This window comes from Phocoena phocoena, chromosome 1 (assembly GCF_963924675.1).
Source record: "Phocoena phocoena chromosome 1, mPhoPho1.1, whole genome shotgun sequence".
NCBI lineage: Eukaryota > Metazoa > Chordata > Mammalia > Artiodactyla > Phocoenidae > Phocoena > Phocoena phocoena.
The window spans coordinates 44,034,873-44,179,051 of NC_089219.1; the positions used below are offsets into that span (position 1 = coordinate 44,034,873).

Here is a 144,179-nt window from a genome sequence, read left to right on the forward strand (position 1 = left end):
TGGTAATTATGTTCTCCTAGGAGGTTAGTTAATTTCTGTTTTTTCCCCATCTGCTTTTTTGGAAACTGGTTTATTATAAAGCTATTTAATTGGTGAACTTTCCCTAACTCACTGACTCTGCATTTTTAGGTTGTCATTCTCCAGTGTCTGACTCCACAACAATCCTTCACATTCACAACTCATCACACTGTTATTGTATGTTAACCTGTTTCTTCCCCTGAAATGTGAGTTCTTCTAGGCAGTGACTATGCCTTACTTAACTCCTGTTATTACCAGTGCCCAGGCCAGGTAGGTGCTTGAATGATTTCACTTTATGGTCTCATTTTCCTATCTGACAAATATAATCTTGAACTGAAATTTGAGGCAACTAGTGGACTACACAGAAAGAGTGAGTTTGAGAATCTTATTTTTGGTGCAAAAAGGAAATTTAGTAAGATGTGATGATCTTCTTTTCAGAATAAAGAGCTGTCCCATCAGATACACCAAATGGCTAGATTTTTGGAAGTGTTAGCCATCCCACTGAGAATGAATGTATGAGTACAGAGGGAGTTATGAACTCCTTTTTGGGTATTTAGGATCCAAAAGTGCCATTTGAGCTGGGCCTGAAAGGTGAGTAGGATTTATATAGATCATTTTGGGTAGGGGAAGAATGCTTTGTTGTGAATGTGAGTAGAAAGTAATTAGGATGTATTGCAGGTAGCAGGATTACCTTTATGTGACATGAAGAATGCAGGAATGAGGATGTGTAGTAGGAAATGAGACTAGAAAGACATTAGACATGGTTATGGTTTAGACTTTGTCTCCAACTAACTGGATTTTTCCTTACTTGTTAAAACACATGCACTCAGTGTAAAAGTATATGTATGGGAGAGCTGAAGAGAAGGCAAAATATTAGCTTATTATGAGCTAGGAATTATTCGTAGAGGCTACTTTAAAAAATTTCCTTGTGTAACAGGTGTAGTAGGCACTCAATAAATAGAACCAACCATTATTATAAAGCTTTGTATTTTATATTTTTCAAAATTTTCATTGTTATGTTGTGTTTTGAATAGCTAGGGATGGCTTCCCAACGGATCCTACTTTCAGGAAGAAACCTAAAGGATTAAATTACAGGAGTTGTGTTGTGGAAAACCAGATAGAACAAATAGCACATGTGAATGACCTGTAATAGTACTCTCTCTTGCCGTTAACCCTGCATATCCTGGAGTTCTCAGCTCAAGGAAGTCAGGGAAACCCCAACTGCCCTGCCTACTCATCAGAAAAACTCCCAAACAACCCTAAGTCACACACCTCCATTATGTAACTCTCTTTCATAGAATACACATCAATTGTAATTTTGTATTTCTTGCTCTGACTTTTTGGTTAATGTCTGTCTCTACCCCCAGACCATAAAAGTCAATGATACAGAAGTGGCTTTTGACTAGCTTCTGAGGGCCAGGTAATATTCTAGGGATTGTGGTTACAGCGGTTTTAAAAAAAAGGCATGGTCCCTTGGGGTAAGGAAGATAGACAGTAAACAAATGTGTAATGAGAATAGTTATAAATGCTAAGAAGAAACGAATCAGGGTAAGGTATAAAGTGATATCTATTTGTGTATGGCAACTATTTAAAATAGTATGGTTAGGCAGCAACACTAATAGCTAATATTTATTGAACGTGACTGTGTATAGGCCCTGTTTTAAGTGCTTTCCATATTTTATCTCATTTAATCCTCATAGCAACCCAATGAGGTAAGCATTAGCTCTTTGAAGGTAGAGACCGTGTTTGTTTGGCTCATATTGTATCTTTTTTTTTTTGTGGTAAGCGGGCCTCTCACTGCTGTGGCCTCTCCCGTTGTGGAGCACAGGCTCCGGACGCGCAGGCTCAGCGGCCATGGCTTACGGGCCCAGCTGCTCCGCGGCACGTGGGATCCTCCCGGACCGGGGCACGAACCCGCGTCCCCTGCATCGGCAGGCGGACTCTCAACCACTGCGCCACCAGGGAAGCCCCTCATATTGTATCTTTAACACCTACATAGTGCCTGGTGCATAATAAGTGCTTAATAAATATTTGTTGAATGGATGGATGACTTTGGGGAGGGTCAGAAAAAGTCAGGGAGGCTTTGTTGAGAAGGGACATTTGAATTGGAGTTTTAACTTCTGGGTTTTATTGGGTAAGAGTTAGGAAAGGAAAGCCATTCTTTTTTTTTTTTTTTTTTTTTGTGGTACGTGGGCCTCTCACTTGTGGCCTCTCCCGGTTGCGGAGCATAGGCTGCAAACATGCAGGCCCAGCAGCCATGGCTCACGGGCCCAGCCGCTCCACGGCATGTGGGATCTTCCCAGACCGGGGCACAAACCTGTGTCCCCTGCATCGGCAGGCAGACTCTAAACCACTGTGCCACCAGGGAAGCCCAGGAAAGCCATTCTTGGCAAAGGGACTAGCTTGAGCATAGAAGCTGAAACTGAAGGATGTATGCAGGGAAATGTATGATTCTAGCGTTAAGGGTGTGATAGGATGCAAGACTAGGTGAGCCTAGGGTCAAATTATGGAGGACCTTGAATCATAGGCTCAGGAGTTTGGGCCTCATTGTAAAAACCTTGGGTACCTTGAAAGATGTGAAGGAATTATCATAAGAGATTTTGAAGATGATCACTCCAAATCAATATGAAACATGATTTGGAGTGGCAAGAGCTGTTGCACTAGTCTGGGTGAAAGGGAAGTGCATGAACTTTCACCCTAACCTTGTGGTGGTGGTGGTGATGATTTAAATTGGAGGAAGGTGAGTATAGGGAAATGAAATAGGAAGATCTGGCACACCACTTTTTGGCTAAGTGAATTTTCCACAGAGGCATTACTAAGGAGTTATAGAATCACTAACAGCTTTGCAATTTTGCTCTCTGGGCCTCGGTTTTCATATATTATGCTGCCTTTAGGGATTTATGAGAATATGAAAACAAGGTAAATTTACCATACCAAAGTCCTTAATTTACAAACAGTAAGTCTCCCAAAGGTCATGTGTTAGGTCATATAGAGGGAGAATTAGCACTTCCCAACATTATTTAATTTTTTAAAATAGTTTTTGTATGATATGAGAAAGGAGTAATTTTAATGTATATATATTTAATATATTTATTTTTGAATTATATATATAGGTTATTTAATAATATACTGAACAAAATACCTTAAATTTCAGCCATTACTGTTCAACAAATGACACATTAACATAAGATAAAGCATATTTTTAAATGAATATATATTATAATGTAGATTGAAATTAATTATGCTTATGGCATCAAAATAGATAAGAACTGACTTTTTAACCTTAAATTAGGAATTCTTGCTTTTTTTGTACTTTAAAAATCAGTGGGTGTTTTTAAATTAATTTTTATTGGGCTATAGTTGATTTATAATGTTGTGTTAGTTTCTGGTGTACAACAAAGTGAATCAGTTATACATACATATATCCACTCTTTGAAAAATTCTTTTCCCATATAGGTCATTACAGAGTATTGAGTAGAGTTCCCTGTGCTATACAGTAGGTCCTTATTAGTTATCTATTTTATATATAGTAGTGTGTATATGTCAACCCCAATCTCCCAACCCCCTACCCTGCTTCCCCCTTGATAACCATAAGTTTGGTTTCTACATCTGTGACTCTATCTCTCTTTCGTAAATAAGTTCATTTGTACCGTTTTATAAGATTCTACTTATAAGCGATATTATACGCTATTTGTCTTTCTCTGTCTGACTTACTTCACTCAGTATGATAATCTCTAGGTCCATCCATGTTGCTGCAGATGGCATTATTTCATTTTTTTATGGCTAAGTAATATTCCATTTTATGTATGTACCACATCTTCTTTATCCATTCCTTCGTCAGTGGACATTTAGGTTGCTTCCATGTTCTGGCTATTGTAAATAGTGCTGCAATGAACATTGGGGTACATGTATCTTTTTCAATTATGGTTTTCTCTGGATATATGCCCAGGAGTGGGATTGCTGGATCATATGGCAACTCTATTTTTGGTTTTTTAAGGAACCTCCATACTGTTCTCCATAGTGGCTCCACCAATTTACATTCCCACAAACAGTGTACGAGGGTTCCCTTTTCTCCACACCCTCTCCAGCATTTATTGTTTGTAGATTTTTTTTTTTTTTTAGATGTTGGGGGTAGGAGTTTATTAATTAATTAATTTATTTTTGCTGTGTTTGGGTCTTCCTTTCTGTGCGAGGGCTTTTTCTAATTGTGGCAAACGGGGGCCTCTCTTCATCGCAGTGCGCGGGCCTCTCACTATCGCGGCCTCTCTTGTTGCGGAGCACAGACTCCAGACGCGCAGGCTCAGTAGTTGTGGCTCACGGGCCTATGTTGCTCCGCGGCATGTGGGATCCTCCCAGACCAGGGCTCGAACCTGTGTCCCCTGCATTAGCAGGCAGATTCTCAACCACTGCGCCACCAGGGAAGCCCTGTAGATTTTCTGATGATGGTCATTCTGATTGGTGTGAGGTGATACCTCATTGTAGTTTTGATTTGCATATCTTTAATAATTAGACATGTTGAGCATCTTTTCATGTGCTTTTTGGTTGTCTGTATATCTTGTTTGGAGAGATATCTATTTAGATCTTCCACCCATTTTTTGATTGAGTTCTTTGTTTTTTCGATATTGAGCTGCATGAGCTCTTTGTATATTTGGAGATGAATCCCTTGTCAGTTGCTTCATTTGCAAATATTTTCTCCCATTCTGTGGGTTGTCTTTTTGTTTTGTTTATGGTTTCCTTTGCTGTGCAAAAGCTTTTAAGTTTAATTAGGTCTCATTTGTTTACTTTTGTGTTTATTTTCATTACTCTATGAGGTGGATCAATAAAAATCAGTAGGTTTTTATAATTTTTCTGTTCTGTTTCTAAGTGACAAAAAAACAAAAAGAATGGTTCTAGGCTGTTGCTTGCAAGCTTGTCTCCACAAATAAAACATTGGAGGTACGGGTAGTTTATTTCTAATATTGAAAATCCAAATTGGATATAACTGTCATCACATTTCTTTTTTTAATACTTAAAAAAAATACTGAGATACCTTGATGTACCATTTAAGAATCCTGATAAGATAAATGCACTCATTTACTCTTATTTCATCATCAGTGCAGCTTGTGTTTCCTGTCTTTAACCAACAGTTCATTCTAAGAATAAAAATAATTTAAAATTACTGTGTTGCTCTGTGTTCAGATGAAGTTATAACAACTGAGTGACTATAATATGATGAGCCAGTTTTCTCATTTCCACTAATTCACACATGTTCAGTGGATAAATTTTTGGATACTCTCAACTATTCTGTTTTTACAGGAGAACAATTTAAATAATTATTTTATTAGATGGTCAAAAATATACAAATTGGTGTTTACATGTGTATGTATAACTGAGTTACTTTGCTGTACAGCAGAGATTGGTACAACATTGTAAATCAACTATACTTCAATTAAAAAATATTTTTAAATATACAAAATGAAATAGGTATCAATGTTGAATTTAATGATTGAATCATCCATGAATTAGGAAATGCTGGCTAGAACACTACTTTTTGCATAGGTTCTAAAGCTAACCCTTAAAAACATATAACCAATAAGTAGCAGAGATAGTCATTATCTGCAATAGAATAAAAGACATTTTTAATGCTAATAATTAAAATGGGAAAATAATGTTAAAACAAAATTCTTTTTCTTTTTACAGAACTTTGTTTTTTTATTTTTGGCTGTGTTAGATCTTCGTTGCTGTGCACAGGCTGTCTCTAGTTCTGGCGAATGGGGGCTACTCTTTGTTGCGGTGTGCGGGCTTCTCATTGTGGTGACTTCTCTTGTTGCAGAGCACAGGCTCTAGGTGCACGGGCTTCAGCAGTTGTGGCATGCGGGCTCCAGAGCGCAGGCTCAGTAGTTGTGGCACATGGGCTTAGTTGCTCCACGGTGTGTGGGATTTTCCCGGTCTAGGGATCGAACCCGTGTCCCCTGCGTTGGCAGGCAGATCTTAACCACTGTGCCACCAGGGAAGCCCAAAACAAAATTCTTAAATGCTGGGACATTTATTTAGAGAGCATGATCTCAAACATTTAGTGAGCACACAGTGTATCAGATGATATACTAATTAATCTTTACAGTTCCATGAGGTTGATGATGCTTTCTCATTGCACAGTTAAGAAAACTGAGGCTTTGAGAAATCAGGTAACTTTCCTATAGTCATATACCTAATAAGTGACAGAACAGGATTCAAGCACAGGTTTGTCCAACCCCTAAGTCTGTGCTATTTCAAACACCTTCCCTGTACTCTATGAGACTGTAGGAATCTAAACTGAATTCAGGCATTTAAAATATTTGTACTGTTGTTTCCATTATAAAAGTAATTCATATTTATTGAATATGTCAAAGGGTATATATAATTTTATGGTTCTTGATCCATATTGCCAAATCATCTTTCTACAAAGCATTTGGAGAGTATCAGATGTTGGTGGCATTCTGTGTTTAGCATTTAGATACCTTTTTAACATTGAAAAGCTTGAGACACGTGACAGGAATATGCTTTTAGAATACATCAGCGGGAGAAAACCAAAAGGCTGGTAGAAATTAAGTATTATTTTAAAGTGATACTGCACTCTTAATTCTAACAGTATCTACTGTGCACTTAAAGTGTACCTTTCAAGATATTATTGTGGACAGAGCATACTTGGTATGCATGTAAATTTGTGGACTCTTCACTATGCTTAAGAAACCTACAGGGCTTCCCTGGTGGCGCAGTGGTTGAGAGTCCGCCTGCCGATGCAGGGGACACGGGTTCGTGCCCCGGTGTGGGAGGATCCCACATGCCGCGGAGCGGCTGGGCCCGTGAGCCATGGCCACTGAGCCTGCGCGTCCGGAGCCTGTTGCTCCACAACGGGAGAGGCCACAACAGTGAGAGGCCCGCGTACCGCAAAAAAAAAAAAAAAAAAAAAAAAGAAACCTACAGTTTAGGCCCCACTAGTTTATAGTGGTCTTATAGCCCTGCTGCAGCCACACAGATTGTACTGCACAACTCAGGTGGCAGCTGTACATATGGCCAGCAATGGGTCTACAAAGATCTGTATCCTGTGTACTTGGCAGCATCTAGCACATAGTGGGGGCTCAGCAAATAGTTTTGCATAGTATACTAGGATTCTTAAGATCTAATTCTTTTTTTTTTTTTTTTTTGCGGTACACGGGCCTCTCACCGCTGTGGCCTCTCCCGCTGCGGAGCACAGGCTCTGGATGTGCAGGCTCAGCGGCCATGGCCCACGGGCCCAGCCGCTCCGCGGCACGTGGGATCTTCCCGGACCGGGGCACGAACCCGCGTCCCCTGCATCGGCAAGCGGACTCTCAACCACTGCGCCACCAGGGAAGCCCTTAAGATCTAATTCTTTAATGAGCTAATCATTTTATGAGAAAAAGTCGTTTCATTTCCTGCTCAGTAATACTGAGCACACATGCTGTTTATCGTGCCTCTAGTTTTGCTTACACTGTTACTTTAACCTAGATGCTGTACCCTTCTTGATTATTTAACCTTCAGGTGTTCCCTTAAACCCTAACTCCTTGTGAAGCCTTCATTTACCCTCAGGCAGCTTTGGGTTCCTCCTTTCCTGTTTGCCTCCCCTGTACATTGTATGTGCTTTGGTTACAGCAGTTACCCCATGGTCATGGTATTTTTGTTAAGGAGGCTGGCTTTCTCTCCAGATTATGAGCGCCCTGAGGGTAAGAACAGAGTTGTATTTTTTCAGCTTCATGTCTTAAGCACTTGGCATAATGCATGAGACACAGTAAGTAAATAAATATTTGTTCAATGAAAGAATGTGTGTATTTTGTAGAGAAGTGCGTAAGGTGATGTTAACTGAGATGTGAGTCATGAAAAAGGGGAAAAAAAGGTGACACTCTGTACAGGTCCCCTGAGGGGAAAAAGAGTTTTGATGGGTAAGAAACTTTGGATAAGATAGTTTCTCTTACTAGCGTTAAGTGATACTTTTGACCTAGGATAAACATTTCTATACAGAAGAGTTCATCAGAAAGAGTTGGGGAAGAAGCCAAGTGGTTTCAAGATGAATTGCAAAGCAATATCCCTTTGTATAAAAATTTACAAATTATTTGTCTGTAATTTGTGGAGGTATTCCTTCTGGAGAACAGAATATTTAAATACAGATAGTAAAGAATCAGTGACTGGTAAATGTAGAGGGGTGGTTAATTATTTAAACATTTTGTTAGCTCTGTATAAAGATCTGTTTTCTTTTTTCCTATCTCCAGTTCTCCCTCGTATAAACACTTTTCTTAGCTCTCAAAAGCATCTTAATGCCTGTTCAATGTCATATTCTCCTTTTCTAAGGGCATTTTAAAAAAGTTTCAATGTTCTTAGTTACGTAATATCAGTTATATTCTTTTCATAGGCCTTTTAACCTATGGCAAATCGTTTTATCTCTCTGTGCCTCCATTTTTAAATCTCGAAAGTGAAAAGGTTGTATTAAATCCTCTCTGATCCCTTCCACCTCTTAAAAAAATGTAGTAAGATTCTAGCATGTTAAAGGTAAATATTTTAGTAAAGTAGATATATTCTATTACCTATAGTACTGTGGAATCAGGGCATGCCGCTTTTTTTTTTCCTTTCTTCTTTATAAATTTATTTGATTTATTTTTGGCTACATTGGGTGTTCGTTGCTTTGGGTCTTTGTTGCTGTGCGCCGGCTTTCTCTAGTTGTGGTGAGCGGGGGCTACTCTTCGTTGTGGTGCTCGGGCTTTTCATTGCAGTGGCTTCTCTTGCTGTGGAGCACAGGTTCTAGGTGCACGGGCTTCAGTGGTTGTGGCATATGGGCTCAGTAGTTGTGGCTCGCGGGCTCTAGAGTGCACGGTCAGTAGTTGTGGCACACGGGCTTAGTTGCTCAGGGGCATGTGGGATCTTCCCGGCCCAGGACTCGAACCCGTGCCCCCTGCGTTGGCAGGCGGATTCTTAACTACTGCACCACCAAGGAAGTCCCAAGCTGCTTTTATAGGTTTTAATTTTGTGTAAACTCCATTAATATATTACCCAATTTTTCACACCAGAAACCCTTCATTCAATTATGTTAATATTTCCATGGTACTTTAGTATTTTAAAGACACGTTCATACACATCCCATTTATTCCTCACTGCCATTTTGTGAGGTAGTCAAGATGGAGGTTTAGCATTGGTTTTACAGATAAGCAAACTGAGAAGTTAATTTATTTGCCTAAGGACACACAGCTACTAAGTAGCAGAGCCAGGACTGACTGCAAGCCCAGTGCTCTTTCCATTATTAACTGAGCTTCTCTGTTTACCATATTATATTTCAAAACTAATGCTAGTAGTTTAGAGGAAAATAATGCTAAAGTATATCTTTGAGTTGTTGATTCCTATGATCTGCTCATCTGCTCAGTGATTACTGACCTGAATTTTTGTTTTATTTCTTAGAATAGCTTTATTACATGAGCTAAGATGGACGGGAAGGGGATTTACTTACCTTTGCAGGCCTTGATCTTTTTTAGATAGAAATCTAGCTCCTTGCCCTATAACACACAGCCATTTGCCACACTGCCCAAGCCTTGAAGTGACACATGCAAGAAGCTTGCCTTACCTGCATTTTTATTTGGTGTCTAGGGATCTCTGAAGAGTAGTTGGTGGTTTTTTTTTGGTGGTGGTTGTTTTTTCTGGCTGCACCACATGGCATGTGGAATCTTGTTTCCCTGACCAGGGATCCAACCCATGCCCCCTGCAGTGGAAGCGCAGAATCCTAACCACTGGACCGCCAAGGAATTCCCTAGTTGGTGGGTTTTTTTAAAAAGAAAAATAATTCCCCTCAGTCCATGCCAAATAATTCAAAAGATCTGTACCCTTGAGCACAATATATCTGTGCCTTTGGTACTACCTTCTTGACCTCCCTCATTTGTAAAATGATTGTATTTGGGGAAAGAGAAGGTAAAGGGATTAAATCAAATCTAAGGTTACATTAGGTGTTTATTCCTGGAAGTCTAACTTGGTTGAATCAGTAAAAAATACAAGGGGAAAAAAACCCCATAAACTAAAAAGAGATTTCCCATGGAATACTACTAAAATGAGGAATCAAAGATTGGTCCAATATCTGAAGTTTCTTATATCAAAATGAACTCAAATGACATTTGTCTGCTTTTCAATCCCATTGTTTAATTTCAAGGCTAGACTTGGGACTTAATATTTCTCTCTAGACATATAGTCTCTTTCTCTAGGAGCAAGTAAGTATTTTAAATACACCTAATAATAAATTTGTGCTTGACTGTTCATTTATTCATTCAACAAACATTTAGTGCCTACTGTGTAGCAGGCATTATTGTTGGCTCTGGAAATACAGCAGTGAACAAAACATAGTGTTTGGTCTATGGAGTTTATATTGTATAGTAGTAGCTAACGTTTATTGAGCATTTAATATATGCCAGTCACTGTTCTAAGTGTCTTTCACCTAAAATTTATTTAATTTTGACAACAATCCTGTAATGTAGGTAGTGTTATTGTCTGTATTTTACAGATCAGGAAACTGAGGTATGGGGAGATTAAGTATTTATGCCTAAAGTTATATTGTTTTGTAAGTGGTAGAGCTGGCATTTTAATCCAGGCAGTCTGACTCCCAAACGCATGCTTTTCATTGCAGTGTTACATAGTCCTTCAGAGAGATGTCAGTAAAAAAATTTATTTCTAATACTGAAATTGTCCAGTTTGTAATCTTTGTAGTCACCTGGTTTCTGGTCCAATCTTTAGGAAAAAATCATCCAGGGTTACAAAAAAAAGGAGTACTGTCAGAGCCATTACCTTCTATTGGAGGATCTGTCAAGTGCTAGGAGCCTTTCAGGTAGGAGATGAGATTTTTTAGCCTGTCATATGAATCGGAACTGAGACAACTACATAAAGCCAGGAGCCTAACACCTAACAAAATGCCCACACTGTTGGTGAAAATGTAGACTAAAAAATATCTGCTTGATGGTGTAGGGAAACAAAGGAACTTATTTATCTTGACATGGTCTCTGGATGGGAAAATTCTCTCTTGAGAATTTACAATCATGAACCTTCTGCCCTGTGTGTCTGAAACTTGAATTTATATAACCTGTGCAAGATCATGACTATTAAGTGAGAAGGGAACATTTACTGAGTAATTACTCTGTTAGGCATTGTGCTGGGGGCTTTAAACACATCTTTGCCCTTCATCCTGACAGTAGCATCACGAGATAAGTACTAATATTATCCCCATTCTACAAAGGACAGGACTGAGGATCAGAAGAGCTAGGTAATTTGCAGTATAACAGCACTGAATTCAAATCTTGGTCCAGTATTCTTGCTGCTAAGCACAATGCCTCTGGAAGCGTCACTTCATTTTTGTGCCTCAGCTTCCTTAACTGTAAAATGAAATTTGTAATATATTTCTTTTTACTTCCTTTTGCTAAATAAAGTTCCTTTTTTACTTCATAAAGTTATCAAATGAAATAAAGGATGTGAATTTGCTTTATTCACTGTAAGCTACTGTTACTGGCATCATCTGTAAAGTGTATTTTTCCTTTTAATTAAGCAAAAGAGAGACCTCATTATTCATCAATTTTGAAGCCCACAAGGTCTGTCTTGAGAAATTAAGGCAATCTTAATATTTTTTTTTTTTTTTTTTTTTTTTTTTTTTTTTTTTTTTTTGCGGTACGCGGGCCTTCCACCGCTGCGGCCTCTCCCGTGCGGAGCACAGGCTCCGGACGCGCAGGCCCAGCGGCCACAGCTCACAGGCCCAGCCGCCCCGCGGCATGTGGGATCCTCCCGGACCAGGGCACGAACCCGCGTCCCCTGCATTGGCAGGCGGACTCCCAACCACCACACCACCAGGGAAGCCCCAAATCTTAATACTTTTTGTGTCAGATATTTCCTGAAGTAGTTTCATGAGGAGAAATAAAATGAATTTTGAGATAAGTTACCGTCTAGTAACTTACTAATTCATTCAACTATTAATTTATTAGATGCATTTTTGAGGACTTTAGTTCCCAAATATAAAAGATGCCTGATCTATTTCATTTTTTATCATACCAGCAACAGTGGAAGCCCCAGTCTCCTCCAACAGTAGACTACAATTGCAATATGTAGTAAATTCTCAGTGTCCCCCACCTCCCCACTTGCTAGAAATAAGTAGCCCACTGCTCAGAATTCTGAAATGCTTCTTTGTCATGACCCTGGCAATATAGTCACAGAATGAAGCTTTTAAATATATAAAACAAAGCAACCAGCAAATTATATAACTAAGTCACAGGGTAGTGACTGAGTATGCCTCTAGCTGAGTATTGCATAGATGACTAAATACTTCAAGGAAGGAGAGTATAAGAAAGAAAATTTTAAATTTAGGAAGATTAAAAGAAAGCCATGAGAAGAAGGTTAGGAAGAGCTAATGAGTATCAATGTGTGATTCCTCAGAGACTGCTTATGAAGAAGTCTGTCTGATACTTTGAAGTGTTGCAAAGCTCCTACCAAATATGTACCATACAAATATAGCTTGTTGGAATTCCAGTAATTTCTTGGAAGAGAGCTTTGTAATCAGTGCCTCAGCAATGTTGTCTTGAGTTGATAGTAGTTTTTTTTATTGTTACTAGTTTTTTTTTTTTTTGCGGTACGCGGACCTCTCACTGTGTGGCCTCTCCTGTTGCGGAGCACAGGCTCCGGACGCGCAGGCTCAGCGGCCGTGGCTCACGGGCCCAGTAGCTCCAGGGCACGTGGGATCTTCCTGGACCGGGGCACAAACCCATGTCCCCTGCATCGGCAGGCGGACTCTCAACCACTGCGCCACCAGGGAAGCCCTGTTACTAGTTTTGTATCTTAACTGTGAATTATCATAGATTTAACTTTATTATTAATCTAGTGTGTGGTGATATAAATTTGCATTAATAGAACTTTTGACATAAAAATTTCCAAATTTAGACTTTGACAATGTATTGTTATTCAAATAGGAAACATCCATTTTATTTTTTATTTTATTTATTTATTTATTTATTTTTTGCGGTACGCGGGCCTCTCACCGCTCTGGCCTCTCCCACCTCGGAGCACAGGCTCCGGACGCGCAGGCTCAGCGGCCGTGGCCAATGGGCCCAGCCGCCCCGCGGCACGCGGGATCCTCCCAGACCGGGGCACGAACCTGCGCCCCCTGCATCCGCAGGCGGACTCTCAACCACTGCACCACCAGGGAAGCCCGGAAACATCCATTTTATTGTTAAAGCAGACGTCTATAAAAGTCCCTTGTAGTGATACTTCTTTGTTAATATGGTTCTCCACTGGAACTTGGGAACCAAGAGGGATGGGTAGGCTGTGAGGTTTTTTGCCCCACTTAAGTGGGCCATAGACAAAAAGCATTTGAAAACTACTAACTTTCCTTGAATTCATAGTCTTGAGGGGGAGACTGCCATCTAAACAAATAAGTTATACAGTGGCTAATTGTAATAGAACTATATAGAAACTGTAGTGTGATTAAATCTGTGTTTTGGGATATGAGGGACAGCTTCATGGAGGAGTGGACATATATACTGGCTCTTGTAGTGTGAGTAGGAATTTGATAGATGGACAGGTAGGGAAGGGCACTCTAAGGAGAGGGGACAGCATATATAAAGAAGGGGAGGCATGACTACCACTGGTAACATTCCTTCTCTGAACCTCAGCTTCCTCAACAAAAAATAATTTCTTTTCTCCTTACTTCATAGAGTCATGATTGTTTTGAAAAGGCTTTATAAATTGAACTAGATAGATGTTTAATGATGAAGGTTCTCACTATTACTTTCTTTTTTTCTTTTCTTCAACATTTTAAAGCTTTCTATGTCTCTCCTAGGTGGTGTCATTTCAAGACCTCTCCTAACCTCCTTTCAGCTTAGTTGTTCTTTTCTTCAATGTTCTTTGTTTTTTTGTTTTGTTTTGTTTTGTTGTTCCTTCAAGGTTCTGCTTTGTGACATCTAAAGACAGGAGCAGAAGAGCAGATATTTGTGTATATACCTAGCTTTAATAGCAGGAGAAATTCTTTTAATTGCTTATGTATAACTATTTAAGCTGTGATCCATGTAGTTTAGAGCAGTGTCATAATCCATGGAACATAATCCTGCAACCAAAAGTCATTTTGTAGTAACTCAAAGTCTTTATTTGCAGATTTTTGAACATTGTAAAATAGAATAAAATTCACAGATGTGCTTCTTAAAATTCCCTTTTTATTTCCTATCTACTTCTCTTTATACATCATAGCTGGCCCCTTGCCTTTCCCCTGAAAACCCTGCCAAGACTCCTTTTCCAACCCAGTCTACCATTATTAGATGGTAAAACCTCTGGAGAATGTAAGACTGGGAAAGGGTATAGGAGCTGTGGTAAGACGTTACATTATGGCCAATTTAGGAAAAATAAATGTGTATGTAAATACACAAGCACATGTTTTCATTCAAAATTAAGATAGTTTTATTGAGTCTAATAAAAAATGTCTATTTTTACTAGTTTGAATACATGTATTATTGAAAAGTATGGCTGTCATTGATTCAATTGACACTGATTTTTGGTTATCTTATAATATTTGAAAAGCAGAAACATGAATATAGCTTTATTTACATTTCCACAAATTTTTACTTTTGTCTTTTTTCATTTTTAATAATTTGATAATTTAGAAAACTATATAAAACATTTATGTAAGCCATGGAACATAGTAAACAAATATCTAAAGACCAGCATTGAACTTAAGAAATAGAAGATAACCACTGCCATTTTTTCCCTTGTGTGCCCCATTCTTCTATTCCACTTCCACCCACCCCCAAGGTATCCAAGGTATTCACTATCAGGTTTTTTTGGGGGGGAGGGGCCTTGCCAAACCTACGCCCCCTGCATTGGAAGCTCAGACTCTTTAACTACTGGACTGCTAGAGAAGTCCTGTCAATCATCCTTTTTTATTTTAAATCTTTCTCTTGCTCTTTTCTATAGATTTATCATAACATATTGTTTAGTTTAGAGGTAGCTTTATAATCTTCTGAAATAACTTTTCAGGCAATATCAATAACTTTTCAGGCAATATCATTTCCTATGATATTTATTTATTTATTTATTTATTTTTTTGCGGTACGCGGGCCTCTCACCACTGTGGCCTCTCCCACCTCGGAGCACAGGCTCCGGACGCGCAGGCTCAGCACGTCATTTCCAGGTTTAAGTGAAATCCTGCTGCACATACAGTTTTTATTTTGCTTAGACTAACTTTATTCTTAGCATTTTACTGTCTTTAAAAGTTATTCAGAAACATACATATTGCTATGTAATTATCTATAAAGTTGGTATACCATAATTTGCTTGCCATTTCCCCCCTGTTTTAGACATTTCTATATGTGGGTTTACTTTAGGGAGGGTCAGAAAAACTGTGATTAATCCCTTTGTGTAAATACCTTTGTTAATATCTCCGATTATTTCCCTTTGCTTGTTTTTTTGGGGGGTTTTGGGTGAATTCTTAGATGAAGTACTAGATCCAGAGACTGGGTGTTTTTTTTTTTTTGTTTTGTTTTGTTTTTTTTGCGGTACGCGGGCCTCTCACTGTTGTGGCCTCTCCCGTTGCGGAGCACAGGCTCTGGACGCGCAGGCTCAGCAGCCATGGCTCATGGGCCCAGCCGCTCCGCGGCATGTGGGATCTTCCCAGACCGGGGCACGAACCCATGTCCCCTGCATCGGCAGGCGACTCTCAACCACTGCGCCACCAGGGAAGCCCAGAGACTGGGTGTTTTTAAGATTGTAATTAAGTCTTTTCTATCAAGAAAAATTGTGCCAATTTATACTTTGACCAGCATCATTTGAGAGGACTAATCTGGGTACACTTGATTTGAATGATTCACAATGTCAGGATTATATCCTGTTCTAGAAAACACTGTGTTAACCAAAAAAATTAAATAAAGGGCTGTGCTGTTCTTTCAGACTGGTGGTGATTTTGCTGTTTTCCATAGGATATTTTTTCAGCCATTGTTCAGGGACCATGTCATTCTGCCTGCTGTTACATGTGATATAGTTAATTACAGGGCTTAGTTATCGCTTCTGGTCACTTCCCCTGAGAATTTATCTATTCTTATGACTCCACTGTCACCAGTAGGGGATGATATTTTAATCTTATGTTCAGCTGAATTCTCTCACAGAAGCATTATTAGTTCCTTTTCTGTACTTGCCTAAGCAGGCAGACTCTCCACAGCCTTAACAAATTCCCCTGATGAAATAATTCCTTGTCTTGTCTTCTTATCAGTCTTGTCAGTGACCTCATGGGAGTATTAATTACTATTTCATTTTTTATTTTTATTTTCTAACTTTTTATTTTGACAATTTCAGACTTATAAAAAGTTGCAAAAATAACACGAAGAATTCTCATGTAGACATTCACCCAAATTCCCCAAATGTTAGCATTTTATCCTGTGTGCTTAACTGTGCTCTTTACACACACACACACACACACACACACACACACACACACACACACACACATATTTACCCCTGGTTAACTACTACTTTAAATCATGGAGGTTTTATTTTTTTTTTTTAAATCTCGACTTCTCCTTCCTCTAGCCTTTTCCCTCCTTCATCTGAGCGGCCTATATGGGATAGGAAAAAGGACATGGTATTTGTAATTAAATGCTTTGGTTCAAGGCCCAATTCTGCCACATTTTTAAGTAGATGAACTTGGGTACACTTCTTTCTGATCTCCAGTATCCTCATATACAAAATGGTGTCTATTATACCAGCTCCACAAAACTGTTGTGAGGGCTAAATGAGCTAATGTATGTAAAAAGTATGCTGTATGAATGCTGGTCAGTCCTTCAGAGAATACTCATGTATCTAGTACAGTGCCAGGCATTGTGCTAAGTACTAGGGATTCAGAAAAAAATCAGCATCTGTTTCCTATTCGGTCACTTACTGTATTTTGTCAATTCTTCCTTCGAATTATTTTTCACTTCTGATTTTTTTCCCATTTTCTTTGCTTCTAATCTATAGCATTATCACCTCATGTGTGAGTCACTGCAACAACCAACAGGTCTCCAAGTTGTTTTTTGGCATTTATGTCAGTGACAAACTAATAATTGTCCTGAGGTATGGTACTGTATAGTGGAAAAGATATGGACTTCATAATCAGTAGACCTAGGTTTGCATCTTTGCCCCACTTCTTACAAATACTGTAACTCTGGGCAAGTATCTTTACCACTATTCTAATTTGAACTCGTTCTTTTTTTCTTTTAACAGGTAAATATCAGGGAGTGTTTTGGCTGCTAAGGATATACAGAAAGGGTTAATATGTTCCTTGAACTTGAACAGCATCATGGTCTAGTGGGGGAGACAGATACAGTCATAAGTAACTATGGTGTAACATAGAATTATAAAAGAAAACTAGCTTTGGAGTCAGATATAAAGGGCAGTCTATGTAGTGGTAAAAGCACAGACTTAACTCTAGAATCAGATTGCCTGGGGTCTAATCCTGGCTCTGGCACTTATTAGCTGTATCATCTTGGGCAAATTAATAAACCCCTTAAAGCCTCAGTGTCTTCGTCTTCATAGAATGGGGATACTGATAGAACTTACAGAATTTTAATGAGAAGTAAATGAAATTATATATGTAATGTACTTAGCATAGTTTATTGCATATAGCACATAGCATATGTTAACAAATAATGAGCCCAATAATTATGATATTATTATAGTATAGTGGCTTAAGAGCTTAAAAATATAAGCTTTGGCCTCATTTTTGAGTTGGAGTTCCAGTTTATCAACATGCTAGCCATGTGTATATGGGGAAGATATTTAACCTAAACCTCAGTTTCCTCATTAAAATGCATATTGTAATGGTGCTTGATCCATAGAATCTAGAAATTGAAAGAGCTCATGTATCTAAAGAGCTCTGACCCAGGACCTGAGACATAGTGTTTCATGAATGATAACTCTTGTAATTTTTATTCTTGCTCTGCCATCTGCTGGCTCTGTTATCTTTCATAGTAAATTAATCTTTCTGAGCCTTAGTTTACCTACTTTGTTCAAAACAACGTTGTCTGGAAGATTGCAAGTATATATAAAGTTGCAGGGTTGGTGCCTGGTACCACACAACTGTCATTCAGTACATAATAGCTAATAGTTAATGGTGCAGATTAATTACCCAGGTGCTGAGGGTCAAATTAATTCTGCCCTGGAAATTAGGAAAGATATTCACAGAACTGAATGTTGAAGGATGTGTGAGATTTTGCCACATAGAAGGACTAATCTAAAAAAAGGCTCAGAGGTGTGAAAGTGCCTGTTAAAGTGCTTAGGAAGTGATGGTAAATAGTAGGTTGCTTTAGGGAACACTCAGTTTAGTATATCTAGTAGGTAGCATGTTTGGAGGGAGAAGGAAAAAGTGGAAAATGCGGCTAGAAAGGAAGGTTGGAGCCAGTTAGTAAATGTTTCGAATACCTTACTAAATTGTTTACACTTTATTCTTTAGGTCTCTGTTTTTCCAACTTCTAACAGCAGAGGGAACTAAATTTGCTGTGGGATAGAAAAGGGTATTACTTGAAACCAGTGTTACAAACAGGAATTTCTTGGTAATCTTGTGTTTTATCTTAAAATTCATATAGTGTTTGCCTTTTACATAATATATTTGTTTCAGTACAAAAATATTTTAAGTTATTTACTGGTTGCATAACTTGATTACCTCTCCCCCAACCTCCCATACTCTCATCCCCTCAAATAAGCTTTGAGTGTGTTTGCTATTCTAAAATGTGCCAAGTTAATACTGTAGCTTTAGTCCCCTGGCACACTTCTGCTAGGAACCCCTTGAATGTGTTCCCAGCATGAGAACTGTGCTTATAGATGATATGGAGCCTTTGAAATTTTTTTTAGGTGAGTGATAGGATAAAAGCAATGTAGTGAAGAGCTGGGTTGGTCCAGATTGAGTAGAAGCCATTTCAATTAATTAGAAAGAACTTTCCTGTTTGTTCTTCCTAGAAATTGTTTAGTCTTTGAACTGTGTGGATCTCCTTATGATCCAAATTAAATCAGACTTGACCTTCTCTCCCTTCTGCTTTTTTTAGTAGGAACTTTGTTTTTACTTTGCCTAGGGTATGCCTAATTGGTGAAGGGAAAAATCTTTCTGAGCAGGAATTTCCAAGAGTTGAATTGTTTAGCCATGGAATTCCAGCTTCTGCTTTGTCCTTTCTTTGTTAGTCCTCCTGTACTGCTGCTGTGTGTTTAAAAATAAGGGGAATTCCCTGGCAGTCCAGTGGTTAGGACTCGGCACTCACTGCCATGGCCCAGGTTCAACCCCTAGTTAGGGAACTAAGATCCTGCAAGCTGCAGCACGGCTTCTTCTACTACTACTACTACTACTACTACTACTACTACTACTACTAAAATAGGAAATACTGATCTATCAGTACTTCTGTGTTAGCTTAAAGTACTGGAATTTGGAGAGTCACAGATGGCAGTATGGTTTTTGGAGTAGATCTCAGATAATCTGAGTACACTTCTAGTCCTGCCCTGGCTTGATATATAACGTCTCTGTTTTCTTCTTTAAATGGAGATGATTATCCTTGTTCACATCACAGACCTTCGAGTATCAGGTGAGATAACATATTTAGAATTTGTATATAAAGTTGAAAAGGTAGTATATTATGGTGGATAAGGGCATAAGCTTTTGGAGCTACATTTCCTGGGTTTGAATCCTGCCTCTGACCCCTACAAGCTCTGTGTTTCCAGACGCACTGCCATTATTCTAAGTTCTTTGGTTCCTGTTTTATCTCATTGAATCCTCACAGCAACTTTATGAAGTAGGTATTATTATTATCTACATTATAAGATGAGAAAACTTAGGAGCAGAAAGGATAGGTAACTTGTGTAATGTCACACAGTTAGTAAATGAAAAGTTGGGATTTACACTCTAGCTCCAAAGCCCAGGTGGATTAACTATTAGGCACATGTACTTCCCAAAAGAAGAGCAGCTGACTAGAAAAGTCTTATGCTTACTAATCGGAATTAACATAGAGATAAGGGGAAGTTTTCTCTGAAAAGGAAAAATTTGTGGGGTCTAAAAACCTGTTTTTGTTTGTGGACATATTTTATCAATTGGAAAAAAATTTTTTAGAATGATTAATTAAATATTATAAATGTCCATATGTTACTACCTGGGTTTGTTCTGTTAAAATGACTTCTAAAAATTATGTACTCAGAAGGTTCAGATGTCTCCCCTCTGATAGTTACCCAACTTTCATTTATTTTCTCTTTTGTAAAATAAATAGATCATTTTGAAACTTACCAACGGAGGTCAAAGGGCATCTTGTTTCATCTGGGTGATGAATTTTAGACATTTAGAAAGATGGTACAATGAAGAGTAGAAAAAGCAGAAAGAATTCATACTTACAACACAGGAAATAAAACAGAATAGGCAAAGTTCTGTGATGCAGAAGTTGAATTTGAAGAATTACTTACTCTGAACTTTTTCTTATTTGTCCTAGCTACACCTAGCTGCAGAGGATACAAAGATATATAGTCTTTGTTACAAGTGGTCCTGTGCCCAGGTAAAAATAAAAGGTTTTATTAACATGGAAGAAAAGAAGAACAAGTTTTAGGGTTGGCAGCTCACAGTCTCTGCTTCATTGGGCCAACCATTTAACTTTTGTGAAGTCTGTTTCCTCATCTTAAAAAATAATGTCTTTGTTGTCCATCTTACTCAGTTATTACAATATCAAATGTGTCAATGTGAAAGCGCTTTGTAAACTGTAAAGTATGTAACCATTTTAATAAGTTAAAAAATTATTTATTTATTGGCTGCCTTGGGCCTTCGTTGCTACACGTGAGCTTTCTCTAGTTGTGGCGAGCGGGGGCTGCTCTTCCTTGCGGTGTGCAGGCTTCTCACTGCAGTGGCTTCTCTTGTTGCGGAGCATAGGCTCTAGGCGTGCGGGCTTCAGTAATTGTGGCACATGGGCTCAGTAGTCGTGGCACGCAAGCTCTAGAGCGCAGGCTCAGTAGTTGTGGCTCACGGGCTTAGTTGCTCTGCAGAATGTGGGATCTTCCCAGGCCAGGGATCGAGCCCGTGTCCCCTGCATTTGCAGGTGGATTCTTAACCACTGTGCCACCAGAGAAGTCCCAATGCTATTTTCAATGGAATTGTTGCCTTAATTTCATTTTCATATTTTTAATTGTAAGTGAATAGAAATATAGGTATTTTTATATATTGATCTTATATCCTATAACCATGATGAACTTCTTTTTGGTTTTTCTTTTTTAGATCTGATAGTTTTTTTGGTGTGAATTCCTTAGGATTTTCTTTTGCAAAATTATGTTACCTGCAAATAGAGACAGTTTTACTTTTCCTTTCCAATCTGTATGCTTTTTATTTCTTTTTATCTTTTTCTTTCTTTTTGGTTTTCTTTTTCTTTTTTTTTTTTTTGCCTAATTCTAGGACCTTCAGTACAATGTTGAATTTGACGTGGTGAGAGCAGATATCTTTGTCTTATTCCTGATTTTAGGGGGAAAGTATTCAGACTTTCAACATTAAGTATGATACTAATTGGGTTTTTCATGGATGACCTTTATCAGGTTGAGGAAGTTCTATAAACTATGTAATTTTTAAAACTTACCTTTTAAAAAATTATTTATTTATTTATTTATTTGGTTGCTCCAGGTCTTAGTTTACACTTTGTCACTTACTGTGTGTAGAATACTGAGAAAGATGTTAGTTTTCTGAGCCAGTTTTCCGTTATTCAAAAATGAAGATAATCCTTCACTGCTTTGTAAAGTAGGGGTGAGGAATAAATGAAATAATAGATAATTCATGTTAAACACTCAGCAGAGTCATATAGAAAGCACCTAACGGATGGTAGCTACTGTAATTATATTTTAGTTATATTATTGTTGTTGGGGACACTTAGAGTGTTTATTTCTGTAATTAAAACCCTTATACTTAATCTTTGTGCTTATTTGATTAGTTCTTTATTCCTCAGATTGGAATAACTGGGTTAACCTTTTTCTTTTTTGAGGATAACACCCACAGCACATTCTTTTACCCAAATAAACTGATCATATTTGAACTATTAGGTTGGGATAGGAATTTTGTGGGAGATTAACTTGGAAAGTAAATTGGGGCTAGATTTTGGAAGGACTCAGGCATCGTCTTTCTAACAATCTAAGAATTTTGTCTTTTGTCTCCAGCTCCATGAAGTCCATTGACATTTTGAGCAGTAGAGGGTAATTTAGGGCTGGTAAGTTAGGAAAATTAATCTGCTGTGCCTCTGAGGTCTTCCCTGACCATCCTTGACTGATTAGGGTACTCTGCTATGTGCTTATGTGACTACCCAATATATCCTCTATATTTAGTATTTAATAGACTTTATGTAAATATTTGTTTAAATGTTTCTCTTTTCCTGCTTCTTGAGAACATGGACCACATGTTGTATTCCCACTGTCTAACACGGTATCGTATCTAGCACAAGGTAGACATTTGAATAAAAGTACTTGTTGAACAAGGAAATGAATATTTTGTTCCTCCACTTTTCTGGAAACTAACTTGTTGGCTTTTGTTTTCCCTTTGTTTCTTCCTGGGATCCAAGGAGGAGGCATCTCCTTATTCCTTACTTGATATCTGCTTGAATTTCCTGACTACTCACCTTGAGAAGTTCTGCTCAGCAAGGCAAGATGGAACACTGTGTCTGCAGGAACCTGGAGTATTCCCACAGGAGGTGGCTGATCGGCTGCTTCAGACCATGGCTTTTCATGGTAAGAAATGAAATAAATAGAGGAAACAAAAATTATGTGCTGTTAATTGGCATTGGATTTTGAAGTGCTACTGTGGCCATTTAATGATTTTCATAGCAATAACAGAAAACCCTAATTCTAGGAAAAGGAATTCATTTATTTTTGCCAATCCTGCCACTTACTTTATAATTTGTGATAAGCATTTTTATTTTCTAATGTGGCAAATCATTTTTTTGTTTGTTTCTTCTATATTGTTTTGTTTTGAGGAGCCATTTTCAAGGCAAAAATAACTTCTCTTCCAAAATAGCAGTTTAGAAGTCTGCTGGTCTAAAACACCTTACATTACCATTTGGCAGCAGGAAGATCAATAAATACTACTATGGAAAAACTAGTTTCTGCTTTTGACCTTTGAAATGGGAAATCATAGCTAATTTATTACTTCTGTTTTCAAGAACAAATTCTGAAAATAAATTATGAAAGATTTATCTGTGAAATTCTGGTTATGTATATTGATAATTTTTCTTACCTCTATGTAAGTTTTAAGTTGAAAGAGATATAATGCCTTTATATATTTAGGGTGTATAAACTCTTACAAGTAAGAAACACAATTTTCCCACAACTATAAAATAGAATGAAAACGTGGCAGCAATGATAATTATCATTTATTGATTGCCTCTTTCATGTAATAATGCCAAGCATTTTATATGCTTTTCTTGAATTTGACTTTTCTCAAAAACCTGTAACATAGCTATTTTTATCCAATTTATATACAGATAAGGAAACTGAGGTTCAGAGATGTAACTTGTTAAGAGTCACAGTGTTAATAACTGTCGTGGTTCAAATGCAGATCTGTTTGATTCTAAATCTATGCTATTTTCACTGCCACACAACCTTCCTATACCTACATTAGAGGTATTCCTGCTCCGAGATGCCTGATGATGGTATACACTTTTGTTGTGACTTTAAATATGTAGATACACACAGACACATACACATCTATTGGGTTGGCCAAAACATCTTACAGAAAAACCCAAACAAACTTTTTGGACAATCCAATAACATAAATATATTTATAAATATTATATTTTATTAAATATTAAATATAAATATATAAATTTATTATGTATACTTAAAGTCACAGCAAAAATGTATACCATTATCTGGCATATATATTTAAAGTTGCAGCAGAAGTGTATACCATTATCTGGCATATATATATATATATATATATATATAGAGAGAGAGAGAGAGAGAGAGAGAGAGAGAGAGAGAGAGAGAAGGAGGAGAGTGAACACAAATGCAGATAATGCATTCCAAGGAAAGGTGGGAGAAATAAGGCTGTAATTGAGGTATTTTGGAATAATTTAGGGAAGAAGAAGATACCTACATTCCTTGGTTTTCACTAAGCTGCTCAAGTCTGTAGTGTCTTTGAATTCTTCCAACCTGCCAAAGGAACTAGGGTAAATTTCAGTAGATATTAGCCATGTTAAAGTTAAAGGTCCCTGGACTTCCCTGGTGGCGCAGTGGTTGAGAGTCTGCCTGCCGATGCAGGGGACATGGGTTCGTGCCCCGGTCCGGGAGGATCCCACATGCCGCGGAGCGGCTGGGCCTGTGAGCCATGGCCGCTGAGCCTGTGCGTCCGGAGCCTGTGCTCCGCAACGGGAGAGGCCACAGCAGTGAGAGGCCCGCGTACCGCAAAAAAAAAAAAAAGTTAAAGGTCCCCTACAAAGCTGCACAACAATTTAAGAGATCATGCCAGTGCTAACATTTCTTTCTGGTCTCAATTGAATGATTACACTTACCAAGCTCAATTTAAATATTTATATATATAACTGGTCTTGTCAATCAAAAGAATAAATGTTAACTGAAGTTTTAACTTTGCCAGATTCCTTTTGAAATATGACTACTATTGGTTAATAATAGCAGCTAACATTTATTGAATGCCTATTATATACCAGGGACTGTGGCAAATGCTTTATATGGATAAAGTAATGAAAGTAGTTTTTAAGTAAATGTAACTAAATAATTGTCCTCCAGAGTAATGTCTTGGGGAGGCTCTATGCTTGATCAAAATGTGTTTTCTACCTCTTTTTTTCAAACTGCCTTCAGATGAGGAAAGTGAGAGTCGGAGAAACAATGTGCTGTCCCCATTTGTGTTTCCCCAGTGTGATTTCCTGCCTTTTTCACCAAAAAGTGTTCTGAATTATTTAATCTCTTTGTAAAAATCATACCCACCTTCAGTCAGGAGTGGATACTGCTAATATGTAAAAGAACAAATTCTTGTCACAATTTTAAAAAGTTGTTTGATAAATGTTTGTGTGTTTGAAAATTTTCATAATAAAATGGGAAAAAAGTTGTTCTGTGAATTTTTTTTTTTCTTTTTTTTGCTGTGCCATGCGGCTTGTGGGATCCTAGTTTCCTGACCAGGGATCAAACCCAGGCCCCTGGCAGTGAGAGCGTGGAGTCCTAACCACTGGACCACCAGGGAATTCCCTATGAATGCTTTTAAAATTGATAATATATTTTTTCTAATAGCATAATGATTTAAAAAAATAATTTATTTACATTAAAAAATTTTACTTATATACCCGACTCAAAGGATTAATGATATTGGTGGCAATCCTTATTAAAATAAGACTGACACTAAAGAGTTTTACTTATTTGGTTCTGTGATTCTCTTGTCATAATCTTTGCTCATTGTGTCTGTTGTCTCAAAGCTAAAAATCTTCCAGGAAATGTGTGGATAAAAGCTAGGAATCAGAATAAGAATTTTACCACCTAATGATAATGCTATTTAGCTATTATGAATATAATGTCTATTAGGTATTATGAATATAATATCTATTAGCTATTGTGAATATAATATCTAATATTATGAATATTATAATGCTGTAGTCATCCATGTACAGGTCTTATTTGGACATAAGTTTTAATTTCTTTGGGATAAATACCCAGGAGTGCTACTGTTGGGTTGCATGGTAGTTGCATGTTTAGGTTTTAAAAAACTGCCAAACTGTTTCCAAAGTGGCTTCGCCATTTTACACTCGTACCTATATAAGACTGACCCAGTTTCTCTGCATTTTGCCAGCATTTGGTGTTATTACTATTTTTTATTTCAGTCATTTTGATAGGTATGTAGCCATTATTTCTTCAAATACTTTTTCAACCCTACCCTGTTTCTCCTCTGGGACAAATAGCTCTGTTCCATTTTTTTTTTTTTTTTAGTCTATTTTTTTTCTTGTTCTTTAGGTTTGGGTAATTTCTATTTTTTTATCTTTTAGTTCACTGATTCTTTCCTCTGTTCCTTCTGTTCTGTTGTTTAGCCCAACCATTACTGTATTTTTCAATTCTAAAATTTTCCTTTGTTTATTTTATTTATTTATTTTTGGCTGCATTGGGTCTTCATTGCTGCACGTGGGCTTTCTCTAGTTGTGGTGAGTGGGGGCTACTCCTAGTTTTGGTGCGTGGGCTTCTCATTACAGTGGCTTCTCTTTGTTGCAGAGCACGGGCTCTGGGCGCGCAGGCTTCAGTAGTTGTGGCATGCGGGCTCAGTAGTTGCGGCTCATGGGCTCTAGAGTGCAGGCTCAGTAGTTGTGGCGCATGGGCTTAGTTGCTCCTCTGCACGAGGGATCTTCCCAGACCAGGGCTCAAACCCGTGTCCCCTGCATTGACACGCGGATTCTTAACCACTGCACCACCAGGGAAGCCCTCCCTTTGGTTCTTCTTTATATCTTCTATTTCTTTTTTGAGGCTTTTTGTTTTCCATTTGTTTCAAGCATGTTTGTAATTGCACACTTTAGCTTTTTTATGATGGCTCCTTTAAGATCTTCATAAAATAATTGTAACATTTCTGTTATTTCAGTGTTGACATCTATAGATTGTCTTTTTTCAGTTTGAGATCGTACTGGTCCTTTGTATGATGAGTGAATTTTTATTGAAATCTGGACATTTTGGAGACTACTGTTTTGGAGACTACATGACACTACTGTTTTAGTCTGTGTTTCTGACGCCACTTGAGCAGTGGAAGGTGGAGGCACTGCCTTGTTATCGCCAGATTGGGATAATATTCTGGTTCCCCACTTGACTTCTGTTGACACCCAAGACTTGGGGCTCCTCATTGTTGCTGTGCAGGGGATTGGCGTTCTGTTTCCCCACTAGGTCTCTACTGATACTGCCCTAGCTGACGGAGGTATGAGTACCTCATTTCTCTTCTTCAGTTGGCCTCCACTGACAGCATGTTGGGGTGAGGTGACCTCATTACTTACTGTTGGGCAGTGATGAAGTCTCGACTCTCTACTAGGCTTCCTTTGATACCACTCCAGCACTGAGGGGGAGGAGCACCTCATTACTGCCAAATGGATGTGAAAGTCCTGGCTCCCTACTCAGCCTTCTGTAACACCTCCCTGTGGGGAGACTGGGGCAACTAGTTACAGCAAGATTGAAAGTCTAGGTTCCCCTCTTGGCATTTGCTGGTGTGGATGAGGGTGTGGCCACAGTTTTTTCTTTGGTGTTTGAAGTAAAGTAGTTACTGTCTAAAAGTTGCCTGCCTTGCTAGGCTGCCCCATTCCTGATACTTTGGCTAGAGTGAGCAGATTTTGGGGGGGAGCTACTTTTGTGTGTGCTTGTTGGTATTTACCAATTGTCCACTTCTTTGACTTTAAGCCTGGGATGTATGGTGCAAGGAAAAAACCCAGTATCCAACGTATTGTTCTTTGTGTCCCAAGACCCCTAGCTGGTCTGGTTTCTTCTCTTCACCTTTCAGAGTGATCTAGCCTCATTTCTTTTCTCTTCCCACTTCCATACTTAAATTTCCAGAAATGTACCATGTTCTCACTCATATCTAGGTTTTCCCCTATAATTCTTTTTCCTCTCTTTACCAGGGAGACACCTTATAGCTCTAGCTGTTTCTTATGTTCAAGCAGTGTAGAACTACTTGTTGTTTTCTAACTGTGTGCTGGGCTTTCACATCTCTAAGGCTGGTTTTTTTTTTTCTATTTTTTAAATTGAGCTATAATTGACACGTAACATTATATTAGTTTCAGGTGTACAGCATAATGATTTGCCATAGGTATTCTAAGGCTTTGTTGATGCTGTTTATTCTTCATTTAATTACCCTCACCTTCTTTCTCTATCTTTGAACTTTTCCTTCATCTTTGAAGGACTTTCTCAAAGATCACCTTTTCCATGAAGTCTTTTTCAGATCTCCAGGCATCATGGATTATTTCCTTTTCTTTGCTTTCATGATACTTTGTACTTGGCTCTGGTATACCATTGGCTAGATCTAGGCACATAGCCCCATCTAAGTCCAAGGGTAGGTTGGGAAACGTAGTTGTCCGTGTGTCCAGGAAGGGGAGGAGAACCAGATGTTAATAAATATCAATAGTGTCTACCACAGTCCTGATTCTGCCATGTGCTATTTCTGTGCTCTTGGAAGGCCACTTTTTTTTTTTTTTTTTTTTTTTCCGGTACGCCGGCCTCTCACTGTTGTGGCCTCTCCCGTTGCGGAGCACAGGCTCCAGACGCACAGGCTCAGCGGCCATGGCTCACGGGCCCAGCTACTCTGTGGCATGTGGGATCTTCCCAGAACAGGGCACGAACCCATGTCCCCTGCATCGGCAGGCAGACTCTCAACCACTGTGCCACCAGGGAAGCCCGGAAGGCCACTTTTTTGAACCCCAGTTTACTCATCTATAAATTGTAGATAATCATATTCTTACCTCACTGAATTGTTATGTCAGTTAAATGAAATATTGTTACATGGGAGTGCTTTGGAAATTTTAGCTATCCTTTAACCGTTTTTTGAAGTTAAAATGTTGCTTGTTTTTTCCTAGGTCTCCTGAATGATGCAACTGTAGGTATTTTTAGGGGCAACCAGATGCGCTTAAAACGAGCTTGCATTCGCAAAGCCAAGATCTCTGCCGTTGCGTTCCGGAAAGCCTTCTGCCACCACAAGTTAGTGGAACTTGATGCCACAGGTGTGAATGCTGATATCACAATTACAGACATTATCAGTGGGCTTGGCAGTAACAAATGGATCCAGCAAAATCTCCAGTGCCTAGTGCTGAATTCATTAACTCTCTCACTCGAAGATCCTTATGAACGGTGCTTTAGCCGGCTTTCTGGCCTTCGAGCATTAAGCATCACCAACGTTCTCTTTTATAATGAAGACCTGGCTGAAGTTGCCTCATTGCCAAGATTAGAGAGCCTGGATATTTCTAACACCTCGATCACAGACATCACGGCTCTGCTGGCCTGCAAAGACCGACTCAAGTCTCTAACCATGCATCACTTGAAATGTTTAAAAATGACAACTACCCAGATACTGGATGTTGTTCGGGAACTAAGACATCTGAATCATCTTGATATTTCAGATGATAAACAGTTTACATCAGACATAGCTCTTCGATTACTAGAACAAAAGGACATCCTGCCCAACCTCGTCTCCCTGGATGTCTCTGGGAGGAAGCATGTGACAGATAAAGCTGTCGAAGCCTTTATACAACAACGGCCCAGCATGCAGTTTGTAGGTTTGCTGGCCACTGACGCTGGCTACTCTGAATTCCTCACAGGCGAAGGACATTTGAAGGTTAGACTTTAAAAATATATTCCTTTGTCTGGCTGACCAATGTTTTAGTTGCATAAGACTCCATTAAGGTGAATGTCTAATAACACATGGAACATGTTCATGAAACAGGACATTATATAGTGGAAAGGGCTTGCTTTAGAGTTAGAGTCCTAATTAAAATCCCAGCTTACTTGCTTCACAACCCAGAGCAAGCTATGCTGTAACTTTTTTGAATTTACATTTATTTATGAAATAGATATGATTCGTACCTTGCAAAATTCTTCTGAAGATTAATAATTATATATGTAAAGTGGAAGTCATATAGTAGGCCCTGGATAAATGATAGTTCACATGATGATAATGTTTAGATATTTTGAACCACTTAAACATACCATTTCTAAAGGATCACTTCAAAGAAACAAGGGATGCTCCTTGTTGAATTGAGTATCTGATGGGAGAGCAAGTTCTCCAAGGAGATGTCTATTGTAGAAATGGTAAAATTTTGTTTTTCTTAAGGTTTCTCATGCCTAATTGTTTAAATTCCGTTTAGGAAACATCTGTTGGACTTGGTACAGCTTGGGATTCAAAGATGAAAAAGATATAGGATTTGCCTCCAAGGAGCCTGATAGTAGTAGTGATGTTATAACTATAAAGCCAAGGATCAGTGTAGTTGCTGTAAGAAAGTAGGAGAAATTTTTTCTAGCTGGAGAATTTTAGACTTGATAGAAGATGGTATCTGAATCAGACTTTGAAGGATAGAATTATAACAAGTTAAGGAAAACTAATATTCTTCTAACATACATTGTATCCTATATGTGCTTTATATTGTATATGCTAATATCTATAGATAGGTATTAACTCTATTTTATAGGTGAGAAACAGAGTCATAGAAATTACATGATTTTTCTTTTTTTTTGTGGTACACGGGCCTCTCACTGTTGTGGCCTCTCCCGTTGCGGGGCACAGGCTCCGGACGCGCAGGCTCAGCAGCCATGGCTCACGAACCTAGCCGCTCCACGGCATGTGGGATCTTCCTGGACTGGGGCACAAACCCATGTCCCCTGTATAGGCAGGAGGACTCTCAACCACTGCGCCACCAGGGAAGCCCATGATTTACTATTAGTTAGAACCAACATTTGGATCTACATCTGTCTAATTCCAGAGCCCCATTTTTCTTCCCCTACTTCCTATACCGCTTAAGCAGAAGTATCATTTGATCCTACCGGGGCAGAGTCAGGGATGGCCTAGAAATGAAAACTGTGACCAAAATTACAAGGTATCTTTTTTGAGCATTATTTTATTTATTTTTTATAGAAGTATAGTTGATTTACAATGTTGTATTAGTCTCTTATATACAGCAAAGTAATTCTTTTTTATATTCTTTTCCATTATGGTTTATTACAGGATATTGAATATAGTTCCCTGTGTTATATAATAGGACCTTGTTGTTTATCTATTTTATATATAGTAATTTGTATCTGCTAATCCCAAACTCTTAATTTATCCCTCCCTCTTTCCCCTTTGAAAACCATAAATTTGTTTTCTGTGTCTGTGAGTCTGTTTCTGTTTCATACCTAAGTTCATTTTTCTCATATTTTTTAAAAATTTATTTTATTTTATTTTTTGGCTGCGTTGGGTCTTCATTGCTGCGTGCAGGCTTTCTCTAGTTGCAGCGAGTGAGGGTTACTCTTCATTGCTGTGCACGGGCTTCTCACTGCAGTGGCTTCTCTTGTTGCGGAGCATGGGCTCTAGGCATGCGGGCTTCAGTAGTTGTGGCACGTGGGCTCAGTAGTTGTGGCTTGCAGGCTCTAGAGCGCAGGGTCAGTAGTTATGGTGCACGGGCTTAGTTGCTCTGCAGAATGTGGGATCTTCCTGGACCAGGGCTCGAACCAGTGTCCCCTGCATTGGCATTTGGATTCTTAACCACTGTACCACCACGGAAGCCCCTGTCTCATATTTTAGATTCCACATATAAGTGATATATGCTATTTGCCTTTGTCTGTCTGACTTATTTCACTTAGTATAATAATCTCTAGGTCCATCCATGTTGCTGCAAATGGCAATATTTCTTTCTTTTTTATGGCTGAGTAGTATTCTATCGTGTATATATACCACATCTTCTTAATCTATTCTTCTGTTGATGGACATTTAGATTGCTTCCATATCTTGGCTATTGTAAAATAGTGCTGCTGTGAGCATTGTGGTGCATGTATCTTTTCGAATTATAGTTTTCTCCAGTTATATGCCCAGGAGTGGGATTGCTGGATCATATGGTAACAGTAGTTTTAGTATTTTAAGGAACCTCCATACTGTTTTCCATAGTGACTACACCAATTTACATTCCTACCAACAGTGTAGGAGGGTTCCTTTTTTTTGTGCAACCATTATTGATCTCAAAAAAGGAGAAGGGAAGTTTAGTTATAAACATTTTAAAACATTTCAGTTCTTAGATTATTTGTAAATGTAGACTTTAAAAAATAGAATGTAAGAAATTATTTTGAGTCACTCTTTTTTATTCATTCAATAACTATTTTATTAAGTGCATACTCTGAACTGTGCTGGACATGGGGATTTGATGGTGAGGCGAAACAGGCATGCTCTTGCCCTCATGGAGCTTGTAATTTAGTGAGGGAGTCAAACAATGAAGTTTCATATGTCATGGATATATGCTTTAAATATATTTATATTTCATATACATATTTTTTTGTATTTTATTTATTTATTCATTTATTTATTTATTGGGTCTTCGTTGCTGCGTGCAGGCTTTCTCTAGTTGTGGTGAGCGGGGGCTACTGTTCGTTGCAGTGCGTGGGCTTCTCATTGCGATGGCTTCTGTTGTTGTGGAGCACGGGCTCTAGGCACGTGGGCTTCCGTAGTTGTGGCTCGCGGGCTCTAGAGTGCAGGCTCAGTAGTTGTGGCACGTGGGCTTAGTTGCTCCACGGCATGTGGGATCTTCCCAGACTAGGGCTCGAACCCATGTGCCCTGCATTGGCAGGCGGATTCTTAACCACTGAGCCACCAGGGAAGTCCTCATATACATATATTAACATATAATATGCATACATACATATGCTTTAAACTGCATAGTGCTGAGAATCTAGAAGATATACAATACTGCTTTTGAGAATGTTTAACAGAGAGACTCGACTTAGTTTAAGGCTTCTCTGAGGACTTGATGAATGAATGAGTGAAGGTCTTATGGATGAGTAGCTTGGTAGAGGAAATTCCAGGCAGCGAGAATGATATATGCAAAAGATGTGTGGTAGGAAGGAGCATGGTACATCCAAGGAACTGCAAGAAGGCCACTGTGGCTAGAGTTCCAGAGTAAGAAGTTGAAGTTGCAGAGCGATAAAGTGAGGCTGGAGAAGTAGGTGCCAGGGCCAGATTTCGCAAGGTCATATAAGACAGGTGCAGGGCAGCAAGAAGTTTGAGGAACTTACATACAACTTGTTATGGAACAAGATAGATTTCTAGCACAGGGCTTGTTGGTAAAGGAAATATAAACATGTAAATTACTATTTTAGTGTTACTTAACTCCCTAAGAAGTGGGTCAGACAGTAAAGAACTGTAAAAAATCAAAGGGAAAGAATTCTTATCTCTGTGTACTGGGAGTTTCGGAAGGATTTCCCAGAAGAGGTGAGCTTGACCTGTGTCCTGAAGGGTGAAAGGAATGTGTCTCTAGTACACTGCACAAAACAATCTTCTCAAGGCAAAGATCCTCTAATGGTTGTGATTCCTGAGCAGTACAATTTTTACTGATTGTTCTTACCACCAACAGACCCTAGAGTGAATTAGCCTAAGTTTTGTTTTTTGTTTTTTGTTTTTTTTTTGCAGTACGCGGGCCTCTCAGTGTTGTGGCCTCTCCCGTTATGGAGCACAGGCTCCAGACGCGCAGGCTCAGCGACCATGGCTTACGGGCCTAGCCGCTCCGCAGCATGTGGGATCCTCCGGGACCGGGGCACGAACCCGCATCCCTTGCATCGGCAGGTGGACTCTCAACCACTGTGCCACCAGGGAAGCCCTAGCCTAAGTTTTTTAGTTGAGGCTAGTAGGACATCTGTGTTCCACAATGCCTCTGTGAAACAAGTTTGATTTCACAAATGGATCTGTTATTACTTTGAAATCTTGGCTTTAGGAAACACCTACTTTATTTGCTATCATCTAGTTTCTACCTCTGTAAACATTGAAGCAGTGATTCTCAGCCTTGACTGTAATTAAAATTACCTGGAGTGTAATTATTTGAGATGAAGGATGTGTTAACTAACCACGTCATGGTAATCATTTTGCAATATTTACATGTATCAACTCATATTTTACACATTAAACTTACATGATGTATTTGTGATATATGCATTATAATATATATCTTGGTAAAGCTGGAAAAAAATTTTAATTAAAAAAAATCATCTGAGGAACTTGAGCAATTAAATCAGAACCACAGGGAGGTGGGATCCAGACATCAGTATTTTTTTTTTTTTTTTTTTTAATTTTATTTATTTTTTAATTTTATTTTTGGCTGTATTGGGTGTTCGTTGCTGTGTGCAGGCTTTCTCTAGTTGCCGTGAGCTGGGGCTACTTTGGTTGCGGTGTGTGGTCTTATTGCGGTGGCTTCTCTTGTTACGGAGCATGGGCTGTAGGTTTCAGTAGTTGTGGCATGCAGGCTCAGTCGTTGTGGCACACGGGCTTAGTTTCTCTGCGGCATGTGGGATCTTCCCGGACCAGGACTTGAACCGCTGTCCCCTGCATTGGCAGGCGGATTCTCAACCACTGCGCCACCAGGGAAGTCCCCAGACATCAGTATTTTTTTTTTTTTTTTTTTTTTTTGCTGTACGTGGGCCTCTCACTGTTGTGGCCTCTCCCGTTGCAGAGCACAGGCTCTGGACAGGCAGGCTCAGCGGCCATGGCTCACAGGCCCAGCTGCTCCATGGCATGTGGGACCTTCCTGGACCGGGGCACGAACCCGTGTTCCCTGCATCAGCAGGCGGACTCTCAACCACTGTGCCACCGGGGAAGCCCGACATCAGTATTTTTTAAGGCTCCTTGGGTGATTGTAATATGCAGCTAAAGTGGAGAATCATTGTTTTAAAATAAGTTTTTAAAAATAGAGATCATTGGAACTTTGTCCTTTATTCAACTATACACAAAAGTTGATGTTTATTTTTTTTTCAATAGTTATCTGTTTTATACATATTAGTGTATATATGTCAATCCCAATCTCCCAATTCATCCCACCCCTCCTTTCCCACCTTGGTGTCCATACGTTTGTTCTCTACATCTGTGTCTCTATTTCTGCCTTGCAGACAGGTTCATCTGTACCATTTTTCTAGATTCCACATATATGCATTAATATACAATATTTGTTTTTCTCTTTCTGACTTACTTCACTCTGTATGACAGTCTCTAGGTCCATCCATGTCTCTATAAATGACCCAATTTCGTTCCTTTTTATGGCTGAGTAATATTCCATTGTATGTATGTACCACATCTTCTTTATCCATTTGTCTGTTGATGGGCATTTATGTTGCTTCCATGACCTGGCTATTGTAAATAGAGCTGCAATGAACATTTTGGTACATGACTCTTTTTGGATTATGGTTTTCTCAGGGTATATGCCCAGTAGTGGGATTGCTGGGTCATATGGTAATTCTATTTGTAGTTTTTTAAGGAACCTCCATACTGTTCTCCATAGTGGCTGTATCAATTTACATTCCCACCAACAGTGCAAGAGGGTTCCCTATTCTCCACACCCTCTCCAGCATTTATTATTTGTAGATATTTTGATGATGGCCATTCTGACCAGTGTGAGATGATATCTTATTGGAGTTTAGATTTGCATTTCTCTAATAATTAGTAATGTTGAGCATCTTTTCATGTTGGCCAAAAATTTGATGTTTCTTTTAAACGATTTGTTTGACTACTAATTTGAGAGCTGAAAAATAATAGGTCATGTTAAGGGAAGAGAGCTGAGATTGCTTTGTCTCCTTTTTTAGAATTTTCCAAGTTAGCAAAGTTGATGAAAATTTTGTCTGAAATGATTGTCTTAGTATTGTGATGCTTTAAATTAAACTAGTTTAGGTTGACATTTTTGGCTTTATATGTTTTTTAGACCACACTGAAAGATGCAGGAAATAGAGACAGTGTGACTCCCCAGTATTCCTTATGAGGCATTATATTATACTGTTAGTGGGTGGTTATAAGAACAAAAGTTTTGTTTTTTTCCACTTTCATATATATTATTTATTTTGATCTCTTGACTCTGTGTGGGAAGTATTGTCCTCAGTGGGAGGGAATGGCTTTCTTAAGGGTCACAGCCAGCTGATGAGCCTGGTATGTGTCCTTTCTACTACATCTCATTGCCTATATTTGAGAATCTTAGTTCTTTCCTTTACTCTCTGTTTCTAGTCCCAACACAGGTGGTTTTCTTACCGCAGAATTACCAACTGTCATCTCTGTTTCCCTACCCAATTTATTCGTCTGTAAGCATCAGTTTCTTGAACCTTCCACTTCTCCACAATTAGGACTCTTATGTTTTTTGGCTGCCTCATTCCTAGACTCTGGGGTTATTTACCAAGCTGTGGTTCCCAGTTCCTGAGAATCACTGGTTGTGTGCTAAACCCAGTATTCTCAGTTGTCATCTTATTTGATCTAAAGTGTCATTTGACACAGTTGATCTTGTCCTCCTTCTTGAAATACTTTTTTTACTTAGTTCCTAGGATATCAGACTTGTCTTGTTTTTTTCCCTACTTTTTGGACTCACCCTCAATTTCCTTTATTGGTTCTTCCTAATCTCCCAGGCCCTAAACCTATATGCTGATGACTCCTAAATTTATATCTCTAGCCTAGACTTCTCCCTTGAGAACTAAGACTCTTATATTAAACAGCAGTAATCAACATCCAGTGAAGGTACATATAAGTTTTTTTAAGCAAAGGAGTCAATCCATTTTAAAAAACTCTAAGAACTTTTTAAAGATGTCTGAGCTAAGGCCTCTGCCCTTGAGGAATTCTAGTCTCGTGGAGAGGAGGCAGACCAATTTAAAAATAGCTTTAATCCATTGTAAGAAATGCTATAATAGAGTTATATACTGAGTGCTACAAGAAAGTTTTTCCTTAGAATATACATTTTAGTTTTAATCCATATATTAAATATTAATAAGGCTTAATTTAGTGGTTAGGGATATTTTCTGTTTTAAATTGTTTGCAGAAACTAGTGCATACAGACACTTGTTTGTTTTGTTTTGTTCGTTTTTTTTTTTTGATCTAGCATACGAAATTGATTGAATTGAAGATGCGTTTAGTTTGGGGAGCCAGATTGCTTGATTTGAGGGTTTATCACTGGCTAGAGAAGTGTTGATCACTGAATAAACATACAGGCAATGAAATTTGGTTTGGAGTATTTACATTCCAGTAACAAAAGTTCTTTAATTTTGGGCTTCCCTGGTGGCGCAGTGGTTGAGAGTCCACCTGCCGATGCAGGGGACACAGGTTTGTGCCCCGGTTTGGGAAGATCCTACATGCCGCGGAGTGGCTAGGCCCGTGAGCCACGGCCGCTGAGCCTGCGCGTCCGGAGCCTGTGCTCCGCAACGGGAGAGGCCACAACAGTGAGAGGCCCGTGTACCACACACAAAAAAAGAAAAAGTTCTTTAATTTTACATTTAAAGGTAACTTGAGGTTACATTTCATGTAAGTTAATATAAAGCTGTTGGAATCAACCAAATGTGGACTGATGAAGTCTGATGAAGTTATTGTTAATGTGTTTTCCCTCATACAATCTTTTTTATCTCATGTAATAATTCAGCGTCTTTCCAAATCTAAGAAAATCTAAGAAAAAGTTCAGGGTGATTCCAAAAGAACTGAACACTTGGAAAGTTTTTATTATTCAATAACTGCTTATATATGTGAATACATAGTCAAGACCAATGTTTATGTATGTATATTATACATAAATAGTTTAACAAGCATTTTGTAAAGAAACTTCCACTGTTATTCCTACAATCTTACAAATGCTCAAAACGTGCCTTTGTGTCACTTGGTACACATCTGTACTGTAGTCTAATTCTTATTAGACCTTTGTAGCATATCCTTTCAGTGTTTGAAATGTCAGCCATGATGCAGCCCTTCATTTCCTCAAAGCTGCATATTCCTGCCTGAATACTCTATGTTCATATAAAACCTAGTTACTGTGTAATATATTTTAAAAATGTTTATTTTTGTGTCACCTTTTATAATGGTACTGCCAAAAAAAGACAGTCTTCCACCTTAATGAGAAGATTCTCTCTCTCTGAACAGCAGGGTTTTGGGTTTTGTTTTTGGTTTTTTTGTGTGTTTTTTTACCTTTTTGTAAAATAAGACAGATGCAAAGACCATAAATAACAAATGTATACCTTAATGAGTGAAAATAAGGTGAACACACTTGAAACCATCACTCAGGTTAATAAATAGAACTTGTCAGCTACAAGCTGATCACAACTCCCTCCTTCCCCACAAAAGTAATCTCTGTCCAGACTTTAATGATAATCATGTCCTTGCTCTTTTAAATAGTTTATCATCCAACTGTTTACCTTTAGGCACTTAATCTTACCCATTTTTCAAAATTATATGTCTTTTGAGTATCTTTTATAAGTTCCCTCTCCATCCCTTTCTTTTCCTTATAATTTGTGTATTAACGCATCCAGCCCTTTGATTTGTAGAGTCTCCCTCAACCTGGGTTTTCTTGATTGTATGCTTGTAGTGCATGTTTCACTGACTTTGTATTTTCTGCAGATTGGTAGTTGGATTTAGTGACTTAATCAAACTCATGTTTGATCCCTTTGGCAGGACCCTCAGGTGTTACGCTCTTTGATTAAGGAAGTACATAACGTCTGGTTGTTTTTCTTCCTGTGATTTTTAGCAGTTGTTGACACTCAACACCTAGTTATTCATTGGAGATCATGGTGATATTCTAGAAGTTTCTTTTTTTTAAAGAGTTTTGTTTATTTATTTTTGGCTGCATCGGGTGTTCATTGCTGTGCATGGGGTTCTTTAGTTGTGGCGGGGGCTACTCTTTGTTGCAGTGCACAGGCTTCTCATTGCAGTGGCTTCTCTTGTTGCGGGGCACGGGCTGTAGGCACGCAGGCTTCAGTATTTGTGGCATGCAGGCTCAGTAGTTGTGGCTCACGGGGTCTAGAGCTCAGGCTCAGTAGTTGTGGCGCACAGGCTTAGTTGTTCCGCCTCATTTGGGATCTTCCCAGACCAGGGCTCGAACCCATGTCCCCTGCATTGGCAGGCGGATTCTTAACCACTGCGCCACCAGGGAAGCCCTCTTTTTTTACTCATTAGTTGGATTACTTTTCTAAAAAGCCACTTCCTGTTAATATACATTTCATTACCCAATGGTATATGAACCACAGTTTAAGGATATTAACCTGTATAAATGGGAAATTCCTAGATAAACTTACTTTTGAACAGCACCTCTTGATGCTGAGTGGGAGCTTGATAAATCTGGGAAAATTAATTAATACATTTATTTGATAAGTATTTATTGAGTGCTTATTATGAGCCACACACAATGCTCCCTGTTGAGGTACAGTGGTAAATAGATCAGTCTACTAGGGGGGTTATGATAATGGCTATGAAGGAGGTGTTTCAAGGGAGACCTGATTTAGATTGGTGGGTCAGAGACGGCCTTTCTAGAGAAGTGTCATTTAATTTGAAGTGGGAAGGATGACTAGAAATTAGGTAGAGAAAGAGAGGAAGATTTCACTCAGAGAGGATATTGTATTTAGTAGCCTTTTCCTGGGAAAGAGCTTGGCTTATTGAAAGATCAGAAAGAAAGGCCACTGTAGGGTGCGGGGGAGGGATAGATTGGGAGTTTGGGATTGACATGTACACACTGCTATAAAAATTAAAAAAAAATAAAAGAAAGGCCACTGTAGTTATAATATTGTGAGTTAGGGGGAAAGGGTTACCTTAAGAGGCAGTAGGAGCCTAATCATGGGTAGTAAGACCTTATAAATAGTGTTACATATCTTGAGATTTATTTTAGGTACAGTATAGAAAATTTTACCCATAGACTTATAGTAGGGTCTTAGCCTATCTAATATACATCTCTTTAGCATATGTACACCTCCATAGGATGACTTTTCTGGATGGATTGGAAAGTGATCATTCCCATTTGTTTCAGGCTTTGCAAAGCTACCGTGGATGCCATCCACACAAATGATGTTTGGATAGAGACAGTTAGAGGGTTGAAAAGAATCCTAAAAACTCATCTTCTGTCTATGTTCAAAGGTGTCTGGAGAAGCCAATGAAACTCAGATTGCAGAAGCATTGAAGCGGTACAGTGAACGGGCATTCTTTGTCCGGGAAGCTCTATTTCACCTTTTTAGCCTGACTCATGTGATGGAAAAAACAAAACCAGAAATTTTAAAGGTAAGAATAAGAAATTGCATATGAGAAATTTGAAATTGTCTTCCTAGATAGATGATGGTTTTGTGAAGAAACTTAGTGCAAATTTGCATTTAGTTTTTGTTTTGTAATGGGGTTGATAATGTATAATTTCAGTTATTAGCCATAAATGAGAATGAGAGGAGGTAGTTCCATAGTGTTACTGAAGTTTTATAGTAGTCTCATTTAAGCAATATAAATGCCTTCAAGTTCATATTTAACTATCTAAAACCAGTAATCACTGTGATATGTTTTCACCAGCTATAGTAGAAAATGGAATATATGACTGGAATCAGGACACTGCTTTGTATATACCCCTGTATTGCTTCCATATAGGCTTTTTTAAGAAATACAATATTGGAATTTTATAAGGTTCATAAATTTTCCATGCAATTTATGAACCTCCTGTGCTTTTGTAACTAGTCTGCATTATTCCTCAATTAACCAGGACAGCTTTTGAAAGGCAAGAAAGGAGGATTCTTAATTTTGTTGATTACTTAGGGCATTGTTTGTCAGAATGTGGTCCTCTTTCCATCAGAAGTCTGGGATACTGCTTATTTTAAGAAGCATATTTGTGAGAGGCTTCCCTGGCGGTCCAGTGGCTGAGACTTTGCCTTCCGATGCAGTGGGTGCGGGTTCAATCCCTGGTTGGGGAGCTAAGATCCCACATGCCTCGTGGCCAAAAAAACAAAACATAAAACAGAAGCAATATTGTAACAAATTCAGTAAAGACTTTGAAAATGGTCCACATCAAAAAAAAATCTTTAAAAGGGTCTTCCCTGGTGGTGTAATGGTTAAGAATCCACCTGTCAATGCAGGGGACAAGGGTTCGAGCCCTGGTCCGGGAAGATCCCACATGCCACAGAGCAACTAAGCCCCTGTGCCACAACTACTGGAGCCTGTGCTCTAGAGCCCGTGAGCCACAACTACTGAAGCCTGCACACCTAGAGCCTGTGCTCCACAACAAGAGAAGCCCCCGCTCGCTGCAACTAGAGAAAGCCAGCGCGCAGCAACGAAGACCCAACGCAGCCAAAAAATATATAAATAAATAAACAAATTAAATAAATCTTTAAAAAAATAAAATAAGGGCTTCCCTGGTGGCGCAGTGGTTGAGAGTCCACCTGCCGGTGCAGGGGACACGGGTTCGTGCCCCGGTCCGGGAAGATCCCACATGCCGCGGAGCAGCTGGGCCCGTGAGCCGTGGCCACTGAGCCTGCACGTCTGGAGCCTGTGCTCCACAACGGGAGAGGCCACAGCGGTGAGAGGCCCGCGTACCGCAAAAAAACAAAAACAAAACAAAACAAAACAAAACAAAAATAAAATAAAATAAAAAGTATATTTGTGAACCTCATGCCAAGAAATTTAGATTCAATAGGGCTGGGTACAGGAATTATAAGGAAAATTAGAGTACCTCAGGAATTCGTGAGGTACAGGAATCTGCATTTTAATAATCCCCCAAGATAATCCTTATGCACATTCAGTTTAGAAACCAATGAGTATAGGACTATATTAAATTTGATACCTCATTTAGTGGGCATGGCAATCCCAAGAGATAAGTTTTATCTCCTGTTTTACAGATTATGTACCTGAGGGTCTGTGAGGTTAAGTAACAGAAAGTTAGTGTCAGAGCCAGAAATGCCTTAACCTCCCAGTTTCTTAGATTTTGAGAATGGGGTGTTTGGAAAGGAACCAGTAACATTTAAGTCCTAAGGTGTTACCCCCAACATCTGTCACCTCCTATGTACATACCAGAGGATGTTGGCACTTGGTATATGCATTATCATTTTTTGGTTTTGGTTACTGTGAACCTGAGTAACAAAGGACCGGACCTCTAGTCCTGATCTGAAATATTTACTCATTCATTCATTCATTCATTTAGAGAATGATGCAGAGAGAAATGTGATTCTTGCAAAGGAGAGCAAAGAAAAAAGGTGGTAGCTGGCTGAAGAAGTGTGTGGTTTGTTTTTTTTTTTTCTTTTTTTGGATGGGAGAAAAAAATAGCTTGTTTGTATGCTGATATTAATGATCCAGTACAGAATAAAAAATTGATACAGGAGTGAAAGGGGAGAACAGCTGAAGCAGTGTCCTTGAGTAGACAAGAAGGGAAGAATCTAGCATATAAGTGGAGGGATTACCTTTAGAGAGGAGCCCCAAAAGGTCATTTATGGTAACAGGCAGGAAGACAGCATATGCACATGTATATGCTGGTAAGGAGGTACATGTGGAAGTGAGAATCTGAGGTTCTTTATGATTGATTCAGTTTTCTCAAGGTAACTGGAAGCAAGGTCTTCAGCCAGTAGTGAGGAATGGGGAGAATTTGTTGGGGATTTGAGGAGAGAGGAAAAGGAGAGAAGTAGTTATGTCAGCCAGAGGGAAGTGAATGGATTTTATGGTACTCTAACTTTAGCAGTGTTCTTAAGGAACTGAATGTTGGAATTTGAAAGTGAAGGTTGCTACTGGTTTACTCTCTTCAAGTCAGTAAGAATTTGTTTAGTGCTTAGCATATAATAGGCCCTGAACTAGGTCTTGGAAATACAAAGATGTTTTCCCTGAATAGAAAAGATTCTTTAGCCTTACAGAAAAATCTCTGGACATGAACAACTTGATACCTACCTCGACCAGGTGAACAGGAACTAAATATTGGTGAGTAACTGCTATGTCCTAGGCTCTGCATGTGAGGATAAAAAAGATACTTAAGACATCTTAGAAATTATTATAGATCAACAAAGTAATGTTGCTATATGAAGAGAGCTTATATTTATAAGTTGGATCAAAAGAACTAATTTTTTTTTCCAGCTTGTGGTTACTGGGATGAGAAACCACCCTATGAATTTGCCAGTGCAACTTGCTGCAAGCGCTTGTGTGTTTAACTTAACGAAGCAGGATCTTGCTGCAGGAATGCCTGTGCGACTCCTGGCTGATGTGACCCATTTGCTGCTCAAAGCCATGGAACATTTTCCCAATCACCAGCAGGTAAGCATATGGGAACTCCCGTTCAAATAGTCCTTTTAGTGTCTCTTACCCATCTCCCACCTCCATACAGTTCATTTTAGTAGACCAAGGCTGGAAATTCAAATGCCTTTGGAGGCTGTGAAGTAATAAATTTATGGTGTGACTGAGTGCAGGACAATAGAGAAGTAGAAAACTAGAGAATGCTTTCCTTGCCTAAAAGTATTTCAGTCCAAATGTTAAGGGAAATAAAGCAAGCCATACAAAACATCTTGCACCTAGACCTTGAGTTAGTGATAATTTCAGCAAACAGGCATAGGCGTAGAGCTTTTGTTCTGAGCCAGGTACTGGTTCAGTACTCAAGTACTCAGTACTTAAGTACTGGGATAGAGAAATGAGTAAGACATGGATTTTCTATTTCTAGCAGTATAGGTAGACTACAAAACTTGTCCTGTCCTCAGGACAGGACTGTTCAAAATTTGAACAGTTTGGCAAGTTAGTAAAAAATACTCAAAGGTGCAAAACCAAGTAAAAATGGCAACCCAGATAGGTGAGTGGGTCATAAAAGCCAGCTTCCCTCATTGAGAGCAATTGCCAAACTAGATGAACTTTAGGCTTTGGTGTTCATGGACTCTGGAAGCCAGGTGAACAGAAGACAAAATAGGACCCACCCAAAGGCCACCAGAAGGGAGGGAAATTAGCTGGAGTTATCCTATTTATTACCCTAGTTCTCACCTAATAGAAAAGATTTAAAAAAATGTGCGGGCTTCCCTGGTGGGCGCAGTGGTTGAGAGTCCGCCTGCCGATGCAGGGGACGTGGGTTCGTGTCCCAGTCTGGGTTCGTGCCCCAGTCTGGGAAGATCCCACATGCCGTGGAGCGGCTGGGCCCGTGAGCCCTGGCTGCTGAGCCTGCGCGTCCAGAGGCTGTGCTCCGCAACGGGAGAGGCCACAACAGTGAGAGGCCCGCGTACAGCAAAAAAAAAAAGAAATGTGCAAGTAAACTTATATGGGCCCAGTGGAAGTCAGTCTTTGAACAGTAGATAGGCAGAATAAAGGTTTTAAGAAATAAGTGGTGTTTTATCAATCTTTTTTTTATAGAGTCTACCCCTGTTTAAAAAATAAAATAATATGTTATTCAGGATTTTTTTTCTCCGTTTGGTTCTTTAGTTACAGAAGAATTGCCTCCTTTCACTTTGCAGTGACCGAATTCTTCAAGATGTTCCATTTAACAGGCAAGTGATAGCACTAGAACTTAAAATGGGGCAAAATGGAATTCTAGAAATATGTCTTGGGTCATTTCTTACCATTCAGGATATTCGTGGTGTACAATTAGTCAAGTGGGTGGGATTGTGCGTTGCCTTGTAGAATGCTAAATCTACTTTCTCTAATTTAGTGCTTTGACGTTCATGATAACAGATTGGCCCCTGTTTTCATAGCCCTTTGCATAAGAATTTCTATTGATTATAGTTTTTAGAATATCTGTACAATATTGTGGGCTGAAGAAATTGAGGCATATAGACATTCAGTGTCTTGCCAGTGGTTTTGTGACTAGTAACTGCTAAGCTAGAAAGACTCAAGCCTTCTAGGTCCAGTGTTCTTTTCTCTGTATCATACCTCATTATTATTGTTATTTGATATTTAATTATAGAAGAAACTTTTTAAGCAGAGGTTAAGGGAGACCATATAGCTGTATTCCAGTAAGTATAAAGGGTTTCCTTGTTTTCTAAGATGTGATTTGGGAGCTAAACAGGTTATTTATTTTTCATTTTACTACTTTAAAATATAATTTTTTAATGATGGTATTTTGAAGAAGAAAGTTATACTTTATGATTTAGTGAGAAGTGTCTTTCTCAAGCAGTAATTTTACTGTGAATTACTTTTATTTGGGTAACAGTACACTGTTATCTGGCATGGCTGAGGCAATGAAGTATTCCATTTACTATTTGAAATAAATAGTTTGGATAAAAATATAACTACATATATCTCATGTAGATTGCTAATTTTATTTTATGAATATATTGAGCATCTGTATTGATCTCATGAAGTCATAGGTAGAAAAGACATAATCTCCTAAAGAAAATTATAAACTACCCCAGGGTTGGCAAACTTTTTCTTAAAGGGCCAGATAATAAATGTTCTAGGTTTGTGAGCCATTGGGTCTCTGTTGGACCTACTTAACTCTGCCGTTGTACCTCCAAAGCAGGCATAGACACTTTATAAACAAATGGGGATAACTATGTTCCAATAAAACTTTAGAAAACAGGCAGCTGGGCCCACAGCTATTAAGATCACTCAAGGTAGGCTATCATTTGCCCTTGATGTAGCCCGTGCACTCTGCTAGAATTGAGCTTCTTTGTGGTGAGAGACGGTGATTGGTTAATCTTGCCCCTAGTACTTAGTACTTAAGTGGATGTTTAATGGAAGGATGGATGAATGAATGAATTATGAGTATAATAGAAGACAATCATTCATAGAAGAGGATGACAGAGTGTACTGGGCCCCCAAGCAAAGAGGGAAAGATTCCATCTGCTTGGTGATTATTAAAGATTTCATGTTAGTGATGGTATTTAAGATAATAAAGATAACAACTAATGTATGAAGCACTTATCAGGCACTGTGCTAAGTGTTTTACATATGCTTATTCAGTCCTTACAACAGTCCTGTGAAATTGTTACTCTTGTAATCTTCATTTTACAGATGAGGAAACAGAGGCACAGAGAAGTTTAGTAACTTGCTCAAGGTGATAAGATAGTAAGTAGCAGAATTTAGATTTAAATCCAGACTGACTCCAGAGCTTCTACTTTTTATATCCATGCCATATTGCCTTGAAAATGAAAGCTGGTTGAGTGATTGTTTTGTGTTTTGGGAACTGCACAGATAAAGGCACAGAGGGAGACAATACTAGTAAAAAATTAACCTTTATCAAAAGTTTGGTATGTGCCAAGTTCTGTACTAAGTCTTAAGCTTTATGTGTGATGTCATATACAGCAGTCCTACGGAATAGATCATATTATTTTACAGACAAGAAAATTGAAGTTCAGAGAGATTAAGGAAGTTGCCCAGGGTCCCAAAGTTAGTAAATGGTGAAGGTGATATTTGAATGCAGGCTGATTCCAAAGTGTATCATGTTCTTAATGACCTGACTGCATTGCCTCACATGATAAAATAGTTTATTTTATTATTGTCATTAAATTAGATAGAGCTAGAATTCCGGCCCCAAAATTCAGAGAACTTTGGAATCTGCTCTTAACTACCAAGCTATATTACCTCATAATTATGGGCATGCTTGGGGACTAATAAAGTTTCCACATGTCATATCCTCTCTTTTCCTGCTTTCTTTTTTTCTCTAAAGCATATGTCAGTACCTAAACAAACCATATATTTTACTTATTTATTTATTATCTGTCTTCCCACTATATGTAAGCTCTAATGAGAGTAGAGATATTTTCTCTTTTGTTCACTACCCTCTCTCCAGCACCAAGAACAGTATCTGGCACAAAACAGGAGCTCAGTAAATGTTTCGGAGTGAATGAATGAATGTTCCCATTGTGCTAGGTACTGGGAGGAACTCAGAAAATACTTTAAATTATTGCTATAGTATAGAAATCACTACAGAATAGAAATATGTTGTAATTCTAGAAGATGAATGCCAGATATTTTTGACCATATTTTCCAAACTCTTATTCCTTTACAAAGTGTTGTCAGAATTAATAATGACACCATCTCCACAACACTAAGTGCACTTGTTATTCTCTTATCAATTAGGAGGAATTTTCCCCTTCCTTCTCACCTACCTAAATTGTAGCATCAGTTCCCAGCTGGAGCTTTGGGAAATGCCTGGGGCCTTCAGGATTAATTCATGAAACTCTTTGTGTGTTTTCAGGTTTGAAGCAGCCAAGCTTGTCATGCAGTGGCTCTGCAACCATGAGGATCAAAACATGCAAAGGATGGCAGTTGCAATCATTTCCATCCTGGCTGCCAAGGTGCCTGAACTCTTGTTGAATAATCTTCTGTAGGAAACTATTTCCCATGACAGTTACTATTTTTCCCCAAATCTGTGTGCCAGTGAGGTTTTAGTAAGCCAGGTAACTTACTCAAGCTGTATTCGGTATTGTGGAATTCCAGGTTGATCAGAGATTTTAGTCTGACCTTCGGAGTCTGTTACAGTGAATGATATTAAACTCACACTGGTGAATTCTTGGACATTTACTTTGTCTTCTGCTTGCTTGCAGCTTTCTACAGAACAAACCGCACAGCTTGGTGCTGAACTCTTCATTGTCAGGGTAAGTCTGTACAGACTCCTAAACAGTTTTCATTTGCATTATTTTCAGGCAGTGTTGTGTATCTTCTGACATTTTATATTTTAAAAGATTATTTTTGTTAGTTCTAAGTGAGCGAATTAATTCCTCTTGATTGAGGCAGATTTACTCCTTAACAGAGATGGAAAGAGCCCTGAACTAGGAGTCAGATGACCTGGGATCTAACTTGTAAACTCACTTCGTGAATTTAGATAAATTACCTGGACCATTGGGGCCTGAATAAACCTTAAGATCCTATCTAGTTCTAAAATTCTGTGATTTTGTTATTTATGAAGAAAATGTGGAGTCTCTATTTTAGGCATAAGGTTGTGCTAGATGCTTTAGGGAAGAAGATAATGTAAATAGCTGATATATGATTTTACTTGCTTCATTTGAGGAATTAATATAGTGAACAGTGAAAAGTTAAAAGCTTTAAAGGGGATAAATGTAAACCATGCCTTAGGGGGGGACTGAGGAAAAAGTCCACTTAGGAGCTGCTTGTTACAATCCTGGCGTGAGATGTTTGAATAATAATAGTAGATGGAAAAGTCAAATGAGAGACTCCCCTTTTCTATAACTTACAAGTTATGTATGTAATGAGAAAGTAAGTCACTCATTTGGTAAATATGTATAGGGTACTCATCAGGTACCTACCACCTTATTAGGTGTTAGGGATGTACACTGAATTATAGCTATAATTCCTGCCCGTAAGAAATTCACAGTATAGTAGAGAAAATAGCTATGTAGACCTGGTCGTAATACAGTAATACAGTCTAATAAATATGTAATAATAAGAGTGATATGAGTGAAAAAAGCAGTGTAAAAAGAGGAGGAGGCTGTGATGGTACAAAGGAAGGAGTAGTCAATATATCTGGGCTTATTCCCAGTTCTATCACTTACTAGCTGTGTGATTTAAGAAAAGTCACCTAAATTTTCTTAGGGATGATAAAATGCTTTATACAGTTGTTATGAAGATTAAATAAAAAGGAAAAAAAGATTAATTGAAGGAATATGCTAAGTGCCTAGCACAGAATACGATACGTATGTTAGATGAATAGAAAAGGATGCTGATTTGATTTATTTTTACTCTTTTAGGGATGACATTTTAGTTTTAAAAATGGCTTTTTATTGCTGTACATGTGTTTCAGTAATTTTGGCGGGAGGTGTACTCAAAGATATTAAGGAAGTAGTGCACTCATATGCTTTGGGAGAAAATTGTTTGGTTTAAAGTAGGAATTAGCAGGAATTAATAGTAGTAGTAATGATGATGCTAGCTAACTTTTTTTTTTAAGCCCTTAATTATCACCCACAATTTACAGATGAGGAAACAAAGAGTTAAATTGGCAAACAAGGTTATTACACAGTTAGTCAGATGCAGAGATTATATTTAAGCTCAGGGAGCCCAATTCTAGTGCCACACTCTTAGCCACTATGCTGTTAAGTTACATAATTGCAGCTAGATGTTTGTGTTTCTTAAAAATTTTTTCCTGAATTGTACATAACTTTAAGTAATAGTGTTCGTTAATGTTACTTGTATCTGTTGTTGCAGAGCTCCCTTTTACCCTCAAAAGTGTAAACTAAAAATGGAATTATGTATGCCCATGTAGGTCTTAAAATATTTCTTTTTCAAGCTTAAATTTCTTAGGTTAAAGCTATGATAGAAATAATTTACAAATGGAATTTCAAAGCTATTATCTTACTTAAATCCAATTTAGACTTTAATTCTCTTACTATTGTATGTAGTTTGTCCTTTCTTTTTTTTCTTAAGGAAAACTTGGAGTTAGAGAGAATTAGGTCTTCCAGTTCTTACTTTCTCTTACTAAGTTGACTCTGATCAAATTACTTAATATTTCTCGGACTCAATATCCTCTCCTGAAAAATGGGGATGACAGTATTACAATATAGGATATGATTTGCTGATGTGTAGTAAATATTAGATTCATTCCCTCTTCATCCCCTCCACCTTTTTTATCCCAGGATCTGAAATGAGTATATGTTGTGACCCGTTGGGTAAGATAGTTGGTCCTAAGCTTTAATCATCTTGCTTTTCATTTTATTTACAGGCGATTAGATTTTAGGTATGATCAGAATATTTTAAAAGTATTTATGAAAATCCTCTATTTTTTTCTTGTTGAAGGAAAAGTCTGATCCAAGAGGCTGTTTGTTGTCCTTGTAAGAACCTTTATAGGAAATGTTTGAAGCCCTGAAACTAATCCTCATGGACTTACTAGTCAGTGTTATTACCAGTAATTGTAATAACAATTCAGTAATTAGAAATTAATTCTATTTTCCTCTTTTCAGCAACTTCTTCAAATAGTGAAGCAGAAAACCAATCAAAATTCAGTGGACACTACTTTGAAGTTTACTTTGAGTGCACTTTGGAACCTCACAGATGAATCTCCAACCACTTGCAGACACTTTATTGAAAATCAAGGGTTGGAACTCTTCATGAGGGTTCTAGAGGTTAGAATGGGAATTTAGCCTACAGTTTTTGACATTCATTTATTGATTGATTTGAGCATTTATTTATTATATTTGGTTCTTTAGTTATAGGTTTCTCGTTCTTTTTACAGTCATTCCCAACTGAGTCATCCATTCAACAGAAAGTCCTAGGACTTTTGGTAAGATATAAGTATTTCCTGCTAATTTCAAGCTGTAATTATTTTCCATCTGAGGTAATACATAGAAAGATGCTACTCTATTTGTAAACACTTAATGACGTTAGAAAATATATATAATTTAATTAAGGGAAAAAAGCAGGCTACAAAATTATATATACATATTAAGATTTTCACCACACTAAAAGGAAAAATATAAATTACATACTTTTATTTATATATTTTGGTATAGTACAAAGCTTCACTGTGAGCGTATTTTACTTGTATAATCAGAAAAAAAAATCTCATGAAAAATGTCACTAACCTACAAGTGTCCTTAGATTCTTTTTTTTTTTTTTTTTTTTTTATTGTGGCTCACGGGGCTAGGTGCTCCGCAGCATGTGGGAACTTCCCAGACCAGGACTCGAACCCGTGTCCCCTGCATCAGCAGGCAGATTCTCAACCACTGCACCACCAGGGAAGCCCATCCTTAGATTCTATGTTTGGTAATTGATAATTACCGCTTAAACAACTGTTTAACAAATCAGATGTTCCATAAATATACTGGATATATGTTAAAGTGAGCCCTCTAGGATTTTGAGACAAAGGTGAGGATCAGATATTTTATCACCTTTAATCACTGCAACAGGAAAAGTACCCGTATGGTAAAGCCCATTTCAAAGCAGACCTCTGCTCTCGAGGAATTAGATCACAGGAGGCATAGATTAGTATTTGTTTTCTAGATGCAGGAGTATGAAAGATGGATTTTGGGGAAAGCTGAGGGCTGGCATTTAAGGAAGACTATCTATTTACTGTAGTTTTAGTTATATAAAGCAGAAAATGTAAAACTACCTAAATGCCCAGTAATAGAGAAGTATTAAGTAAATTATAGTATTTGAGTGTTTTATTCTGGGTTTGTAGATTATTAGATACAGAATTCGACTCAAGTCATTATAAAAGGAAAAAGGGAATTGATTTTAAATATTCAGAGAGATCTTATAGGGCTTTAAAAATGCTTTTTAAAAAAATTTCATAAAGAATACATGCTGGGGACTTCCCTGGTGGTGCACTGGTTTAAAATCCACCTGCCAATGCAGGGGACATGGGTTCGAGCCCTGGTCTGGGAAGATCCCACATGCCTCAGAGCAACTAAACCCATGTGCCACAACTACTGAGCCTGCGCTCTAGAGTCCTTACGCCACAACTACTGAAGCCCACATGCCTAGAGCCCACGCTCTGCAACAAGAGAAGCCACCGCAATGAGAAGCCCGTGCACCTCAACGAAGAGTAGCCCCCGCTTACCGCAACTAGAGAAAGCCTGCGTGCAGCAACAAAGACCCAACACAGCCAAAAACAAATAAATAAATATTTTTTTTTTTTTAAAAAAGGAATACATGCTTATTGTAGCTAGTGAAACAGTGCAAAATGTATTTTAAAAGTTTAAGGTTTTGTCCCCAACATCTCTTTATTTTCATCTCTGTGAGGTAATTAATATTAATACAACTTGGTGTGCTTCCTTCCATATCTTTCTCCATTACTTTGTGATTGAATTTTTTCAATAATTTATTTTGAGATATAGACTCTAATTTAATTTTTCATGGTCAGAGAACATACTTTGTTTTAAGTCCTTTTGAATTTATTGAGACTTGTGTGTGGCCCAGGATATGGTCTATCCTGGTAAGTATTCCCTGTGCACTTGATAAGAATGTATATTCAGGGCTTCCCTGGTGGCGCAGTGGTTGAGAGTCCGCCTGCCAATGCAGGGGACACGGGTTTGTGCCCTGGTCCGGGAAGATCTCACCTGTCGCGGAGCGGCTAGGCCCGTGAGCCATGGCCGCTGAGCCTGTGTGTCCGGAGCCTGTGCTCCGCAATGGGAGAGGCCTGAGAGGCCCGCGTACCGCAAAAAAAAACAAAAAAAAAAACAAAAAAAAAGAATGTATAATCTGCTATTGTTAGAGTGTTCTATAAATGTCAGTTGGGTCTAGTAGGTTGATATTATTCAAGTCTACCACAGACTTACTGATTTTCTGCCTACTTGTTCTAGCAATTATCATATTCTATCAGTTTCTGCTTCCTATATTTTGAAGTTCTGTTATTAAGTTCATAAACAGAGTTGCTGTGCCCTCTTAATTGACCCCTTTATCATTATGAAATGACCTGGTATATTCTTTACTTTGAAATCTCCTTTGTCTCCTTAATATAGCTATTCCAGCTTTCTTTTGAATAATGTTACCATGATTTATCTTTTTCCATCCTTTTACTTTTAACCTATATTTGTCTTTATATTTAAAGTGTGTTTCTTATTGACAGCATATACTTTGCACCCTGCTTTTTTATCCAATATGAGAACCCGTGTCCCCTGCATCAGCAGGCAGACTCTCAACCGCTGCACCACTAGGGAAGCCCTTGACTTACTTTTAAACAGTTTGATCCTATTTGATCTTGCTTTTTTTTATTATTAAAAGTTTGCCGTATTTTTCTGTTGAACCAAGTACTACCTCCCAATTACAGTTAGATTTTATGCATTACAAACGTTAGCACAGTTAGCATCACCTCATTGACAACTGAATAATAAATCAAACTAGGTCCCAGCGGTTATGTCCACATCTAGGTTGTTAGGGTGATCAGAACTCTTATTTGTTTGCTTTAGCTTTTAATCCTTGGTTATATCTCCAAATACGAAAGAGCTGAGAGGCTCCTGCTGTCCCAACAAAGAAATTAACAGCAAACAGACTCCAGTTTTGGGGAATAATTACAAGTGAGTATCTTGACCAAATAAACCTCGTAGCCATCAAAACAGCAGATTGGGCTGTGCTGAGTTTTTCTGCAGGTCTGACCATGTCAGCCAATCCAGTACACACCAACCCCCATTTCATAATTGGAGCCCAGAAAAATACTGTTCTGGGGCCTGCTGGTTGGTTGTACAGCGGCCTCAATTTCTCAGGCAGGAGGAGCTCCACTTTGTCAAGTACCCGGTGGTAGGTGCCCCGCAGACCCCGGGCGCCGGCGGCTGACATTTCCGCAGACGAGTGATCGTGGGCAGCCAGGTGGGGCAGCGGCCGCATGCTCGTCCCTAGCTGGTAATGAAGGGCAGCTGGTCACTTGCCCCTGCCTCAATGCCTTGCGCCCTCCTCTCCCCCAGGGTTCCCTTCCCGCAGCTCAGCCTGCTCCGCTGAGAACCACCCGGTGGCCCACGCCCAGAGAAGGTTGTGAGGGCGGAGCTGATCTTGCTTTTATGGTCTATTAGGAGGATCCAGAGCAGTGCTGAGGCTAGGGTTGATTATTCTGTACTGCTGAAACAAGACCTTCCTGAGTACTCTGCTCAATGCCCTGTGAATGAAGAGTTTTTCCAGAATGGATGGTGAGAACAGGCACTATTCCTGGCCCTTTGTGAGTGCTGGGAACTTTAATCTTTTTGATGGCTCTTTTTCTTCCCTCAAATAGTTTCCTCACAGTCATGCTCTGATCAGTACTCTGCTGAATAGAGTGCTACTCCCTGCGGCTCTCTGGATTCTCTCCATGTACATTGTCTTCTCTCTGGTACTCTGTCCTATGAATTGCCTTGGTCTCCCTGGACTCTCAGCTCCATCTCTTCAACTCCATGAGCCCACTGGGCTCTGCTTTTAGTTCTGTATCCCTGTGCCACAGCCTGGAAACTCTCTCAAGGCAGCATCTCACCTTGTTTGTTTTCCATCTCTAAACGTCACTGTTCTTTATTACCTAATGTCTAGTATCTTGAAAACTTGTTTCATGGTGTGTTTTTTCAGTTGTTTTAGAATGGAGGGTAAATCTGGCCCCTTTTAGTCCATCTTGGCCAGAAGCAAGAGTACTCATCAATCTTTCATTAAATAGATTTAAGAATGAGAAATTTGTCTTTTATACTTAGCCACGTATTTCTCATACTACTCTTTTTTTTTAAAAAACATTTAGTGTAGGTAAGCTGGCAATGAATTTTCATTTAGGTTTTGTTTATGTGAAAAAGTCTTTGATTTAATTTTCAAAAGATAAATTTTTGCTCACTATTGAAGTCCAAGTGGATATTTTTCTATTGGGTTTTGAGGTTTATAATTTTCATAAATTGAAAAAATGTTGGCCATTATTTCTTCAAATATATTTTTCTGTACCCTCTCTTATCTCCTCTCTTTCTGAGACTCCAATTACAAGTATGTTAGATTGCTTAAAATTGTCTCAAAAGTCACAGAAATACTCTGCTGGCTTTTTTGGCAGGTTTCTTTCCTTTTTTCTTTCTGTGTTTTGACCTTGCTGTTTTCTATTACTGTTTTTTAGTTCGCTGATTATTTTTTTCCTGCAACATATCATCTGCTGTTAATCTCATCCAGTATATTTTTCATTTCAGGTACATGTATATATTATTTCTAGAAGTTACATTTAGATCTTTTTTATATCTTCATTTTTTTTCTCCTCAAGCTTATATTTTTCTTTCATTCGTGTCATATTTATAACATTTATAATAGCTGTGTTTTTAAATTAATTAATTTTATTTTTTTGGCTGTGTTGGGTCTTTGTTGCTGCGCATGGGCTTTCTCTAGTCACGGTAAGTGGGGGCTACTCTCTGTTGCAGTGCTCAGGCTTCTCATTGCTGTGGCTTCTCTTGTTGTGGAGCATAGGCTCTAGGCACATGGGCTTCAGTAGTTGTGGCATGTAGGCTCAGTAGTTGTGGCGCACGGGTTTCGTTTCTCCGTGGCATGTGGGATCTTCCTGGACCAGGGCTCAAACCCATGTCCCCTGCATTGGCAGGCAGATTCTTAACCAGTGTGCCACCAGGCAAGTCCCTATAATAACTGTTTTAAATCCTTGTCTACTGATTCTATTATCCCTGTCATTTCTGGGTCTATTTTTATTGATTGACTTTTCTCCTGTTTAAGGATCATGTTTTTCTGACTCTTTGTATGCCTGGTAATTTTTAGTTGGTTGCAGTCATTGTGAAATTTAATTTACTTTGTTGATTAGTAGTTTTGTTGTTTTCCTTTAAAGAATCTTGGACTTTGTGCTGGCATTCAGTTAAGCTACTCACGGATCAAGTTGTTCCATTCAAAGCTTATTTACAGGCATACCTCATGTTATGCACTTCACAAATACTGTGTTTTTTACAAATTGAAGGTTCGTGGCAACTATGTGTCGAACAAGTCTGTCTGCACCATTTTTCCAACAGCATTAACTCACGTTGTATTTCTGTGTCACATTTTGATAATTCTTGCAACATTTCAGAATTTTTCATTAGGATTATATTTGTTATGGTGATCTCTGATCAGTGATGTTTGTTTGACGTTACTACTGTAACTTGCTGAAGGGCTCAGATAATGGTTAGAATTTTTTAGCAATAAATATTTTTTAATTAAGGTATTTACATTGTTTTTTTTAAGACGTTATGCTTTTGCACGCTTAATAGACTACAATATAGTATAAACATAACTTTTTATGCACTGGAAACCAAGAAACTTGGGTGGCTCACTTGATTGCAATATTTGCTTTATTGTGGTTGTCTGAAATCAAAGCCACAATATCTCCAAGGTATGCCTGTATTTGCTTTGTTAAAGTGGCTTCAGTTCAAACTTTACCCTACTACTTTATCCTAGTCACCCCACTACTATCAAATGTTTTGTTTATTATGAGATCTCTTCACTCTGGCTAGTGAGAATGTGAATTATTCCTAACCCTGCGTGACTTTGGGATTTATTCACATACTGCTTTCTGGTGGTTCTTTCCCTGGCCTCATGGAGTTTCACTCCATATCAGTACTCAGCCATAGATTTTAAGGGATCCCTCTGCAGATGTCTTTCCTCTCTTTCTCTTTCTCTGGAACTTTTTCCTCTACATTGCTTTGTTCTGCAAATTTTTGCTGCCTTGGCCACCCTGAAGACTGATCTCTGTCTCCTCAACTCAGCAAAACTGCCAACTCTTTAGGTTCCCCTTATATGCGTAGCAATCTAGAAACTGCCCCATTTGAATATCTTCTCTCAGGGATTACATTCCTGTATAGCTAGTTGTCTGCTGTCTGAAAACAGTTCTCTTATATATTTTGTCTGATTTTCCAGTAACTTGTTTATGGCAAGAAAGGATGGTCATTCTTTTGATGCTCTATTCCAAATCTTTCCTTATCTGTTGTTTTTTGTTTTAATGGTGTTGTCTTTTGCATTTTCATGTGTATGTGTATGTGTGTGTGTTTAACTTTTTAAAATCAGGTACTATCTTATATTACATGAGGTTCTTGGGAGAGTCTAATTTTCTACTGTATTTGATGATTTCACTCATTATGGATTGTTTTCATTGTGAATTGTAATTTACCACCATCTGTGGGGCTTTGAGTACAAGGTGTGTCCTTCTCAGAGGGTCTTTATATTTCTTTCTATCAAGCTTCCCCAAGCTTGAAGGAGACAGAGGACTATCTTTTTTTAATTTGTTTATTTTAAAAGGCATATCTATCTTTCCTTTTCTTGTCACTGTAAAATGATACATGCTGTGTTAAAAAAACATAAATAGGGAAGAGTATAAAAAATGAATGTGAGAGCTTCCCTGGTGGTGCAGTGGATAAGAATCTGCCTGCCAATGCAGGGGACACAGGTTCAATCCCTGGTCCAGGAGGATCCCACGTGCCACAGAGCAACTAAGCCCGTGCACCGCAACTACTGAGCCTGTGCTCTAGAGCCCGCGAGCCACAACTACTGAAGCCCGCGTGCCTAGAGCCCATGCTCCGCAACAAGAGAAGCCACCACAATGAGAAGCCCGAGCACCACAATGAAGAGTAGCCCCCGCTCACCACAACTAGAGAAAGCCCACACGCAGCAACGAAGACCCAACGCAGCCAAAATTAGATAATTAATTTTTTAAAAATGAATGTGAAATTCCTTTTCTTGTTTGAATATGTGAGATTAGAGAGGGGCATAGGAGACATTGATTTATCACTAATGCTGATGGAAAGGTACAGGATTATACACATTCATGTAGTGAGTAAAGTTACACTTGTCTCTTCCATCCTCACTCTTCCATGATTGGAAAAGAAAACTTGTTAGTCGTTACAGAGAATACATTTGGACACGATAGCTTTCATTTTCATTTGTTATAGAATGACAAGCTAGGGAGTGAATAGTTTCTTACCAACGAAAAGGCCAGGATTTTTTGTTCCTAAGAAATGGAATCAGTGTGTTAGGAAGAGAATTATGATTTCATAGTAGATCAAATGAAGTTTTAAGAAAGAGGATTAGGGACTTCCCTGGTGGTCCAGTGGTTAAGAATCTGCATTCCAGTGCATGGGATACAGGTTCGATCCCTGATTGGGGAACTAGGATCCCACATGCCATGGCACAACTAAGCCCATGCGCCACAACTACTGAGCTCGCGTACCTCAATGAGAGAGCCCGCGTGCTGCAAACTACAGAGCCCACACACTCTGGAGCCTGCACACCACAGCTACAGAGCCCGCCTGCCACAACTAGAGAGCCCGTGCACCGCAACTACTGAGCCCACTCACCAGAACTAGAAAGAGATGCCTAGGCGCTGCAACAAAGAGCCCGTACGCCACAATGAAAAATCCCGCATGCCTCAACGAAGATCCTGAATGCCGCAACTAAAACCTGACGCAGCCAGAAATAAATAAAGAATTTAAAAAAAAAGAATGAGGATTAATCTTCAGAGTAGTGAGATAAGTTGAATCTTAGATCGTTTTGGAGAAGATCAAGCACAATCTAAATTGGCCAGAGCCCAGATTACTTCTTTTTTATGTATCTATGTCAATCCCCTCTTTTACTGAGGTGTAATGCTTTGAAAGTTCTTGCCTTGTATTAGTTCCAATCTCTGGCCCTTACTTTTGCCCTTGCATATCTATTAAAACCCAGTTCTCTTGCCCCTGCAGGCCAGTGATAGCCTGTTATGCTCTAGTTTGATTCCCTGTTTACATTTTGTCCCACCAAAAAAATTACATATATAAAGTTTGTTTGCCTGTTTTTACTCAGCACTCCTAGATATTTTATAGCAGGACATTTTTAGGTTATCTAGTTTACTGTTTTACCTGAAACAGAACTCGCTACTGTTTCTTTATTATTTTATTGTTTGGGGAGAAGAGGAATAAAATCACCTGTAATCCCACTGTGCTAACATAGCAACAATATTCGCTTTTGTCCATACATATTTAAATCGTTGCAGTGTCATTTAGCCATTTATTATACATATTATTTTAATTTTTATATCTTCTTTTTTTTCCAGAACAATATAGCTGAAGTACAAGAATTGCATTCTGAATTAATGTGGAAGGATTTTATAGACCACATCAGCAGCCTTCTACATAGTGTTGAAGTGGAAGTCAGTTACTTTGCAGCTGGGATTATTGCCCACTTAATATCTAGAGGAGAACAAGCTTGGACATTGAGTCGTAGCCAGAGGAATTCTCTTCTGGATGATCTGGTAGGGTAATTTGGTGTTTTTTGGAAGCATACAAACAACATTCATAATGGTTAAACTGTGAAACCCTCAAAATGCAATGCTAAATAAATACTGTAACCCTTTCTTGTGTGCTTTGTGTCTTTCAGCATTCAGCAATTTTGAAATGGCCAACTCCAGAGTGTGAGATGGTAGCATACAGGTAACTAGCAAGATAATTAATATCTAGTCATTTTGCTTGTGTAGAGGTCATTCCTATTAGATGTAGATTTTACCCTTTGGCATCTATCTTCATACTGGCTTTAAAATAAAGTATTTTAAATTTATTTTGCTACCTGTCATTCATCAGTCCTTCCTTCATTCTACATTTATTGAAAACAGGTGCCAAGGTCTTGTTCTATGCTCTTGAAATTCAAAGATGAGTAAGATATGGTGCCTCCATACAAGAACTTTACAGCCTAGTGATGGAAACCAAATGTAAATCAGAAATAATTCACTCCTATGCTAGTTATGTACATAGAATGCTCTGAACGTGCACTGGAAAATGGTAAAAAGCTTCCAGAGGAAGTAGATTGTGAGCTGAGTTTTGAGAGATAATTAAGTAGAGACAGAAGATTTTAGGTAGAGTATTAATGCAAGGAGGTCTAAAACGAGAACACATTTAGAGAACTAGAAATAGCACCTGATTTGTTCAGGGAAACAGTTTATAATAATTTACTGAAGAGCATACTAGATTCTAACTCTGTTTATGACAGTTAGGTGACTTGATAGATAAGTTACTAATATACCAGAAGTATTCCAGATTGCTGCATAAATATTATTATTGCAATTTATTTTGTTGTCTACTTTATAAATGCTGATGCTGCCAGCACTTTTGATTCCCACTTATGTTCTGTACATTTTTGGGCAGAAGACTTGTAGAAATAGAAAGGCTAATTCTAGAGCTCCGTCATGGTGTTGTTCTGGTTAGTTATCAACTAACTTCTCCTCATCTAAGTTTCCAAACCAAAGTCTGCGATTCTTCAAATGTGTATCTTCAAGACCAACAGGTGCTTTTGAGAAAAAATAAGTTGTTCTGATCGCCTTCCATCTTCTGTACCAAGACTTTTGTCTGAATATACTCGTTTATCAAATGGCTAAGACAAAGAAAAGACGTTCTATAGAAGCTCATTTATATTATAGTTTAAAAATAGCAGGATGAAATTTCTGTAGCAAAAAGCTCAGGAATCATTGCTTTAGAAAATGACACTAAGTATAGGATGTAACTTTTATTCTTTTCTTTGAACGTTTAGGTCCTTTAATCCATTTTTCCCATTACTTGGCTGTTTCACAACACCAGGAGTCCAGCTATGGGCAGTTTGGGCCATGCAGCATGTCTGCAGCAAGAATCGTATGTACCAAAAAGAGAACTGTGTTTTTCTTTTTCAAGTGAGATTCTCCTTGCACAGGAAAGCCATTTCTAAATTGTGTTTGATTTTTAAGGACACAGACTTTTAAAAATACAGTGTAAAGAGAATCTTAAGTTATGAACTAAATTTATACTTTCAGAATGAGCTTGGCAATATTAGAAATCAATGACAGTGGTGAATGAGACTTACACTGTTCTAAGAAAGAACTTCAGAAATCTTCATAGGAGTTTCTTGAGTCTTAGGCTGTGCATGCCTAGGGTGAGACTTCCTGAGGCCTGAAAAAGAACAAATACCAAGGAGCTGCTAACTGAACAACACATGGAGCTTACACAGGTTAGAAAATATTCAAATTCCAAACAGTGGAAAGAACTTAATACCCAGGACATTCACTACAGATGCCAGAAAAGATTAAACTAGCCCTAAATTAAAGGTTTCTCTAAGGCAACCCTGTGAAGCTTAAAAGCAAGTCTTAAAATGATCAAGCTGCTCTGCAAGTAAACTGTCTGTCAGAGAAAAACTAAGCACTCTGTTAAAAAAGACAACAAAATCTATACACTCAACAACATGTTTAGTTATATGGTAAGAGGAAAGATGCTAGAGGAAAGATGAAGCAGAAAAATATGACCCATAACCAGGAGAAAAATTAGACAATTGAAACAGATCCAGAAATGGTAGTGATGATGGAATTAGCAGGAAAAAAAATGCAAACTTTTTTTATAGATATGATCCAAGATTTTAAAGAAAACGTGAAATTAAGAGGAGGAAAAAAATAAAAATTTGACATGAAAAATATTTGGGTGAGCTTAAGAGTAGATACAAATAAGAAAAGATCGGTGAAATTGAATACACAGCAGTAGAAAATATCCAAACTGAAAGAAAGCTGGTTAAAACAAAATTAGAAAGCAAGAACACCAGAATTATCCTGATATCAATACCAGGCAAAGATATAAGAAAAGAAAATTACTGAACAATATCTCTCATGAGCATAGATGAGGAAATTCTTAAAAATTTTTTAACAAATGGAACCCAACAGTATATAAAAAGGACGAAGGAGGTTATTCCAGGAATGCAAAGTTGGTTTAACATTTGAAAGTCAATGTGTTTCATCCTATTACCAGACCAGGAAAGAAAAACAATCTGATCATCTCAGTAGATGCAGAAAGAGCATCTGAGGATATCCTACAGCTAACATCAAAATTAATAGTGAAAAATTAAATGTGACTGTTTCCCCTCTAAGATCAGGAACAAGGCAAGGATGTCCAACCTCACTGCTATTGAACATTGTAATGAAGGTTCTGTCCAGTGTGATCAGGAAAGAAACAGAAGAGATTGGAGATTTCCAATTTCCAACAGATTGGAAAGAATGAAGTAAAGCTGTTTTTATTCACAGGTGACGTGATATCTATGTAGAAAAATCCCATGAAATCTACAAGAGGGCAACTAGACTTAATAAGTGAGTTTAGCAAGGTTCCAGGATACAAGATCAATATACACAAATCAGATGCATTTCTTTATATTAGCCGCAACCAGTATAAATGAAAAAATGGCATTTACAGTTTTACCAAAAACTATGAAATACTTAGGGATATATCTGGCAAAGATGTACAAAACCTGTACACTGAGAAAAACAAAGCATTGCTGAGAGACATTAGAGAAGGCCTAACCTAACAGAAGGACGGCACTTATGAGTTGGAAGACTTAACTATTGTTAAAATGGCAATTCTCTCCAAATGTATTGTAGATTTATATAGTCCCAGTCAAAATCTTAGCAGTCTTAGCAGAAGAGAAATTCACAGGCTGATTCTGAAATTCATACAGAAATGCAAAGGACCTAGAATATTGAAACAACTTAGAAAAACGAAGAACAAAATTGGAGGAGTTATATACTACCTGACTTCAAGACATACTGTAGAGCTACAGTAATCAAGACAGGTGTTTTGTGGCTCCAAATGTGTGTTTTTTCCATACCTCATCAAGCAGTTCTCTAATTCTTAGCAGACACTGACTGGGTGTCCAACAAATTTAACTCAATTCTGACACTGTCTACTTGGAGATAGTGTCGGATCCCACAGGTTCAGGGCTCAATCCCACAATACTGCTGTCCCCACTTCAGATGCCAGTCCCAAGTTTATGTTGTTACCTGTGCTTCTGACTGACTAGCTGTAGATCTGAGGTTCCCACAACCCCCCCTCCTCTGGTTCAATTAATTTGCTAGAGCAGCTCACAGAACTCAGAGAAACATTTAATTATATTTACCAGTTTATTATAAAGGATGCAGATGAGCAGCCAGATTAAGAGATACATAGGCCAGGGTTCTGAAGGATTCTGAGCACAGGAGCTTCTGTCCCCTTGGAACTAGGCTGTCCCACCATCCAGGCATGTGAGTGCATTCACCAACATGGTGAATGCTTCCTTGCCCTGAGAGACATTTTCATATGATAAACTGGACTAATTATTAATGACTGAATGAGACTCTAGTAATGTGCTAGTATCTGTTAACTGTTACAATCATTTTGTTTTAAGGGATCTGTCATCAAAGACCAGAAGATATAATAAGAACTATATTTGGTCTTTGTTCCTGGTTCTTAGCACAGAACTCCTCAAACCTTTATAATTTCCTTAGTGATAGGAGTATCTTTTGTCATTCATAAGGATCCCCTTTTGACATACGGTAATGAGGTGACAGAGTGGGATGTCTCCCAGGGCAAGGCCACTGAGGTTTGCAGGCTTCCAGTAGATTTTGTAAGGCTCCAAAAGCAGAATGGTCTTAGGGTGAAGCCATATATTGCTCTTTAACTAAGAAATAATATCATCTCTTGCTCTGAGCCTTTTTTTTTTTTTTTTTTTGCATTACGCGGGCCTCTCACTGCTGTGGCCCCTCCCGCTGCAGAGCACAGGCTCCGGACGCGCAGGCCCAGCGGCCATGGCTCACGGGCCCAGCCGCTCCGCAGCATGTGGGATCCTCCCGGACCGGGGCACGAACCCATGTCCCCTGCATCGGCAGGCAGACTCTCAACCACTGCGCCACCAGGGAGGCCCCGCTCTGAGTCTTTTTTGATGTGTTAATGTCATATTGAATTTCTCTTATTACATAGCCTATTTATTCATTCCTGTACCCTCAGCTCCTGTTCCTCCTTCTCTTCATGTACACTCAAACTTTTCCACCTTTGGAAGGGACATTAATTTTGGCCACTGTGTTGGTCTAGATTGCCAACAGCAATACTAGTCTAGCAAGTGTCTCCCCCTCAGTCCGCTGTCATTCAGATAGGGTAAGATTACATAGGTGCAGAACTAGCGGGCTGTTTTTACCACGAGGCAATATAGTTGCATTCAGTGTTATTCCCAATTTTGCCAGATGGAATGAAGGCATAACCCAACCCATTAGGCCCTTGGGAATCCTGACAAAAAGAGTTTACAACATAGCTACAATTTCTTGCTTAGGAATCATCCCTGCTTCCAACATTTGTAGTTGCAGCCCTGGTTCTGTGACCACTGCACCAGGTAGGGGAATTAAAAAACGTTGTGATATGGGGAAGAAGAAGAAAAAAGTATAGTCATTATACCAGTATCCTCCCTTAGCAAGAATTACATAATCATATCAACATCCTTTCCCACTCCCTCTCCCCCAGGTTCCCCAGAAAAACAGGAGAATATCTAGTGGGGACGTTCTATCTATCTATCTATCTGGTTGTGGCGGGTCTTAATTGCAGCTCACCAGATCCTTGGTTGCAGCATGTGGGCTCCTTAGTTGCAGCTCCAGGGCTTCTTAGCTGCGGCATGTGGGCTCCTTAGTTGTGGCATGCAAACTCTTAGTTGTGGCATGCATGTAAGACCTAGTTCCCTGACCAGGGATCAAACCCATGCCCCCTGCATTGGAAGTGCAGAGTCTTATCCACTGCTCCACCAGGGAAGTCCCTAGCGGGGACATTCTTTTAGCTCCACTCATATACTTGTGAAGGTGTAAAAGCTAGCCCTTCAGGCCTATATCTCCCCCCTCCCTCCCATCTCCGATTTTAGATAACTAGTGTTTTAATTGCCCATTCCAATTCTCTGTCAAACTATTACTCTGAGGAGGATGTCTCTCTGCCCATCGTTGGACACTGTAGGGATAGAAAACGTTTTCCTTGACTCTGGCGCTTTGTGCCTCAAAATGCAAGAGGAATATGTCTAGATTCAGTCCATTTCTGCACTGCTGCAGTTCCTCCATATCCACTCATCTCAGGGACTCAGGTGGCCACCTCAAGCAAGCACATTGGGATATCTGCTTGTCAGTTCCAGTCAGCTTCTGAACATGGAAGAGAGTTCTTCTGATGGGCACAGATATGTCCTGCCTTAATGACCAGGTTTCCATTGCCCTTGTATCCGCCTACACGGCTAGACCATTGGCCACTGCCCATGAAAAAACCCAAACAGAGGCTTTTACCACTATTCAGTTTTTCATCCTTGGGAAAGGATGGGAAAACAGCATGCAGTTCAGTCCACAGAGCTGTTTTGGTTTTACCTTTTTCAGTCAGAATGGTGGCCTTCCAAACAGGATGTTGTCTGTTTACCTTGGAACTGCTATCCATAAACCAAGCATCTGTTTGTTGGTTGTTGGAGAGCTGTTTATAGGGCACTGTCCAAGTGACTATACAATCTGGCAGCTCCTTGTGCAGTTCCAAAGTCAGTCCTAGGGACTGACTAGGGAGAAAGAGGCTCCCTGCTCATGAGTATCTCCTTGCATTCTCCAGGTAGCACGATCCTGTATAAACCAATTCCGTTTTATCATGGAACTCTTCTGGGCACTGCCATCCCCATTAGAGTGTTTCTCTGACACCACTCAAAACGTCCTGGGTATTTAAGGTTTGAAGATCATTTTTTGTCCTTCAGTCATGAGGGTAGCTTCAATTAATGTCAAATAGCAAGGTAGTAAATGCCCCTCAAATGGAAATTCTCAAGTCCAAAGTCCCAGTAATCATCTCTGGTAGGCACTCACAGGCTTTTGCCATAAACCCCAGTCAGTCCTTCACATAGGGCTATGGCACAGAGAATTTGTCCCTACCAGCACTCCAGCTTCTATTCTACATTGCATTGGCTTGGGCAACCTTACTGGTTCCCATTTAGCATGCCCAATTAACATTGCTTGAAAGGTAGATTTACATGCTTTCTGTTTTATGATGTTAGATAGTGGAAACATTTCCCAGTCAATAAAATGTTCATTCTCATAATACCATCAGGTAAAAGAAATGTAACCACTTCACATAAAGTCTGTTCAACCGTACCAATTCTCCTACAAACTTTTACCTTAATTCTTTTAACCCTTATATTCCTAACTGTAATCATCCACAGATGTTGGTCTTATAGTACTAGGTAGGAGAGTGTTCCCCAGCCAGACATAATACTCATTTCCGTAAAATATTGAGGCAAAGGAGACACAACTTCTTTACATAAAGTCTGTTTAAACATTCCAATTTTCAGGACTTCCCTGGTGATCCAGTGGTTGAGTATCTGCCTACCAATGCAGGGGATGTGGGTTCGGTCCCTGGTCGGGGAACTTAAGATCCCACATGCCTCAGGGCAACTAAGCCCGCAGGCTGTAGAGCGCATGGGCTGCAACTAAAACTCCATACAGCCAAATAAATAAAAATTTTTTAAAAAAACACTCCCAACTTTCATAATCCTGTCAATCCTTACTTTTTTTTTTAAACTCTCTAATTGTAGCCCACATCAGGACTTCACCAGGAACTTCTCCACTTCCTAAGTTACCCACTCTTGTGCAAAAGGCTTTAAGTCCCCAGTAAGGAGTCAAGCCAAGGAATCCTGGCCTTTTGTCAATCTTTGCCTTGATTAGATAAAAAATTGCAGGTCAGGTTTGGAGTCATCTCTAAATTCCATTGGTTGGGACTTCCCTGGTGGCACAGTGGTTGAGACTCCATGCTCCCAGTGCAGGGGGCCCGGGTTTGATCCCTGGTTGGGCAACTAGATCCCACATGCATGCTGCAACTGGGAGTTTGCATGCCGCAACTAAGGGGCATGCCTGCTGCAACTAAGACCCAACACAGCCAAATAAATAAATATTTTTTTAAAAAAAAAACAAACATTGGGCTTCCCTGGTGGTGCAGTGGTTGAGAGTCCACCTGCCGATGCAGGGGACACGAGTTCGTGCCCCGGTCCGGGAAGATCCCACATGCCGTGGAGCGGCTGGGCCCGTGAGCCATGGCCGCTGAGCCTGCGCGTCCGGAGCCTGTGCTCTGCAACGGGAGAGGCCCCCGTACCGCAAAAAAATAAAATTAAATTAAAAAAACATTTAACAAAACTCTTAAAAACATAAATAAATAAAAAAATTAATTCCATTGGTAACTTTTACTGTTAGTAACTGATTGCAGCACAGCTGCTACTCCACATCATGGAGTAGCCACCCAAGAACCAGAGGTTCCTTGTCCCTCACCTTTTTATCCTTTCTGTTCCCTAACCACATGTTTCCATAAGCCAGGACCAGGATAGCAAATCCCACTTCTGACACCAATTCTGATATGTGTTTTTTCCACATCCCACCTAAAAGTTCTCCATTTCTCAGCCGACACTGACTGGGTGTCCTACAAATTTAGTTCAATTCTGACACTGTTTACCTCGAGATAGTGTCAGATTCCACAAGTTAAGGGCTCAGTCCCACAAAACTGCCCTCACTTCAGACACCAATTGGAAGTCCAGGCATAAACGTAAGAATTGAACAATTGACCAGAATAGAGAGTACAGAAACAGACCTATACACATATGGTTAGTTAGGTTTTTTTTGTTCTTTTTTTTTCTCTGTACACTTTGGCTTTTTTTTTTTTTTTTTTTAGGTGGTACGCGGACCTCTCACTGTCGTGGCCTCTCCTGTTGCGGAGCACAGGCTCCGGACGCACAGGCCTAGCGGCCATGGCTCACGGGCCCAGCCGCTCTGCGGCCTGTGGGATCTTCCCAGACCGGGGCACAAACCCGTGTCCCCTGCATCAGCAGGTGGACTCTTAACCACTGCGCCACCAGGGAAGCCCCTGGTTAGTTAGTTTTTGATATAAGTTCAAAGCAATTCAATAGAGGAGTAAGAGTCTTTTCAACAAACAGTACTGCATCAAGTGTATCTCTATCTGCAAAAAAAAAAAAGAACTTTGATTCATACTTTGTATACAAAAATTAACTCTTGGGACTTCCCTGGTGATCCATTGGCTAAGACTCCAAGCTCCCAGTGCAGGGGGCCCAGGTTTGGTCCCTGGTTGGAGAACTAGATCCTGCATGCACGCTGCAACTAAGAGTCCACATACCACAAGAAGCCCACATGCCACAACTAAAGATCCTACATGCCACACCTAAGTCCTGGCACAGCCAAAATAAATAAGTAATTTTTAAAAATTTAACTCTTAATGGATCATAAGTCTAAATATGAAACCAAAAACTATTAAAAGTTTCTACAAGAAAATGTGACACAATATTTGTAACCTTGTCTTAGGCAGATTTTTTTTTTTTATTTAACATCTGTATTGGAGTATAATTAGTTTACAATGGTGTGTTAGTTTCTGCTGTATAACAAAGTGGGTCAGCTATACATATACATATATCCCTATATCTCCTCCCTCTTGTGTCTCCCTCCTAACCTACCTATCTCACCCCTCTAGATGGACATGGCACAAAGCATGGAGCTGATATCCCTGTGCTATGCGGCTGCTTCCCACTAGCTATCTATTTTACATTTGGTAGTGTATATATGTCCGTGCCACTCTCTCACTTCGTCCCAGCTTACCCTTCCCCCTCCCCATGTCCTCAAGTCCATTCTCTATGTCTGCGTCTTTATCCTGTCCTGCCCCTAGGTTCTTCAGAACCACTTTTTTTTTTTAGATTCCATATATATGTCTTAGCATACGGTATTTGTTTTTCTTTCTGACTTACTAATTTCATCTAATTTCCTGGCCTTTGTCAATCTTTAATCTAATTTCATTCTTTTATATGTAGCTGTCCAGTTTTCCCAGCACCACTTATTGAAGAGGCTGTCTTTTCTCCACTGTTTATTCTTGCCTCCTTTATCAAATATAAGGTGACCATATGTGCGTGGGTTTCTTTCTGTGGTTTCTATCCTGTTCCATTGATCTATGTTTCTGTTTTTGGGCCAGTACCATACTGTCTTGATTACTGTAGCTTTGTAGTATAGTCTGAAGTCAGGGAGCCTGATTCCTCCAACTCCGTTTTTCTTTCTCAAGATTGCTTTGGCTATTTGGGGTCTTTTGTGTTTCCATACAAATTGTGAAATTTTTTGTTCTAGTTCTGTGAAAAATGCCCTTGGTAATTTGATAGGGATTGCATTGAATCTGTAGATTGCTTTGGGTAGTAGAGTCATTTTCACGATGTTGATTCTTCCAACCCAAGAACATGGTATATCTCTCCATCTATTTGTATCATCTTTAATTTCTTTCATCAGTGTCTTATAATTTTCTGCATACAGGTCTTTTGTCTCCTTAGGTAGGTTTATTCCTAGATATTTTATTCTTTTGGTTGCAATGGTAAATGGGAGTGTTTTCTGAATTTCACTTTCAGATTTTTCATCATTAGTGTATAGGAATGCAAGAGATTTCTGTGCATTAATTTTGTATCCAGCTACTTTACCAAATTCATTGATTAGCTCTAGTAGTTTTCTGGTAGCATGTTTAGGATTCTCTATGTATAGTATCATGTCATGTGCAAACAGTGACAGTTTTACTTCTTCTTTTCCGATTTGGATTCTTGTTATTTCTTTTTCTTCTCTGATTGCTGTGGCTAAAGCTTCCAAAACTATGTTGAGTAATAGTGGTGAGAGTGGGCAACCTTGTCTTGTTCCTGATCTTAGTGGAAATGGTTTCAGTTTATCACCATTGAGAATGATGTTGGCTGTGGGTTTGTAATATATGGCCTTTGTTATGTTGAGGTAAGTTCCCTCTATGCCTACTTTCTGGAGAGTTTTTGTCATAAATGGGTGTTGAATTTTGTCAAAAGCTTTTTCTGCATCTGTTGAGATCAAATTCTTAAATATGCACAAAAGTATGATCTACATAAGAAAAAACTAGGGACTTCCCTGGCTGTCCAGTGGTTAAGACTCCACACTTCCACTGTAGGGCACACGGGTTCAATCCCTGGTTGGGGAACTAAGATCCCGCAAGCCACACAGAACAGAAAAAAAAAAAAAGAAAAAGAAAAACCTGCTAAATTGGACATGAACAAATCAAACTTAAGGATTTCAGCTTTTTGAAAGACATTGTCAAGAAAATGAAGTCAGTGCACATACTGGGTCAAAATTTTCAAATCACATGTCTGATAAAGCGTTTGTGATCAAAATATACCATGTACTCTCAAAACTTAATGATAAGAAAAGAATACAAGAAAATGGACAAAAGAGTTGAACAGACTTTTCACCAAAGATTTACAGATGGCAAATAAGCACATGAAAAATGCTCAACATCATTAGGATAGTTGAATAGATCAATGCAATAGAATTGAGAGTCCAAAAATAACCATGCATCTATGGTTAATTGATTTTTCACAAGGGTGCCAAGACAATTCAGTGGGGAAAGAACAGGTTTTTAAACAAATGGTGCTGGGAAAACTGAGTAGGCACATGTAAAAGAAAGAACTTTGACCCTTACCTCATACCATATACAAAAATTAACTCAAAAATGGATTACAGGCCTAAGTATAAGAACTACATTTACATATACATAAGCATATAAAACTTTTAAGAGAAAGCATATGTATAACTCTTTATGATATTGGATTAAGCAGTGATTTCTTACATAGGACACCAAAAGCATGTGACAAAAGAAAAGTAGTCTAATTGGATTTAATAAAAAATTTTAAAACTTTTGTGCTTTAAAGGACACCATCAAGAAAGTGAAAAGACGACTCCCAGAACGGTTGAAAATATTTGCAAATTATATACCTGATGAGAGATTTGTTTTCAGAATATATAAAGACAATAGTAAAAAAGAAAATAACCCAGTTTAAAAATTGGCAAAGGATCTTCAAAGAAAATATACAAATGGCCAATAAGCACATTAAAAGAAGTTCAGAACTTCCCTGGTGGTCCAGTGGTTAAGACTCTATGCTTCCTCTGCACGGGGCACAGGTCTGATCCCTGGTCGGGGGACTTAAAATCCCGCATGCCACAGGGCATGGCCAAAAAATAAATAAATAAAATTAAAAAAATAAAGATACTGTCATGATGGCAAAAAAAAAGTTCAGCATCGTTAGTTATTTGAAAATATAAATTAAAGCCACAGTGAGGTGTAAGCCACTTTACACCTGCTAGGAAGGCTGCCTATAATCAAAAAGGTGGACAATGACAAGTGTTGATGAGGACGTGAAGCAACTTTCTCATTCATTGCTGATGGGAATGAAAAATTATACAACCATTTCAGAAAACAATTTGGTGATTTCTTATAAAGTTAAACATACTTTTATGGATGGATCTAGAGGCTGTCATACGGAGTGAAGTAAGTCAGAAGGAGAAAAACAAATATCGTATATTAAGGCATATGTGTAGAACCTAGAAAAATGGTACAGATGAACCGGTTTGCAGGGCAGAAATTGAGACACAGATGTAGAGAACAAATGTATGGACACCAAGGGGGGAAAGTGGTGGTGGTGGGGGATGGGCGTGCGATGAATTGGGAGATTGGGATTGACATGTATACAGTGATGTGTATAAAACTGACAACTAATAAGAACCTGCTGTATAAAAAAATAAAATAAAAATCAAGAATAAAATAAAAAAATAAACATACATTTAGCATTTGCTCATCATTTTAGGTATTTTCTCAAGATCCAGGAAATGAAAAGTTCCCAAAAAACTTGTGAAAGAATGATTATAGCATTTTAGTCATTGTAATGAAATGCTCAGGGAGAGAGAACATCCAACAAATGTCCATCAGTACAATAACATTAAAAACGTGACGTATTCAATGCAGTGGAATACTTCTCAGCTTAGAACAACAAAAAAAGATTACATACAGGTAACAACTTGGAAACATCATGCTGAGCAAAAGTAGCCAGACACAAAAGGTTACATGCTGTCCATTTATATGAAGTTGTAGGCAAAAGTCTGTATCCCAGAAATCAGAACAGTGGTTACCTGGGATGAAGGGTGCAGGGGAGATTGACTTCAAAGGTGCACAAGGAAACTTTTTAGTTGTTGAAAATATTCCATATCCTGATTGTGTTGGTGGTTACACAAGTGTATACGTTTGGCAAAACTCATAAAACTATAGATTAAATTAGGTGTGTTTTATTGTGTGTAAATTAGACTTTATGACTAAAACAAAAAATAAACTTTATAAATTTTATATATGACTAAATAAATATGACTAAAACTAAAAAAAACTTTAAAAGGCATGTGTAAAAAAAGGCGAAAGGAAAAAAATATTTAAAAATAATGAATACTGCATGTACAATATGACTGCTATTAAATATTTATTTATTTTTGGCTGCGTTGGGTCTTTGTTGCTGCATGCAGGCTTTCTCTTGTTGCAGAGCACAGGCACTAGGCGAGCGGGCTCAGTAGTTGTGGCTCACGGGCTCTAGAGCGCAGGCTCAGTAGTTGTGGTGCACGGGCTTAGTTGCTCCGCGGCATGTGGGATCTTCCTGGACCAGGGTTCGAACCCGTGTTCGCTGCATTGGCCGGCGGATTCTTAACCATTGTGCCCCAAGTGAAGCCTTACATTTTTTTTTTTAACATAGGAAATGCATAAAAGTGTAACAGTACCCATCTTACTCATGATTTGGGGGTCAAAGAAGATTGTCTATGGTTATGATTTATATATATATATATATATATATATATATATATATATATATATAAAATGGTATGTGTATTATCTGTGATCTATGTGTGGGCCTTGTAGTGTAGGCATAACATCATTACAGAGATATTTTTCAAGCTCTAACTTATGTTAGTGAGCAATAGCAAAACAGCTTAAATTTAAGCAAAAAAATAAAATTATTCCACAAAAAAAAATTAAGTTTTTTAAGGAAAGGTCTTTCTCCTGTCTTCTTTCAGCCTCAAGGTATTGCAGCATGCTGATTGAGGAAGGAGGATTGCAGCATTTATACAACATCAAAGAACATGAACAGACTGATCCTCATGTCCAACAGATTGCTGTGGCCATCCTGGACAGCTTAGAGAAACACATTGTACGCCATGGAAGACCACCTCCCTGTAAAAAGCAGCCCCAGGCCAGACTAAATTGATAGCTATAGGTAATTGGATAATTGAATCACAGAAATTCTTTTTGTGATAGATTCACTTGGAATATCTTACCCTCTCTGATGTTTTGGGGGTTTCTGCAACAAGAGTCATAAAGTGAGTACGGGATTGATAATGTACAGTACTGCCCATGTGAACAGTCTCTGATTTGTCTTGTGATTTTTAACTTATCAGATGAGAAGAGTCTCTTCCTTGATCATTGCCTTTTAGGAAAATTTCCACATCCTTCAGTGTTTGAACTTACTTGTGCTTAAAATTCTACAGTTTTATGAGGAAGTTTGCACGGACCCTTAGGCCAGACTTTCTGATCTTAAAGTCCCTTCAGTCAATTTGCAGCTTCAGATAAGCTGTTAACCTGATTTCTGGCACTGCTTCAGTTGTAAATTTTATATTGCTTCTGTATAAAATGCCTTTATTCTCTGTCTGTGTATCTTTTATAAGATGTCCTTCTTAGTGTGAAAGAATGGAAATCTGAGTCCTCTCCTTGTGAAAGCTACTCACTGGCTGGTGCTCGGATGGCTGGCAGAAAATATATTAAAAAGAAAAACTACTAAGGGAAAATAGAGTTGAGGAACTGGGAAAAGGTCTGCTCTTGTGGTATATAGTTTTTAAACTGGGACTGGCTACTCTTCTGGGGCCCACGTCTCCTGACGCATTGCACAGTAGCTTGTTCTTCATAGTTATTCCTGGAGGCATGGGCTGCTGCTTCCTACACAGACTGCTGGTTACTCTCTAGAAATATTTCCCCAAGCACCACAGTTTAAAATATTACAGCATTCTGCATTAGAGATTAACTCTCTGAATTTCTTTATGTCATATTGTTGTGAAAATGTGAATTTTACAAAAACCGTCTCTTCCTCAAACAGACCACCCTTTCCCCTCTATTTCAAAGTCATTTTGTTCAGTGGAATAGAGACTACACATGGAATTACCTGCTCACTTAAAATACAATTAACAACAGTAGATTTTGCCATGAGAAGTTAATTTTCTTTTGTTTCAGACTACATGTATCTTAATATTTTCATGTTGGGGAAGGATATCCACATCTCACTGCCAAAAGTAAACAAGAAGAATTAGACTATTGTTAAATGTGATGATTCTAGTTGCAGTGCATAAAAGGAAATATTTTGTGATGGGTTATTTTTTAGACAGTTGGCTTTCCTTTAAGAGAGTTGTTACAGTAAAGAATCAGTTGTCAATAATGGCAGTTGGGAGGCAGCAAGTCACCAAGAGAGTTATTTTTCATTAAACAAAAAAGAAGGCAAAAGATTTATACGATCTGAAGAGAAACCAGAGTATCCACCTTAAATTTTAGTTTGTGAATAAAGTTAACCTGCAGTCTTAGATGACTGCATCTTTTTCATAGATGGCCAAAATGTTTTCAATAGAGATTTTAAATAATACGTTTAAAATCATGGTGATTATTCAGAAGCATTTTTATTTAGAAAGGAGCTGGCTTATTAGTATGCTGATAATATTTTTGACATACACATTTCATACCACTATCACAGTAGTCATACTTGAATTATTTGGTACTCCTTCACAGGAGTGAAAACTTAAACTAAATGAAAATAGATATTTAGAATCATTAAAAACCATATTAAATTATGGGTTAATTCTGACTTAACCAGTTTAAGGAATTTTTATAGGTGTGAGATAAATTTTCACAGATTATTTCTATTTCAGAGGAAATGGAAAATACTTTTTAAAATTTCCCCCTTTTTCTGGGTTTTAAATATCTAAGGCAAAATGTAGAAAATAGGATGGCCTACAAAAGCTTGGAGTCGCTAGCTATGTAGAGCATTTCTAGGTCTTCTAGCTTGTGTAGTTAAGGAAAAGCCTATTTGAGAAGTTTGGCTTCAAGTTTCTATTGTATCCTATTCAAGACAAAAGTACATGTTCCTTCTAGGCTAATCCTAGGTTTTTGTCTTCATGAATTGTTTTCAAAAATGGCTAAAAATGTATGGAAAACAATAAATCCCTTCATTACTCAGAATAACGTGTTTATAGCTGAAGACTCAAATGTATTTAAATTGAAATTGAAATTTGCTCCTTTGAGCACTGGTAATGGCCAGATACTTTTGAATCTTAAAAGCAAAATAATTAGGCACATCCCAAATATATAAAAAATTTAGTGCCTTTGTGGTTGGGATGGCTCTTAAAATTGTGTATCTAATTATGGCACTGAATTGTCTATAAGGTCTTGAATCTGGCTATAATACAGTATATATGTATATATACATATATATATATAAAAATTGAAATTATGAGGTGTAACTGGCCTGTCTCTACAGAAAGAATCTATTAGGCCTCCTGTTTGCATTTGTACACTAGAATGTAACAGAACTTGGTGCCTTCAAGGGTTACCTCTTCAGTGGCTTAGAGGTGCTGTTTCAAGCACAATTTAGACTAGGATTGAACCACTCATTGCTCAAATCATTGGTGTGCTCAGATATTGCAAATCATCACTACATCAGTCCACAAGCAACAGCAAGGTTTAGATCTACTAAAGGAAAAAGGAAATAGATCTACTAAAGGAAATGGAATTAGACTTTTTAAACTATAAGGATGCATGTGTAAATTTATTGAGTAAAACAAGAACAATCTGAAATTAAAGCAAAAATAATTAGGGTATCTCATTCTTTCCATCAAGTAAGTTTTGCTGTTCTCTTTATACTCTAAAAAATCATTTTTTCCTTTTGCAGGTGAAAAGGAACATAAATCAAATCAAGTAGTAATAAGGGGTTAATTTACTCTCTGGCCAAGGACTCAGTGGTTACTGATCTTAGTTGAGAATTAAAAAAGTCATATCAGACTCGCAGATCCAGGAATTGACCTTAAATATTGCCGCTCCTCACCCTTGGACAGAAATGCCATTTAGTGGCACTAGTCAATTTAAGTGAATTACCCAAGGTAGAGATGAATCCCACAAAGTAACTATGGGAATTTAATTTCATGATATCTTTTGTTTGCAAGCTTCCAAAGAATCAAGGGTTCATGTTTTAAAATATCAGTGCTGTATATCCAGCCTAGGAAGTTGATCTTGCTAGTGGGACCTTTTGAGTTGGCCCTTTTTCTCCCCAGTCACTTTCATTTGGCTATATTTTAAATTATGCCATGCTCAAGATAGTATTGGGCCATCATCTAGACCTTTGGAGCACATTTTGATGAAAACATATTTTATTATGGTTCATTATGTGCTAAATTAGGGTGGAATCGATTAATGAACCATGGTTTTGGCTTAGTGCTTTAAAATGCCTGACACCCCACCCTGTCCCCCCATAGAACAAGGTGCAGCAATACCCAAGGTTGAAAAGAGGTCATGAGTAGCCAGGAAAATAAACTTACTTTGTTGTATATGTTGAAACCCACCCCTCTCCTGCCCTCTAATGGTCTGTTTACATTATTTGGTTATTGTGCAACTTTTATCTTGAGATAAGCAGTATTATTAAACTGAAGGTGTAAGTTAAAGGCAATATCATACTGTTGGCTGACGTGGGCAGTTTCATCTGTATGTTACTTATTTGGGGGCTTTATATGGCTAGGGCTTCAGAGTAGCGTTCCAAGATAGCTTACAGAGAGGTTTGCAAACTTATGGTTTCCCTCTCAAATCCATTGTAGCAGTTTCAAATGATTGTGTGGATATTGGATATTTAAATTTTACCATTTGCTTTGTATTGACACATTTTTCATTTTTTGTATTAACTCATGAACTGTTTATTTAAGTAATAATGCAAATCCAGACTTCATCCAGTGGTGAAAATAGCAGTATGATAGGAAATTTTGCTGAGTGTGCTTTAAATGAGTAACTGCTTTATCTTTTTTTAGTATTTCATAGATTTTGTGTGACATGTACACTCCTAATTATGCATTCTTTGGTTTCCAAATCTTAACCTAAGACATTCTTATGTTAACTGATTGATAGCCTAAGAGAGAACTTTCTCTGCCTGTTTCTCCCCTCCCCCAATTTTTTTTGGGTAAATTATGGGAAAATCAATGCTATTTCTCGTTTCTCTGGATGAAGCAAAGCTCCTTTGGACAGCACAACCTAACTGCATAGCTAGATAGAATGGCTATCGAGAATATTTAGAAAATCCAAATTAATCAAATTATGAGAAATCATAAATGTAGTTCATTAATAATATGTGCTTAATTTTGAACTTATTTTGGAAAATTGTTCAAATTGGGTTCTTTTAAGCTTACTTTAATCAGCTTAGAAGCAAGAAGCTACTTTGCTAATGAAAGCTGAGACATACTTTCATAAAAGCAGGAAATTCTTGAGAGCATTTAAAAATGGGAGGATGTTATGTCAAGATTTATACTTTCAGATAATCTGTAAGAATAAAATTTTTAAATCCCTGACTTTTGTAGAATTCCCACTGTCAAATTCTCACTGACTTGTGAGTATGGAAAAAGCTATCTTTTGCTTGAATTCTGATGGAAGAGTTTAACTCCTTTTAAAGGATATGAAAAATTCATTGGAAAGTGTAATGTGTATACATTTCAAAGGCTGTCAATTGTCTGGACTGAAGGCACTGTTCTTACTGTGGCCAGATGAATGGGAGTGTCCTGTACATGAATCATGGTGTTTTAAATCAGGACATCACTTAGGTATTACTGTTGTGTATACAGATTTTTGTTTTGGGGATTTTTTTTTTTTTGGCCTAAATAAATGTTACAAATTTTATGTAAAGTGTGTCTTGTCTACATTTATTCTGGGCATTTGCTTTAAAATTTAAAACTAATGCTTCAAGATTCAGATTCCTTGGTCATCCGTTTGTAACAGTTGCTTTCTGGAAAAGGCCAGTGGTTTTACTGCAGAAATTTCTAATTTTTTTGCAGGACCTGGAACTCCGTTCATTCATTTCATTAAATACCTATGCTAGGTACTATTTATGTGTTGGAACTTGCATAATTTATAAATCCTTCAGAGAACTTAACAGTTTTGTGGAGAAGAGGAAGTGTCAAATAAACAGATAAATACTACATAACATTGTATTACAGACCAGTCCACGGTACTTGTTATAAAGCCACAGAGACTATACCTAATCCAGACTGGGCACCCATCAGACAGCCCAAGAACACTTCCTAGAGAGCATATCTAGGTTGACAGTCATTCACACAACTATTGAGATAATTAACTGATATAATATATATTGTATGAGTGCATTTAGTGAGGGAGGTTACCAAAAAACAAAGTATAATATAAGAACCCCATGACGAGGAAGAATTCTTTGTGACTTTAGTTTCAGAAGCGTCATTTTTATAGTTGAAGAAACTAAGTCATAGGTAAAATGACCTTGCCCAAATCACACAGCAAGTCAGTAACAGACTCTGCATTACAATTCTTATTTCCAAATTTACAATCCAATGGGCCCCCTCTCTCCCTATTATTGCATAATCGCATGAGATTGCTTAGCTCTTAGGGAATATGTGATTAAACATCAAATGAATGGTACAGAAAAGAATGTGCGCCAGATGGTCAGAAGTGGAAGTTGACCATCCTTACAGATGGTGTGGGGTAGCATTAGTGTTTAGATGCTATAGAATTGTTAATGAATGATCACTACAAATACTAATGCTTCACTAATACACAAACATGAGATTAGATGTGTTAGTGATAGGGTTTTTTTTTTTTTTTTTTTTTTATGCGTTACGCGGGCCTCTCACTGTTGTGGCCTCTCCCGTTGCGGAGGACAGGCTCCGGACGCGCAGGCTCAGCGGCCATGGCTCACGGGCCCAGCCGCTCCGCGGCATGTGGGATCTTCCCAGACCGGGGCACGAACCCGTGTCCCCTGCATCGGCAGGCGGACTCTCAACCACTGCGCCACCAGGGAAGCCCAGTGATAGGGTTTTTAATAGTAGTTTTATTATAATTTTTATAATAATTATTAGCTTAAAAATTTATTTATTATTTTTGTTTATTTATTTATTAGTTTTGGCTGTGTTGGGTCTTCGTTGCTGTGCGCGGGCTTTCTCTAGTTGCCACGAGCAGGGGCTACTCTTCGTTGTGGTGCGCGGGCTTCTCACTGCGGTGGCTTCTCTTGTTGCAGAGCACAGGCTCTAGAGTGCACAGGCTTCAGTAAATATGGCACGTGGGCTCAGTAGTTGTGGCTCGCAGGCTCTAGAGCACAGGCTCAGTAGTTGTGGCGCACGGGCTTAGTTGCTTTGCGGCATGTGGGATATTCCCGGACCAGGGCTTGAACCCATGTCCCCTGCATTGGCAGGTGGATTCTTAACCACTGTGCCACTCGGGAAGCCCAGCTTTTCTTAACCTTTTATTGTCTCCAATAATTCACTCAATACTAACATGGTATTACTATGGGCCATACATACTGAGGAAGATAAATACCTTTGGCCAATATTTAACCAAACAAGTTGTTGAGCTGTGTTGTCTATAGCCTATCTTCAAAAAGGCAAAATCAGGGCTTCCCTGGTGGCGCAGTGGTTGAGAGTCCGCCTGCCAATGCAGGGGACACAGGTTCGTGTCCCGGTCCGGGAAGATCCCACATGCCGCGGAGCAGCTGGGCCCGTGGGCCCGTGGGCCGTGGCCGCTGAGCCTGCGCATCTGGAACCTGTGCTCCACAATGGGAGAGGCCACAGCAGTGAGAGGCCCGCGTACTGCAAAAAAAAAAAAAAAAAAAAAAAAAAAAAAAAGACAAAATCAAACCTTCCAACATTCTTCCCCTCCCCCACCTTTTCTCACAGTTTTTATTATGTAGATCAACCCAGTCTCTTGGCTAAATTTAAATTTCTTCCTTTCCTCCTGATTATCTTTCCATCTCCTGTTCCCCATTCTTAATCTGCATCATAAGACTCCAGTGCACAGCTCTGAGTAACTGCATAACTCCTCACATTGAGAAGAGTAGGTGAATGGCAGAAACCATGAGCACTCACATTAATCATTTTTGTCTTTTTATAATTTAAGATTCTAATGCAGTCTGAAAATTCAGCCTATAAAAGAGCAAGTCATAGGGTGGGCGTATTGACTGAGCTCTTGGCTTCCAGAAACCAGACTTCACAGCAGGTTTGGGGAAATGATACCAGTGGCCAGATGTTGCAGATGAATGGCTTACTCCTGTGCATTCAGTATGACAGCTGTTTAAAATCATCTTGCAATGACTCAGTCAAGGACTGTCACTAAAGAGTGTCTCTCCTAGACTGTGATGAGGCAATAAGAGCTAAGAACAAAAAAAAAGCCCTCAGCTCTCCTGTTACTCTACATAAAAACACATCACAAAAGGAACTGTTTTGGGGCTTCCCTGGGGGCACAGTGGTTGACAGTCTGCCTGCCGATACAGGGGACACGGGTTCGTGCCCCGGTCTGGGAAGATCCCACATGCCGTGGAGCGGCTGGGCCCGTGAGTCATGGCCGCTGAGCCTGCGCGTCCGGAGCCTGTGCTCCGCAACGGGAGAGGCCACAACAGTGAGAGGCCCGCGTACCGCAAAAAAAAAAAAAACAAAGGAGCTATTTTCAATGACATATCTAGAGTGTGATTGTCATGTTTGATTGTGGAGATTAAGGAGTTACCAAACACATTTTCTACCTAATTCTTGGTCTCATCAATTCAGTCTTAAATAAAGCCCTTTCGAAACTGGATATATTATGAGTAATGAGTCAAGTGCTGTATTTAACCCTCAAACATCTTGTAAGGGAAGATAATTATCCCCTATTTTACAAATGAGGGGAAGCCTAGTGAGGTCAAATGAGTTGCCTCACATCACACAGATAGTAAGTAGAGGAATTTGTAGATTAAACCTAGATACTGCTTTAACACCAGCGTCCCCACTCTGAAGAATCTTTGCTGCTTTGTACAATCTCAGTAGTGAGGTCTTTGAATAAAAAGACAAATGTATAATCAAAAGCCTTCTGAAACTGGTTCATGAAATAAACCACATTATTGTTTGTGGGTACTAGCAATGGATTTAGAGTCTTCTCTTTTCAAGACCTATGAGAACAGATCAACTCTAGTTTAGGATTTGGGGTCAATCAATTACTACTATGCGCGAAATTCTATTGTAAGGGGTCTACAATTTCAAATAGCATTAGTTAGTCAGTACATTCCAATGCAGTCAGAAAATACATCGAGGCAAGCACTATGCTAAGCATTCTTTATTGTGTATATTTTTTCAACTAAGCCTTGCAACAGCCTTGTAAAGAAGGTAATCATGGGCTTCCCTGGTGGCGCAGTGGTTGAGAGTCTGCCTGCCGATGCAGGGGACATGGGTTCGTGCCCCGGTCTGGGAAGATCCCACATTCCACGGAGCGGCTGGGCCCGTGAGCCATGGCCACTGGGCCTGCGCGTCCGGAGCCTGTGCTCCGCAACGGGAGAGGCCCGCGTACCGCAAAAAAAAAGAAGGTAATCTTTACATTTTATGGATAAGGAGATTGTGAGGTATTAAATAACTTTGTCAAGGTCACAGGTTACTAGGTTTCATTGTCACACATGAGACTTAGGTCTGTCAGACTCTGAAATCTATGCTCTTAATCACTGTGCTATAAAGGGGAAAAACCAATTTTACCATTAAGGACAATCCCAAATCCAATTTAACCATTAAGGCCGTTCCCATGCACACTTTTGGCCTGTCTCAGAGAATGGAGAATATTGACAGCTTTCCAAGTTTATGATTTTCAACCTCACTGGCCCTCAGTGTCATTATTGTAGTGGCTCCTACAATAAAACATAAGATTTTACAAATTTGGGGAGAGAATTTCCTCCCCCAAATAATGGGGCTAACGAGACCAACAACCCATGAAACTGATATAGATAGAGATTACTTCAATGTGAAAACATCTGAACATGGCTTATCTAACTAGTATAGAGCTTTAGGAGAGTCAGCTGCCACAAACCCCATTTCTAGGGAGGTCTCCAATCAGAGAGGCACTGACCTTGGGCATCAGGACATTTCCAAATAATTGTACAAACAACACACATAACTTTCCATCCTTTGAAGCCCTAAACCAACTCCTCTGTCTTACTAAGCCAGTATGTAAACCTTTCCCCATAGCTGTACGAGGAGTTACTTTCTAGGCAGGATATTCCACTGTGTGTCATAAATTTTTCTCTGGTTTATCTGTTCTCAGTTAATTTACAGGTCTCCTTACACTTCCAACAATCGGACCTAAGTTGGTAGAGGAGTTTCTCCTCGCAACAGGGTTCACAGTAAGTTCATTAAAAAAAAAAAAAAAAAAAAATCGTTAAAACCAATAAATAGGAAGACATAATGTCAGAATAAAGGACAGTACTTTAAATGGATGCATGTAGTTTTATATGTATCACTTGTCCTTATTTTACTCATTTTGATGCCCACCTGTGATAAAGACAACAAGAGTCTTTGGATCAGCCTTAGGGAACCATTTCCTTAGTTAATTTGGTTCCCCAGGAGTGGTTTCTCTTTCTTCAAATTCACTACTTCAGTGTGTTACCTTTTACTAATTAAGTTAGTAAAGAAGGAGACTAGTCAAGAGGGCGCTCTCTGAACTCTAGGCTGCCCCTCCCTAAATAGAGGCAACCTTTTCTTTAGGGCCATTGATGATTTGTACTCCTCTGTGGTTCCAGTTTCTTTGTTTCCTAAGCAGGCATTTTCTATGATAATACAGGTTTTACTGCTGATCACTACAGTAGGAGAAATAAACCGAATCTACAGACATAGATAAGACAAAGACTTAGTAGCTAGTCTTTGTGTTTCTGATGCCCAGAAAGAGACAAAGACTTGCTCGAAGTCACAGAGCTTCAAATGACCCTTAGAAATCATCCTGTCTACTTGAGAACACAAAAATAACACATGGGGTGTTAGACAATCTCTTAGTTTTTGAAATTCTGCAAGTTTGGTATTATTCTTTATTTAGCTCACTTTCCAGAAGAGGAAGCTGAGGCTCATAGGTAAGGTGGAGATGGAATCTGAATTCAGGCTTTTCGGACATCAGAGCTCATGATCTTTCCCCTATACTTCATGCCAACAAAGCTAAAGAAATTTTACCAAGTCCTTAAAGATATCCAACCATGATTTAAAGAAATCTTGACTCTGGTTTTCTAATTTTATTTCAGAAGTTTAATTTCTTGAAACTTCCCAATTTCTGTGTTTCTGCACTATCCTTCCCCTACCTATTCAGAGTTTTCAGGAAAAGGGTGGGGCATGTCAGTGAAGGCTCTCTAGAGGAAGTGACATCTCAGTGAGATCAGAAGGATTAATAGGAATTACTTAGTAGGGGGAGGTGGCATGGACAACAATGAATGTGCAAAGGTACATTTCTAGAACTGAAATAATTTCAGTACCTAATTTTTTTTTTAATTTATTTTTGGCTGCATTGGGTCTTTGTTGCTGTGTGCGGGCTTTCTTTAGTTGCAGCGAGTGGGGGCTACTGTTCGTTGTGGTGTGTGGGCTTCTCATTGTGGTGGCTTCTCTTTGGTGCAGAGCACAGGCTCTAGGTGCGTGGGCTTCAGTAGTTGTGGCTTGCGGGCTCTAGAGCGCAGGTTCAGTAGTTGCGGCGCATGGGCTTAGTTGCTTCATGGCATGTGAGATCTTCCCGGACCAGGGATTGAACCCGTGTCTCCTGCAATGGCAGGCGGATTCTCAACCACTGCTCTACCAGGGAAGCCCAGTAGCTAATTTTTAAAAATATTTATTTATTTATTTTGGCTGCGCCTGGTCTTAGTTGTGGCACGCGGAATCTTTAGTTGCGGCATGTGGACTTCTTAGTTGGGCATGCATGCAGGATCTAGTTCCCCAACCAGGGATCAAACCCAGGCCCCCTGCATTGGGAGTGTGGAGTCTTACCCACTGGACCACCAGGCAAGTTCCAGTACATAATGTTATAATGAGAATACTGAGGGTTTAAACTAGAGATGTAACCAGGAGCCAGATCATGAAGGACCATCTAAAACCATCCTAAGATGTTTGGATTTTATTCTGAGGAAAATGGGGATCCATGGAAATGTTTTAAACTGGGGAGAAACGTGATCAGATTTGTGTTTTAGGTAGAATACTCATTTTAGGTGGGTAAGAGACTGGAAGGGATGAGTCTGGTAATGTGTCAATTAGGAGCATGAACTAAATCCTCAGAAACTGTTAAATTGAAGTGGAAAACTGGAGAATAAGTAGCAGATGGGCATAGAGGAGATTAGGGGAAGAAGAGGTGGAGGCAAAATTTGTCACAAAAGTTTGCCCTTCTCTGAATAGCTGCAACCTTTGGAGACAAACTTCCTTTTACAACTACAATTCACTTTTTCTAGGTAGCCATTTCATGTATTTTTTTCAACAAATATTATTGACCACCTTCTATAAGTTAGGCACTGTTTTAGGCCTGGGGATAACAAAGTCCTTGCCCTCACGTGGCTTATATTTTTTTCCTAGTGGGAGGGAGCAGAAGATAAACGAAACAAAATAAATATACAGCATGACAACGTTAAATATAAAAGCAGAACAAAAGGAACAAGAAGTATGGGGAGGGTGTGGTGATGGCGGTGAGGATTGCTGTTTAATGTAAGTCCTGAGCAAAAACTTGGCAACATTTGAGCAAAAACTTGAAGGAAGTAAGAGAGACATCCATGAGGGTAACAAGGAGTCCAATAGTGCTGGAGTAGAATAAACAAAGGAGAGAATGGCAGAAGATGAGGTGAGAGAAGGGTGTGGAAAGAACAGATTATGTAGAACCTCATAGAGCACCATCCTTACGAATTTTTAAATTCTGCCTGAGATGGGAAGCTATTGGAGATAGCTTTTGAGTAGAAGGGTGACATGATTGTTGAAAGTGATCACTCTAGCTGCTATGTCGAGAATAGATTTTAATGAAACAAGGCTGGAAGCTGGGAAACCAGATAGGAGGATATCGTAAGAATTCAAGTGGGTTATGACAGGGGCTTGGACGAGGGTAGCAGTAGAAGAGATAAGACATAGAGAGTCTCTGGATATATTTTGAAGACACAGTCAATAGGATTTCCTAAGAGATAGGATATGGGATATAAGAGTAAAAGAGGAGTTAAAAATTATTTCAAATGTTTTTGTCATGAGCAACTGAAAGGAAAGAGTTGCCATATACTGAAAAAGGAAAGACTGGCAGGAAAAGCAGGTCAGGGGGAGCACAACAGGAGTTTACTTTTGGACACATTAAGGCTATTTTGATAACCAGATGAATATGTTGAATAGACAGCTGGATGTATCAGCCTGAAGTTCAAAAGCAAGGTACAGGATAGACACATAAAATAGGGATATATCAGCATATAGATTTCTTTTAGTTATGAAACTAGATGAAATTACCACAAGTAAGAGAGAATGGATAGAGAAGAGGTATGTAAGTACTGAGTCTTGGGGGTACACAAAGATTTAGAACTCTGGGTGATGAGAAATCAAGAGGATGAGAAGGAGCAGACAATGAGGTAGGAGGAGAAGAGAAAGAAAGAAGAAGGAAGAAGGCAAGGAGGGGGAGGCGGCAGAGAAGATGCATCCTGGAAGCCAAATGAAGGAAGTATTTCAGGGAAGAAGAAATGATCACTTGGGTCAAATGCTGCTGAACAAATAAGATGAGAGAGGAGTGACAACTGAATTTAGCAACTTTGAAGTTGACAAGAACGGTTAGTAGAGTGGCAGATGTGAAAGAAAATGGTAAGAGAAAAATTGGAGACAGGAAGTGCAGACCACATTTTGGATAAGTTTTGCTCTAAAGGATGGAAGAGATGTGAGGGCAATACCTGAATAGGGAAATTAGGTCAAAAGAAGTGTTTTTTTGTTTTTTTTTAATTATGGGAAAAATATCAGCTGGTGGGAATGATCCAAGAAGGAGGGGGAAAAATGATAATTCAGGAGAAAGGATGTTGCTGGATGATGTCTTTGACTAAGCAAGGGAAGATGAGATCTATTGCACAAGTCCAGAGTTGGCCTTAGATAAGGGTATAAATAGTTCATAGTAATAGGAGGGAATGCAAAGACAGAGAGCCTATACTGGTAGGTGGGTAGATGTGATGGGGGGAGCTTGGAATGTTCTTTCTGATTCTTTTCTTTTTTCAGTGAAAGAGGAAACTGACAGTATGGTTGGGGGAAGAGGTGTTGGAGAGTTGATAGAAGTTAGGAAATAGTCCATTTAATGTACTCTAATATAAAATAAAAATTAAATTTAAAAAAGTATACCTGAAACTAACACAACATTGTAAATCAACTATAGTCCAATCTAAAATAAAAATTAAATTAAAAAAAGAATATTGATTGGATCTGGATTTAGAAAACTCAATTTTGACTCCCAGGTTTTCCACTCATCAGGTAGGTAAAATTTAACTTGTCTGTTCAATCCCTCAGGTAGTTCGGTTCCTCTATGGGTAAAATGGAGATACCTAAGGCCTGGGATTTCTATTTGTATGAGGATTAAATAAAAGAATAAATGTGAAAGGAAAGCATTTTGCAGTTATTTGAACTTGAAAAATAACTTTAACATTTGAATCCACTTATCAAGGACTTGTTCCATTACTCATTTTCATGTGTTTTACATAATCTTTTTTTTTTCTATTTTTTTTTTTTGTCATGCAGCTGAGGGATTTCAGTTCCCCTACCAGGGATTGAACCTGGACCATGGCAATGAAAGCGTGGAATCTAACCACTAGACCACCAGGGAACTCCCTACATACATTATCTTATTTAATCCTTATATTAACCCTGTGAGATAAGGCATTCTCATCCCATTTTACTGATGGAGAAGTTGAGCTTCAGAGAAATTAAAAACCTTGTCCAAGGTTCACAAGTTAGTAGGTGGCTGAGCAGGCATTCCAAAGCAGGATTCAAATCCAAGCCTCCTACTCTTAATAACTATTCTTTTCCAAGACATATTTTCTCTTAAATTAGCTAAAGAGTACTAATTCACTACTCTCTCTCAGGGTTTCTTTCTTGGAGCAGGTTAGAAGGGTCTTCTCCATACTTTTTAGGTCACAAGAAAGCTGAGCAGTTCAGTTTGTGTACTGACTAGATCAGAAGTGGTTTTGATATTTGATTCATCCAATGTCAGTAGAAGGTGAAACAGAGGTCTGATATAAGAGAGGTGCTGTTGCCAGATGTGTAGGAGAAAGGACTTTAAAAAATAGATTTCAAAATGTAGGGGCTTCCCTGGTGGTGCAGTGGTTAAGAATCCGCCTGCGCTGCCAATGCAGGGGACACAGGTTCGATCCCTGGACTGGGAGGATACCTCGTGCTGCGGAGCAACTAAGCCTGTGCGCCAAAACTACTGAGACTGTGCTCTAGAGCCTGTGAGCCACAACTACTGAGCCCGTGTGCCACAACTACTGAAGCCTGCACGCCCTAGAGCCCGTGCTCCGCAACGAGAAGCCACCGCAATGAGTAGCCCCCGCTCGCCGCAACTAGAGAAAGCCTGTGCCCAACAACGAGGACCCAACACAGCCATAAGTAATTTTTTAAAAATGTATACAATCAGCCCTCCTTATCCACAGGCTCTCCATCCCTGGATTCAACCACTATGGAAGATGTTCAGAAAAAAAATTCCATAAAATTTCAAAAAGCAAAAGTTGAATTTGCCAGTACCAGCAGGTATTTACACAGCATTTACATTGTATTAGTATAAGCACTCTAGAGGTGATTTGAACTATAGGGGACAAGGTGCCTAGGTTATATGCAAATGTTACACCATTTTATATAAGGTACTTCAGTTTCAGAGGATTTGCATATGGTGGATCCTGAAACCAATGTCCCTGGGGACACGGAGGGCCCACCACATTCTATTTCCCAACTCCACAGAGTTGGTCAGTGGCCATGCCTTTGACCGGCGACAAGAATGTGGTACCTAGCCCTATGGTGTCGGTTGGAGGGGGACGGTCTCAGAGGGATGCGTAGGAGTTGGGCGAGTGGTTCGGAAGGCCTAAAGTTGGTCTCTGGGGCGTCAAAAAGGCGGAAGAAGGTTGGTTGGGCCCTCAAGGCGTGGAGGGGTGGTCGGCCCGGTGTGGGTGGGGAAGGCCGTCCTGGGGGCGGGGTCTGCGGCGGACTAGTGCTTTTCAAAAGCCCAAACCTTCCGCAAGGGCGCAGAGTGCCTGCCCGCCGAGCGGGCGCTGTTCAGCTGCTTTCCGGTGCCGGTCGAGACCACCTCTCGCGGGTTCCGGGCCCCCTCGACGGCCGCTCTCTCCTCGACGCCTCTCCGGCGGGGCTCACCATGGTTCACTTCTTGCACCCAGGCCTCTCGCCCCGGACTATCGTCCCTCCGGACGCTCAGAAGGACGACCTGGGCTGCGGCGTGGCGCAGGTGAGCACCGGGGAGGGGGAGGGGGGAACGCGAGCCTAGGCGGGACGCCAGGCCCCTGGCGAGCACGGCGAGTCGTCGGGGACTGTGTTGAGGCACTTGTTGGCTCGTTTGACCGACGCGGGGGTAAAGTCTGAAGAGGCTGAGCCCCCTGCCAGGCTTCTATCTTTTATGGGAAGTGCATGCCGGAGAGGAGTTTTCCTCCCAGGGCGTCCCAGCCTTGGAGCCGAGCGAGCAGACCCTGCGCAGCTGAGAGGAGGGGCGGCGGGATGAGTCCCGCCTCCCGCGTGACCTTGGGCGAGTCCCCTGCTCAGGTCTCTGATGCTCACCTGAGCCTGCGAGGGCGGCAGCTATTTTGCAGGGTGGTGTAAATGTAGACGTAAGTGCTGGGCATGGCTTTAGGCTTGGCCCGTAGTAGACGGTGGCGCTTTTTGTCATGATGCACCCAAACGCCTCAAACCTCGACCGTTCCCCCACGTGTGTTGGGGATCTGTTGCTTCCCCGAGGCTATGACCTGTCGGTCCCGGGATCGTTAACAGGAAAGACCTTCTGAGCCCGGCGGGGGGGCGCTGGAACCCGGAAGACTGAAATTCCTTAAATTCCACGTGTTTGTTTCCCTCTCTTTTCCGTCGGAATGCCTGTTAGACTAAACTGAGTAAAATGCAAACCAAAAGAGTTTGTATTTGGTGCCTACTGTGTGTCAGGTATTGCATTTCTAGAGTAATCTCGGATTTTTTTGTAGGCATTTTACTGGTGTATAGGGAAATTGAGAACCCTTCCTTGACTTTCTAATGATCTGGAGACTGACATCAGTTGTTCTGATGTCAGACTCCATGTTCTACAACATCCCAAGGGTTACCGCTCTTAGGACTCAAAATCTAATGAACGCTCAACCCACAATTAGTATGGTGGGGGGAGGAAATATCCTGATTGAGGTTGTACTTTACACGCTGACGCCGTGTTGGCTTTTGTGTCCTTCAAAGATCTAGCCTGTATTCCTGTAGACCCTTTTGGACTCACTTTTAAAAGCTGCCTAAATAATTTGTAAATTTCTTTGTAGCTAATGGAAAAGCTGCGTTTTTAATGTATGTACTAGCACAGCGTGTCAAGCACATTTTTTTGTTGGCGCTGACTGGAATTGAAAAACAAGGTTTTCTTTAGAAAAGTGATCAGACTAATGCATTTTCTGTCTGGTTCCATACTGTACTATGTACACTCGTGTTTTTGGTTAAGATTTCATTTTTAATTAATTTTAAAAGTTGTACAATGCATGATTACTTTTCCTTTAGATATATTTCTCTATGCTGTTTTTAATTTTGTTTAGCAGTGTTTTGTAGTTTTTGGTGTAAAGGTCTTTTACATATTTTGTTAAATTTATCCCTGTTTTTGATAGTACTGTAAATACTTTTTAACAGTTTATAATTTGGGGGGTATATTGATCTTGTATCCTACAACTTCGCTAAAGCCACCTATTTTCTCCAGTTTTTTTAAGATTTCTTAAGATTTTCTTTACAATCTGTCATCTGCAAATAAAGGCAGCTTATTCTCTTTCAGTCTGTGCTTTTTATTTTCTTTTTTTTAAAATGCATTTTCTAGGACCTTTTGTAGAATGTAGAAGTGGTGAGAATAGACATCTTTGTATTGTTCTAGATCTTTCACCTCCAAGTATGATACTGGCTGTAGGTTTTTCCGTTAGATGCCTTTTGTCAAATTAAGGAATTTTTCTTCTATTCCTAGTTTGCTGAGTTTTTTTCTGTGTGTGTGGTACGCGGGCCTCTCACTGTTGTGGCCTCTCCCGTTGCGGAGCACAGGCTCCAGACGCGCAGGCTCAGCGGCCATGGCTCACGGGCCTAGCCGCTCCGCGGCATGTGGGATCTTCCCGGACCGGAGCACGAACCCGTGTCCCCTGCATCAGCAGGCAGACTCTCAACCAGTGCGCCACTAGGGAAGCCCTGTTTTTGTTTTTTTAAATCATGAATGTGTGTTGAATTTTGTTAAGTGCTTTTTCAGCATTTAATAAGATGTTTTTGTTCTTTATTGTGTTAATGTGGTGGATTTTGATTGTGAATTTAACTTTACATTCTAGGAATAAACACCACCTGGTCATGATGTATTATTTTTATATATCGAAGAATTCTATTGCTAATATTTTTGAAATATTGTTTATGTCCATGTTTATGAGGCAGATTGCTCTTTAGAAATATTTTATCTGGGAGTTCCCTGGTGGTCCAGTGGTTAGGACTCTGCGTTTTCACAGCTGTGGGCCCGGGGTTTGATCCCTAGTCGAGGAACTAAGATCCCACAAGCCACGCGGCAAGGACAAAAAAAAAAAAAAATTATCTGGTTTTAGTATTTAGATAATGTTGGCCTTAAAATATGAGTTGGGAAGTGTTCCCTATTCAGTTTTTTGAGTTTGTGGGATGTTGGTATTATTTATTCCTTAGATGTTTAACAGAATTCACCAGTGAAACCATTGAGACTTTAATTTCTTTGGGGGATTTTTTTTTTTAATTTTTAGTTTATATTGGGCTATAGTTGATTTACAATGTTGTGTTAGTTTCAGGTGTACAGCAAAGTGATTCAGTTATACATATATCTATTCTTTTTCAAATTCTTTTCCTCTTTAGGTTACTACAGAATATATTGAGCAGAGTTTCCTGTGCTGTACAGTAGGTCCTTGGTGGTTATCTGTTTTAAATATGGTAGTGTGTTATGTCAATCCTAAACTCCCAATTTATCCCTCCCCCTGAGGGAAGGTTTTAAACTATATCTACTTCTTGGGGGAAATGCTTATAAATTTTGATATATTGTTAAAAATATTTTATAAGTACTGTTAAGAGTCATTCTTTGACCCGTGGGATATTTAGAAGTGTACTGCCTAATTCCCAAATAGTTGGGGATATTCCACATATCTTTTTGTTTAATGCAGATACATTGTTGTCAGAAAACATGTTCTATGATTTCAGTCCATTTATATTTATTGAGATTTGTTTTATGGCTCAGATATGATCTATCTTGGTGCACGTTCATGTGCACTGAAAAGGAGTATGTGTTCTGTGGTTGGGTATAGTATTCTATGAATGTCAGGTCAAGTTGATTGAGAATGTTAATCTATATTCATTTTTTTTTTTTTTTTGGCCACACAGTGTGGCATGCAGGATCTTAGTTCCCCTACCAGGGATCCAACCTGTGCCCCCTGCAGTGGAAGCGCAGAGTCCTAAGCACTGCACTGCCAGGGATTTCCCAATGTTAATCTATATTCTTATTCATTTTCCATCTATTTGTTTTTATCAGTTGCTGAAGACAAGTGTTAATTTCCAGCTGTAGTCGTCAATTTTTCTGTTTATTCTTACAGTTTTTACTTTATGAATTTTGAAGCTGTTAGTAAGTGCATATACATTAGGAATTATGTCTTCTTGATGAATTCATCCTTTTATCATTATGAAATGTCCATCTTGATTTCTGATAATATTCTTTTCCTGAAGACTTCTTTTTCTGACATTAACATAGTCACTCCAGTGTCCGTATGATTAGTGTTTTTTAAACAATGCTGTGTTGTTTAAAGCCCATCTCTTGTAAACAGCAGGCTTGCTTTTTAAATCCCGTTTGACAATCTGTGCCTTTTAAATTAGAGTAAATATAATTATCAAAATTGTTGTGTTTAAGTTGCTGTTTGTGTTCTATTTGTCCTATGTGTTTGTTGTTGTGTTTCTCCTTTGCCTGGCTTCTTTTCAACTGAGTATATACATATATTTTTTTTGGCCATGCTGCGCAGCTTGTGGAACCTTAGTTCTGCTACCAGGGATTGAATTTGCACCCTCAGAAGTGAAAGCACGGAGTCCTAACCACTGGACTGCCAGGGAATTCCCTCAGTTGAGTATTTTTAAAGTTTCATTTTATCTCTTCTGTTGACTTACTAGTTCTGTTCCTCTCCTTTCCCTGCCCCACCCCAACTCTCTTTAATGGCCACTCAAAGATAGCAGTTTTTTAAATGTGGACTCAAGACCTCTGGGGTCTCTAAGACTGCATTCTCTTTCATTAAGCCACACATTAATGAAATTTGCAAAAATGTAAAACAGTGCTGCCGTTGTCACTAAACTTTTAAAAATTCTTTTTGAAAATATAGCTGTTTTAAAAAAATGTTCTTTCTTGGGAATTCCCTGGAGGTCCAGTGGTTAGGACTTGGTGCTTTCACTGCCGAGGCCAGGGTTCAATCCCTGGTCTGGGAACTAAGATCCTGCAAGCCACACGGTGTGGCCAAAAAAAAAAAAAAAAATGTTCTTTGTGTCAACATTTGATTTTTATTTTAACTTTTATTATTTCTAAATGAATTAATATATATTTTAAAGATTTCTTAGTTTTAATGCAGAAAATGTTGAAAGATGTAATACAATTTTTAAGAGTATAAAAGGGTCCTAAGTTTGAGAGTCACAGTTCCAGGTTTTAAAATATACATGTTTGACTTACCACAGTCTACTTTTAAATATATTGCTTCACCTTAGAACAGTATTCTTTCATTTTCTCACCTCTTTCCTGTACTTTGTACTTTTGAAATAATACATTTTACTTCTGCATGTTAGAAATTGCACAATATATTGTTTTTACTTTTTCTTTGATCAATCAGTTATTTCTTAAAGGAATTAGGAAATAAGAAAAAAGTCTGGAAATGTCTATTTTACTTTTATTTCTGAAAGATATTTTCATTGCACTTAGTTTTTCTTTTTTTTTAAATATTTATTTATTTATTTGGCTGCACTTGTTCTTAGTTGTGGCATGCGACATCTTTAGTTGTGGCATTCGAACTCTTAGTTGTGGCACATGGGATCTAGTTCCCTGACCACGGATCAAACCTGGGCCCCCTGCATTGGGAGCGTGGACTCTTAACCGCTGGCCCACCAGGGAAATCCCTGAAAATGTTATTTCATTGTCTTCTGGCTAGTATTGCTTCTGATGAAAATTTAGTGGTCATACTTCTTTTTTTTTTTTTAAACTGTGTCCACATTACCTCTGGTTCCCCCCTCCCCCAGTCTTAAGGTTTTCCTCTTTATTGTTGGTTTCTAGACATTTATTATGTTGTGGTATCTTTCGTTTATTTCACTATGGGTCCATTTTTGCTTCTGGGATCAGTGGGTTTATATTTTGTATCTAAAGTCAATATTTTTTGACTTTTTAAAAAAGAAAGCTATTAAGTTTGTTGTTCTTTGTACCTGGTGAATTAACTGTGTAATTCAATAAATATTAAACTGTAAAATAATTTCATAGATTCCAAGTGTAGGACATTGTCCTCCTTGACCATTATTTCTTAAAATATTTTTTCTTCCCCAATAACTCCTCTCTTCTGGAGTTTCAATTATACATTTGTATTAAACTGCTTAAGATTGTCCCTTGGAGTTCTATGATTCTCCACTTTTTTTTCCCCAGACTTTTTCTGTTTCAGTTTAGATAGTTTCTATTGCACTACCTTCAACTTCACTTATCTTTAATTTTGTAGTATCTAATCTGTTGATAATATCATCTAATGTGTTGTTTACATTAAATAATGTATTTTTCAACTCTGAAAGTTCCATTTGGGTCTTTTTCAGATCTTGCACTTCTGTGTTGAGATTGCATATTTATTCCCTCATTATATTCATATTCTCCTCTATATCCATGAATTATAATATCTGTTTTAAAGTTCTTGTCTGTTAATTATGTTATTTCTGGGTTCCTTCCTCCCTCCCTCCCTTCCTGGCATTGCACAGCTTGTGGGATCTCAGTTCCCTGACCAGGGATTGAACCCGCACCCTAGGCAGTGAAAGTGAAAGCACGGAGTCCGAACCACTGGACCTCCAGGGGATTCCCTGGGTCTGTTTCTGTTGACTAATTTTATTTTCTGTCCTGATTCTTACCATATTTTATTGTAAGCTAAACTTTATGGATACTATTGTATTTAGATTTTTGTTGTCTTCCTGAGTCAGGCCTATATGTGAGGTTTTTAAAACAAATTTTTTTTTAGGGGGGACCATGCCTTGGGGCATGCAGGTCCTCGGTTCCCTGATCAGGGATTGTATTCGTGCTCCCAGCAGTGGAAGTACATGTTCCTAATCACTGGACCGCCAGGGAATTCCCTGAGGTTTTAATTTTTTAATTTTTGTTCAATTAGTTTTTTAAAGATTTATTATTTATTTATTTTGTCTGCATTGGGTCTTAGTTGCGGCACACACGATCTTTTTTTTTTTTCTTTTTTTTGCGGTATGCGGGCCTCTCACTGTTGTGGCCTCTCCCGTTGCAGAGCACAGGCTCCGGACGCGCAGGCTCAGTGGCCATGGCTCACAGGCCCAGCCGCTCCGCAGCATGTGGGATCCTCCCAGACCAGGTCACGAACCCGTGTCCCCTGCATTGGCAGGCGGACTCTCAACCACTGTGCCACCAGGGAAGCCCAGAAGGCAGATTCTTTACCACTAGATCGCCAGGGAAGTCCCCACTGAGGTTTTTAAAGTGCTATTGTGGGGAATTCCCTGGCAGCCCAGTGGTTAAGACTCTGCGCTCCCAAGCGCAGGGGGCATGGGTTTGATCCATGGTCGGGGAACTAAGATCTCGCATGCCACATGGTGTGGCCAAAAATCAAATCAAAAGAAAACAAAAATGCTATTGTAAATTTTTTAAATTTAATTTTCCAATTAATTGTCAGTTGTATATAAAATGCAGCTTTTGGTTTGTTTTGTTTTTTTACCTTGTACCCATTAAAGCATGTTCATTAGGAGAGTTATATAGTACTGTTTATATTTTAGAAATGATGAATCTAAACTCTGGGTAGAGATGGATTGGAAAAGGATTAAGAGTGAAAGTAGAGAAACTAATTTGCAGTTTTTTAGTATTCTAGGAAAAGATATGGTAGTGACTTGGATTAGAAGTTAGTAGTGGAGCTAGAAAGAAGGGGATGAACTAGAAATTTATTTGGGAGATTTAACAGTCATACTCAGAGCAGGAAATAGATGACACACTCAGAATAAGGATAATTTAATGAGTTTAATTAAGGGACTACTTCCAAAGATAAGGGAGAGGTATGGAAAACCACAATAATATACTACTCAATGTCCATGAACAGTAGCTATTGCCACCTCTAGGCCCAAAGGACCTCTCAGAAGGAATATCTTAGTTCATCTGGGCCGCTATAGCTAAAATACTGTAGACTGGGTGACTTATAAACAACATAAATTTATTTCTCACTGTTCTGGAAGCTAGGAAGTCCAAGATCAAGGTGCTGGGGGATTTGGTGTCTGGTGAGAGCCCAATTCCTGGTTCATATACATCTTTTTACTGTGTTCTCACATGGCAGAAAGGACAAGGGAACTCTCTGGGGTCTCTCTGATAGGGGCACTAATTCCATTCAGTGAGGGCTTCACCCTCGTGACCTAATGACTTCCTGAGGTTCCTCCCTCCAGACATCATCAAATTAGAGGTTAGATTTCAACATAAGAATTTTGGGGGGACTTTCCTGGTGGTGCAGTGGTTAAGACTCCACGACCCAATGCAGGAGGCCTGGGTTCAATTCCTGGTCAGGGAACTAGATCCCACATGCTGCAACTAAGAGCCTGCATGCCACAAGTGAAGGTCCCACTGGCCTCAACTGAAGATCTCACATGCGGAACTAAAGATCCCGCATGCTGTAATGAAGATCTTGCAGGCGGCAATGGAGGTCCCGTGTGCCATAAGTAAGACCTGGTGCAGCCAAATAAATAAATAAATATTAAAAAAAAAACTTCAGAAGAATGCAAACTTTATTCAGTAGCAGGAGAGAGGACTGATTTTAGAGGAGTGATGAGGGAGACATAGCCAGCCCAGGGTACTTTAAAAGAGAAAGAGCTGGGGAAATTATCTGTAGTGATTCCACACAAGTCACCTCAGAGTAGAGGTAGAGAAGATTAAGGAGTGGGTCTGGGTGTGAGGTAGGTAGCAAATGGAAGATGTCTGGCACAAGTAGAACCAACAGGATTTGCTAATTTATTGGATGTCTGTCTTGTGTGGGATGTTGATTAAGGGTAAGGAAATGTCAGTAAAGATTAAGCGGCTGAATAGATGTGATGCTGTTTACTGAGTAGGGAAAGACCGGGGAAGTTCAGTTTCATACATGGTGAGTTTGAAGTATTTGTGGCACAGTTAAGTAGATATGTCAAGGAGACAACTGGTTATCTAACACTGTGGCTTAAAGAGAGATCTGACCTGGAGGTAGTAATCTAGAATTCATTGGATTTATAGATAATATTTAGAATCATGTAATTAGTAGTTAGATATTATAGAGGCAGAGTTGTTAGTCATTAGTGGTCTCAGTGGGAAATCGACCTGTAAAACATGCTACTGATTTATAAAACAAAAACCAGTAACAGAATACTGTAGTATAATTCTATTTATATAAAGTTCAAAAACATGCAGAACTAAACAGTATTCAGGATAATGATTACCTCTGGGTGAAGGGATGAGAAATAGCATCAGGGAAGGGTGTATAAGGAACTTTAAAAATTTGGTATATTCTATTTAAGCTGTGTGGTGAATACAAGAATGTTTTAAAAATATTTATATGTATATATATTTTTTACTATGTTCGAGTTATTTTTATTATTTATTTATTTATCTATCTATCTATTTATTTATTTATTTGCGGTACGTGGGCCTCTCACTGTTGTGGCCTCTCCCGTTGCGGAGACAGGCTCCGGCTCCGGACGCGCAGGCTCAGCGGCCATGGCTCATGGTCCCAGCCGCTCCGCGGCATGTGGGATCTTCCCGGCCCGGGCACGAACCTGTGTCCCCTGCATCGGCAGGCGGACTCTCAACCACTGCGCCACCAGGGAGGCCCCCTATTTATTTATCTTTAACATCTTTATTGGAGTATAATTGCTTTACAATGGTGTGTTAATTTCTGCTCTATAACAAAGTGAATCAGCTATACATATATCCCCATATCTAAAAATATTTATATTGTTTTATATTTTATTATATTATTTAAATATTTTACATATGTTCTAAACATCTTTTATATGGATTTAATCTTTACTGTATTTAAAAAATATTTATTTGTTTTTGCTGGGTCTTTAGTTGCAGCACATGGGCTCCTTAGTTGTGGCATGTGAACTCTTAGTTGCAGCATGCATGTGGGATCTAGTTCCCTGACAGGGATTGAACCCCGGCCTCCTGCATTGGGAGCACGGAGTCTTAACCACTGCACCACCAGGGAAGTCCCCTTTACTGTATTTTGAAAATGAGGCTGCCATGTCCAATAATATGGCAAATAATGTCATAAAGTCTTAAAAGGAAATATTCTGGATAAAATATAACAAACACTTTCAAATGCAAAGTAAGGAAAATCCCCAGCATCCCCACCCAATTCAAAGAAGCTGGAAATCACCACTGTAAGCAGGCCCTAAAATAACCAAAGATTAGAGGCTAGACATTTGCCAAAAGCCGGCGGGAAGTTTGAATGGAGACTGTGAACTGTAATATATACATTTATATGTGTATATGTAAACATGGGTTAACAAAGGCTGGTCATACTTCAGTGAAATGGTAGGTCTAAAACAATCTGCTTATGGGAAAGGGAAACAGGGAAGCTTGTCAGTTTTGGCTTGGATTTTGAGTGAGAAAAATATGTCCTAAAAATTTGCTATCACAGGTCTGTCCTCATACAGACTAAGGGTTTTAACTGACATTTCTAGCTTGGTTCAGGAAATGTGTAGCTGAGAAATTATCAAAATGGCCCCTGGTGATGCCCCTAAGTAAGTAGCATTTAGCATAATCTCTCTGATGTGACATATCTTCTTCCCAGGCTTCACAGGAGTCTACAGTAAACTCTCACTAAAGATTAGCTCATGGACTTCCCTGACAGTCCAGTGGTTAAGACTCTGCGCTCCCAATGCAGGGGGCACGGGTTCTATCCCTGGTCAGGGAACTAAGATCCTGTATGCCGTGCTGTGTGACCTTAAAAAAGAAAAAAATTAGCTCACAATCTTAAATTATAAAACATGAACCTCTATGATTAAGAGTCAACAGAGGGACTTCCCTGGTGGTCCAGTGGTTAAGACTTCGCCTTCCAATGCAGGGGGTGCAGGTTCAGTCCCTGGTCAGGGAGCTAAGATCCCACATGCCTCACAGCCAAAAAACCAAAACGTAAAGCAGAAGCAATATTGTAACAGGTTTAATAAAGACTTTAAAAATGGTCCACATTAGAAAAAAAATCAACAGAATCAATAACTAACAGAATTAGATTCCCAGAGACTTCAGAAAATGGTATTACTGAAACAGTATAAAATAAGTGTATTTAAAATTTATTAAAGAAATAAAAGATGAAATAAGAATGAAAAAAGAACAATATACAATTCAACAATGAAGAACTAAATGCCACAGAATAAAGAAATAGTAACCTGGAAGATAGATCTAGAGAAATTACCCACAGGAAGCAGAATTTCCATTTTCACATGGGCATACGAACCAATTCTGGGTATGAGACCCAAGTAAAAGTCCACTGAGACTGTTTCAGGGAACTTTTTTGCTTCGTTGGCTCCTTTCTGACATGAATTCTGAAATGGCGAGGATTTGGAGCAGTTGAAACTCTCATATGTTCTTTTGGGAATGCAAAATAGTACAGTCACATTCTAAGAACGGGTTAGCACTTTGTTATGTAAAGTTAAATACATGCTTAACATGTAGGAAGTGTGGAATTCCAGGGACCCAGGAATCCCATTTTTAGGTAACTACCCAAGAAAAATGAAAACTATGTTCCCACAGAACTTTGTGAATAGTTATAGCAGCTTTATTCAAAATTGTCGAGAACTTCAAGTAATCCAGATGCCCTTCAGTTGGTGAATAAAGAAATTGTGGTATATTCATTGCAGTGGAATGCTTCTCAGCAATAAAAAGGAACAAATTACAAAAACATGCAGCAACACAGATGAATCTTTGTTAAATGCATTATGCAAAATGAAAGATGTCAGATTCAAAAGGCCCAGTTACATAATGATTCTATTTATATGACATTTTGGAGAAGGCAGAACCCTGGGGACAGAACGAAGATAAGTGGTTGCTTGGGGTTGGTGGGAGGGATTGTCTGCAAAGGGACACTAGAGAATTTTTGGGTCATGGAATTGTTCTATATCTTTATTATGGTGGTAGTACACGACTGTATGCATCAGTCAAAACTCGTTGAACTAACTACACCAAAAAGTAATTTTTTTGCTATATGTAAATTATACCACAGTTAAAAGAAAAACAAAAATGAATAACAGGATAGTGATTACAGCGTGCAGAGTAAACTTACTGAAGAAATATGGTTGAAGAGGATGTGGGGGTCAACAGAAGGCAAATAATAGAGCATAAATTGTATGTTAAGAGTGATGCAGGGGCTTCCCTGGTGGCGCAGTGGTTAAGAATCCGCCTGCCAATGCAGGGGACACAGGTTTGAGCCCTGGTCTGGGAAGATCCCACATGCTGCAGAGAAACTAAGCCCGTGCGCCACAACTACTGAGGCTGCACTCTAGAACCCACGAGCCACAACTACCGGGCCCATGTGCCACAACTGCTGAAGCCCGTGTGCCACAACTACTGAGACCCGTGTGCCTAGAGCCTGTGCTCTGCAACAAGAGAAACCACCGCAATGAGAAGCCCGCACACTGCAACGAAGAGAAACCCCCACTCACCGCAACTAGAGAAAGCCCACCACAGCAATGAAGACCCAACATAGCCAAAAATAAATAAATAAATAAATATATTGTGGCGGGGGGGGGAAAGGGTGTTCCATTTGATGGGAATTCCCTGGTGGTCCAGAGGTTAGGACTTGGTACTTTCACTGCCTGGACTCAGGTTCAGTCCCTGCTCAGGGAACTAAGGTCCCACAAGCTGTGTGGCCTGGCCAAAAAAAAAAAGAATGATCCGTTTGAGAAGGAGAGTTTGAAGATGTGCATGAATGAAGAAATAACAAGGAGGGGCCAAGGCAGGAGGGATGAAATCCAGCCAGCACACGTGGAAGTGTTGGTCTTTGCAAGGAGGTACATGTTTTCCGTATAAGAGGAGACCAAGGAAAAGATGCATGCAGTTCCGAACTAAATTTGATGGTGAGGTGGCTTCGTTTTTCTCACTGAAGTGAGTGAGATTCTGTTACCAGCATGAAATGGGTTTGAGGAACAAGTAGAAGGCATGAAATAATTCTTGCCTGATGGTGAGAAAGTGCCCTATCTAAAGAGACCTTGAAGGATTTCCAGCTACTGAGGGCTCATTTGAAGTTAATGTTTATGAATTTTCCATGACATACTATGTTGTATGACTCTTCCCCTCTTCTTCTTTTTAAAAAAATATTTATTTATTTATTTTTGGCTGTGTTGAGTCTTAGTTGTGGCATGCAGGGTCTTCATTGAGACATGTGGGATCTTTCATTGTGGTGCACAGGCTTCTATCTAGTTGTGGCCTGCACGTTCCAGGGTGTGTGGGCTCTGTAGTTTGGGGCACGTGAGCTCTGTAGTTTGGGATACGTGGGCTCTAGTTGAGGTGCGCGAGCTCAGTAGTTGTGCATGGGCTTAATTGCCCCGTGGCATGTGGAATCTTAGTTCCCCGACCAGGGATCGAACCCAGGTCTCCTGCATTGTAAGGTGGATTCTTTACCACTGGACCACCAGGGAAGTCCCCTCTTCCCCTCTTCACAGATGATTAGCTGCTGGGTGTTGCCATAAAAAAGGTGAATAGTGAAGTTCTTCCAGGAGAATGTCTTAGAGTGTAATGGAGGAGAGGGAACAAGGAGTTGAGGATATTTGTAAAGGAGTAATTTATACTTCGGACTGTGGAGGGAATTTAATCAGTTAAAAGTGAGGTGGAGGTCAGTGAATGTATTGCATGTTGAAACCTTTGACAAAAATGCAATCTCTGGCTAATCACTCTCTCTTCATGTCTGAGTGCTATACCTTTCAAATATATATTTTAAAAAAATTATTTATTTATTTATTTGGCTGCACCGGGTTGTGGTTGCGGCATGTGGGATCTGTAGTTGCAACATGCGAACTCTTAGTTGAGGCATGTGGGATCTAGTTCCCTGACCAGGGATCGAACCCAGGGCCCCTGCATTGGGAGCATGGAGTCCCTAGCCACTGGACCACCAGGAAGCCCCTCAAATATTTGTAGAATGAACAAATGCTAGTCTCTTAGAGAAGGTGTCTTACATCTGTTAGTTCTAATTCTTCTACAACTTCCTGGGTATAGCAACCTTTTACAGTGTGAACACTTATGAGGGTGGGAATAGGCAGGCCTTCTTATCCTCTGGCATGTAGTAATCATTCAATAAATATTTGTTGAATGAATGACCATGTGATTTCTGCTTGATTAGTCCCTTATGTTGTATGAAATTGTCAGATTTATTGGATGTATTCCACACTAAACTGTTAGCTCCAAAAGGATTAGAGCTATATCTTACTCATCCCTGTATTTTCAGTGGCTGGCACAGAACAGGAGATAAGTGAAGGGTTGAGAGAACTTAATTTTTTTTAAAGATACAACAGAAACTACAACAGATAGAAGTCTTCCATTCAGTTAATAGTTGGAATAAGGTAGTTTCATTACATATAAATCATTAGAGTGAGGAAAATGTATCTTAAGATATCCTCATTAAGTAGTTTGATGTATGGCATGACCACTTTTAGGTTGTATTTTTATAGATGTGTTCTAACAAATTTCTTTGGGGATTTGTTTGCTAGGAGGAGGCGTCTCCCTACTCTTTGGTCAACATCTGCCTGAATGTCCTGGTTGCTAACCTGGAGAAATTGTGTTCTGAAAGATCTGATGGAACACTTTGTCTTCCGGAGCATTGGAGTTTCCCTCAGGAATTAGCTGATCAATTTGTTGGGGTCATGACTTGGCAAGGTAATGATAAGGCACCTTTATAGTGTACTTTTATAGCACTTTACTATTTGAAAAGCACTTTCACATATAATTCCTGTTTTGCTCCTCACAACAACCCGTGAGAAATATAGAAGTTATTCCCTTTTTATTTGTGTGGAGGTTGATTCTCCGAATCTTTCTGGGATCCCTTGATGCAAATTGTCTTGCATCTAGGCTTGCCCTGCTGTTGCTATAGTCTCATCTCCCATTCTTTTCTTTGTGAATATGAACCTTTAAATTTTTTTCCTTTACTTCCTATGGTAGTGGGGCTTTCAAAGAGCCATGTTTAATTTGCGATGTTACAGTTTTTTCTTAATGAAAAATTTTGGGGGGTAACACATTATTGAGATAAAATTCACGTACTGTATAATTCATCCATTTAAAGTATACAATTCAGTTTTTTTAATTTTTTTAGTATATTCACAGATTTGTGCAGCCATCATCACAGTCAATTTTCATCACCTTAAAAAAAATCTCCTTATCCATTCCACCCTAATTTTAAGCAGTCATAATCTACTTTCTACCTGTACGGATTTGCCTTTTCTGAACATTTAATATAAATGGAATCATTCAACATGTGGCCTCTTGTGTCTGGCTTCTTTCACTCAACATAGTATTGTCAAGGTTCATCCATGTTGTAACATCAATCACGACTGAATTTTTATGGCTGCATAATATTCCACTGTATTGATATACCCCTTTTTATTCATTTCTCAGTTGATGAACATTGGGTTGTTTTTACATTTTGGCTATTATAAATAATGCTACTATAAACATTAGTGTACACAATTGTGTGTGGGCATATGTTTTTATTACTTTTGGGTGTATACCCAGGAGTGGAATTGCTGGATTAGTTGCTGGATAAAATGGAAATGCTGGGTTTGGGTGTATACCCAGGAGTGGAATTGCTGTGTTTAACTTTCTGAGGAACTTCCAAACTCTTTTCCAAAGTGGCTGCACCGTTTTATGTTCCCACCAGCAGTGTTACAAGAGTTCAGATTTCTCCACATCCTCACCAAAACTTGTTATCTGACTTTTTGATAGCCATCCTGGTGGATGTGAAGTGGCATCTATTGTGATTTTGATTTGCATTTCCCTAGTGACTAATTATATTGAGGATTTTTTCATGTCCTTGATGGCCGTTTGTTTATTCTCTTTGGAGAAGGCTCTATTCAGATTTTTTGCCTATTTCTTATTAGGTTATTTGTCTTTTATTATTGAGTTGTAAGATATGTCCCTCATCAAACATGGTTTGCAGTTATTTTCTCCCATTCTATAGATTGTCTTTTCGCTTTGTTGATAGTGTCCTTTTACTCACAAAACTTTAATTTTGATGAAGTCCAATTTATCTTTTGTTGCTTATGCTTTTGGTATCATATCTAAGAATCTGTTGCCAAAGCCATTGTGAAGTTCTAAAGATTTTACACCTATATTTTCTTTTAAGAGTTTCATTGCTTTCACTCTTATGTTTAGTACTTTGGTCCATTGTGAAATAATTTTTGGCATGAGGTGTAAGGGTCCAGCTTCATTATTTTGCATGTGGCTATACAGTTGTCCCAGCACTATTTGTTAAAAAGGCTGTTCTTTTTTTGTGTTGAATAGTCTTGGCATCCTTGTTGAAAATCAGTTGACCATTGATGTATGGGTTTATTTTTGTACTCTCAATTCTATTCCATTGATCGATGTGTCTATCCTTATGTCAGTACCAAGTAGCTTGATTACTGTTTGCTTTGTAGTGAGTTTTGAAATTGTTAAGTGTGAGTCTTCCAACTTTGTTCACCTTTTTCAGGATTGTTTTGGTTATTCTGGGTTCCTGATATTTCCATGTGAATTTGAGAATTGACTTGTCAATTTCTACAAACAGTCCAGCTGGGATTTGAATAGGAATTGCATCAAATATGTATTATCAATTTGGGGATTATTGCCATCCTAACAGCATTAAGTCTTCTGATCCATGAATATGATGTCTTTCTATTTATTTAGATCATCTTTAGTTATTTTCATCAATGTTTTACCATCTTAACAATCTGAAATCCTTAATACATGAGCATGGGAGAGCTTTCTATTTATTTAAAATAGATCTTTAATTTATTTCAACAATGTTTTCTAATTTATGGGTATAAGTTTACATCTTTGTTAAATTTATTTCTAAGTATTTTATTCTTGATGCAGTTACACAATTGCTTTCTTAATTTCATTTTTGGATTGTTCATTTTTAGTGTACAGAAATACAATTGATTTTTTAAAATTATTTAAAAAATTTTTATTAGGCTGTGCCGTGCGGCATGTAGGATCTTAGTTCCCCATCCAGGGATCAAACCCGTGCCCCCTGCATTGAAAGCATGGAGTCTTAACCTCTGGACCACCAGGGAAGTCCTTACAATTGATTTTTTTATGTTAATCATATACCCTGGAAACTTGCTGAATTGATTTATGTGTTCTAATAGTTTAAAGGATTTCTTAGAATTTTCTGTATACAAGATCATGTCATCTGCAAATGGAAATGGTTTTACTTCTTCCTTTCCAATTTGGATGCCTTTTATTTGATTTTCTTGTCCAACTTTCCTGACTAGAACCTCCAATACAAAGTTGGAGTATTGAAACATTCACCCTTTTCTTTTCCTGATCTTAGGGGGAAAGCATCTAGTCTTTTACCATTAAGAGTGATTTTAGCTTTGGGTTTTTTGTAATTGCCCTTAACAGGCTGAGGAGGTTCCCTTCTATTTTAGTTTGTTGAATGTATTCATCAGGAAGAGGGTGTTGGCTTTTTCTGCATTTGTTGAAATGTTCACGTGGGTTTTGTTTTTTATTCTTTTAATGTGGTGTATTACATTCATTTGCTTTTGGATGTTAATCCATGCTTTTCTAGGATAAATCCCACTTGGTCACATTGTATAAATCTTTTTGTTTATTACTAGATTCAGTTTGCTGGTAATTTGATGAAGATTTTTGCATCCATAATTTAAAAAGATTTTGGTCTGTGATATTCTGTTCTTGTGATGTCTTTATATGGATTTTTGGCATCAGGATAAAACTGGCCTCAATGAATTGGGAGGTGTTCTCTTTTTTTTTTAGAGGAGTTTGTGAAGAATTGGTATGTATTCTTCTTTTTTTTTTTTTTTTTTAAATTCTTTTTTTTTTTTTTTTTTTTTGTTACACGCCTCTCCCGTTGCGGAGCACAGGCTCCGGATGCGCAGGCTCCGGACGCGCAGGCTCAGCGGCCATGGCTCACGGCATGAGGGATCTTCCCGGACTGGGGCATGAACCCGTGTCCCCTGCATCGGCAGGCGGACTCTCAACCACTGCGCCACCAGGGAAGCCCCTGTATTCTTCTTTAAATGTTTGGTAGAAATTCAACAGTGAAGCCCTCTTGGCCTCTTAATGTGGATAGTTTTTTGATGATGAATTCAATCTATTTACTTGTTATAGGTCTATTCATATTGTCTGTTTCTTCTTCAGTAGCTTTGGTAGTTTGTGTTATTCTGTGAACTAATCCATTTCATTTAAATTATCTGATTTATCAGCATACAGTCTGTTCATGATATTTCTTTACAATTCATTTTATTTCTGCAAGGTCAGTAGTTCTGTCCCTTTCAATTCTCATTCTAGAAATTTGAGTTCTCTTTTTCTTGGTCAGTAGGGCTAAGTTTTGTCAATTTTGTTGATCTTTTCAAAAACCATCTTTTGATTTCATTGATTTTTTTTTTTTACTTTCTTTTCTGTCCTCCATTTCATTAATTCACATTATAATTTTTGTTATTTCCTTCCTCCTGCTCATTTTGTGTTTGGTTTGCTTTTCTTTTTCCTGTGTCTTAAGGTAGACATTTAGGTTATTGATTTGAGAGCTTCTTTTTTAAATATATGCAATTAGAGCTATAAATTTCCTTCAAGCACTGCTTTAGCTGCATTCTGTAAGTTTTTGTATGTTGTGTTTATTTTTCATTCATCTCAAATTATTTTCTGATTTTTCCCTTTTGATTTCTTCTTTGACCCACTGGGTTTTAAGGAATATATTGTTTAATTTCCAAATACTTTTGAATTTCCAGATTTCTTTGTTATTGATTTTTAAATTCATTTAACTGTACTTTGAGAACATACTTTGTTTTATTTCAGTTTTAAAAAATTTATTGAGGGCTTCCTTGGTGGCACAGTGGTTGAGAGTCCGCCGCAGGGGACACGGGTTCATGCCCTGGTCTGGGAGGATCCCACATGCTGCGGAGCAGCTGGGCCCGTGAGCCATGGCCGCTGAGCCTGCGCGTCTGGAGCCTGTGCTCTGCAACGGGAGGGGCCACAACAGTTGATTTTGCCCGCGTACCACAAAAAAAATAAAAAAATAAAAAAATAAAATAAAATTTATTGAGATTTGTTTTTTGGCCCAATATATGCTCTATTTTGGAGAATGTTCCAAGTGCATTTGAGAAGAATATATATTCTGCCATTATTGGGTGAGTTGTTCTGTAGATTTCTGTTAGATCTAGTTGGTTTATAATTGTTTTAATCTTCTATTTCACTGTCAATCTTTTGTAGTTTTTCTGTATAGAAAATAGTTTTTTAATCCTTTTTGTTGTTCATGCTAAATAGGATATACATGTACTTTTAAAATACATTGTTGGGACTTCCCTGGTGGCACGGTGGTTAAGAATCTGTCTGCCAATGCAGGGGACACGGGTTCGAGCCCTGGTCTGGGAAGATCCCACATGCCACGGAACAGCTAAGCCTGTGCGCTACAACTACTGAGCCTGTGCTCTAGAGCCCATGAGCCACAACTACTTAGCCTTCTTGCCACAACTAATGAAGCCTGCGTGCCTAGAGCCTGTGCTCTGCAACAAGAGAAGCCACTGCAATGAGAAGCCCGCATACTGCAACGAAGAGCAGCCTCTGCTCGCTGCAACTAGAGAAATCCCGTGTGCAGCAATGAAGACCCAATGCAGCCCCCCCCACCCCAAGAAAAAAATACATTGTTGAATTTGATTTGTTAATATTTTGTTGAGGTTTTTTTGTTGTTGAGGATTTTTGCATCTGTGTTCATGAGAGATATTGGTCTATAGTTTTCTTTCATAGTAGCTCTGTGGTTTGTTTTTTATTTTTATTTTATTTTTTATTTATTTGGTTGCACCAGGTCTTAGTTGCAGCAGGCAGGCTCCTTAGTTGCAGCATGCAGGCTCCTGAGTTGTGGCTTGCAAACTCTTAGTTGCAGCATGCATGTGGGATCTAGTCCCCTGACCAGGGATTGAACCTGGGCCCCCTGCATTGGGAGTGTGGAGACTTATCCACTGTTCCACCAGGAAAGTCCCAGGTGCTCTGTGGTTCTGGTGTTAGGGTAATGCTGGCCTCAAAGAATGAGTTAGGAGGTATCCACTGTGCTACTATGCTCTGAAAGAAATTGTAGAGAACTGGTACAATTTCTTCCTTAAATGTCTGGTAGAATTCACCGGTGAACCTATCCAGGTGCTTTTTGTTTTGGAAGGTTATTAATTATTGATTCAATTTCTTTAATAGATACAGATCCATTCACATTGTCTATTTCTTTTTGTGTGAGTTTTGGTAGATTGTGCCTTTCAAGGATTTGGTCCATTTAATTTAGGTTATCAAACTTGTGGGCATAGAGCTGTTCATAGTATTCCTTTCATATCCTTCTTTTAAAAAATTAATAAATTTATTTATTTTTGGCTGCATTGGGTCTTCGTTGTGGTGCACGGGCTTCTCATTGCAGTGGTGTCTCTTGCTGCGGAGCATGGGCTCCAAGCGTGCAGGCTTCAATAGCTGTGGCATGCGGGCTCAGTAGTTTTGGCTCATGGGCTCTAGAGTGCAAGCTCAGTAGTTGTGGCGCATGGGCTCAGTAGTTGAGGCACGCGGGCCCTAGAGTGCAGGCTTAGTAGTTGTGGTGCACAGGCTTAGCTGCTCCGCGGCATGTGGGATCTTCCCAGGCCAGGGCTCAAACCCATGTCCCCTGCATTGGCAGGCGGCTTTTCAACCACTGCACCACCAGGGAAGCCCATCATATCCTCTTTTTTGTGGTACGCAGGCCTCTCACTGTTGTGGCCTCTCCCCTTGCGGAGTACAGGCTCCGGACGCACAGGCTCAGCGGCCATGGCTCACGGGCCCAGCCGCTCCGCAGCATGTGGGATCTTCCTGGACCAGGGCACGAACCTGTGTCCCCTGCATCGGCAGGTGGACTCTCAACCACTGCACCACCAGGGAAGCCCCATCATATCCTTTTAATGTCCATGAGATCTGTAGTGATGTCCTTTCTCTCATTTCTGATATTAGTAATTTGTCTCTTTTAGTCTGGCTAGAGTCTTACTGATTTTATTGGTCTTGTCAAAGAACCAGCTTATGGTTTTATTGATTTTCCTTTATTGATCTGAGGTAATGTTGGTTTGTAACATTATTAGTTTTACATGTACAGAATATATTTCTCCTTCTGTATAGAAATACGGTGTACCCACCACCAAAAATTTAGTTTCCTCTGTCACCATACAGTTGATCCCCTTTACCTGTTTTGCCCTCCCCTCCACTTCTTCCTGTCTGATAAACACTACTCTGTTTTTTCTATCTACATGTTTCTGTTTGGTTTAGTTTTTCATATTTTGTTTGTTTATATTCCACATAAGAGTGAAATTATATAGTATTTGTCTTTCTCTGACTAATTTCACTGAGCATAATACCGTCAAGGTCCATCCATGTTGTCAGAAATGCTAAGATTTCATTTTTTTTAATGGCTGAGTAGTATTCTATTGTACATATTCCGCATCTTCTTTATCCATTCATCTGTTGATGGGCACTTAGATTGTTTCCATGTCTTTGTTATTGTAAACAATGCTGCAGTGACCATAGGGGTGCATGTATCTTTTTGAATTAATGTTTTTTTTATTCTTTGGATAACTACCCAGAAGTGGGATAGCTAGATTATATGGCAGTTCTATTTGTAATTTTGTGGGACTCTCCATACTGTTTTCCATAGTGACTGCACCAATCTACATTCCCACTAACAGTATATGAGGGTTCCCACGTCCTTGCCAGTACTTACTTCTTGCCATTTTGATAATAGGGTTTTTTTGGTACATTATTCATCCTCTTTATTTTTTTAATTTTCAAATTTGTATATAATTTTTAAAGGTTATAGTCCATTTACAGTTATTACAGAATATTGGCTATATTTACTGTGTTGTACAGTACATCTTTGTAGCCTTTCTTACACCAGTAGTTTGTACTTCCCAGTCCCCTACCTCTATTATTGCCCACATACACACACTGGTAATCACTAGTTTCTTCTCTATATCTGTGTGTCGTCTTCTTTTTTTGTTATATTCACTAGTTGTATTTTTTTTAAGTTCCACATATAAGTGATATCATACAGTATTTGTCTTTCTTTGTCTGACTTATTTCACTTAGCATCATGCTTTCTGAATCCATCCATGTTGCTGCAAATGGACAAATTTTGTTCTCTTTTATGGCTGAGTATTATTCCATTTTATATAAATATAAATATATAAAATATATAAATATAAAAATTATATATAAAAATGTAATATAAATGTAAATGTTATACACACACACACACACACACATACACACACACCTTCTTTATCCATTCATCTTTATGTATGTTCCTGTTGCCATTTTCTTAATTATTTTGGGTTTGTTTTTGTAGGTCTTTTTCTCTTGTGTTTCCCACCTAGAGAAGTTCATTTAACATTTGTTGTAAGGCTGGTATCCATTCATCTGTTGATGGACACTTTGGTTGCTTCCATGTCTTTTTTTTTTTTTTAATTTAATTTATTTATTTTTGGCTGTGTTGGGTGTTCGTTGCTGCGCGCAGGCTTTCTCTGGTTGCATAGAGCAGGAGCTACTCTTTGTTGCAGTGCATGGACTTCCCATTGTGGTGGCTGCTCGTTGTGGAGCACAGGCTCTAGGTGCGTGGGCTTCAGTAGTTGTGGCTCGTGGTCTCTAGAGTGAAGACTCAGTCGTTGTGCTGCATGGGCTTAGTTGCTCCACAGCATGTGAGATCTTCCTGGACCAGGGCTCGAACCCATGTCCCCTGCATTGGCAGGCGGATTCTTCACCACTGCACCACCAGGGAAGCCCTGCTTCTGTATCTTGGTAGTTGTAAATAGTGCTGCTATGAACATTGGGATGTATGTATCTTTTCAGATTAGTGTTGTCATTTTTTCTTCGGATATATACCCAGGAGTGGAATTGCTGGTCATATGGTAGTTCAGTTTTTTTGAGAAACCTCCATGATGTTTTCCACAGTAGCTGTACCAATTTACATTCCCACCCAACAGCTTATGAGGGTTCCCTTTTCTTCACATTCTTGCCAACATTTGTTATTTGTGTTCTTTTTGATGATAGCCGTTCTGATAGGTATGAGGTGACATCTCATTGTGGTTTTGATTTGCATTTCCCTGGTGATTAGGGATGTTGAGCATCTTTTCATATGCCTGTTGGGCATATGCATGTCTTTGGAGAAATGTCTTTTCAGGTCTTTGCCCATTTTTAAATCGAGTTGTTTGTTTTTTTGCTATTGAGTTATATGAGCTGTTTATATGTGCATTGTGGATGGATGTTTTATTGGTTGTAGATTGAAGGGGAGAGACCACGGTAGTGTTTCACTCTGCCATGTTGCTGATGTTACTCCCTCTGCTCTAATTCTTATTTCTTTTTTTCTGCTTACTTTGAATTTAATTTGCTCTTCTTTTTCTAGTTTCCTCAGATGGGAACTTAGATTATTGATTTTAGATCTTTCTTTTCTAATATATACATTCAGGGCTATAACTTTCCCTCTAAGCACTGCCTTTGCTGCATCCCATAGATTTTGATAAGTTGTGTTTTCATTTTCATTTAATTCAAAATATTTTTCAGTTTCTCTTCACATTTTTTCTTTGACTCATGTTATTTAGAAGTGTGTTGTTTAATCTCCATGTATTTTGGGATTTTCCAGTTATTTTCTTTTTTTTTTTAAAGAAACTGGTCATTTGTTTTGTAAAGTGTCCTACAATCTGGACTTTACCATTGTTTGACTGCAATGATTTGACATGTTTCTCTAATCCTTGTAATTCCTATAAATTGGAAATTAGAGGTAGAGGCTTGATCAGATTCAGGTTTGATGTTTGGTAGTGCCCTGTCCTTCTTAAGGGTGTTAATAAAGTCTGATTGCCTGGTTGTTTTTCACTTTTGGTGGCCATAGATGATTGTTACCTTCCTAGATTTATTAAATCATCAGGGGTTCTTGTATGTATGGCAATGTTTATTACTCTCAACTTCCCTGGCTTAGAGTACTTTGTTTTTTAATTTTATCCTTGGTTACTATTCCACAATTTTGTTTGTATGCCTCTGTTTCTCCGTATATACGTTAAATGTTTTATGTTCCTCAAGTGTCTGTCTTGGGTACCCTTCTCACTTTGTACACTACCTGGGTAATTTTGTTTGGTTTAGCAACCACTTCTACTTGAATTTCCCAGAGTTTCCAGTGCAGGTCTTTATTCTAAGCTCCAGAACCACATATCCAGGATACCTCTTACATATCTTATAACTCTTCTCTGGGCTGCTGAATCATCATATTCTTTTGGTTTTCTTCTACCTCAGTGGCTGCTGCTTATCTGTCTGCTCATCTAGCTTCCCTTGAAGGGTAGTACAGAAAGGGTAAGAGTTCTGGCTTTGGTGCCAGACTATTTGGGTTTGCCACCATTTCCATGGGCCAGTTACTTAAGTTCCTTATGCCTCATCTCATCTGTAAAGTATGACTAATAATAATACATACTTCATTGGGTTTTATGAGGATTCAGGGAGTTAGTATATCTAAAATGTTCAGAACATTCAAAAACGGTTAGTTATTATCATGGCTATTATTCCTCATTCTGCTATTTGATCTTAAATGTAGATGCTTTTTGGTACTTGATCCTTGTTCCTTTTCGTCTTACATTCTCATGTCATCCATTCCCATGGTTTTAAATACTGTCTCTATGCTGTTTAATTCCAAATGTTTATGCTTCAGTCTTTTAGATTTAAAATATGTAGAACTGAGAAGACCTTGGCTGATCTTATGGGAAGTCCTGAAGGTGGAATAACTACTCAGATCTGTGTTGCATTAGGGCGTGAGGGCTGGATCTTTATACCTCCCAACACAGTCTTGGGATATGGGTTTCCATGGGAAAGTGGTATGACCATGGGTGAAGCAGTTCTTTTCAGCTGATGCAGTCCCCATAGATGAGGGCTGTCAGTTGGTGGCATTCCCAGCAGCTCAAATAGTAAGTCCTTTATCTCTAAATGTGATCTGGTGTCACATCACAGCATCTGCTACACTGCCATTTCCTCCCATCTCAAAATCTTCCTAGTTGTTCAGTGACTTAGGAGTCATTTTTCATTCCTCCTCCCTCTACCCTTGATTCTGTTGACACATTTTCTGTCTTCAAAATACCTATCTCAAACGTTCTTTTCCTCCTAGCCCCTGTCATTGACACCTTTCTCTTGCTTCTCCCCTGGTCTCCCAAATGGTTTCCTTACCTCCAATTCTGCCCCTCGCCAAGCTCTGCCACACGGCAGAGAGCAGTCCTCTTATGCCTTAATCAGATCTGTCTACACCTCTGCCACTCTTTAAAGGCTTCTCCTTGTACTTAGGAGAAATGCCAATTATTTACCCTGGCCTGTAAGGTCTGACTCTTGCCTCTGTCTCTAACCTGTCAGATGCTGGTATCCCCTTCACCAACTATGCTTCAGCCACACTGCTTTTCTCTCATTTCACAGAAAAAGCCAAGCTCTTTCCTATATCAGGTCTTTAGCTCCTCGTGTCTGGAATGACAGCTGCCTTTGCTTTTCATATCCTTTTGGCCTCAGCTTAAATGTTGCCTCCTCATACCTCACCGAGAGACAGAAGATTCTTGTCCTCCTCCTCCTTTTCCCCACCCCTATATTATATTCTTGTCTTGTTTGTTTCCTTTAGAACACTGACTACATTTTTAATGTTAGTAGTATTCTGCTTGTTTTATATTCTTTTGTATCTGTGTTCTCCTTCTAGGATGTAAATAAACCCCAAGATGGCAGGAGCCATGTCTGTCTCATTCACCATCCTCAGCATGTAGCATAGCACTTTGTATACCTTGAGCACTTGATATTTGTTGAATAAATGTAATAAGTTCCTTCTCAAAGCCTTGAATATTGGGGTTTCCTTTTTCCTATCTTAGTAGCACAGCCCAACTCAAACTGGGAACTTGTGAACCATCTTATACACCTTTTTCCTCAGTTCTTTCCCCTAGCCCATTCAGCTACCATGTTCTGTCAGTTTAAACTTTCATTTCTCATCATTAAAATCATTAATAAACTCTTGCCCCATCTCACTCCCATCAAATACCATCCTAATTCTTGTTACATTATCACATAATTGGTCTTTCTAAAAAAAATAATGATGACCATTCTTTTTTTTTTTTTTGCTTAAAAATTTTGAGTTGTTCATTATTGTTTATAGGGTAAATGTCTGAGTTACCTACTTTGTTTACAGGCCCCATCTGCGTTTTACCTCCCTCTCCATTTTCATTTCCAGCCATGCTTCCCCTTGTACGCTATGGGCCAGTAGCACTGATCTACTTAGGGTCATTCTGAAAAATCTGTTGTTCTGTGCCTCCATGTCTTTGGCATGTTCTTCCACCCTTCACCTTCACCCTGGGAAACTGATATTCCATCTTAAAAACCTTCCCCGATGTTAACCTCATTTGTATTGATTCAGTACCTGGTATGAATCACCGTTCGATATAATACATTATTATAATAATTTATTTGCCTGACATGCTTCCTAGACTGAATTCTTTATGGTCACAGGTGTCTAATTACCTTGTGAGCCTATTACTTAACATGGGATCTCACACATAGAAGATGCTTAGTAAATCGTTTCTAAATGAAATCTAGTGTAACCCACTCATTTTACAGATGAGGAGAATGAGGCCTAGAGAGGTAAGTGACTTACCAAAGGCTGTGTACTACTTTGGTTAAAAGTAGTCATTAGTGCTGTTTTCATATTATATACCCTATACTTACCTACCTTTTTTATTTTGTTCTTTTTTTTCTGTGAACAAGGTTGCTGTGGTTAAAACTGTGGGATGTGGAGTCAAACTGGTTTTGATTCTTGATTCTGCCACACATTTTGACCTTGAGCAAGTTACTGAACCTCTTTAAGCTCGAGTTTCCTCGGCTATAAGATGGTAATAATCCTAGTTCTGTCATGGTGTTATTGTAAAGAGTAAATGAGATGATTTGAGTAAAGGGTTTAGAACAGTGCTTGGCACAGAGTAAGCAGTAAATGTAGGTCATTATTGTTGTTATTATTAGCATCTGTCAAAGTTCTTTGGCCATAACACCTCCTGGAAAAGGCATGAGATTTAGTTGTTATTACAAGCTGGTTCTGGTTCTCTTATAGGCAAGCTGACTGATAGAACGGCAAGCATTTTCCGAGGCAACCAAATGAAACTGAAGCTGGTCAGTATTCAAAAAGCTAAAATATCTACAGCTGCATTCACACAAGCCTTCTGCCATCACAGACTCATTGAACTGGATGCTACTGCAGTACACGCTGACCTCTCAATTCCAGACATCCTACGTGGACTCTGCAGCAATAGCTGGATCCAGCAAAACCTCCGCTGTCTCCTGTTGGACTCAGCAAGCATCCCTCGCAATTCAAGACTGTTGTTCTTTGGTCAGCTCACCGGTCTTCGCATCTTAAGTGTTTTCAGTGTTTGTTTTCATAGTGAAGACCTGGCTAATGTTTCTCAGTTACCCAGACTGGAAAGCTTGGATATCTCCAATACTCTGGTCACTGACATCTCTGCGCTCCTCACCTGTAAGGATCGACTCAGATCTCTCACAATGCACTATCTAAAATGCCTGACCATGACCAAACCACAGATTCTCGCAGTCATTAGAGAACTTAAATGTCTGCTTCACCTTGATATTTCTGATCACAGGCAACTCAAGTCAGATCTAGCTTTTCATTTGCTACAGCAGAAGGATATTCTGCCTAACATCGTGTCACTGGACATTTCTGGGGGCAGTTGCATCACTGATGAAGCTGTAGAACTGTTTATACAGCAGCGGCCTGCGATGCAATTTGTGGGACTGTTGGCTACGGATGCTGGTTATTCTGAATTCTTTGCTACGGCCCAAGACTTGAGGGTTTGTTCTTTACTGAAATAAGTTTGTTTCGTTTGTTCAAAACATTTTAAAGTTTTTGTTTTATATCAGAATCTGTACTAGGCATTAGGGTTACAAAGTCAGATTAAAAAATTCTTAAGGAGCTTAATTAAGAATTATTGCGTAGCTACTGTGTGGTAGGTTGTGAAAATATAACCTTAAACAAGATACAGTCCTAGCCTCCACGTCTTCGAGTCTGGTTTGATAATGATAAGCAGAACCATTTATACATTACCTCTTATGTGCCAGATGTCATGCACATTGTTTTTTATGGATGAGGAAATGGAAGCTCAGGGAAGTTAAGCTCCTTATCCACAGTCATAGAAGTATTAAATGATAGAGCTGAGACTTGTTTCCTGGTTTTTGTGACTCTAAAACTAGTGTTTTCACCTCTAGTAACAGCTAAATATAATGAATAAGGCAGGTGATCAATATGCCTAACACCATTTTTGGTGAAGGTATGACAAAAAGCAATTTTTAAAAGAGTCTTAAGAAAAAAGCATTGAACACTGCTGGAATATGTTTATAGCCTCTCATGGTGCTGTTTTTAAAGCAGCATATATTTAAATATTTATGTCCTAGAATATTTCTCTTTTAAAACAGTGGCTTTCTACCTCAGTTGTACATTATAAACACTTTGGAAGCTTTAAAATACACTGATGCTTGTGTCCCATTCCCCAGAGACTCTGATTTAATTGGTCTGGGACTTGTTCTGGGCATCAGGATTTTGAAAGCTTGCACGTAATTCTAGTGTGCAGCCAGGGTTCAGAACCAACACTTTAAAAGAACCCCTTAAAAAAAATAATTATACTTTATGTAATTTTTCCTAGGGTGAGAGAGAAAAGTGATTTACAGTCATTAGTTGTTTTCACAATTTTATTCTTTTGATTTGAAAATAGCAATTGTTGTATTTTAAAGTCCTTTTAATTTTCTGGCTTGTTAATGAAGGTGGAAGCCATCAGTTACATCATTAGGCTACAAATAGATAATTTGAACTTTCAAATTAAATGTGTATAGTAGGGATGTTTACCACGAATGAACACCTAGGCCAGTTTCAGATTAATGGCATTTAGTGTCACAATGATCAAAAGACCACAGTGATTAAAAAGAATAGATTTTAACACATCAACTCCTGATATATACAGTAATATTGGACAAGTGCTAGAATATTCTGTAGGCAGATTATGCATGTAGGTAAGATACTGTCAAAGTGGGTACACCAAAAGAAAATGAGAGGAGTTTTCTTTCAGTAAACTTTATCTGGTATACATGAAAGTTTAGTTTATTTTGAAAATTTTAAATTATGCCTTATATACAGTGTTGGATATTGTGGGGATGGAGAGGAGAGACCATAATCTTCCTAGTACTAAGAAACTCTAAAGATCTTAATCTAGACTTACATGGAGTGTAAGGTATGGTAAGTTTAAAAGGTCTGTTTCAGAAAATCTTATGTTTAAGAGAAATATGTATTGCTCGAATCAGATGCAAAATATACTAAGTATTTTTGTTTGGGTTAATCAAAAGTTTGCTTAAATTAAAATGGATAAAATTAAGTGTTAGTGAAAACCTAACAGAACAAGTATGTGTTATTTCCTGCACCCAGTGTTAGAGTGGGCAACATGTACTTAAAATTGCTCTAAAATGGGTGGAAAGGGCACCCGCCATTAGTATTAAAAGCCATGTAACATTTTCATTTGCTAAGAAATCCTTGTTGATCCACTGGTGGGGCGTAGCAAGAATCCCTTTTGAGGACTGTTTTGTAATGACATCTATAGGAAGCCCTGGAGAGAGAGGGTGATGCAACAGCTATCTGGTCTTCCGCTTAGCCTTACTATGGCTTATCCTTTGTTTCTCTTTCAGCTCTTACATCTGAATGATCACAAAACTTTAAAAAATTTTAGAATATATCCAGCGTTTAGATTCTTAATAATGTGTAGGTCGTTGGGCAGTTGATCTATGTCTAGTACTTGAAAAATTATTTTGAAATAATTTTTAACTTTGCAGGTCACTAACTTTAAACATTTTTCCAAATGTGTTTTTTCATATTTCATCTCTACATGCACGTGTACACACACGTGCACACACACGCACAGAGTTTTTTTCTTGAGGGTAGGTTGCATACATCATGCCCCTCTGCTCCTTAACATACTTGGGTTTGTATATCCTAGAGCAAGGATAGTCTCTTGGACTCTTCTGAGAGCAAGGATAGTCTCAAGGATGACCACAGTGCAGCTATCAAATTTCAGGAAATTTAGCATTGACGTAATACTTTTATATAATCTACTATATATATATTATCCCAGTAATGCCCTTTATAAAATATTTTTCCTTTTAGTCCAGGATTATTTTTGCATTCAGTTGTCATATTTCTTTATAATTGAAACTAGAAGAGTTCCTTAGTCCTTCCTGTTCTTTGTTACATTGATATTTTTGAAGAATACAGACCAGCGTTGTTTCGTTGGCTTTTTTGAAGAATACTCCTCATTTTGGGTTAGTCTGATGCTTCCTCATAATTATATTCAGGTTCTCCCATCTCTGCCCGGAATACCACATAAGGGATGTTGTGTCCTTCTCAAGTATATTACAACATGAAGCACACAGTGCCCCTCATTAGTGAAGTTACTTTTCATCACTTGGTCAAAGTATTGTTCAGGTACTAGGTAAAATAGCCAGGTGCAGATAAAATATTATCTATATACTGTTGTATTGTTTCTACACTATGTAGGTAATACTATTCCTCTTGAAACGAATAAGCAATATATAAGATATTAGAAGACTATGCCAATATCCTGGTCCTCATCAAACTTTCTGATCTAGATTCAGCATCCATTGATGTTTCTTACCTGAACTAATCTTTACTGCAGTGGCTGCAAAGTGGTGATCTTCCAACTCCAGCTCTCCTTTCTACATTTAGCAAGTCTAACGTATCCTCAATGTGGACTCATTGATTCCTGATGTTTTCAATGATTTATAATTCATTACTCTTCTTAATTATTTTGATGCTCAATTTGTCACAGGTTGGCCAATGAGAGCTCCTCCGTGTCAGTTTTTACATGCCCCCATTTTTGTTGTTGTTATTATTTTGAGTACTTCTTTACTTTCTGGCAAACTAAGATGTTCTGGGCTTCTTACACTTCTCTGTTTTGGCCTTGGAATTAGACATTTCTCCCAGAAGCCCTGGTTCCTTTTAGGAGGAAACCAATAGCTGAGTACTAGATGTGTTTTTAAGCCCTCTCAGCAAACAGAGCCAAGAAATAGATGAAGTAAGTTTAAAAGTGGTACTTCCAAATGACCATCCTCACACTGTTCTTTGCCCTTCCACATTCTGTATTTGTATCTCTCTTTCCCACAGTGAGAACTTTGGCTCTCAAAAGCGTCAGTACGTTTGCTTAATCCTACAACACATATAAAATAGTTGCAGAGTTGCTACACCTATACTACCTGTTTTTTTCTTTTACATTATTTATTTATTTATTCGGTCACACCGGGTCTTAGTTGCAGCAGGAGGGCTCCTTAGTTGCGGGTCTCCGGCTCCTTAGTTGTGGCATGCGAACTCTTAGTTGCGGCATGCATGTGGGATCTAGTTCCCTGGCCAGGGATTGAACCCGGGACCCCTGCATTGGAGCGCAGAGTCTTAAACACTGCGCCACCAGGTAAGTCCCACACCTATACTACTTTGAAACACAAACCTACTAAAAAAAGTTGAAGATATGTTTGCAGTTCTTTCTTTTACCTCTGGACTGAGAGTATAGTCAAAGTACTAAGCACATATATTTAGGTTTTTAAATTTCCTCTTCTTACACAATAGGTAGCATAGTATATGTAGTCTACACTTTGCTTTTTTTACTAAGCAGTATGTCTTGGAAATCACCCTGTGTCAGTTCATGTTCCCATTTTTTGGGAGGGGATGGTAAAATACATATAACATAAAATTTATCATTTTAATCTTTTTTAAGTGTATAGTTCAGTGGTTTTACATACATTCATAATTTTGTTCAGCCATCACCACCATTCATCTTCATAGCTCTTTTCATCTTGTAAGGCTGAAATTCTATACCCATTAAACACTAACTCCCATTACCCCTTCTCCCTGGACCCTGACAACTCCCATTCTACTTTTGTCCCTATGAATTTGACTATTCTAACTACCTCATGTAAGTGGAATCATACAGTACTTGTCTTTTTGTGACTGGCTCATTTCACTTTGCATAGCATCCTCAGGGTTGTGGCATACTGCCTTTTTCAGGTTGAATAACATCCATTATGTGTTTACCGCATTTTGCTTGTCTGTGTATCATTGATGAACACTTGGGTTGCTTCCATGTTTTGGCTGTGTTGGTAATTGTGAATAATGTTGTTATGAGCATGGGTATACAAATATCCCTTCGAGACCCTGCCTTTTTTTTTTTTTTCTGTGCCACACAGCTTGAGGGATCTCAGTTCCAGGGATTGAACCTGGGCCACAGCAGTGAAAGCCCGGAATCCTAACCAATAGGCCACCAGGGAACTCCCAAGACCCTGCTTTTAATTCTTTTGGTATATATCCTGAAGTGGAATTGCTAGATCTTATGGTAATTCTATTAATTTTTTGAGGAACTGCCATACTGTTTTCTACAGCAGCTGTACAATTTTACATTCCCACTAACAGTGCACAAATCTTCCATTTTCTTCACATACTTGCCAACATATATTATTTTCTGTTTTTTAATTTTAAATTTTTTATTTTTTAAAGGTTAGCAGAGACATTAAAATTTTTTTTAACATCTTTATTGGAGTATAATTGCTTTACAATGGTGTGTTAGTTTCTGCTTTATAACAAAGTGAATCAGCTATACATATACATATATCCCCATATTTCCTCCCTCTTGTGTCTCCCTCCCACCCTCCCTATCCCACCCCTCTAGGTGGTCACATAGCACCGAGCTAATCTTCCTGTGTGGTGTGGCTGCTTCCCACTAGCTATCTGTTTTACATTTGGTAGTGTATATATGTCCATGCCACTCTCTCACTTCATCCCAGCGTACCCTTCCCCCTCCCCATGTCCTCAAGTCCATTCTCTACATCTGTGTCTTTATTCCTCCTGCCCCTAGGTTCTCCAGAACTTTTTTTTTTTTTAAGATTCCATATATATGTGTTAGCATACGGTATTTGTTTTTCTCTTTCTGACTTACCTCACTCAGTATGACAGACTTTGGCCCATCTACCTCATTACAAATAACTCAATTTTATTGTTTCTTTTTATGGCTGAGTAATATTGCATTGTATATATGTGCCACATCTTCTTTATCCATTCATCTGTCGATGGACACTTAGGTTGCTTCCATGTCCTGGCTATTGTAAATAGCAGCAGAGACTTTAAAAAATTTTATTTAAATTTATTTTTGGCTGGGTTGGGTCTTTGTTGCTGCACACAGGCTTCCTCTCTATTTGTGGCAAGCGGGGGGCTACTCTTTGTTGCGGTGCACAGGCTTCTCACTGCGGTGGCTTCTCTTGTTGTGGAGCACGGGCTCTAGACGTGTGGGCTTCAGTATTTGCAACACGTGGGCTCAGTAATTGTGGCACGTGGTCCCTAGAGTGTGTGAGCTTCAGTAGTTGTGGTGTGTGGGCTCAGTAGTTGTGGCATGCGAGCTCTAGGGCACATGGGCTTCAGTAGCGTGGCTCGTGGGCTCTAGAGCGCAGGCTCAGTAGTTTTGGCGCACGGGCTTAGTTGCTCCATGGCTCGTGGGATCTTCTGAGACCAGGGATCAAACCCATGTCCCCTGCATTGGCAGGTGGATTCTTAACCACTGCGCTACCAGGGAAATCCCTGTTTTTAAATTTTTTAGTAGTAGCCATACTAATGGATGTGAGGTGGATCTCATTGAAGTTTTTTTTCTTTTTACGGGGATAACCCTTTTAATTTTTATTTTATTTCTTTTTTTGGCTGTACTGTGCGGCCTGTGGCATTTTAATTCCCTGACCAGGGATCGAACCGACACTTCTTGTACTGGAAGCACGGAGTCTTAACCACTGGGCCACCAGAGAAATCCCTTGAAGTTTTGATTTGCATTTCCATACTGATCAGTGATATTGGGCATCTTTTATAAGGAGCTTATTGACCATTGGTATGTCTTTGAAGAAACGTCTGATGAAGTCCTTTGCCAACTTTTAAATCAGGTTGCTTGGGGTTTTTTGTTGTTGTTGTTGAGTTATAGGAGTTCTCTGTGTAGTCTGGATATTAATTCCTTATGATATATGATTTTCAAATATTTTCTCCCATTCTCTGGGTTGTCTTTTTTCATGAAGTTCAGTTTGTCTGCATTTCTTTTGTTGCTTGTTCCTTTGGTGTCATATCCAAGAAATCACTGCCAAGTATAATATTGTGAAGATTTTGCCCCATATTTCCTTGTAAGAGTTTTATAGTTTTAGGTCATAAATTTAAGTCTTTGATCCATTTTGAGTTGATTTTTTTATTGTAAGATTTTTAAAAACTATTAATTTAAAAAAATTTTGGCTGCATTGGGTCTTCGTTGCTGCACGTGGGCTTTCTCTAGTTGTGGCGAGCAGGGACTACTCTTCATTGCGGTGCATGGGCTTCTCATTGAAGTGGCTTCTCATGTTGCGGAGCACGGGCTCTAGGTGTGCGGGCTTCAATAGTTGTGGCACGTGGGCTCAGTAGTTGTGGCTCATGGGCTCTAGAGCACAGGCTCAGTAGTTGTGGCGCACGGGCTTAGTTGCTCCGCGGCACGTGGGATCTTCCCGGACCAGGGCTCGAACCCATGTCCCCTGCATTGGCAGGTGGATTCTTAACCACTGCACCACCAGGGAAGCCCCAGGGACTGTGTCTTTTGATTGTTCTTCTTTTTCCTTTTGAATGGGCTATGCTTTCCTATTTTTTTAATATGCTTTATGATTTGTTTTTGTTGTTGAAAACTGGACATTTGAAACTAATAATATGGCAACTCTGGAAATCAGGTTTTTTTCCTTTCCTGGGTTTTGATGCTTTTGTTATTGTTTTTGTATTTTGGGTCTGTGTTGAGGATCAGCCTGAAGTATAAACTTTAAGGTCTTTTTAGGTCTTTTTTGAGCCTTTTCCTGGGCATGTGCAGTCACTTTGGAATTTCCTTTGTGTATGCATTTGTTTTGAATGTCATAGTCATTAATGTCTCCTAAAAGGGGAAAAAGAAAACAATGAAGGGGCAGCCCTTTAAATCCCCTGGAAGTCACTTTAGCTGTGGGAGAGGGGCTTTGAACAGTTGGTGGGGTGGGGGTGCAACAACAGTGGCTGTTCACCTCTTTGTACCTGTTATCAGAAGCAGCAAGCAGTGATCAGAGTACGGATCCCTGATATTTGGAGGGCAGGGTCCGTTTTCCCACATGGGCTCTCACAAGCTAAGTGCAGGGAGCTCTAGGAGCATGTGCTGGTGGCTGGGGGGTGGGTTGGGGCATGGACAGCGGTTATTGTGGTAAGAGCTGAAATTTATGGAATTGAACCACAATTTACTGTCCATACGTCCTCTAGAAGTTGCAAGCATGGATATAAACTCCTTTGTTTACCTTTTTTTCCCCTTTTTTCTTGAAAATGCTTGTCCACTGTTACATTGCTTTGTGTGTTGCTTGTTAAGTCTGATGACAATCTAATTCTCTAATTTGTTTGATCTTTTTATGTGAAGGCCCTGAAGTTTTTTTTCTTTATCTTTAAATTTAATCCTTATATTGTGCTATGTCTCAGACTTGATCTGGGTCAGTTTTCCCAGGTAGCTGGTGGATTATTTCAGTGTATTGATTTAGGTCTTTTTTTTATTTCTGGAAAGTTTTTCTTGGTAGTAGATTTAAATATTAGTTCATTTCTTCCCCAGAAACTTCAAGTATATGTGTGTTGGATCTTCTTTATTTTTTTCTATATAAGCACTCAATCTTAGATTCCTTTTTACTTCTTCTTTCTTAAAATTTCTTTCTCTTGTTTATTTCTTGCATTTCTTCTCCTTACTAAATATTTATTCAACTCTACTCTTCCTTGGGTACTTTGTAACTTAATTTTTGTTTGATATGATTTTGTCTTTTTCCTGAGTTTAATCATCCCTTGTTTCATCTTTCTGTTGAAGGTATTTTTTCACATCCTAACATGCTGATTAAGAAGATTTAATTCAGTTTAAAGTGCTGTGTTACAATTTTCTTCTGATTTGTTGTTGGTTTATGGGAAGAATTTTTCTCAGCTGAAATATGTAGATTTGCTTTTTTTTTTTTTTTTTTTTTTTTGCGGTATGCGGGCCTCTCACTGTTGTGGCCTCTCCCGCCGTGGAGCACAGGCTCCGGACGCGCAGGCTCAGCGGCCATGGCTCACGGGCCCAGCCGCTCCGCGGCATGTGGGATCTTCCCGGACCGGGGCACGAACCCGTGTCCCCTGCATCGGCAGGCGGACACTCAACCACTGCGCCACCAGGGAAGCCCCTAGATTTGCTTTTTAAAAAATTTCTTACAGTAGCTTTTTATGGAATTGGTTTGAATCTTTTTATTTATTGGCATTTAATTGATGGGGTTCCTAATTCAAAAGCACTCTTCTGTCAATTTAATGATGTGATGTTTCTTCAATGGGTGATGCGACTACTGGTCATGGTGGAGTGGAGAAGAGGTTGTTTTTCTTCTTTTCATTTTGTAGGATCCTGAATTTTACCCCTCTATTTTCTTCTTTTCTTCACTACCCAGGAATGCTGAAAACTGCGTAATATCTAGTTTTATCTACATTCTTTGTTGATTTGATGGTTTGGATCAGGAGGATACCATTATCCTCCAGACCCAAAGTCTATATATAGACTTTCTGAAATTATTACTTCAGTGGTAGCAAGGAAGAATTATATTAATATTAATTATATAACTGGTCAACTCCTTTTTCATCTTAGTTATTTTACGTGGTCTTTTCCCTGTCTTTTATTGTCTAATTCATTCTATATGAGTACTTAGAAGACATGCATTCATGGTTATTTATTGGTTGTTTAAGAATTTCCATGCTAGCTAGTATTCAGTTGCGGTCTCAACTGTAATATAGTTGTAGGGAGATGGTATTTGAATCTGGCCCCACCACTTAACTGGTTTGTTACATTTAACAATGTACATCACCTCTCTGGACCCACCATGTAGAAATGAGGTTGAGAAGAACTTTTACCTACTAGAATTATGATTGAATGAGATCAAGATCGTAAAGCTCTTAAAACGTTTAAGTGAAAATCTGTTGTTTCAAACACTGGACACGCTCTAAAAGCCTGTGATTGAAGGTGAATGGTGAAACCTATTGGTAACATCCTTGTTTTCCAGGTTGCTGGAGGAGCCAATATGAGTCAGATTTCAGAAGCACTGAGCCGATACAGGAATAGGTCATGTTTTATGAAGGAAGCCCTCTACAGGCTCTTCGCAGAGACATTTGCAACGCAAGTAGCCATGCCTGCTATTTTAAAGGTAACTGCACCGCAGAAATGTAGTTTTTATTACTACTTATTATTTGGTTCAATTAAAGTTGTTCACCAGACACGATGAATACGGTTAACTTATATGCCTTATTCTATTGTGAGGCAAAGTGCCCTCACAGATAGAGGAGAATGGTGTTAGGCTTAAACTGCTAGAACATCTCTTGTTTTGAGCCTCTGAATCAATTAGAATCATTCAAATTTTTGAATTTGGTCTGAGCAGGGGATTCTAGAAGCATCGCACTATTTTGTCTAAAGCAGGACTTAATCTTTAAACATGAATTCACTTTGCCTAAACATTGTTTTATTTGTTTACTCTTTAAAATCTAAAATATGGTTTTCTGAAAGAAAACAACAGTATCCCCAATAAGAACAGAACAAAATAACAATAATTGAAGGTAACCAAGTCTACCATTTAAAGTTATTTTGTGAATAAAGTAAAATTACCAGTATCAATCGGGCCAACTTTGCTTTGGTTTACAGAAGAATGAATTTATTTGAAATGTAATTGGAAGTTTTAAGTGGTTTGGGAAGGAAAACTACAATTATTTAAAATTAAATGTAACATAAAAATGAAGAGTCTTAAAGACACCTTGTTTTTATCATTTGTAATTTTTTGTAGCCCCATAAAACTAGGGCTATTTCTGTACCATGGGAGATTAGATTTATTCATAACTTAAAAATGGTACTGTATAAAGGAAAAAACTGTGGATCTTTGTTTCCCATCTGTAAGGAGGAGGTTGAATTAGATGTTCTAAAAGTCCTTTTCATATCTAAGACTGTGTGATTTTTGATTTTGAAAATCATGTTTATTTTACTTCATACATGTTTATATTGTTGATGATGGCAATCCAGTGAAATCCTAAGAGCAGTTTAGCAATATAGAAAAAAGACATTTTCCATAGGAGAAGTGTATTCCAGGTCTTAGTTCATGTAGGTGTCAAAGTAAGGGGCTCTGGTCTCTTAACAGTTCATAAAATCATGGTTCATGCATGTATCAGCAGACTGGTCTGTGAGGTGGGTAAGGATGATTATCCCTATTCGATAGACGAAGCAGACCACGTTGTCCTTGCGTGTTAGAGCAGGTATGGTCTAAGCTTAGTATAACACCTTCATTTTATATTCGTTTCTAGGTCTTACGCAGTCTCTCTTCTAGTTGCCTTTCTAATGTTAGGGGGTATTTTTGTTGTTTGTGGCTGCGTTGCATGGCTTGTGGGATCCCAGATCCCCGACCAGGGATTGAACCCAGTCACAGCAGTGAAAGCACCAAATCCTAACCACTGGGCCACCAGGGAACTCCCTAATATTAGGTTTTACCACTTTTCAGATTATTTCAAATTCAGATTTCTTCCCCTTCTCTTGGTGGACTCATCCCATCTTTTTGTCCACTTTATGTTTTTTCTTATCACATTTCCCTTCCGTAGTAATTCCTCTCCATCCCACCCCTACCTCCATCTCCTATCCAGATCCCATCTGAGACCCTGCCTAAATGCGTTCTCTGAATGACGCCTTTGACTTCCATACCAGAAATGATTGTTCCCTGCATAACCACCTTAGGCAGCACTTTATTTACACCTCTTTTTCGGTGCTTTTTTTCAGCCTCATGTTTTGACCTCCCTTACAGTGTTATTTGTTAACATACCTTATTTCTTTCATAAGGCTTTATGCTGAGGAGTAGGGTATAAGTGATTGATGTTGTGTCCCCTGGAGTGCTTATCATAATGTCTTGGGTGGATTGAGGCTCAATAAATGACTGTGAAGTCACAGATGATGAAACAGAGGTCCAGAGAAAGGAAGTGAGTTACCTAAAGTCACACAGCTAGTTAATGACTACATTTGGATTGAAAGGTATTGCTGGTGTCCTAAAAAATAAATGCCAAGGAAGGGGAAAATCTATTACTTTTTGTCCCAATAAGCAAATATTTTTGACAACTAACACAAAAATAAGACTGTGTAAAGAATGCTAATGTTGTCACATGCCACTAAAAACAAGTTCATCTTCAGCTTGTGGCTATAGGAATGAGGAATCATCCATTGGATTTGCCAGTGCAGTTCACAGCCAGTGCTTGTGCCCTCAACTTAACACGCCAGGACCTGGCCAGGGGGATGCCTGTTCGTCTGTTGTCAGAGGTTACCTGTCTACTTTTCAAGGCTCTGAAAAATTTCCCCCATTACCAGCAGGTAATTTGGTTTGAATATTTGACTGCTTCTTACTTGAGGACAAATATATGAAAAATATTTTTTATTTAGTTCTGATTTTTCATCCTGAGAGAGAGAGAAAGAGGGAGGAAGGGAGGGAGAGAGAGAAATAGGTAAGGAATTCATGTTTGTTATAGAAAAAATAAGAAATATAAATAAGTAATAGGGTTTAAAATTTTTAAATTGATCAGAAACCAGTTACCCAGAAACATCTACTACTAACACTTTAGCACATCCTGTAGGCTTAACATCATGTGTGAAATTAAACTGAATTGAATCATAGACCTAAATATAAAGGCTAAATTAAAGGTCTAAATAATATAAAAGCTAAAACCGTAAAACTTCTAGAAGAAAACGTGATGTCAAAGTAAGCAAAGTTTTCTTAGGATACAAAAAGCATACATCATAAAAGAAAAATAACAAATTGGAATTCATCAAAGTTAGAAGCTTCTGCTCAAACACACACAGACATTAAAAAATGAAAAGGTAATCCAGGGCTGGGGAAAATGTTCATTTTATGTATATGACAGAGGACTTTTATCCAGAATGTGAAGAATACATTGTTTGTAACACAAGACAAACAAACCAATTTTTTAAGAAGGCAAAAGATTTGAACAGATACTTCACCAAAGAAGATAGGCAGATGGTAAATGAGCACATGAAAAGATGCTCAGTATCTTTAGCCATCAGGGAAATGCAAATTAAAAGCACATTTGGATACCACTGCACACCTAGATACCACTACACACCCCCTAGATTGATTGAAATAAAAAAACTGACAATACCAAGTGTTGACAAGAGTGTAGAGAAACTGAAATTCTCATATATTGATGTTAAGAAGATAAAATGATAAAACCACCAGTTCGACAGTCTGGTAATTTCTTTGAAAGTTAGACATGAAAGTCCTCTTTCATGCTACATAGTCATTTTACTCCTAGAGAAATGAAATCATATAACCATATAACAACTTATACACAAATGCTCATAATATCTTTATTCATAATCCCCCCCAAACTGAAAACTTAATGTCCAGCAGCAGGTGAGTAGATAAACAAATTGTGATATATTCATATAAGGAAATACTACATGGTGATACAAAGGAATGAAGTACTGATACATATACAACATGGATGAATCTCAAAAACATTATATGCTGAGCAAAATAAGCCAGACGCAAAAGAGTAGATACCATATGATTTTACTTATGTGAAGTCTTAGTAAAGGCTAATCTGTAACGACAGTATAATTTTCTGGGGCTGGAATTTTCAGGGTTGGGATTGAGTGGAAGGGGGCACAGTGGAACTCTTTGGGGTGATGGAAATATTTTTTATGTTGCTTGTGGTGGTGGTGGGTGATATTGTTACACATCTTTTTAAATTTGTCAAATCTAATTGAAGTGTGTACTTAAAATGAGAATCGATTTATTAAAGATACGACAAGGAAGATGGTCTTTCCTTGTTTAAAAAAAAATCTGTATTTCCACTTTCTCTTGAAAAGTTGGATGATCCTTCTCAATTCAGTCTTAATTCCTGCGTGGCAGTCATCAGTTGGAGCTGAGTAACAACTGCCCCTGTAGAAGGGTATGAATTCTCCAGTTTGCCATAATTCCTACCACTGCCCTATTGTTTCGTACTCTGCTTTCTTCACTTGTTTATGTTACTGCCTAGTTCCTGCTGGCATTTCAGGTTTGCTATCCCTGCCTCAGACACTGCTGTCATGGCAGTGCATGTCACTGGCCTACTCATGGCCTTTCAAAGAGATGTTATATTTTTCTATTCCTAAAGCTTTCCTAGAAGGCCTTTTCTCTTTCTTTCCTATCTTTAAAGGCATAGTTCAGTCCCTACCAATCATAGGTAGACAGTAGAAGCTCTATCACAGAATTAGTTATGAGATCTGGTAAAGGCATTTATCATTCAGTAGTGGGCCAGACTTCCGGTAATTGATTTGGACTGACACACAAGCAGGCAACTCTCCACATAGATCCTTCTAGGGTTCAGGGAGAAGGGAGACTGCCTCTTTGCCAAAAAAGGGAAAGATTGTTCTTTAGGCAAAGGTGAATGTTACAGAGTTTAATAGTAAGATTAAATGAAGAACTTGGAGAGGACCAGGTACACAACGAGCTCTCAATAAGAAAAGCTTATTAGTAGCACCTTCCAAATGTTTAATTAGAACCTTTATTTAGAATGAGTATACATTTGCTCAGAATTACTTTTCTTTATTCCGTTAAGTTACAGAAGAATTGCCTTCTCTCCTTAACCAATTCCAGGATTCTTGTGGATGTTCCATTTGACAGGCAAGTATAAAATTGGATTATCTGATTTTGGGGTGTTGACCAGTGTTACTCTGAGCATTGTTGGCTTTTGGTTGTTAGCCTAGCAAGGGTCTGATTAAGGCTGAGATAAAGTGTTTGGGGAGAATGTTCTGTTGAGATTTTTCCACACAGGTGTTTGGAAGTACTATACTTGCAAGTGTTGTCTCCCAAAGTGTGATTCCAGTTTAGGGCAGTTGGGTGGAAAGAACATGGGCGCCAGAGAGTAAAACATCGAATCAAGTCCTAGCCCTTTCATTATCTTTGTGCGTAAGTTTCCTCATTTGTAAAATAGTGACTCTTATGAGGATTAGATATGATGTTTGTAAGTTACTTATCACAGTGCCTAGCATAAGAGTGCAGACTGTTCTAAATATTAACCATTCTTTTTGTTATTATTTTATTGATAATGCTTTTTTCTAAAAAAAAACCACAAAACATCACTGTAGACTCCAGAGGGGTTCCTCTTGTGGCCATTGTAATCTCTCAGATTCATGAGTTCCAAAACATTAATAATAGTTGCCATTAATAATAGTTGCTGCCAACAGGAAAATTAGCCACGGTGTGCTATGAACAAAGCCCTGATTTATGCATGCAAGGTTGTAGGCTAAGCCATTCTCAAATCTAATTAAAGCGTGTACTTAACATGAGAGTTGACTTTTAAAAGTACAGTAGGGAAGGTGGTCTTCCTCATTAAAAAAAAAAAAAATCTGTATTTTCACTTTCTTTTGACAAGTTGGAAGCTCTTTTTCAACTAACCTTCATTCCTGTATAGCAGTCATCTGTTGGAGCTGAGTAAAAGCCGTGAATAAAGGGCCATGAATTCTGTCCAGCTAAGTGATTTGTTTGCTGTGGCATTTTAGCATTGTCTGCAATTCAGATTATAAAATGACTACCTCTTGGGAACTTATTTCCTTTTTCAGACCCATCATAGTTGAAACTGAGTGCTAAAAATAAGTCTTTTTTAGGTCTGTCAGTCTTTGAATCTTGTGCATTTTGCTCATGTTCTTTTTTTTTCGCCATGCCTCGTGGCTTGTGGGATCTTAGTTCCTGACAAGGGATCAAACCTGGGCTCTTGGCAGTGAAAATGCATAGTCCTAACCACTGGACTGCTGTGCAGTTCCCACTCACACTTTTTTGCATGCTCTCCTTTTCCTCTTCTGATTTTCTCTTCTTTTTGCCAAATGCTCTTTGCTTTCATAGCTGAGGCTTTAAAAGTCCAAGACTATTTTTGTTAAACAAGATTTGTTGGGGAGGCTAACTGATTTCTTCACTTCTCATGTACAGTTTCACAAACTTTATTGTGAGAAAAATACTGTTTTTTAGGTTCGATGCTGCCAAATTTGTTATGAGATGGCTCTGTAAGCATGAAAACCCCAAGATGCAAACAATGGCAGTGAGCATAACCTCTATTCTAGCCCTGCAGGTATGTGATCGCTGAATGCAAATTTTCTCTCTCCCTAGTCTTGGTGGAGCTTTGATGGAGGTCTAACATTTCACTTTCGGCTTTTTGTTTGTTTATAGCTCTCACCTGAGCAAACTGCACAACTTAAAGAAGAGCTCTTCATGGCAGTTAAGGTAGGTTAATTGTCACTTTTATAACTTTTTTTTCAGTAAAAGTAATTTGTGAACATAGTTTAAAAAATTAAATCATTTTAAAAAGCTTATAAAATGAACAATCTGTAAGACCTGCTACCCAGAAGAAACTATTCTGTACTCATATAGCTATTTTTCCTCCATATCTCTAAATAAAATGCTTATAATTGTGGTTTCAGTCTGTCATACAGAGTGAAGTAAGTCAGAAAGAGAAAAACAAATATCGTATATTAAAGCATACATGTGGAATCTAGAAAAATGGTACAGATGGACCTATTTCCAGGGCAGGAATAGAGACGCAGACATAGAGAACAGATATGTGGACATGAGGGGACGGGGAGGGTGGGACAAATTGGGAGATTAGGATTGACATAAATACACTACCATGTGTAAAATAGATAGCTAGTGGGAACCTGCTGTATAGCACAGGGAGCTGTCAGCTTGGTGCTCTGTGATGACCTAGGTAGGTGGGATGGCCGGGGGGGCGTGGGAGGGAGGTCCAAGAGGGAGGGGATATATGTATACCTATAGCTGATTCACTTCCTTGTACAGCAGAAACTAACAAAATTGTAAAGCAACTATACTCCAATTTTAAAAAAAGAGAGAGAAAAAAATGATTTATCAGTTTTAGATGTTATCTTGTGATTCTGCTGGTATGGTAAATAAGATTTTGGCTCTCCTACATATATCTCTACAAATTACCTCCTTTCCCAACCCCCAATAAATTTATATTACAAGTTTTAATAAATCAGTATCTACATTATGATTATACTAACATTGATCATGGAAGAATGTACATCATTGTTTTATTTTGCACTTCTCTTATTCTGAGGTGAGGCTTGAGCCTATTTTTTTTTTTGGAAGAGTCATTTATAATGTCTGTGAATTGTCTGTTCATGGCCTTTAGTTTTTCTTTAGGGTTGCTGGCTTTTTTCTAATTTATAGGATTCCTTTATGTTTATAGGATGCATGTAATTTTTCCCCATTTGGCTGTTAGTCTGTTTTTACTTTATTTATGGCATGATTTGGTATGCAATAATTTAAAAAAATTTATATTGTTGAATTTATTCTTTTCTTTTTTTTTTAAAGGAGAAATTTTTGTCATTGGGTTTTTAAAAAATATTTATTTATTTATGTATTTTGGCTACAAAGGGTCTTAGTTGCGGCACGCTGGATCTTTGTGTGACACGTGGACTTCTTAATTGTGACGTGCATGCAGGATCTAGTTCCCTGACCAGGGATCGAACCCAGGCCCCCTGCATTGGGAGCGTGGAGTCTTAGCCACTGGACCACCAGGAAAGTCCCCAGATGCTGGCTTTAGATTGGAGCAGAAAGGAAGGCAGAGTACACTGATGCAAGGGCAAGCAGGTTGTTAGATTTTGTTGGGAAGAATAGCTATGGTTCCCAGTGAAAACTTAGATGAATTGATCAAATGAGAGGAACAAGAAGATGGCAGTTAAAGTTTGGGGAGTGAGAATTATGAAATAGTAGTCTTTGGAGTGAATTCATTGAGAAATATAGTAGGATTGCCAGTACAGTTGAATGCCCTTTTGAAATTTTGAGGCAGATATTAAGAGTGAGACTCGAGAACAGTCTTTTTCAATACTCAGATTTTGGAGGTGGAGCGTGAAGTAGGGTTTAACTAAGGTAGGAGTTTTGCCAAGATGATGTGGTGGAAGAACACTGAAGTTACTGGGAATGCTAACAGTATTAGATAGAGGTAGAGAGAGATAGATATTGATATGGAGAGCAAGTGCTTAAAATAACATGGAGGGAAGTGTAGCCCTGTAGTTCTTGGAGAAACCATTTTAGGTAGTGGTACCAAAAGTTCAGGCTTTAACGTGGATGGATCTAGAGACTGTCATACAGAGTGAAGTAAGTCAGAAAGAGAAAAACAAATATCGTATATTAACGCATATATGTGGAACCTAGAAAAATGGCACAGATGAACCGGTTTGCAGGTCAGAAATTGAGACACAGATGTAGAGAACAAACGTATGGACACCAAGCGGGGAAAGCGGCGGGGGTGGGTGTGTGGGGGTGTGATGAATTGGGCGATTGGGATTGACATGTATACACTGATGTGTGTAAAATGGGTGACAATAAGAACCTGCTTTATAAAAAAATAAATAAAATAAAATTCAAAAATTAAAAAAAGTTCAGGCTTCAGATTGAAACAAACTAGGTTCAGCCACTAACTAGCCATAGCCCTTAGGTAATTTACTTATCTCCTCTGCGCCTCAGATTCTTTACCTGAAAGACTGGCATTGGACATGGGAGTAATATTTTGCAGTTATTTTGAGTATTATTAAGATAAAATATGTAAAGCAGCTAACCATGGGCCTGACCACAGCTGTCATTGCTTTCCCGGTCAGCCTCACTTTCTGCTCCCTCCCTTGCTGCACTCACCCTATTGGCTGTCTAGGTGATTGCTACCAGCGTGGTGTGCACTTATATTCTTCTTTTGGCTCTAACAGCTTTATTTTCGTGAATTTTCTTGATGTGTTCTCTCCTGATTGGGTAAAATATTTGAGATGGTCTCATTCCTCCTGAAAACAGACAGTCTGGTTTGTTTAGCGTTGTTATACTTTATGTATCTTTTCATTAGCTGGTTAGGTGGAAATGGCTGTCTTTTTCCTTTCACATGACAGTCTAGTATGTTTGAAAGAAACCGTGAATACTGGCTTAACTTTTGTCTAGAAAAATTCTGATTTGAAATGGTATATTGGAATCTCTGTTAAATAAGTCAGTGGTTTCTTCAAGCTATTAGGACATATTATACTATAAACTAGTGTTATCCTGTAGCCATACTGACCTGCTCAGTGGTGTAGAACAGCAAACTTTTTTTTTGGCCTGGAATATCTGCCCCCCTCCCCTTTTATGTCCTCATTCCTTGCTTAGCTGCCTTGTCCTTTTTTCCTTTTGGTCTCTTTTACATACTACCTTTGTATGGAGTCTTCCCTCTCCCACCTTTTCTAAAGAAAATTCTTAGGCTTTTATGTGTTTACTTCAGAGCATTTACCGAAACTAAAAATTATTTTATTTAGTTGAGATAAACTGTTTTTTTTAATCTGTCACTCTTAATCTGAATATGTGCCTGACTTCCAAAAGGTGTTGACTAAACATTGTCAAGATGTGAATAATGGAATAGCTGATATGTACTTGATTATGAGGTTTATTAACAAGCACCAAGAACTAGATTAAGTGCTTGATAAACTTTAATATTTTTTCCTCACAAAACCCCTAAAAAATAGGTGTAAGTCATTTTATAGAGAGAAAGTGGGTCACAAGGCTATTAAGTGGTAGAACTTGGGTTTAGAACCGAGGTTTGATTCTAAAGCTTTTCTTAACCATTGCTTTCCTTATACTGGAATTGAGTCAGTCACTAGGGCATCTTACTCCCTGTCTCTTTGTTTTTTAGGAACTTCTAGCAATAGTAAAACAAAAGACTACTGAGAATTTAGATGATGTCACCTTCTTGTTTACTTTGAAAGCACTTTGGAATCTTACAGATGAATCTCCAGCTGCCTGCAAGCACGTTATTGAAAATCAAGGATTGGCGATCTTCATCCAAGTCTTGGAGGTGGGAAGACAGGATTGAGTTTATGTGTAAAGTCCTTTTTAAAAATATTTATTTATTTTATTTATTTATTTTGGCTGCTCCTGGTCTTAGTTGTGGCATGCGGACTTCTTAGTTGCAGCATGCAGACTCTTAGTTACGGCATGAGGGCTTCTTAGTTGTGGCATGCAGACTCTTAGTTGCGGCATGCATGCGGGATCTAGTTCCCCGACCAGGGATTGAACCTGGGCCCCCTGCACTGGGAGTGTGGAGTCTCACCCACTGGACCACCAGGGAAGTCCCTGTAAAGTTCTTTTCTTCATGATAAAGTAACCTGTATATTCTTTTCACAGACTTTTTCAGAGTCAACAATACAAAGCAAAGTACTTGGTCTTTTGGTAAGGTGAATTGTTTTGAGTTAATTCTAATTACTTAAAAAAATAGAAAGCTCACGCTCATGTAGTACCTACTATGTGCTAGGCACTTTTGTAAGCAGTTTACGTGCATTAACTCATTTAATCTTCACACTATCCCTGTAAAGTAAATACCATTATATATGAGTCATCTATTGCTGTAAACACACTACAGCTTAAAACAGCATCCATTTTATTCACTTCTGAATCTGTGGGTCTAGAGTTTGAACTCAGCTCAGCTGTACGGTTCTTCTGCTGGTCTCTGTGGAGTTATTCACGTTGCTGCAGTCATCTGGTGGCTCAGCTAGGCCTAGATGCTCTAGGATGGCCTGACTCTCAGCTCTGACCGTTGGTGCAGGTTGTTAGCTGGGCCTTGTGTCTCCATGAGCTTCTTCACTTGGCAGTTTCTGGGCAGCAATAGAAGGCAAGAGCACTGTACAAGTGCTTCTTAAACCTCTGCTTATATCAGATTTTCTAATGTCTCACAGGTCAAAGTAGGTTACGAGACCCGGAGTGTTTTCCAACAACCACTTTGCCACTTGTTTGACACCAACTGGGTGTCCTACAGTTCGATTCAGTTCACTTCTGCCACTAGCTATCCAGAGTTAGCATCAGGTCCCACAAGTTAAAAAGCTCAGTCCCACAAGTCTGCCTCCACTTTAGTTGCCAACTGTTAAGCACAGGCCACCCCTACTTCTGACTGACTGACTTTAAATTGGGGGTTTCCACGACCCCCTCCTCAGGTTGATAATTTGCTAGAATGGCTCACAGAACTGGGGAAGGCACTTTATTTGCTATTTTCAATTTATTACAGGATACAACTCAGAAACAGTCAAATAGAAGAGATATGTAGGGCAAGGAAGGAGGGATGTGTGCAGAGCTTCCATGCCCTCTCTGGATACACCACCTTCCCAGCATCTTGATGTGTTCACCAACCCAGAAATTCTCCAAACTCCATTATTTAGGGGTATATATGGGGGGGTGGGGGTCTCATCACACAGGCATGATTGATTATTAATTCAATCTTTAGCCTCTCTCCTCTCCTGCTGAGGTTGGGGGCATGGGGTTGAAAGTTCCAGGTTTCTAATCAAGGTTTGGTCTTTCTGGCATCCAGCCCCCATCCAGAAGCTATCTAGGTGCCTGCCAAGAGTCACCTCATTAGAACAAAGATGCTCCAATCACTCCAGAAATTCCAAGGGATTTGAGAGCTCTGAGTCAGGAACTAGGGACAAAGACCAGGTATTTCTTATGCCTAGGGATAAGGCCAGATTAAAGGAGGTGGCCACCCCTTGATGGGAAGAGCAGCAGTCACATTATTAAAGGGCATATACACAGGGATAGGGAAATTGCGTTATGTTCTGCACTCTCCCATACATCGTTGTCTGCATTTTATAGATATTCAGTCTGAGGCACAGAAGTGCCATTTACCCTATGTTACCTAGATAGTAAGAGGCAGAATCAGAACTCAAACTCAGGCAGTCTGGCTCCAGACCCTCTGATATTAGCCACTTTACTTCCTCTTTAACAATTGAATTAATTTTTTAGAAATATCTTGGTTTATACTTTTATACTACCTCCCAATCAGGATATTTGTTATTGAGAGATTTCTTTGTTTCCTAAAGATAAAGGTGAAGATTTACAAAAAGTAACGAAGACATACTACTGTATGCCCCTGCAGTTTGCTGTGCTGGTGCTTCGGAAGACACAGATACATGAAACATAGCAAGCTGGTAGTACTAATAATGTTGGGAGGTGGTGTCAGACATGTATGCAAATACCTCTCTAATTCATGATTGACTGTGGTAAGTGCTGGAAAAGAGGCACAGAGTCCAGTGGGAGCCTTTGATTCTAGATCAAGAACTCACTGAAAGCAGGGACTGTGTGTTTCCCTTTGTATCCCTAACACATACAGGACTTGGGACAGAGCAGATGTGAAAGGCTTCATAGAGAGGAATACATGATTAGTATTGGAAACCTGGAAGGTACAGAAAAGTAGAAGAAAGGAACAAAGGTCATTTTGGGCTAAAAAAGGATGAGAAAATGTAATCATTTGAGGGACACTGTAATATAGAGTATCTGGAATTTTGGGAGAAGGTGGGAAGAAGAAAAACAGTGGGAAATCAGTCCAGAAGGGTGGATTGAAGCCTCATACATCTATACAATGCTAAGTATCCTTCTTTTTATCCTTTTGAGAGCCTCTCAGAATACTGAGGGTTAGGGAGGTTGTTCCTTTTCCTTCCTTTTTCTGTATGAGGAAGACCCACATTCTCCTGTAGCTCCCATTCAGTATTTTATTCCATAGACTCTTGGGAAGAAAAGGCTAATATAAAAGCTTCTGCCAAGATTAAAGAGGAACTTGGGACTCAACTGAGGTGTCCCTCTCAGTTTTGCTAAGGATCCTATCTATCATCTTGTCTCTTCTTGTTTGGGGCTGCCATCTGATAGACTCAGTGCTGGTCATGCTGTTGACTAATTGTGTAGCTGGCCCAGGGAAGAAGGGCAGGGGGTCTAAAAACAGTGCAATTTCTGCTGAAATCATGCTGTTAACAAGAGGGTTATAGCTAGTCTTGAGAAAAGGGGGCAGGGTGGGTCTCAAAACAGTACAATTTTCTGCAGAGTGCCTTATGCCTTTCTCAACATACTAAGTCTATACTTTTCTGAAAGCTGCTTTAGAAGGAGCAGTAACTGCTGTGGTTGCTTTGACTGTGTGTTTATCCTCTAAACCTTTGTTTTTTCATCTGTGTAGTGGACAGACCCTAAGTGACCAACCCCCAGTGATTCTAGTTTTTTTGGTGTTCATGTCTTTGTGTAATCTCCATCTCCCTAGAGTCTGGGCAGGACCTGTGACTTGTTTCTAACTAACAGAATATGGCAAAGATAATAGGATATCATTCCTGTGATTATATTACAATATGTATAAAATCCTTCTTCCTAGCAGACACTCTAGAGAAGTGAGTGCTTGGAGAAGGGAAAAGCCCACATAGCAAAAAAAAACCTATGGGCAGCTTCTGGGAGCTGAGGGTGACCTCCAGCAAGAAACCCTCCTTCCTGCAGCCACAGGGGAATGAATTCTGCCAACGGTCTGAGTGAACTTGCAAGTATTCTCCCCACCCACACCTCACCCATTGGAGCCTCCAGATGGGAATGCAGGCTAGCCAGCCCTTTGATTGCAGGCTTGTGAGACCCAGCTCAGCGAGGCCCACAGAAGCTGGAAGAGGAAAAATGTATGTTGTTTTAAGCCACCAAGTTTGTGTTAATTTGTTACACACATAGAAAACTAATACAGTACATAAAATAAGAAAATACTTCCTGCCTTTCATTGTTACTGTTAAACTTAAAGCTAATGTAACATATAGTGGGCCCCCAGGAATGTTAAGTTTTTTAGTCAGACCTGGATTTGTATTCTTTCCAACCAGTTACTAGCAGTGTGAACCTGACAAGTCAGTCTTGCTGAGTGTTGAATTTCTTTGTAGGACTATTAAAGATTAAGTGCGATAAGGCAGATAAAAAGACATTTCAGTCTCTCTAGCTCAGTGCCTGGCACTTAGTAAGTGCTTACTCAATGATTGGTTATTACTGATCATCCTCATCGTCAAGGGAGTGGGATTGTAGGTGTTAGGCTAAGTCAGAGGGAGGAGGATGGGACTAAGTGTTCTTGTATGTATATGAGCTGAGCAGTAGGAGAGGGAGAGGAACCAGTTCCTGATTCTCCCCTCCTTTCCTGTCCTTGATATTCTCTGCTCCATCTGACCCATAGAACAACATAGCTGAAGTCAGAGAACTCTCTTCCAAGTTGATGACTGACGATGTGGTAAAGCATGTCAGCAGCTTGCTGCATAGTAAGGAACTGGAAGTCAGCTATTTAGCTGCAGGCATCATAGCCCACCTGACATCTGACAAACAGCCCTGGATATCCCATGACCTCCAGAGGAGAGCACTTCTCCAGGATCTGGTATGAGAACCATTGCTCTTTACAAAATCCAGAGTCATCTCTTTTTGCAGAAAACTTATTTTTCTAGATCATAAGAATTTTTGAAATATGTGTTCATTGTAGAAAATGGGAAAGATAGAGAAAAATATAAAGAAAACATTATAAATCACCCACACCTTAACCACCCAAAGCTAATCTCTATTAACATTTTGTTGCATTCCTTCTGGTAACTTTCCTTCTATAAAAGTTATGCATGCAAACCGTTTATATGGCTTATTCTAATTCTCTTTCCCACTCTCAGCTCTTTTTAAAGCTATTTCTTTTGGTGTTTACCTCCATATCGCTAACATATGTTGTTATTTCTTGACTTTGTAGTTTAAGACATTATCAATTTATTTTCCCACTTTGGAAAATGAAGATTCTTTTTCTCTGTTTCCCAATGCACACCCTTTCTTATACTCCAAGTATACATCTCCTTTCAGTACATTCAAGCACATCCTGTCTACTTCCGCTTCTCGGAGACTACTTTCTCAAGCCTTCTGTTTTTTTTTTTCCATCTGATTTGCTTTTTTGTATATCTGTTAGACCACTGTCATCCCAGGATATTCATTTACTATCATTCTGGAGATTCTCTTTGCTCTCTTGTGTTGGATTCCCTGTATCCAGGACTGCGTACCTTCCTATTTTTTGGTGTACTCCCTCATTCTCTTGCGTCATATCCTCCAGTAGCTTCCTAAGAGATGTATGAAAAAGAAAATTTGAAACCTTTTATGTTTGAAAAGGCCTTTATTTTACATTCACATTTAGTTGATCAACTGGCTAGGTATAAAAGTTAAGTTTTGAAATATTTTCACAATTTCTAAGTCATTGCTCCACTGTCTTTTATTTCTCTGTATCACTGTTGAGAAGTCCTGTGCCATTTTTCTTTGGAAGCTTTAAGACCTTTGTCTTCAGTGTTTGGAAATCACAGTGATGTGCCTTGATGTGGGTTCATTTTCATCTGTTCCGTTTGCTACTTACTGCTCTGGAAGCTCATTTCCTTCAATTCTGGGAAATTTCTTTCTCTCCCTCTCGCCCCTCCATCCCTCCTTTTTCTTTCCTCTTTTTTCTCCCTGCTTCCCTCCCTTCCTTTTTTTTTTTTGGCTGCATTGGGTCTTTGTTGCTGCACATGGGCTTTCTCAAATTGCAGCGAGCCAGGGCTACTCTTTGTTGTGGTGCACGGATTTCTCATTTCAGGGGCTTCTCTTGTTGTGGAGCACAGGCTCTAGGCATGTGGGCTTCAGTAGTTGCAGCACACGGGCTCAGTAGTTGTGGTGCACGGGCTTAGTTGCTCTGTGGCATGTGGGATCTTCCTGGACCAGGGCTTAAACCCGTGTCCCCTGCATTGGCAGGTGGATTCTTAACCACTGCACTACCAGGGAAGTCCCGTCCCTCCCTTCCTTAATTTCTATTCTTCTGATTGAAGATTATAAGGTCGGCTTCCAACAGGCTAAACACCCACTAGAAGAAGAGAGTTGGGGGGTAAAGGAGGCTCAGCATTTAGTATTTTCACTTTAGCCCCCTGTTTTTAGCATGGTACTCCCAACCTCAGCTGTTCATGGGATTGCCCAGTCCAGAAATTTTTGTAAGGGGTGGTAGAGGAGATCTTGAAGTCTTGATTCTTTGGTACTTTCAACCAATCGTCCTTTTTCAACCCCACCTCTAATCTCACTTCCTGAAGTAATACTTTTGCCAAATATTTAAGTCTCTTGGGTGTTCTGTTCAAAATGGTTTGTTTTTTTAACCTTCCCCAGTGCTAGATCTATTAAATTAGTTACCATTTTTCTTCTGTTTTCTTCTATGTGTATTTGTCTTCTTTTAAACCATTTGTATCATTCTGTTCATGGGATTTAGGGGAGGAGTGGGTGCATGCTCAATCTTCCATCATTAAACAGGAGCCCCTTTTTATTGCATTGTTTTCCACATGACTTTGTTTATATTCTACATATATAATGCTTATCTAATTGATAGTTGGCAGGTTAGGTATCCTAAATTTGAGTAATCAATCCCATGTTTTGAAAACTTATGTTGTTTCATATATATGTAATTATAAGTGACATGAAACAATACTAGAATCTTGATATGTCTCTTTGTACAGTATACAACCATCCAGAATTGGCCAAGTTCAAGTTGTAAGATGACAGCATTGGTGACCTACAGGTAATTTCATGATGGTATAGTGCTTTTCTTAAAGCTTGTCCTCAGTCTACTCACTATGTAGAAGCCATGGTACAGTGATAAAATATTAGAATAAAATAGCATGTGTTCAAATCCTGTTTCTTTGTGATATTGGGAAAATCACTTTTAGAAAATCTCTGAGACTCAGTTTTCGTCATCTGTAAAATGAGGCTGGCAGTGTGCAAGATTGAGGGTGGAATCAGATATTGAATGTATAATGTCTCACACAGAGTATAATTTCTTAAATGCTAGTTCTGATTATATGCTCAGCAGTACATCTGTCTTGGTGAGGAATTGACCCTGGGGGGAAAATGTTGAAAATTATTATTATATCCCTGATGTTAGCTTGAGTTCTGAAGAAACATCTTCTTTGTACTTGTTTAGATCCTTCAAGGCATTTTTCCCACTCCTTGGCAACGTCTCTCGACCAGAGGTTCAGCTCTGGGCACTATGGGCCATGTATCATGTCTGCAGTAAAAACCGTATGTAATTAAAAAGAATAGTTTTCCAGCTATTTTTCTGTATAAGGATTAAGTTCAAGATGGAATTTTGAAAAATTGTTCACCTATGTCCTGATTTTAACACTTTTAAAAAAGCAACTGAAAAGCATTTGTATTAGTATAAAAAATGCTACAGAATTATAATTGGGGGTGGTTGTCAAGTGATATAGAAAGTCAAAGTTTGCTCCCACTCCTATTCCCCATAGGCAAGCACTGTCCATAAGTTGATAACTATAACTATACTTCCAGATACTTTTCTGTATACATGCTATAGTTAGTATATACTCTATGTGAACAGGATAATGTTTTTAGACAAAATGGGCTCATTCTGTGCATACTATCCTATAGCTTGCTGTTTTTCACTCAGTAGTTTATCATGAATACTATTCTTCCTATAGTAATACATAGATTTGCCTCTTTGTAATGGTTTGAGGGAGGCTGGGGGGCCAGATGTCAGGAGTTGGTCCCAGGCAGATTAAATGTTTTTCCATGTTTTACTGTTTTAAATTCCCCTTGGGAATTCTTGGCTTTATTCTTTTTTAAAAAATATTTATTTATTTATTTGGTTGCACCAGGTCTTAGTTGTGGCTTGTGGGCTCCTTAGTTGCAGCACATGGGATCCTTAGTTGTGGCAGGTGGGCTCTTTAGTTGTGGCTCCAGGGCTCCTTAGTTGTGCCTTGCCAGCTCCTTAGTTGTGGCATGCATGTGGGATCTAGTTCCCTGACCAGGGATTGAACCCAGGCCCCCTGCATTGGGAGCATGGAGTCTTATCCACTGCACCACCAGGGAAGTCCCTTGGCTTTTATTCTTTGTTAAGCATTATTATTAAAATTTTTGCTTTTATTATAAAAGAAATATAGGTTATAATTTTATACTAAAATACCTAAGATAAAACTTTTAGAATTAATTAAAGTTTTAACTATCAAAAGCATAAGCTATCTCAAAATGGCTTTAACAAGTATTGAGGCCTATATGCAAAAAAAACTATAGGAAATAATTTAAAAGCCTGAAATAATTGTGAGACATACTATACTCAATTCTTTTCAATTCATGGATATAATACAATTCAAGTGAATGAGTAAGAGTTGAGGAATCTGAAAATTATTTTAAAGTTAAAGTGGCAGGATAAACAGGAAAGAACTGACTGAGAAAAATGGTTTTTAGGAGCTTGCCCTAATACTCTCTTTATTTATTTATTTATGTTTGGCTGTGCCTGTGGTGTGCAGAATCTTAATTCCCAGACCAGGGATCAAACCCTGGCACCCCTTGCAGTGGAAGCGTGGGGTCCTAACCACTGGACCACCAGAGAAGTCTCTAACACTTCTCTTTAAATGGTACTGGCATATGAATAGATGGAGGCAGATCAGTCAGTTTGAATGGCACTGAAATAGACTCTAGTATATTCAGTTACAACAGTAGTAACTGTAACAACAACTAGAATTTAGTTGAGTGTTTATATTTCCTATGTGCCAAGCAGTGTTGTAAGCTATTTATTTGTAACTTATTTAATCTTCACAACAGATGGAACGGGTAGCATTTTATTGTATATCTGTTACAGATGAGAAAACGAGGCATAGAGAAGTAAAGTAACTTGCCCAAAGTTAAAACAGCCTGCACCGGCAGAGATAGGGTTCTAACCTAGTGATCTGACTCCACATCACCACTATTAATTAGATTGCTCTGTATTTCTTTGCTATATGATGTAACAATTTATTTAACATTGTTTCCAGTCTTTTCTATTCCAATACAAACACTGGTTCGATGAATAATGACATTCTCTCTCTCACTCTCACTCACACACGTACTATATATTTAGGAAAGATGAACATGTGTGCTAATTAAGAGGACAGACCCCAGAATCAGACTATTTGTACTTTGCTCCCATTTACTAACTGTGGGAGCTTGAGCAAGTTACTGAACCCCTCTGTTCTCCAGTTTCCTCATCTGTAAAATGGGGATTAAAGTACCTATTCCATAGGGCTGTTATGAGAATTAAATGAGGTAGCATTTGCAAAGCATTTAAACATTGCTTGGCTCATAGTACGAGCATTTGTACATAGCACAGTATTAGTACAAGCGTAGTGCATACCATTTGTTAAAAGAAAAGACATCACTTTGCAAGCATGATCTGCAGAATACTTTTAGAATTACTGAGTCAAAGTGTTATGAATGCTTGTTTTGGTAGGTATTGCTAAACTGTCATCCAGATAATTGATTACCAGTTTGCATTCCCATCAGCAATATATTAGAGCTTCCAGTTTCCTTTTATTCTTACAAAAAGGTTTAGTTGAATTTTTTTTTGGGGGGGTGGTATGCGGGCTTCTCACTGTTGTGGCCTCTCCCATTGCGGAGCACAGGCTCCGGACGCGCAGGCTCAGCGGCCATGGCTCACAGGCCTAGCCGCTCCGCGGCATGTGGGATCTTCCCGGACCGGGGCACGAACCTGTGTGCCCTGCATCGGCAGGCGGACTCTCAACCGCTGCGCCACCAGGGAAGCCCTAGTTGAATTTTTTTTTTTTTTTTTTGCGATACGCGGGCCTCTCACTGCTGTGGCCTCTCCCGCAGCGGAGCGCAGGCCCAGCAGCCATGGCTCACGGGCCCAGCCGCTCTGCGGCACACGGGATCCTCCCAGACCGGGGCACGAACCCGCGTCCCCTGCATCGGCAGGCGGACTCTCAACCACTGCGCCACCAGGGAAGCCCTAGTTGAATTTTTTGATCTTTATCAACCTAAGGTGAAAGAGAGTCTCAGATGGCGTTTATTTTAAGTAAGGTGAACTGTCTTATATTTGAATTGTCTGTTGATTTCCATTGCTCACTTTTTGTTTACTGTTTTTTGGTCTTTTTCTTTTTAATTTGAAGGAAGTCTTGCAAATACTTTTTCCCAGTTTATTGTCTTGATTTTATTCAATGTTTTTACAAGTCAATATTTTGTTATATGGCCTCTGGGTTTCAGGTCATGATTATACCTTACAAAATTGATGAAAATTTTCAGCCATTTTCTTTTAAAATATTACCTTCCACCTATTCTCTCTATTCCTTTCTTATAACATCTATCAGAAGTATCTTATACCTTCTCTGAATCTGTCCTACATGTTTTGTAACCATTTAAAAACAAATGTTTCCATGTCTTTGTTTCTTTTTACTGCATTCTTGGTAATTGCCTTAGATGTGTTTTTGGATCATTGTTTCTGTGTCTAATAGACTCTTGGACTGATTAAGAGAATCCTTTCAGACTGAGTTGTGCACATGTCCCTTCAGTACAGCTTTGTATTTGCTTCTGTCAAGTGTTCTAGAGGTTTCCCTGGGATTGGACTAATTCTTATATTAATTTCTCAGCTCAAGGGTTCCCAGAACATTTAGGGTAATATAAATTCAAACCCTATACCAACTTGGGACTGGTTATAAATTCTCAGGAAAGACTCCCAGGAGCCCAGGCTAAATGCAGATGTTTCATTGTCTTATCCGTTGTCTTGCCCTTTGAGGGGCCAGCTTTATGCATTGATTTTGCTTCTGACTTCCTAAGTTAAAATCTAAATTCCTAGATTACTGAAACCGACGGTCCCTTTCTGCCGGACGATAGTTACAGGTTAGGTTACACGAGCTTTAGGTGCTTTTTGCTCTTTGTGTCTGACTCCTGGACAATTCCTTTACTTTGTGCACTCAACTATGAATTAAAAATTTTTTCAGTTATACTGTATCCAGCTCTGGTGTTTTTAGGTTGTCTAGCTCAGCATTATTGGCTGAACCTGAAATTTGTATCATTTTTGTAATAAAAGATGTTCTTATCCTTTTAGCTAGGATTAGAGACATTTGAAGCATAGAGTTGTCCAGAAGTAAACATAATAAAATAATCATCCATTATCTCATTACACAAGCCAAGCATTAACTGGCATATTTCTTCTAAATTGACACAGTTTATCTGTTAACTCCTGTGTCAGAGGGCTTAAAACTTTGTACTCTTTCTTCAAACTGGTGAATGTGGTAATTTGGGAATATTTAAGATGCCAACCTGTCCGTCAGGTTTCTTTGCTTAATTTTCTTTCAGCCAGCAAATACTGCAAAATGTTAGTCGAAGAAGAAGGACTGCAGCTTTTGTGTGACATCCAGAAGCACAGTGAGGCAGAC

At 39.0% G+C, this 144,179-nt stretch overlaps 2 protein-coding genes and 1 pseudogene across 2 annotated transcripts in view; 2 read left to right on the top strand and 1 right to left on the bottom strand.

Moving 5' to 3' along the window:
* Positions 1-22,571: 22,571 nt before the first annotated feature.
* Positions 22,572-71,575, top strand: ZYG11B (zyg-11 family member B, cell cycle regulator). The gene is made up of 13 exons (XM_065881647.1): positions 22,572-22,734; positions 28,545-29,299; positions 39,545-39,685; positions 42,497-42,673; positions 43,817-43,881; positions 46,533-46,632; positions 46,882-46,932; positions 49,249-49,410; positions 49,521-49,568; positions 57,765-57,962; positions 58,088-58,140; positions 59,231-59,328; positions 71,385-71,575. Exons 1-13 carry the CDS (start codon positions 22,722-22,724, stop codon positions 71,573-71,575), a joined length of 2,052 nt encoding a protein of 683 aa, XP_065737719.1. The 5' UTR covers positions 22,572-22,721.
* Positions 52,178-52,561, bottom strand: LOC136132014 (mitochondrial pyruvate carrier 2 pseudogene; annotated as a pseudogene).
* Positions 71,576-86,733: 15,158 nt separating the features above from the next.
* The window catches only part of ZYG11A (zyg-11 family member A, cell cycle regulator), a 57,530-nt gene continuing 84 nt past the window's right edge, over positions 86,734-144,179 (top strand). Inside the window, exons 1-14 of the mRNA XM_065879696.1 lie at positions 86,734-86,823; positions 100,527-100,692; positions 113,120-113,871; positions 123,181-123,321; positions 125,334-125,510; positions 127,757-127,821; positions 129,163-129,262; positions 129,361-129,414; positions 132,854-133,015; positions 133,345-133,389; positions 137,162-137,356; positions 139,473-139,534; positions 139,937-140,034; positions 144,100-144,179. The exon at positions 144,100-144,179 is cut by the window's right edge and continues 84 nt beyond it. Of these exons, the coding sequence (XP_065735768.1) occupies positions 86,734-86,823; positions 100,527-100,692; positions 113,120-113,871; positions 123,181-123,321; positions 125,334-125,510; positions 127,757-127,821; positions 129,163-129,262; positions 129,361-129,414; positions 132,854-133,015; positions 133,345-133,389; positions 137,162-137,356; positions 139,473-139,534; positions 139,937-140,034; positions 144,100-144,179 (2,187 nt within the window). The remainder of the gene's footprint in view (positions 86,824-100,526; positions 100,693-113,119; positions 113,872-123,180; positions 123,322-125,333; positions 125,511-127,756; positions 127,822-129,162; positions 129,263-129,360; positions 129,415-132,853; positions 133,016-133,344; positions 133,390-137,161; positions 137,357-139,472; positions 139,535-139,936; positions 140,035-144,099) is intronic.

Excerpts from the sequence above, each read along its gene's own strand:
- ZYG11B (XM_065881647.1), top strand. Across the intron at positions 29,300-39,544 it reads CAGGCGAAGGACATTTGAAG|GTGTCTGGAGAAGCCAATGA; the intron begins GTTAGACTTTAA and ends CTATGTTCAAAG. Across the intron at positions 39,686-42,496 it reads CAAAACCAGAAATTTTAAAG|CTTGTGGTTACTGGGATGAG; the intron begins GTAAGAATAAGA and ends TTTTTTTTCCAG.